This window comes from Chiloscyllium punctatum, chromosome 27 (assembly GCF_047496795.1).
Source record: "Chiloscyllium punctatum isolate Juve2018m chromosome 27, sChiPun1.3, whole genome shotgun sequence".
Lineage (NCBI taxonomy): Eukaryota > Metazoa > Chordata > Chondrichthyes > Orectolobiformes > Hemiscylliidae > Chiloscyllium > Chiloscyllium punctatum.
Window position 1 is genome coordinate 32472549 of NC_092765.1, and position 144179 is coordinate 32616727.

Consider the following 144179-nt stretch of genomic DNA (forward strand, 5'->3'; position numbering starts at 1 on the left):
AGAGCACAAATAGAAACGAATAAGTACATTCTGGCAGCCATGACAGAACTGTGGCTACAGGGTAATAACAATTTAGATCTGAATTTTGAACAGGGCAGGTCATTTAGGACTGGCAGGAATCCAGGAAAAGGTAGGGGGTGCCTCCTTTATTAATAAATGCTTGGCAGTACAGAACTTAAACATTGCTAAAAGGAGAATAAAAGTCGATCCTCCACTTATCAAATCTAGGACCTGAGAAACAGATTTGTTAAAGAGACACCATTTTATACAGCAAGAGAATATGGTGCTGATTGGTTGCACTATCATTGGCAGAGTGTTGCAGCAAGAACAGTTAACTGTCAATTCCAACTGCCAGACTAAGAAAGTACAAACTGATTGGTCAGGTCATTACCATGGAGATGCAGCAGAGTTTGGTTGCCTGTATGATCCTTTTGCTTCTGAAAAGGTGCACTGTACATACAAAGCCATTTAGATTGAAACTGAATCCTGAATATTTAAGTAAGTAGTTTCCAACACATACAAATGCATCACACTGTGATCCTGACTGATTATCTTAAATTGGTTGAACTCTTAGCACAGTCCAGCTTATTTAATGGACAATTTTCAATCGCAAAAGCAATTGACATCTGCACTATGTTACTACCATGCAATCTAGATATACTACTTGTGTCTGAATTTATCTTCATTGAATTCATGAACTCATACAGTCCATGATGTGGAGGTGCCAGTTTGGACTGGGGTGGACAAGATCAGAAGTCACATGACACCAGGTTATAGTTCAACAGGTTTATTTCAAATGACAAGCTTTTAGAAGGCTGCTCCTTCATCAAGTGGCCTTCTAAACTCGTACAGTGCAGTTTCAATGACACCATTTAGGCCAGAGCAGATGGTGTTGCCATGGGTTTCACTTCAGGCCCAGTTCTTGCTGCCATCTTTGCTTGTTACCATTAGAGGCTCATTTTTGATGGAAGGACTGCTAGTCTTCTTTCCCTTCGCAAAAAGCAGATGACATGTTTGAAATATTTCAATCCACAGCAGCATCAAAGACATTAATAACCTTCAACCTGCACTCAAATTTACTGCAGAAATCAAGCAAATGAGATTTTCTTATTTGATGTGTTAGTTGAGAAGTTGAAAAATGGATCCTTAACTTTTCCTTAAAAATGTCTATGCTCACCTGTCAATGTACACAGTGGGCATCCTAGAGCCCCATGCTGGTCCAAATTTATCTCATTGCCCTTCACAGGAACATGGCCCTAGCCATCTGCTGCCTGTGTAACTTTGACACTAACATAAATCATATTAAAACTGTCCTGCATGATAGGAGATACCCCAGTCAATTCATCACTTGGTACATATCGTGAAAATTTATGACAGGGCCTAAGTCCACCACCGTTGGCCCCAAGTGTTTCCCAGTCTTCTTGTGGAAGGGCAATGTGTCTCAAACATTTGAACAATATGTGAGGCTGGCTGTCTGATGTTGCTCTTATCTAGACCCCTGAGTTGTTTTCTCTACAAATAGGATGCTGGCATCAAGCTAAAAAAAGACATTTTGCATGCCACACAAATGAATAATGAGAATTCCAGTGCTGGTATGAAGCCAGTTATCTAGGCCAGACATCCTAATGACTGACAGACTGTATCAAATTACACGCCCCATTGACCATTCATAGCAGGCAGTAGGCTGAACGTGCTTAATCAGCTCATGCCTGCGTGCCTCAGGAAAATACAGCCATTAATGGATGGGATTCTGTGATTGGAAATCATTTCTTAAATAATCCAGATTGTGCTAAGAGTTAGATGAGAAATCAATTTAAGAGTGTATGTTAGGATCGCAGCGTGTTTCATTTGTGTGTGCTTGAAGCTACCTATATAAATACCCAGGCTCCTCTTTTGTTTAGGCAAAAGGAATTTGTTCATACATTGTACCTCTTGGTAATGCCCTATTCAATCAGATTCTACCTGCAGGGATGGTGTACAGGCCCCCGAACCGTAGCCACATGGTGTGGAATATAAAGGAAGAAATAGTAAGAGCTTGTCAGACCCCAGCAAAAACTACAATCAATCGTAATGAGGAAGAATAACTGGTTGAAATCATATCTAGCACAAAGGTAGATGGTTGAGTTTGATAGAAGTCAGTCATCTCAGTTCCAGGACATCTCTACAGGAGTTCCTCAAGGTAGTGTCTTCGGCCCAAACACCTTGAGCTGCTTCATCAATGGCCTTCCCTCCATCATTAGGTTAGCACTAGGGATATTTGCTACTGGTTGCACATTGTTCAGGACCTGACGAGCGTAGAGTAGCATGGGGGATAGATGGAAGATATTGGGTTGCATGGGTGGGACATGGGGAATGTGAGGGCTGAGGGATGAAGAAAGCTTCATTGAGTTTTTTTTTCCCCCAATTCATAGGTTCAGGTCACTGGACTGGCCTTGTGACTTCCTCCCATGCTGTAGTATCACCACTGAGTTTCACCTCTATTCTCCTGTGAGTGAGCAGCAACCGGCTTTATTTGATGTAATTGTGCACAGAGGACTCCCCCATCTGGAGATTTACAACTCAGGTTCCAAAACCATGCGATCTGACATCTCTTTGATATAGTTCTGAAAAAGTGTCAGACCAGACTCAAAATGTTAACTCTATGTCTCCCTCCACAGATGCTGCCAGACCTGCTGAGTTTTTCCAGCATTCTGTACTCATCTCTGTGACATAGCTCTTTGGAACATGCTCAGTAGCTACGTCTAGAGAGCCACACTCTATCACAATGTGATTTACATGGAATTTCATGGTATATATGGCACAGAAAGAGACCATTTGATGCAAACAGTTTATGCTCCATTTGAGCCTCCTCCGGTTCCTCTTTTAAATTAACCACCATAATTATACATTTCTCCCTCAAAAGCTTGAGTAATTCTCACTTAAAACCATCTGCAGTGGGCTATTTGTTTCAATTACTCCAGGTTCCACATTCTTCCCATTCTTTGGGTAAAAAGGTTTCTTCTCGATTTCTTGGTGGCATTTGTTTAGGATCTTCCCCAAAAGTGGAAATATTGAGCATAATCTAAATGTAACCCACGTGGATTCAGCCCACTGGTTGGAGAACTGTTGGGAAATCCTTGTCATTCAGTCGGAGGAGGGGAGCAACTGAATTCAGTACCTAGCCAGTGTAGTGATTGGAATGATATCAGCCAGGTGAACACCAGAATGTCTTCTCTGATTGGGACTGTTAATCTAGTCCAATCAGGGAGTCCTGGCTGATAGACATAAACAGGAGTGTCAGGGGTTCTGTTCACTCTAAGAACCAACTCTGAGCTAGCGAGGTCAGGTGTCAGGTACTATACATGTGTAAATAAAGAGTGACTTGGTGACAGGATACCAGTCTTCATGGAGTTATTTTAATAGGGAGGGATTTAGGTACTGCCTTGTTTCTGCTCACTATTATTCACATTGACACATACTTGATCTGCCTATAGTTTATGAAAGGAGGGAAACCCTCATCATCACAAACCCCTTCGCCTTTTCACTCTGCACTGTCCAGAATAGGCTACAAGACAACAAGAAATGAACAGAAAACACACCTTTTGTAAGAGAGAGGTTTCACGTAATGTTCCTGTTGTTGAATTGAATTTATTGTCACGTGTACCGAGGCACAGTGAAAAGCTTTGTCTTGCGAGCAATACAGGTAGATCACAGAGTTAAGTAGCATAGATAAGTAAATAATAGGTAAACAGCAGTAAAGATAAAAATACAGGCATAGGCGAATGTCAAGAGTTTGTGAGTCCATTCAGTATTCTAACAACAGTAGGGTAGAAATGTGTGTTCAGGCTTCTGTATCTTCTCCCCGATGGTAGAGGTTGTAGAAAAACATTACCAGGCTGGATCTTTAAGAATGCTGGCGGCCTTACTTTGACTGCGGGCCTGGTTGATGGATTGTAAAGATGGCATGTTTGCTTTTGTGATTGTCTGAGCCGAGTTCACCAGTCTCTGTAACCGTCTCCAATCTTGAATGGTACAGTTGCCATACCAGGTAGTGGTACTTCCAGTTAGAATGCTCTTAATGCGCACCTATAAAAATTGGCAAGGGCATTCACCATCATGCCAAATTTTCTCAGTTGCCTGAGGAAGAAGAGATGTTGTTGGGGTTTTATAACCAGTGCATCCATGTGAAGAGTCCAGGAAGGTTTGTTTTGATGACCACTCCAAGGAGCTTGACACTCTTCACTCATTCCACCACTGTGCTGTTAATGTGGGCGGGGCATGAGTTACATCCCACCGAAAATCAATAATGAGTTCCTTGGTCTTGCTGGCATTGAGAGCTAGGTAGTTCTCAGTGCACCATTTTGCCAGGTTTTCCACCTCTCATCTGTACTCTGTTTCATCGCCATCTGAGATTCGACTGACTACGGTGGTGTCATCAGCGAACTTGTAAATGGCATTATTCTGGTATTTGCTGATGCCGTCATGGGTATGCAGTGAGTACAGTAGGGGGCTGAGTACGCACCCCTGGGGGGTTCCAGTATTGAATGCTAGTGAGGATGAAATATTGTCCCCATGTTTCACTGATTGTTGGATTCTCTGTCACCAGATAGGCTGATGCCTGTCCTCCAAAAATTCACAACCAATTAATATAAGGTGCACAATTTGAGTAAAAGATACATAAAAGCTTTCGGTTTGTCATAAAGAGTAAAATGGCCATCTAACATCCTTGGCAGAGAAAAAAAAAGAAAGAAAACAATTAAATAAAAAGGAGTTAAGGGGCTCTTCTCAGTCTAGGAACTGGCTTTGAGCTAGTTGGGCCAGTGTCATGTACGATGCACATGTAAATAATGGGTGACTTGGTGACTGGATACTAGCCTTCATGGAGTTATTTCAACCAGTATCTCCAAGAATTATCTCCTCAGACATGGATGTCCAGCATCTCCAGAACTATAAGCTAATCTGAGGCTGGCAGCTGTCTATTATCAGGAAAACACCACTAGGGGGTGGTGGAGGGTCTTGAGACTACAGGCAGAATGAAGCCAAGCTGAGACATAACGGAGGGTGGGCAGCGGGGAAGGGTACACTGGTGTGATTGGAGTATTGACTGGGTAGAATGCTTGGGTTGCTTTTCCAGCACTCACAGGAGGGTCTTGACTCATGAAGCCAATCATTAGGAGTGGGATGAGATCTACACGTGCCAAGAAGGAAACATAGTACATATGAATAGTTGGGATACAATGAGGATGGATGGTGAGATGGATTCAGGAGCAGCAGGGAGAGGTTTGGAGATCCAGTGCACACAAGTACCCAGGGTCACAGAACACTGAAAAAAAGTATTGATGGAGCTGTGGTCAGATTGAGTGCGGGCAGTGAGATGAAAGTTCTTTAATAGGTAAAAAGACTCTATGTGCATCAAGGAAAGGCCTGAGGGCTTAGAGTGTAAGCCATCAAACTTGGAAGAGTGCAAATTAGAAAAACTAGTGAATGTCAAGATCTGAATGGAATGAGTACAATTAGGAAACACAATGGGTGGCAGTGCCTGGACAAACCAAGAAATGTTTAGGAAAGTGGGTCAGAGAAGTACTTACTGGGGTGGAATACAGTCAGGATATGCAGATAGTAAATGAGTGCTTGGAGTAGGCAAGTTGACAATTCACATGATTGTGCAACTTTTGGATGTATTTTTCAGTTACAGGAAGCAGCTTAGAAATATTAAGTATTTAAGATTGCTTTGATTTGTAGCAACATGTGATGTCTGACGTGGGATTCATGGCTTGTGACAGAATTTCGGGCATATTGACCTATGAATTCAACTATATGATATCCATTTTCCAAGCTGTAACTGGCTTACTCAATCCCTAATTTGGCAGCTGGAAATGTGTGCACATTTCTGTTCCAGGCAGATTGGTGAAGGAAATGTACCCATGGCTTATGCTTGAAGCAGACAATTGATTTCAAAGCAAGGTGGGTGGGTGCTAATATCTGTTGGAAGTTCCCAGTACAGGTTGCTTTGCTTAGTTCTGCCTACATGCAGTACAATCAGCTCCAGGGACTGCACAGAACCAAATTGATTTATTCAAATTTATTTGCTCAAACATAGAGTCTACTTTTCCTTCTCCCTTAACCACTTCCCACCCGTCCCCATTGAACAAAGACTTACACCTTTTCAGCCGTGCCTCTGAATGCCACCACTCTGAACACTGACCTCCAATACTAACCTCCTTGCCTCTAGTCTTTGGCACTCTCCACCAATATGAAACCTAATCTCTTAGCAACTACTGGCTTCCCTCAAAACACATGTACTGGTCACAGAACCTGGCATTTCTTTCCCTCACTAATTCAGCCATCTTTTGCCTGAGGGTCACTGCAATTTTGGAGCACTGGCTTGATTTCATCTTCACTGGCTCCTTTAGACTGACGCCTAGGTTTTAAGTTGACACCATTCAGACATGGGCCAATGCACCAAATATTGAATTCGCTGAATTTCTGTGCCACTATTTTAAATTAATGCAGTGGGGCTTGTTTGGGTTTGGAGTCCTTTTTTTTGTCAGTTTCATCTCTGCATTTACTATGCTTCATGAAAAGTATTTCAAAAATGTTTTGATAAAATGAAAAGGCGCAACCAGGTTAGTCAGCATCTGAAGAAATCGGATATGCTCGTGACAGATCAGGTAGGGGGGTCCACACTGGATCTTGGTGGCGTGCACCCAGACGTTAGCATTGTTCAATCTTCCGGACCAACTTGGACATTTCTAACCATTCTCTATTTTAATCTCAGATTTCGCTCATCTTACTGTCTGAGTTTTGAAGCACGTTTACCTTTGGGAGTTAAGATAGTGTAAGTTAATGGTATCATTAGGGCTTAGTTCATATTGAAATGGATTATATGTGCCCTAAAATTCAGAGCTTCTGCATTTTGTGTTGAACAGGAATAAAAGCAGCAGGGTTTCAGGGGATAAAACACATATTTTAATTCTCAGGAAGGTTGGCACGGGACCTTTCCAGCTGTGATTCTCTTCAGGAGGAAGTAGCATTCACCTTTTTTTCGTTTATCTTGGACCAGTCTGCAGCGGTTGCTTCTTTGATCTGATCACATTTGTTAAAGGGCTGACGGGGTAGGTGTTGATGGTGTTATCAGTGTGTCGTGATCAACAGCTCCAAGATTCCATTCGGTCACACCTCCCGGGGTTAGTCGGTAGAAGGAGCCCCCCTCGTCAGATTTGGTTAGTTGTTTGCTAATTACCTTTGGCTTGGAGACAAGGGTATTCAGGGCGGGATCCCGTGAGTCACTTCCTGTGCTTGTTGGGCCCCTATTCTTCCCTCCGTTCTGCCAGAGCCGTCAGAGTCAAGCCTGCCTCTCCTGCAAAGTGTATGTCAGAAGAACTCCAACCACTTCCCAAGCAGGGAAAAGCAAGATAAAGCTTTTCAGCACAGTGTGCCTTTGAAGTATTTATGTTAAAGCAGCGCTTTGATCAGTGACCTGAGTTCATTGAAAATACAGTTGGTAAGTGTCCATTTTTTAAAAAAAAACTCTCTTGATATCTGACAATCTACTGTTACTGGTGCCGCTGGTGCAGCCTGTGACTCGCTGTCTGGACACCATCTGGAGTTATGTGCTTCTGATCGTGTTTCTAAAGCTCTCTGAGTGTGCTTTGCCCTGCAGCTTATATCCTGGTACAGTGTGGCTCCTCTCGCTGTGCAAAGTCATTGAGGCCGTCGTTATGTGTAGATTAAAACGGGGCAGAAACTGCAGATTTTACTGGCAGCTTTTCTTCAACTTTATGTGGAATGTACAATTTGCGACTTCAATCAAAGGGCAGTCTGTCTCCTTGCTGTTCCTGACCACTGCAATTACCCTTTGGGGCTTCAGGGCAATTGGTCGTATTTTAAGCAAAATGCCACGAAATGTCTCAGGTTATCTGCACGACCAAACTGATCTGCTGCAGTTTAAGAGAAAAGCTGCAGTTGAACTCTTGATCGATGCACATGCTTGCAATGGGTGACCCACAGGGTGACAATTATAGGGAAAATGTGGACTGTGGGACTCTTGAGACAATTTCTAAAGGGGGGGGGGGTCACGTTGGAAATTGAAGAGTTTTTCTTTGAAGCTCTCACATTGAAAGTGAAGCAACAAACATCGACTTTCAACAGCTTGACGATTCCTGAAAGTGCTTCCCTCCCTTACTCCCGTTATCTCACCGCCCGTATTACCTTACCAGCCCAGCATTCACGCTGGACATTGCCTAATGTTCAGCGGTTTGGCAAGAGTTTGATAGAAAGCCATTGTCAGAAGCTGATCGCTCGAGCTCCAAAAGGAACTCTGCAATTTAGACATTTTGTGGATTTTAATGAATGGTCAAGCCCTGCCCTGATGCAATGTAGAATTACCCATGCAATCTGAAACGTTTGCGACACAAAGGAGAAATTTCTCAATTTCGCTTGACATTTCAAGGTTTCAAATTGGAACGCAATTACTTCCAGTTTTAAGTGGAAACAGATCTGTTGAGTGGGTCGGGATGGCGAGAAGATGTGGGAGTTGAAGGAGTCATAATAAAAGCAAGACAGCGTAGTTTGAAAATAATTAACTCCTTAAAGCAGAGCTCCCTCTGAGCGTAGAACACACTTTAATCACCTTTCCACGGGAAAGCTAGAGAGTACAAGCGAACTGTAACTACTTACAGAAGAGCATGGAAAAATGGGGCAAGTCTGGTAGAGCCTGGTTTAAATACAATTTCCACTAGCGCCAAGTTAACTCATGTACTTATAATGAATGGGTGAAAGATTGGGGTTTGCTAGCATTCAATCGAGATTCCACCAGAGAAAGAAACCCAACCCCCAAGTTTGAACTAAACTGCGTGAACGCCACTGTATTACAATTCGGGAATAAAAAAAATCCTAATCTCTAGATAATGATATTCACTGAACTTCCAAACAGGAGTTCATTATGTAAAATAGTTGGAGACGTTCGACATAGTCGGCATTATATAGATTTCAGTATACATTTAGAGTCTTCGAAAAGGAACACTTGGTAATTATTTTTGATAATCCCAGATTCTGATTGGAAATAGATACTTCGCTGTGTCACTTTTCGAGCAAAAAGTGTCCGCTTCTCCTGATTTTCCACAGAATACAGCAGGTCACCTTTCTGCATTTCACCCAAGTGGCCAATTACTATTGGTGCGCGGCTAGAGAATGGTCACCCGGGTATTTGATCATGGAGTGAATGGACATTAGAGCCAAACTAGGACACGACCTTTGCTGATTATTTTTTCCTTTGACCACCGAGGTGAGCTACATTACTCTCCATTGCCACTCTTCCTTAGATGAATAATTCAGTATAGGTTATCTTTAGCTTGTTTTGCCCCTGGATGATGAGGGAAAACCCAGGTGATCTACTGTTTTGCTCGCCTGAATTCCAAACCCTACACCCAATAATTTGTTGACAACGGTTACGCCCGAAGTTACAGAAAACCCAATTAACTAAATCTGACACATGTTAAACAGCTTTACAACTCCATACACGATCTGTTAAATGAGAAGCCACATATTTATATCGCGCCTTTTACTATCCCAGGGCATCCCAAAGTATTTTTCAGACAGAAATACATAACTACACTTCAAATGTATTTACAAAACAGTCAATTTGCACTTGAAAGCACCACATTAACAGCAATATAATAAGACTGGATGATGTTTCTCTTGGGACGTGCCAAGGTTTGTGCCATAGAATCTTTTATGCCCGCCTTAGAAAAGAAGCAGAGCCTTATTGTAACCCATGTTCTGTGAGATGACAGTGTGGCCTTCCTTCGTGTTATTCTCAACTGGTAACCAGGATTTCATACCCGAATCATTGGAGTAGCCCTTCACAAAATCTCCAAAGTGTCACGGCGCAGGAGGGCAGCCATTAAGCCCATCATGGCTGCTCTGGCTCTTCAAATGGGCATTATTGCCTCCTGCCAATTTTCTGCTTTTTTTACCCCCATACCCTTGCACATTATTCCTATCCAAATAATCATCCAAATACCCTTTAGATCTGCAACTTCTGTTTCTGTTTCAAATCATCCAAATACTCTTTTGATTACTTCAATTGAACCTGTCTCCACTACTCTTCCAGAGGGTATATTCGATGCTAACTACTCACTGTGGGGAAAAGAGTTTTTTTCTCATATGACAAAGTTACAAAGCTAAAAATCACACAACACCAGGTTATAGTCCAACATGCTTATTTAGAAGCATTAGCTTTCAGAGTGCTGCTCCTTCATCAGGTGGTAAGAAGCAGCACTCTGAAAGCTAGTGCTTCCGAATAAACCTGTTGGACTATAACCTGGTGTTGGGATTTTTAACATTATACACCCCAGTTCAACACTGGTACCCCCAAATCACTCTTTTTGCAATTCATTTTAAACCTGAGACCCTTGTCCTTCTTCCTTTTACAAGTAGAAACAGTTTCTTCCTATGTACTGTATCCAGTCCACTCATGATTTTGAAAACTTCAGTTAGATCTCTTATCTATCTTCTCCCCAAGGAGATCAGTCCCAACCTCTTCAATCTCTGCTTATAATGGAAGTTTGTCAATCCTGAAACCATTCTTGTAAATCAGTTCTGCACTCTCCATTGCATTCACATCCTTCATATAGTGTGACACCCAGAACTATACCCAATACTGCAGCTGAGGTCCAACAAATGTCTTGTACAAGTTCAACATCACCTCCTTGCTTTTGTACTCTATATGCCACAACCTTGTAATTCATAGATGAGAGTGTTTCCAATTGCACTACATTTCACATACACATAAGCAAATGATTCTTTGAAGTTAAAACACTTTTTACCTTTTTACCAGTGCTATAAAATGCAAAATGCACAAGGTGGTTCCTGCCATTTTTCCTGGCCCTTTTTAATTATCTGGGAAAAAAAAGCAAAGCCTGGCTCATGAAGGGTCAGTATTACAATGCAGAATAGAAGCTGCTCAGGGCCAAATTGGGGTGAACACAAGGTAACAACAGCAAGGGGCCTACTGTAAGCTTTATAACAAGTTTGTGAACAGCAAGTTGTTGAACACCCTTGAATTGGCCCTGTGCAGTTTCTGTGCTGGAAGCCAATAACCACTTAACTTCAAAATATTGAAGCTGATCTGGATAATCCTTTTTGTTTCAAGCTGCCTTGATGAAAGAATAAAAATTCTCAAGACAACACAACTCTTTCCAAAAAATATAAAATACTTGTCAATTTCAGAATATGTATTCTGTAATCTATTACGATTTTAATGGAGCTTAATTATTTAAAGGGGTTGTCAGAAAATTTTGAAATGATCCTGGGCTGTTCATTTTAAGTTCCTGTTTGTGCTGCCCCCTTAATAAGATGCTGTTCTCCTGGTGCAGTTGTGCTAGATTTGTCCATAATGACTGCCACAATTACACCCTTGCACAGTCAACAGTGTGTCACACTGAAAATATTCAACTTCACACACAATATTTATGCAAGGTTAATGGAAACAAAGATTGTGTTGTAATCATTTGTTCTACTTTTGCGTGAAACCTGGTGAGTAACAGTCCTCTTTGAAATGTTGTTTGAGAGCTAGCTATTTCAAATTCATCCAATGTTTCTTTAGTTCTTAAGAGGTTGTAGAGTGAAAATATTAATGTGTTTACTTGATTCTAGGATCTCTCACACTGTCGCTTCTGAAATTAGTTTTTTTTTATAAACATCAACATGGAAACAGGGTTAAGCCATTTAGCTTCCTCCAGCCTTTTCTGGTGGTCAATGAAATTATGTTGTGACTTAACTCCATTTACTTGCATTTTCCAATCTTTCTTATTTGTGTAACCTCCCTTTGTCATATAACCTTTGGGGACCAGGTGTCATTGTTTCAAACTGATGCTTCAGCATGACCACCTTCCAGTTCATTCATTCCAGGATCTGGGATTTCCCACAGCACTGAAAACTGCCTGGACTGATGGGTGAAGACTGTGTGGTGATTGTGATTGAACATTTAGGCTTTGACTTTCATCTTTCATATTTAGCCTGATGGTACTAACATTGGAAAATTTCAGTGCCAATTTCTAGTATGTGAATGGAAGATGTAGCATTCCATAATTCCAAGAAGTTCAAGGGCCCCATTCACTGTTATGAGTTATTTACACATTCTGAGAAGGTAGAAAGTAAAACTTCATTGCTGGGAAGTGGCAGAAGGTGAACAAAGGCAATAGGTCAGTATGAAAATGAGAGCAGGACCCTGGGAAAAGTGGACAATGAAAGCCTCGGGAGAAGCTCCAAGTTAACTCCATTCCAAGCCATAAATTCAAATTGAGTTCAGGGGCTTTCATTACAGAACAGGTGGAAGCTTATGGTGATGGTTACGTGTAAATCTTACTTTCTGCCTCTAGCCTTTAATGTACAAAGGAAAGCAGAGACTGATTTATTTTGTCAGAGGTGGAAGGTTGAGGAATGCTCCTGTTGAAACCTGACACACATACAGTACATGTCTGTTTTGGCTGGCCTTGTGGACACTAATCCCTTCTCCCTCATTTACATTGAAATTCTAAAATGCATTGGGGATAAAGTGTGCTGGGTAAGAACTCCAAATGCTGGCACAAATGACTGCTCCCCAGAGGTGGGCTTTGTGCCAAACTAACTTCAAAGTTTCTGCAGCATAATCTGCCACACAAGGTCATTGTATGTGGGATTTCTAAACGTTGGCACTTGTAGATGTTGGTGTGAGTTAATCGCTGCTTTTGTGACCTTGCCTGTAATGCCTTAATGCTGGATAGATGAGCTTTTTTGAATATCTCGTGAATTAAAGAACTTGAGTCAAACCGATGGAAATAACTCAGATTCAACTGTGTTCACTCACAGATAGCATAATATTAGGGAGTTATGATTATTCTGACTACTTTTTTCTTAATGAATGGAAAAGCTTCCTAAGGGTTCCCACTCCTTAGGAAGGGATATATGGTTTCTATCATGGTCATGTGGATCCACCTTCCACCTAGCCCACTTTGGAGAGATCCATTAAAAATGTGGCAATTGTTTAGTGAACCTCGTGGCAAGTTTGCATGTACGACTGTGTGATTGAATGTGGTTGAGACACAATGCCTGAGAGTCACACGTGGGGTGGCACGGTGGCTCAGTGGTTAGCACTGCTGCCTCACAGCACCAGGGTCCCAGGTTTGATTCCAGCCTTGGGTGTCTGTGTGGAGTTTGCACATTCTCCCTGTGTCTGCGTGGGTTTTCTCTGTGTGCTTTGGCTTCCTCCCACAGTCCAAACATGTGCAGGTCAGGTGAATTGGCCATGCTAAATTGTGCATAATGTTAGATGCATTAGTCAAAGGGAAATGGGTCTGGGTGGGTTACTCTTTGGGAGTTTGGTGTGGACTTGTTGGGCCAAAGGGCTTATTTACACACCGTAGGGAATCTAATCTAATCTAACCTTGGTGTCTGGACTCACTCGTGAAGCAGGCACTTGGAAAGATAAGTTCTGTTCATTCTCTCTTGCTGTGTGGTATCGATTAGACAGGAAAGGAGAGAACATACAGGAGAAATCATCTACATGGGGCCTTAAGTGCGATATATTAAAAATAGGACTGTGCTTTGAGGGTCAAATTGTGAGGGTTAGGGACTGCATGTGGTCACTTGACTTTTCTTTGGACTGTTGTGTGTTCAGAATGTTTCGTAACTGCACGCCTTGAAATTATAGGACTATCACAGGTGACATGCTTTCAACATGTTGGTCATCACAGAGCTACCCTGATGTTGCCTTTAGGTTTTCTATAATAATCAATGTTTCCCTCACACTTTTTAAAAAATTCAACTGTAGAATATCTATTACAGATAGTGTCTGTCTTGCTTTCAAATGAACGTTCCTCGAGTTTTGATGAGGACATAAATATGTGCCCTGAGAGGCTGGTTTGAAGAAAGATACTTGGCAGACTATCAACTGTTATTTGAGCGTTTGTTTATAATGGACACATTTTCTCTGGTAGCAGCTTGCGTAGAACAGTTAAATGTGGCTGTTAAGAAGCTCAAGTGGTAAGGCACTTGAGTCTCAACAGAAAGGTTGCACAAGGTCACTTGTTCAAACTTCCTCACTTTCAGCCAAGCAGATCGGTCAAGTGTGATTCCAGGGAGGAGACTTTTTGTGGAAGAATAACAAGATGAAGTCAGTGGGGGAGCAGGGGGATGGTAGACCTGTGGGATGGAAGAGAGGAGGAGTGGACATGACACTGGCAAAAATAAGACTTACTAATTCAACTTGCAAATCCTGTGAGTTGATCAGAGAATTGTTAATAGATGGTACTCCTACATTCATAGCTTGTCATCTTGATTTAGCTGCTGGGTAGCAATATTGATGGGGACAGACTCTCAAAAATGGCTGTTATTGCCACATTCATTTTCATCACTCTTACTGCCAGATGAAGTACCTGGGTGCTGAGTGAATGTACAGCCAAAGATGCCCAAAGTAATCATACAAGGGAAAGCCCAGGTTCAAGTGCAGAGTGGTATGATGGCTACTCAGTTATTTGTGGTCTATATTATATTATAGCTGTTCTCGGCTATCCACTTTCATGGCATGAGGGAGGGAGGAGAACACTGTCATGGGTTGATCAGTGTCAGGGTTGTGGGAGAGGTGATTGTTATCAGGGTGAGGTGGGTGCTGACATTGAACATTGGACAGTAGTGGAATCATATATAAATTGTGTGCGCACACATCCTTGTGGCATTTGAACTTCAGAGAAAACAATCTACAGTCATGAAAATGGGGCTGTGGTTTGACTTCCTCTGACTATCCTGCACCACAAGAGCACTGCATTTCTGAAGGAGTCGGCTTTGGAATTGCTGGCAAGAAAAGTGGAGTTCATTCTTAAGGCAAAATAGTAGGATAGATTGGCACAAACTCAATTTCTGAGGAAGTCTCGTATCGGATTCAAAACATTAACTCTGTTGCTGTACATCTCTATGACTCTAAATGTAACTTGCAAATATAAAAAAAACACAAATTGAAATTATGTTGCATGACATTAATAATGAGCATAATAAACTTGGCTATGAGGAATTCCTATACCTACATCTTAACAAAAGAATTAATGCTTTTAGTAAGTGAGAAACTTTGTTCATTATTTTAGATGAACATAATTACTGCATGAGGGATTTTACAGAAATCTGACATTTTCTTCATCAATAAAACCACCACACATTGAGCAAAGTCGAAATGCCTGAATGCATCAGTCATCCAGAACGGAGACATCCTCCTAAAAAACACCAGTGTACCCTGGGAACTTGCACAGAACTGTTGATGTTAAAATTCCTCACGAAGCATGCATTTTGCAAAATGGAACAAGTTCAAAGGTGCTATTGTAATCCGGATGTTTGCAAACTGCTCAAAGGTTTTGTTTTCTGGATGTTACAGTGATCTGTGCTTTATTTTAATTTGGTGAGAGTTTTCATTTGCAAGTATCCATTATTAATCTTTGATTCGAGTGAAATGTTAAGATTTTCAGTAAGAGTTCAACACTTCAGTGAAAAATGACAAACCAGAAATCCCGCCCAAGATTATACTTTGGCAGAATGTCAAATGATAAAACCTAGTATTGAAAATGCTGTACCTGTTCCACTGAATCCACAGGATGTTTGTGAAATACGTATTGCATGAGTGATAGGTGTTGTATGTGGTTTATGTAATATGTGTTATGTGTACTGCTTTAGATGTGGGTGCGGTATGTACTGTACTGTAATGAATGGCTTGTTAGGACTTGGTAGGTAGTACATCATTTGAGTCTTTTGAATTAATCTTTCAGTTGCCCTTGTCTATATATGGAATTATGTTCAGGCCAGCGTACTCTTCTAATGGCTCAGTTACTAATGATAGGTGTATGGCTAATCTGTAAAGACGGGAAGGTCACAGAGTCGAATTCTGAGTTGTGCTGATTTAGTAAGGTGGTAGCAAGAGGGTGCTACAATTAGCTTCAGTGTCACTGAGTTAAGGAAGAGTAAATCAGTCAGGTGATTGCTCTCCCCTTATTACTATTCACTGTGAAGTGCAAATGTTGAATGTCAAATAGGACTTTGGGCTCAGCTGTGGCGGTTGAATGTCCTGTCAAGGTTGCAGGAATATTCCTCACTTTTACTGCTATCCTTTCCCAACAATATTGTGGTAGGGGAATTCTTAACAGTGGAGTCATTGTTGTGGTTTCAGAAATCTGCCACCAACACTGTGAGCTTCTGCCCCAAGAGTGTACTGTATTCTAATAAGGCAGCCTCTTTGTACCATCCTCAGAGCTTGTATTTCTGCCAACCTTGAAATGAAGAAAACATGAATATATTTAACTTTTCATCAAAGTCATTAATATAAATTGTAAGTAGTTGAGATGCCAGCATTGATCGTTATAATTTTATGGTTATTGCAAAAATAGATTATGAATATCCAATTTTCATCATTTGACTTTAATGTCTGAGAATTTGATGGACTAAAAACTATATTACTAACCTAAAATAGCTGTAGCAATTGTCTATCAAGTCCAGGCAACGAACATGGAGTACTTTAATCAGCTGCCTCAGAATTACCATTTTACTCAAAGGGCACTGAAACTCAGCAAGAAGTAAAATAATTTACATCTTTCTTATCTTACTCAAACTTGCATGAAAACTTCACTTTGAACCATGAAAGATTGCCTATAATCCAACTTGGAAAGGAACAACAGAATCTGCAAAGTGATGGTATATCAGCAGCAGCCTTTAAATAACCAAGGAGAGAGAAAACAGTATGGACTGTTAACAGGAAGGATACTGGAAGTTTGTTCTCCCTTGCTCTCTCAATTTCAGAAACCAATGTTGAAAAGCTCCTGTTCACGGAGAAATCAAGGTTATCTGTAAGTTTTGAAAAAAAAATCAAAACCTCTGCAGCTATTAGATCACCAGGCTGTAGGCTACTTGGGTTGAGGGGTTTGTTGGCTTTCAGGTCTTTAATTTTCTCCAAAACATTGATTCTGCTGCTTTTAATTGCTCCAGTATTCAACTGCTATTTCTTAGAAAAGTTCATTGTAGGTTCACATTGAGGCATAATGGAGTGGCTGTTACATATTCATTGTGCTAGGAATTTTCTTTTATGAAACTGTCCTACTTCTTGGGTTGACACCAGCATCAGCCACTGCTCGTGAGAAAGATCATTATGAACTAAGTTGTGAACTTCCACTAGACTCCATGACCAACCTCTCTTTGAAGGCAGAATCCTATTTGGAGCTTGCCAAAATGGTTTCAATTGCAAGTGCTGCAAAGGATGGACAGAGGATCTGATTTAGGTAAAAACAATGACTGCAGATGCTGGAAACCAGATTCTGGATTAGTGGTGCTGGAAGAGCACAGCGGTTCAGGCAGCATCCAAGGAGCAGCGAAATTGAAGTTTCGGGCAAAAGCCCTTCATCAGGAAAAAGCCTCCTGATGAAGGGCTTTTGCCCGAAATGTCAATTTCGCTTCTCCTTGGATGCTGCCTGAACTGCTGTGCTCTTCCAGCACCACTAATCCAGAAAAGAGAGTCTGATTTGCCAATCCTGACATATACTGGGCTGCTTGTGTTGTGATCCCAACTGATGCTTTTACTCGACAAAGTAAGCTTCTAGGCTGAAACCTGGCTTGAAATAACATATTTCGCTTTGGTTTGGTTTTAACAAAGTGATCTCTGCTGTAAAATAAGTAGGACTGCAGATGCTGGAGTTCAGAGTCGAAATGTGTGGTGCTGGAAAAGCACAGCAGGCCAGGCAGTATCCAAGGAGCAGGAGAATCGATGTTTTGGGCATAAGCCATTCATCAGGAATACATGCAATTTTACAGATTTTGTTTATTCTTGAAAGAAGCAAAGATAATAAAGTATAAACCAAAGTATCTATATATAACATTAATTCAAAGATTTGTAAACACATAGAAGTATAATCCCATTAATCCCCAAAACACAACTTTATGAATTGAAAAGGGGAAAAAACAACTTCTGAATACTACCTAAATCACACCCCGGTATAGCATTCAAAAACACACCTTGTTTAATACTGCAAAACATCACTTTCACCGTCCTCACGACAGATTCTCTGTCTCTTGACACCTAAACTGGAACTGCAGAGAGCTTGAGTTTAAACATGCTCTTTGTTAAGTAACCTCTCCAGGGTTGTATTCTAACTCCTCTGGACTGGGGCTAACACCAAATCTTCACTCTTAAGTAACGTAGTTCACAATGTCCTTTCCTTTGAGCAATGGTCACTGCAGCCATCTTCATCCAAGGATTTCACTAGGCAGCCGAAAACTCAAAGTAAAACTTTAAAAAAAAAATTCCCTTCAAGCTATGTGTTTCCCTTAAGCTTAAGAAAAAGCAGTTCCAAAAATCTGTAACAAACTTTGAAGGCTTATTATTTATCTTACTCGATGATAAAACTATCTCAGGTGAAAACAAATTCATTAGAGGTGCATCAAAGTCCATTAATTCTAGCACTAGGCCTCAAAAACTGTTTTGACAGAAATCACCAAGGCTACAGGTATACTTGCAAGTTAATTATTAATATCAGGCCCACACAAGCTCCACATGTTGCTAACTTACAATATTTGGTATTAAAACTGTGTATAAATCACAGTTTGAATTATATTTTGAAGAATTGAGATTTGTGTCAGAGAAGGTTCACAAGAATGATTCCAGGAATTAAAGGCTTAAAATATAAAGAATGATTGAAGCCTCTGGGACTATACTCGGAGTTTAGAAGGATGGGGGTGGGGTGGATCTGATTGAAACTTTCAGAATACTGAACAGTCTGGACAGAGTGGACATGGCAGGGGACACAAGGATCGGAGGGCACAGCCTTACAGTAAAGGGAAAACCTTTTAGAATGGAGATAAGAATAAAAGTCTTTAGTTAGAGAGTGGTGAATCTATGGAATTCATTGCCACCGAAGGCTGTGGAGGCCGGGTCATTGAGTATATTTAAAATTGAGATAAATAAGTTCTTGATTGCCAAAGGGATCAAAGGTCACAGGAGAAAAGTGGGAAAATGGGATTGATAAACCTATCAGCCATGATTGGCAGAGCAGACTCAATGGGCCGAATGCCCTCATTTCTACTCCTATGTCTTATGGTCTAAATTGAAGCTCAGATTATAGTGAAGGTTCTCATACAGGCTCACTTTAGAGTAACAATCCACAAATTGTGGTATTTTTGCTGGGCGGGGTGCATAAGTCTTCCCATGATTCTATTTGAATGTATGCATTAGAACCTACCTGGTATCCTGGCCAAATTCCGAACATAAAGAAACCCTGATTATCGGGTCACTTCCCTCATTGTTACTTGAGGGACCTTGCTGTGCACACGTTGGCTGCTGAGTTTACCTACAATGACTGCAGAATAGTCCAGAAGTATTTTTACAAGTTCTGTAGATTGAAAAGTGATATGAAAATGCATTTTTGCTCAATATTTATTCTTTAGCACTACCTAGAGCCCTCATAGGCAGGTTGGCCGCAACAAATATACAAGTATTTGCAATGTGTGCTGAAGATTCAGTTTTTTGGTTGATGGGTAGCATACTGACCCTAACTATCTTGATTGAGGAAAGGTTGTCCATTGTCACTCATTAACATTGATGAATTAATTCACCGATGAATTAATTCAATATTGGAAGGCAAGATGAGGGGCAGCCTATGTCCTCTATTAAGTGAAAAGTCTACCTTGAGTTCTGTTATGGTAATGTATTCCACATGACAAGACATCAAAATAACAAACAAAGCACTTATTATGCAAGCATAACATTTACAACCCATGTTCTGTTGTGAAGCCCTTAACGTACATTATAAATTCTGCTGAAAATATTCATTATATGTGAATGTATTAAGTTTAAAAAATGTTTTGAAAACTATCTTTGCTTGAGAAATGAGAAGAATTTAGCCAAACGTTGTAATAATAAGCTGGCAAAATAAGAGTTGCACGTTTGCAAACAAACTTTAGATTTATTACGTTTTCTGTTTTGCAATAATATGCAGCATTCAACTCCACTGTATAACGGACCACCAGAATCAAAATGTAAGTACATGAGGAGATTGTACCATCAGCTACAACAATATGATTTATAAGTATGCAAGTTAGCATGCTGTGATGGAAGATTTGTTTTTGGACATTTAGTCACTGTACTAGGTAACATCATCAGTGAGAGTCTCTGGTGAAGCGCTGATGATATGTCCCGCCTCTCTATTTATAGGTCTTGGTTTCTTAAGGTGGGTGATGTCATTTCCGGTTCTCTTTTTTTTCAAGGGAAGGTAGATAGGGTCTAAATCAATGTGTTTATTAGTGGAGTTCTGGTGCCAGAATGCTATGCCTCTAAGAATTCCCATGCATGTCTTTGTTTCGCCTGTCCTAGGATGTGTGTGTTTATATTTATAAATTGATTGAATGAAAAAGAATTTAAAGAATTTTTTTGTTAATAACTAGGTATGTAATCTTGAATTTTTGAAGTTAACCCTGTCTGATAACAAACTGTCATATATTTAAATGATTTAAAAATTCCTTTTATGCATTGCTGTTGTCTAGCAGAGTCTAACTTGTGTGGGCCTGGTTGCCATAAAAAAGTCAAAAGTTTAAAGTACCTGTGGTGTCCAAATTACAGTTTATCAAGCCCAGGAATGGAGATACAACAGCTTCTAAGGAGTCTGGTTATGTTGGTTCTCTCAAGGTCTGTTTGGCAGGGAGCCCTACACTGTCAAACCACTGGAACTATCAGGTTGCAGACATAATTTGAAGTTCGTTGTCAGTTAGAGGATCAAAGAACAGACACTTTCATTGGAGGCTGTGTTTGTCTTCAGAATGTAATTTTGAGATGCTAGAACAAGGGTTTTTTTTGGTTGGGAGGAGTGGGGATAAGGGTAGCCTGGAGGGTAAAGGTTTGATGATTTGTTGCCATCTGTTTTTATTCCTTAAAGCTGCTGCCTCTTAAAAGTTTGATTAGTAAGTTTGAACATGCAAGGACTATACTGCCTGGCCCTGATATGCAAAGGGTAATTTTTGACTGTTCTGCGTAGGTGGTAACCTGACGGAGGAAAGCTCACAACCTTTAATGAGCCTGGCCAATTTTCATTCCAGTCATTTCAAGGAAGTGACAATTAAATAGACTCTAAAGTAATGATTTAATGTGGACCGTCATCATAATATATGATGCCTTTACCCAAGATTCCAGAGTAGATTCCTGGTCTGCATTGATCCTGGGCAGCAGCTGAGACAATACAATTCTGGTATTCTCCTAAAGAGAAAACCTTAGCTAGAATTCAGGCTCTTGGTTACTATCCATGGGTATGTGAGAGAGAGTAAGAACAGGATTGAGCTTGGCTGTGATACCTCCACTCGATATTTAGGCCTGTGTATGATTCTGTCAGGTAGCCTATCTTGCATGTCAAAAACCCAGATTTCATTTTCCACCACTGGGCAGGAAATTATGCCATGAAGTTTTGATTTGTTTTCTCAGTGGTCGAGTCATCATTTCCAAGCAAGGAATTGAAAAATTACTACTGAGTGGCTACGTGAGGAAGCACTGAAAGTATACTGTGGCAATGCACCTAGGATGCAGTCTCAGAATAATAGGATCATGGAGTAGGTTCAAGGGCCCGGGTGGCCTCCTACTCTCAGATTCCCACCTGATGACATTGGTGTCTTCAGGGCAGAAAGATGTCTTGTGAGAGTCTCACCTTAAACCTATGCCCTCTAGTTTTGGACCGCCAGGGTAGGGCACAACAAACTAGAGGTAATAGGTTTAAGGTGAGAGGGGAAAGATTCAGAAAGGATCTAAGGAGCAATTTTTTTTCATGCAGAGGGTGTGCATGTATGGACTGAGCTGCCAGAGGAAGTAGTAGAGGTTGGTACATTTATAATAAAAGACATCTGGATGTGTGTATGAACAGGAAAGGTTTAGAGGGATATGGGTCAGATGGAACTAGACTCATTTAAGATGTCTGGTCTGCGTGGATGAGTTCGACTGAAGTGTCTATTTCAATGCTGTACATCTCTATGTTTCTTCTATCTCCATTAACTAAGATGGATGGAATTGTCTTCTCTGCTGACACAGATTATTTTAATGTTAGATTTCCATTTGAAAAATCAATCAATACGGATTCTGACATTTGGGATAGGGCCTAAATTGCTGCAACTCAATCTCACTGCAGTCTTTGAAAAGTCATTGCAATAGCTGAGATCTGACGATGCCTCTTCCCAGATAATGGATTTAAGAGGAATATATACTTCTGAAGTGCTCACTCAGTGTGAAGCACTGACTCGAATTTATTGCGCAAAAAGAATTTTTTTTTATTTTGACTGGTTTTCCAATACACATGCAGCAATTTTTTTTTTGGTTTGCTAGTTTTGAATTTATGTATCAATAGCTATGATGGGAGAAGAGGTTTATTCACAGGGTGACTTAAAAGAACCCACGGCATTACAAGCAGGAAAGTTGTAACCAATATTCTATCCAAAATTTGATCCCATATTTCAACAGTAAATACTCTTCAGAAGTACTTCACTGCCTTTAAAGCCTTCTGAGATGTCCAGTGTTAATGAAAAGCCCTATATAAATGCAAGTCCTTTCCCAATGTAAAACTAGAACTTTCCTTGTCTCTCACAGATTATAGTGTGAGCTGAAGTGTGTTTTAACATTGTGCTTTTAATGAGGCCCATAAAAACTTGCCAGTCTGTCTGACATGGAACAGCTGCAGTATTTGGCTTGCAATGCTAGAGTGCTTGCAATGCGAGAGTGCTAAAGTGCTGGATAAATCCAATTAAACAGTTGAATCTCAATTTCAAAGAGTTGTGGGAACAGGAGCATGGGAAGTAAAACTGTTTTATAATTGTGATTAATCACAACGCTCGTGTGGAATTTGAGCACTTGCAACACCATCCAGAATAACAACCTAGAAGTTTAAAGGAATGAACCATCATGAACCTCAGCAAGCAGGAATGGTCAACATATTACTAGCTGTCTGACCACAATACAGTCCTGCAGACTAACAAGAAGACAACCTGTCAGAATATAATTCAAGAAGGTTGTGTTTCATAGAAATGTTATATCGAAGTGACACAATGAGTACATATGTGCAGAAACTCGACCTAGCAGTAATATGCCGCAGCCAAGCAATGGCTTCCAACTTGAAGGATGATCTATTGTGTTAGCCCCTGGGCATTCAATGAATTGAAGTTAAAGTCTTCAGTATTGTCAGCTCTCTGCTCAAGTCCTTTCTGTCAGCCATCACAAGGAACTTCCCAGCTAAATAGCTTTTGCTGCTTTCATGATCGTTGCCATTGCTACTGGCCTTTGCCCCTGCTCCTAGAATCTTAGTCCCTCATTCTTTAGATATGCAGATCTTTGTCCTCAGTAGAGTCATCTGAGCATGTGCAGCCAGTGTGATGTTATTATACACAGAGTATAGTACATATAGTCAACCACATGTGTAAAGATTAACTTTTCCTTAGAGACATCTCTCAACAGTAACTAATTTCACTATTTCCATTTGCACATGGACAAGTGGCCATTTTGACAACCACCATTACAATTGGTACTAAATGCTCCATTCAAGAAAATATTAGATTACCTACAGTATGAAAACAGGCCCTTCGGCCCAACAAGTCCACACCGACCCTCCAAAGAGTAATCCACCCAGACCCATTCCCCAACCCAATATTTACCCCTAAGGCACCTAACACTATGGGCAATTTAGCATCGCCAATTCACCTGGCCTGCACATCTTTGGATTGTGGGAGGAAACCCACACAGACAGGGGAAGAACGTGCAAACTCCACACAGACAGATGCCCGAGATGGGACTCGAACCTGGGTCCCTAGCGCTGTGAGACAGCAGTGCTAACCACTGAGCCACTGTGCTGCCATGCTTTGCTGACCCTGCAAAGATGCAGAATGGAAGAAGGACCAGGAGGCTACAGTGTTTAAAATATCAAAAATGTTATTCAGATGTTCCCTCTACAAGGCAGCAAGCCAGGCTGTATTTTTTTTCCCACAAAAATGACCAGTGACATCATTATGACATCATGTAAGCAGACTCTTAAAACAGACAGTCCACCATCCTTACACAAATGGGCAACATCCCTTTCCCTTTACATTAGAGATTCCTGCAATAAAAACATTTACAATATTTAAGATAAAATATATAAAACAGTTAGTAGGTAAGACCATTGATTCCTACATGGCAGTTAGCACACCTCAGGCATCTGTTTGTTTTTCTTGTTGCTTTACTGGCCATTCCCTTTTCTCCAGACAATCATTCATTTGGCTGAGCTTAGTTTTTTTTTAAAATTCATTCAGAGTATGGACTATTGCAGTAGTTATTGCATCTTATTTTGTTGAAGGGCTTCTGTTGGATTTCTACAGACTACTGAAGTTAATTCAAATAGAGGCTAATTCACAAAGTTCAATGTATTTTTAGAAGCCTATTGCTGACCAATGAGCCAGGAAGCTTCATGTTTAGTATAGGATGAATAGAGAATCTCTAAGCTTGGATACCTTGGACTGGACAGAGAAGGCTACTTAGTTTCTTATAAAAGAGTGAAGGATTGTGATGAAAGCCCACAGGAAAATGTCAAGAGAATGAAATAATCACACCATGTTGTGACATTATTGAACTGATGATCCCAGATGATGGTAATACTGGATAAGTTAAATCATGGAATGAAGCTGACATCATTGATCTTTAAATTTTACTTCTGCAGTTTGGTTATCTTAATGTTAGTCACTGAACATGCCATGCCTCTAAGAACACCACTTGGTGGGGGACAATACACACCACCTAGGACAGGCAAAACAAAGACACGCATGAGAATTCTTAGAGACATGGCATCTGACCAGAGCTCTTATTAATAAGCGCACTGATTTAGATCCTATCTACCTTCTCTTGAAAAAAAGAACCGGAAATGACATCACCCACCTTAAGAAAGCAAGACCCATAAATAGAGAGGCGGGACATACCACCAGCGCTTCACTGGAGACTCTCACTGATGTTACACAGTATGGTGACGAAACATCTGAAAACAAATCTTCAAGCTCAGCGAGCTACCTTACATACTTATGGTCTCAAAAATCACTAATGTAAAGGCTCCTTTCCAGCTCTGAAAGTCTGGACTACCACAAATTAAAGCAACCTTCTGCTGGTATAAAACTCTTTTCAACTGAAAACGTATTGTGCAAAAAGTGAGGACTGTAGATACTAGCGATCAGAGTCGCGAGTGTGGTGCTGGAAAAGCACAGCCAGTCAGACAGCATCCGAGGTGGGGTGTGGGGGGGGGGGGGGGTGCTATCTTCCCCTCCAACCCCACTTCCCCTCTCATTTATCTCTCAGCCCCCATGGCCCACAAGCCTCATTCTGGATGAAGGGCTTATGCCCAAAAGCGTTGACTCTCCTGCTCCTCTGCTGCCTGCCTGGCTGTACTTTTCCAGCACCACAGTCTTGACTCTGAAAACGTATTGTAGCTTAACTTTCTGTATGGCATAAAAAAAAGTTCACTTTATAAACGTTTCATCAAACAACTTCCTAAGTAGTTTATCTAGTCATTTAGTCTAAGGTACATGCTTTCTTAGAAATAATATTTGAACACACTGCGCAAAAATGACTTTCTGCCCTTTTCCTTTTTTTAAAAAAAAAGTCACCTTCACGGAATGAAAACCAAACTCCATTAACCTCTAATTTAAAATCAAAATTTCCAAATTCTACCAAACTGTATCACAAGTGGCCTTCACATTTATTAAATTAGGAGCTAAGAAATATAGAGACTAGTAAGATCCCAAATTGCAACTTGGCTTGTTCTGGATTAGCTGACTCCAAGTCTGTACATAGCTCAGCCCATCCCACACCTGGTGTAGTCATTTGGGGGAGGAGTGGGGTGAAAGGCTGAAATTTGATCAATTACCTTTAGATAAAGAAACTGAGAATCAAAAATCAATTGAGTTCCACTTGTCATTGGATATGGTCATGACCTGACATATTTGTGGTATGAGTAACTCATGTCAAATATTACCCCAATTCTGAATACGTTCTAGGCCTTGTTGCTCTTGATCTTGCCCTTCTTTCGAAGCTCTATTTTTCCCTAGCTCAGCTTCATAGATGCCATTGGACATCCCAACCCTACCTCCACTTGATGAACTATCTGTCAGTTGTGACTTAATGCCAGAAATTTTCTGATCAGATTAGTATTAAAAGCTGTCAGGAAAGTGGTTTGGTCTCCAGCATTGGCCATCAGGCATTCAAATCAGACTCCATTCAGTGCAGCTCCGTTTACCCAATTGCCACCTGGCTAAATATCCATTAAATCTGAGTATAGTATTCTTTCTGAACTGCAGTAATGAGTTAAAATGGTGCAATAAAATGAATTCAGTAATTCATGCTTTCAAAATTGGCCTTGCCCTCTACCTACTTCTCCACATTTAACCTCCACCAGTTCTGCAACTCTCAGAAAACCCTGGATGCTTCCAATTTTAGTCTCTTGTACATCCTTGATTTTAATCATTCCAGTTTGATGTCTCTGTCTCCAGCTATGAAACTTCTAAACTCTGTAATTGCTTTACTATACTTCTCTGCCTCTCTTCCCCTCATTTCCTCTTAAAGACACTCTTTAAATCTGACCTCAAATCTCCTTATGTGGCTTTGAATCAAATATTTGCTGCTAAAACGCTTATGAAGTGCCCTGGGTTATTTTGCTGTGTTAAGTATATTGCAGAAATGCAAATTGTAATTTTTGTGTTGTTGTGCAATCCCAGCTGAATCTCTTATCTTGAGCCATAATTGCAATTAATTGAACAATGCCCGTTGCAAATCATAGTACCATGAATCTTTCTGACTCAGAAATAAGTCAGTATGTCCCCCGATATATTTAAACAAATACATTTATCCATGCTATTTCTGTTAGCAAATCAACAAAAATGCTCAAGCTCTCATAAGGTTTCATAGCAAAGCCTCCTTCCTCCAAGACCCAGAGGAATTCAAATAAGTGCAGAGACCGCATGAGTTGTACATATTACCTCATTCCCAAAACATGCTTTGTTATTGAGAAAATGGAGACTGCGGTTTATGGTCTGAACAAAATCATTGCCTTATGCCGAGCAGTGACAACTTGCTCTCTAATGGATAAGGTGCTTCTCTCTATCAGGACTGAGGTCAGCACTGTGATGTAATTAAAAGGACCATTGTTATTAATTTTCATTTTTATTAAATCAAAAACCATCTTTAAGGTGTCAGTGAAAAGTGGCAACCCTAGTTTTTCAGGGTAGATATCCCAATAATAAAGGAATGGAGTTAATTCAGTGTAATTTATGACCAGGCCTCAGGGAAGGTTCCTCAATTTATGATTCCAAACACTAGATCACTGAAACCACCTTCAACAGACATTCATTCAATGTGGCAGGATTTCTCCTCTTAGAAATGTTTTCATAATGTGCCATGAGCGTGACATGGAAGCCATGATGAAACCTCAGGAAAGCATGAGAAATCCTCTGGTTACAAATTATGGCAGTTGGATATTCACATGAGAGCTAGAGGAGAAAGTGCATCATATGCACTCAACTTATTGTATTTCCAAGGATTCACTACCCAATTAGGTTGGTAAACATCCCCTCTCCACCCCCCCCTCACCAAGTCCACCATAACTTATACAGATATTGCGCATGTGGTTTCTAATGTCAATCCCATGCTCCTCGGATGCTTCCTGACCTGCTGTGCTTTTCCAGCATCTTACAATTTGATTCTGACTCCCCAGCATCTATAGTCTTCATTTTGTCCTAATAACCAAGAGCCTGGCCTATAAGTTCCAGTAGGGCCAGCACTGTAATTCTTGTAGGACTATAACTTGTGATGAACCGTGATAATTGGGAGTTCAAACCACCGTATAGATCTTTTGGCCTATTTTTATTTATCTTCTAGGCCATTAAGATAGTGCCAGCAGTTTGATTTATCACAGGACATTGTCAAGTCGAAGTAATTAGAATAAACATATCTTGGAATATTGCGGTTCATTTCTTTTAATATAAGGGTAAAAATTAAAAATGAGTCCAGCAATTTTTGTATCGGTTCAAAATGACAATAAATTTTCACCATTTCAAATTCTAAATGTGTGGAAAATCTAGTGCAGAGTTATCATAATTAATTTCTTACTTTCAAATGCTAGAAATTAGGAGAGTTGAGAGTGGATGAGTGATCTCAGTTAGAGGGCTTCAGCTGTTCGGGATTTCTTTGATAGATGTCTGTGCGGTTAACCACTTATGTTTGGTCAGTCTGTTTTATCCAGACCTTCAATTTTCAGCCAAAACACCTGCTCTGTGATTCAATCCAGCATGAGTCACTTCCAGCATTCAGACACAGTTTACAATATCAACCTCAAGATAAAAGCACAATGGAGATGCACTTCATTAACCCTTTACCATTTTCCCTGTGGGTATTGTGGCAAGAATGAATGAACCTTGGCCTTCATACAGTGAACTACCTTGATAGCTTAGCAGTTATCTCCTCAGCGTCTGGAGTGCTAACTGATTTTGTCAGATTACAGCTAGTTCTTATCAAACGAGGCTAGACGAAGTCAAAAGTGGCTCAAATGAGATCAGAAATTCGGAGTGAAGAATAATTACGTTCTGCAGAAGGCAACTGAAAATAAGACACAGGAACACATCCAAATCTTTGACTAATTTTAGCAATATAGTCCTTGAATGTAGGTGTGGAATTCCATCTCTTCATAATTGTGACATTTACTACAATTAGCAGAATTCACCTCCTCAGCTCTGGGTTATGTTCCTTAAAATATCTGAATGAGATTTAGGCAGTCATCTATTATTGCTTAGATTAGAGGAATTATAGTCTTTCCCAAAATTGGCTGCACTCTATTTGCAAGGCAGTTTTTTGCAAGGCTGTACCATCTTCTGGCTGATTGTGGAGTTTTATGCTCAAACCAGGAGGCAGCATTGAAATGATATTGTCAATTTTAATCCATAGATCCAAGGCATTGCTTTGGGAGTTGAGGGTTTGAATTGGACCGTGGCAGATGGTGCAATTTTAATTCAAATAATAAATCTGAAATTCAAAAGCTAGTTGAATGGAGACCATGAAATGGTAGCTCAGTAGTTAGCTCTGCTGCCACATGGCACCAAGGACCTGAGTTCAATTCCACCCTCCGGCATCTGTCTGTCTGTGTGGAGTTTGCACATTCTCCCCATGTCTACGTGGGTTCTCTCCCAGCTGCTGTGGTTTCCTCCCACAGTCCAAAGATGTGCAGGTTAGGTGGATTGGCCATGGTTGGTTGCCCCTAGTGTCCAGGGATGTGCAGGCTAGATGGATTATCCATGAGAAATGCGGGAATAGAGTAAGGGGAGTGGGTCTGGGTGCGATCCTCTTTGGAGAGTAGGTGTGGGCTCAATGGGCCGAATGGCCTGCTTCCACACTGTAGGGATTCTGTGATTCTGAAAATCCATCTAGTTCATGAATGCCCTTTAGGATAAGTAAATGCCCTTCGAAATGGCCTAGTTGTAACCCCTGTCTGGCAAAAGGAATGAAGTTGGATGGACTAGCTAGCATCGATCAAGGCACTGCAAGCCATGAAGGCATGCACCATCCAGAGTCAGACCTTTGTCGCAATTCCCTTCCAAATATCACTGTGAGTGTAACTCCACTACACCGGAACAACACGTTCTCAATGGTAATTACAGTGGTCTATGAAAGTCCACCTACTGTGAATGAATTTGTAAAAAAACGAATTCTACAGCCTGTGGCCTAAGGAGGGTGCCTGATTGCAGATGTCCAGGAAGCTGAGAAACTGGGAGTCAAGTGTAAAGAGTTCCATTGTCAGGACCATTTCAGTGCTTCACTCTTTCTGCTGAGCTAGATGCAAGTTCACAGTTTGGAATTAATAAAAGCAAAGTATTTTCCATTCAAATCATCTGGTATCCAGAACAAATTCTTCTTTTGTACATGTACTCTGATTCTTTTCAATGCAACAAGTCTTTATCGCGGAGAATGTTGAATTGATTTCAATTATGGGTTGATTAGGAAATTTCAAAAGTCTGCCTTTGTTCAGGAAAGCTTCGAATCCCTGTAAAATATGGTGAGAGCTCAAACATCTGAGTGGAGGAAAAAGGATGCTTGAACATGTTTGAATTAGATCAAAAGAAACTTGAACTTGGCTCAGCTGATGAATCTGTTAATAAGGTCCCTTGATTTTTGATCTGTACTGAACTTAGGTAGAACTGAGTACAAAGCACAGTTATTCCTGCAAATTAGTGGGATAAAGGCATATTGCTCTTGATCACTTTCCGACGATCTGTGCTGGAAGTTGTGCCAAACAGGGGAACATAAAGCTCAGCTATGATGCCTCCATGTTTAGAAAAACAAAACTATTCTGTCTCCTGACCTTTCTGTCGTCCTACAAGATGTCGTTTAAAACTTAACTCCTGAACTAAATGTTTCATAAGCGTGTCTGAATAGCTTCCTGTGTTACTTGGTGCCGATTTTTATTTGTTTGCATACCTGCAAATTTCTGTGGGAGAGGTTGTTGTCATTTTAAAGGTGCCATATGAATGCAAGTTCCTGTTGGTTGGAGCTCGCTATCTGAGATCACTAAAGATTGGTCCTTCAGAAATAGATGGTGTCAGTGGGACCAGTCCAAACATTAACACCTCCAGGAGGAAGGAGGGAGAACAATTTACTGCGGACATTCTCCGTGCCTGAGTCAGACACTTAAAACTTTGACTCATCAAGTAGACTGATTGCTTTGGTTGTTTTTTTATATACAACACAGAGACCAGTTTTGGCTTTAGATCAGAAGCGGTTACAAAGCACTGGGAAAAATTAATCTCCCAGAGCTGACAAAAGGAACAGCCATCACCAATGCTACAGGAAGTTTTAAGAAAGCTCGTTGGAATTTTAAAGATTTTGGAAAGCAATTGTCTCCACCTTAACAGTGCTAATGAAAGCAATAGATTGAACAAGTGTCAAAATAGATCTGCAGCAAGCTGATTGTTTAATGCTGAAAAAACACTAAACCTCAGTCTTCCAACTTCACTTCTTTCCATTACAACTTTGGCCCTACTGCGTTCCTGTTATGTGACATTGTTACAATGGAATTGGCTGTTTGCACAAAAAAATGATGAGAATGCATAATGTGCTTTCTTTAAATGATAAAATCGTGTTAAATTATACAGATGATCTAACCTCATTTGACTCGTTGCTTTCACAATAAATCCCTTGGCTTTAAACAAAATAAGCAGTTGGTAATGCTGCTTTTCACCAGTCTGTCTTTCCCTATCTCCTAACATCATTTTATCCAAGTGTGAATTCTAAATTGAGGCGAAAGGAAATCTCGTAAAATTGCAGAAACCTACTGTTTTTGTACCTTGGGTCCATTAATTTGATTCCCATGGCTGAACATTTCAACACCGTTCCCCCCCACCCCTTTCCCCCCCCTCCCCCCCCCACCTAACCAAGGACTTGCAAGTCATGGGCCTCCTCCATTGCCAAATCCTTACCACCGGATGCCTGGAGGAAGAATGCCTCCCCTTCCGCTTTCGGACCCTGCAACCGCGCAGGATTAATATGGATTGCACCAATTTCCTCGTTTTCCCCTCTCCCCATCTTGTCCCAATCCCAAGTCTCCAACTTGGCACCGCACTCTTGACCTGTCCACCTTCCTTCCCACCTATCTGCTCCACCCTCTTCTCCGACCTATCACCTCCCCCCTCCCCCCCCCCACCCCGCTACCACCTTCACGTATCATATTATCATATTCCCAGCTACCTTCTCCAAACCCACACCTCCCCCCCCCCTCCCATTTATCTCTCAGCACCCCCACACACCCCTCCCCGGCCCACATGCCTCATCCTTGAGGTTAAAAACGTCGATTCTCCTGCTCCTCAGATGCTGCCTGACCTGCTGTGCTTTTCCAGCACCACATTCTCCGACTCTGATCTCCAGCATCTGCAGTCCTCACTTTCTCTCATTTATGGCCAGATTTCTATCCTGAGTTTCTTAGTGAAAGAATGTAACCTCATTGTGTTTTTCAACCCACACCTTATCATAGAAATCAAGTTTAGAATCCATGTAGCCTGCTTCACTGTTCCCAGTTGTCTACTTTGTCCTTCACAAGTGTGTCTACGTGGGGAAAATAAAAGATATAAATTTATCCAGTGTCTTCTATGTGCACGAGCCATCCCAAAACATATTACCGCCATTAAAGTATTTTTTGCAGTGTCATCACTTGTTGAGATGCAGGGAATGCGGCTGCCAGTACATGCACTGCAAGTTCCCATAAACAGAAATGTGATCATCATCAGATAATCTATTTCTGTGATGCTGCTGGAGGACTATATATTGGCCAGGAATCACTTCCCTCTCTTTAAAATTGTGCAATGACATTTTTGTAAACGCTTGCAAGTTCAGATAGGCTTACTGCAATATCTCACCAGGGGAAACACCAACTCTGACAATTAGCTGCTGGAACAAAAACCTAGATTTTCTTTGCAAATCCTGAATTTTGAACACTCGGAGACAAGAATGCTACCAACTGAGCCACAGTTGATGTTCCATAATGTCCCAAAGCATTTTGGCATAGACTCAAGCCAAAATGATATGTGCGTTTTGAAACTTCTCTGAGCAACTTGATGTAAATTCATGTCAATACAAATGTGTTTTGGATGTAGCTTTGCTCGCTGAGCTGGAAGGTTCGTTTTCAGACATTTCATCACCATACAAGGTAACACCATCAGTGAGCCTCTGGATGAAGCTTCACCCAGAGGCTTACTGAAGATGTTACCTAGTATGGTGATGAAACATCTGAAAATGAACCTTCCAGCTCAGCGAGCAAAGCTACATCCAGAACCTCAGCCTGAGCTACAAATCTTCTCAAAACTTGCTAACAAATGTGTTTATTTATATCATACCTGGATATGATGTATGATATATGATGTACAAGCGTTCCCTACAAGTAAATTACAAGTGGAGTAGAATGATTGCTGTTGTGTAGGCAAATGCAGCAGCCATCTGACATCAGCAACATCCTATAATCATGACACTAATTACTTGTTTTTTTTCTGGTGTTGGCTGTGGGAGGAATGTTGGCCAGGATATTATGGGGGAAAAAGTCACTCAAGCCTACTGCATGGTGCTGACTGATTGTTGCTGGTTAATGGTATAGTTGTAGTGATGGCTAGTTGTTAGGTTAACTCTGATGATGGTTGATGGGGTCTTCATAATGGGGAGCCTGTGCTATGCTATTAGTGGTGTGTGAATGATAGGTAGATGTTGTACTGTGATTGGTAGGTACAGGCTGACTCCCTGTCTCCCTTGTTGCAGGTTAACCAGTTGGCATGAAGTTCCTGAGTTGGCAATGGCCACTCCAGCTCTGTCAGTTTTGTGCTGTTCTGGAGCATATGCTTAAGTTCCTGCTGTTTTAAGTATTGTAAATTTTATATTTTGACTGCTGTTCACTAAAACCTGCTCGTTTTAATGTAAAAATGTGCTGCTGTTATTTTCTTAAGACTTAAGTATCTGCAGACCATTTGGCAACGTGCCCCAGAATCCACTTTCTTGCCAGAGCTTGGTTGGGCTTGTCTCAAAAAGGGTTTATGGTGTTGCAGATTTTTCAGGATTACAGGAATGGAAGATTTATATTCAGTTTCTTGTGTGCTGTGTCAGCAATTGCAAACTTTCTTGCTTGACTGGAATAAAAGAAAAAGACTTGTACTCAAAAGTCATAGTGCCTTTCACAGCTTAGAACATCTCAAAGCATTTTTTATAGTCAATAAATTATTTCTGAAGCATCATTACTGTTGTAGGAAACATTAGAGCTAAATTGCACACAACAGGCTCCTATGAAGAGCAATGTGATAATGCTCAGATAATTTTTTTTTAAGTGATGTTAATTGATGATACATATTGGCCAGAAAATTCTGGATGGTTGCAGGGGTATGGCGATAATATCCTGATCTGTAAGTTAGGAAGCCTGTGATCAAATCCCACTTGCTCCAGCTGGACAAGTTGATTAGAAAATAACAACAAGGGATAACTTCCATCTTCTTTTGAAACCGTGTTTGCAATCTATACTTTCGTCCATGAGAACGGTTTGAGTTTTTGTCGACTAAAAGTCTAGTCTAAATGAGAGTCCCCTCAACAGTGCGGAACTCCCCTCGTACTGTACAGGGATATCACCCTTGACTTTTGTGCTCATATTCCGGACTTGGACTTGAACCCACACCTTTTAACCCAAAATTGTGTATGCTATTCACTGAACATGGACTAGAAGTCTGGGTTATATATTCAATTTGTTTTTCAACTAAATTCTTAACAAAATCAAATGCCCTAGATTGTAATGTATAGCAATTAACCTTTAAAGTTTAAAACAACCTTCTAAAAATGGTCACCTTCTACGCTGAGTATAAGATGTAACAAACAAAGCAACAGAAAGAAATGTAAAATGATAACGGCAAAGCAAAACACTTTGTGGAGGAGGAATATTTTGAATATTTGATAAATCCAGTTGTTTTGCTGCCTTACAATAAGCAATTGTGCTGCAAGAGAAAGGAACCAAACTATTTTCTGCCTGTCTAACTGCACCCAGCCAAGGAAATAAGGAAAGAAAACATATTAAAGTCCACATCAATAACCATTCTCTCTTCTTTAATGTACTATATGAATAGGAAAAAAAAAGCACATGGGGACCATTGATCCATATTTGATTAATTGATGCACATGTAGATTCATAAAAAATAATATTCCCCACTCTCAAATCAATTGAAACTGTGTATATTTAGTCATTGTAAAAACTATTAAATTATGAATATAACTCAAAGACTCTTTTCATAGAATCATATTGAAGCTCATTCCAATCACCTTAAATTCATTTTTTTACTGTCCACCAGTGTCCCTGCCTCGAGTTGCGCTGAAATAGCAGGAGCCTCACTAAACTATTATGACAATCCCCAGAACCAATGCAATAAAATGTACACATGCCACCCAGAGAGCTTTGTGCACTGGATAGATTTACAGTTCACATAAAAGTGGTAAGAAAATATGAACAACCAGGACTAAAAAAAACATAAAAGGTTTATTGTAAATTCTCAACATGGTTTCAATAAATGATTTATTTTAAAGTAGTAAACCATCTCTTTACATGTGAGTATGAAATAGAGTTTCCCTATGGGAATGATTCACTTCATACCGTCACCTTGCAGCTCAACATTTTTTAAAATAGTGACGCTATTGAAACTGGTGGTGAACTAAGAAAATTTATTTGCAGAAAGCATGGAGAAGATCGATTTATAAACTGGGTACAAGCCTCAAAGCATAACTTGGAACCAAAAGTTTTGTACACCAGATCAACTTAGACAAGACATTTGGCAGTAATCAAACGGGGAACAAAGAAATTCTATTGTTTTCAGTTCTAGCTCATATGTTACACTATATTAAAAAAATGCTTGAATGTGTAACATCTATATCAAAACTCATTGATACTGCTGAATATTTACTGCAACCAATGATTTTAAGTGCATCCTCTGACAAACAGGATGTGTCTATTGTTTCAGGCACCCAATTTTCCTGTTCCTTTCCTTCTCAAAATAGCTACAAAGTTAAGTGTAATTGTTCCTTATCTCTCCTTATTCCTTATTTTGTGGAAATGCTTGCTTTATCCACACAAAGCAAAAAATGAGATGATATGATGGGGAAAGACTTTGACGTGTGCCAGTTCACCAAATATTTAATAATTGAACACCGTTAACAATACCAATCATTCAGTCATTGGATATAGTGCAATAAACCATTACAGCAATCACGGTCACTTATGGCTTAGGCCATGCATGCTGTGTGAGTCTCATTTGGTTTCTATCACATTTCTCAGTCAATAAATGCCAATTACCTGGAGACCATCAGTCCATTTCAGTGCTATATCATCACAAGATTGTCAGCAGTATTGTGCAGAAGAGGATCTGGATGAGTAAATTTGAGGAATGTGCTACTCCGTAACACTGACAAGATAAATGACAGATCAGTTAATACAGCGACATTACATTCTGTCTGTTAAATAGAAAATAATGGGTAGTTAGGCAATAGCTGCAGCTCCATGGCTGTAATCTTATAACACCCTAGATTGTAAAGGTGAAGCATGAGGCCAGGTAATAACCCATGAATCCCAGGTTAAGATTGCAGCCATGAAGTGCTCCTGTGTATTTACCAATTTTTATGGGGTTATGTTATTTATGAAAGTTTTTTTGTTTTGTTACATTGTTGCAGCAGTGATGGGCTATGGGTTCTCTACAGTTCTATACAGTGACCCCCATGTATTTCTTTTGCTCGTAGGAGGTGGGTATTGCTGGCTCGACCTGCAGTTATTATACATTTCTTATTGCCCAGGAGGCAGTTAAAAGTCAATTTCCTTGCTGTGGATCTGAAATCACATATCTGCCAGACCCGTAACGTTGGTTGATTTTCCTCCATAACAGGAACTAATGAACCAGATTAATTAAGATCATAAGACTGAGCAGGAATTAGGCCATTCAGCGCATAGAATCTGCTCCACAATTCAATCATGGGTGATAAGTTTCTCAACCCTATTCTCCTGCTTCCTTCCTGTAATCCTGGATCCCCTTGATACTCAAGAACCTATGTATCTCCGTCTTAAATATACTCAATGACCTGGCTTCCACAGCCTTCAGCGAATTCCATAGATTCATCACTCTCTGCCTGAAGAAGTTTCTCCTTATCTCCATTCTAAAAGGTCTTCCCTTTACTCTAAGGCTGTGCCCTCTAGTCTCTCTAGAAGAGACATTTAACATCATCAACAACACCCTCACAGGCATAAAGTTCACCAAGGAGGAAGAAACCGACAACAAACTCGCATTCCTGGACATCACAGTGGAAAGAAAGGTCAATAGAGAGCTACAAACCTGCGTATACAGAAAACCGACAAACACTGACCAAATACGTAACTACACCAGCAACCATCCCAACACACACAAACGAAGCTGTATTAGAACACTATTCCAACGAGCCACCACACACTGCAGCACAGATGAACTACGCAAAACAGAGGAGAACCACCTATACAACGTATTCAAGAAGAACGGATACTCAACAAAAATAGTGTACAGATTCCTCAAGAACAAACTACAACAAGCAGACCAAACACAGCCAGAAACCCTAACCACCTTACCATACATCAAAGAAGTTTCAGAAATGACAACCAGACTATTAAGACCCCTCTGAATCCTAGTAGCACACAAACCCACCAACACACTCAACAAAAACTGGCAAACTTAAAAGACCAAGTACAAACCATGGACAAAACCAACGTCATCTACAAAATTCCATGCCACAAACACTACATAGGACAAACAGGAAGAAAGTTAGCCACCAGGATACATGAACACCAGCTAGCCACAAAAAGACATGACCCTCTCTCCCTTGTAGCCCTACACATACATGAAAAAAGCCACCATTTCGACTGGGACAACACATCTATCCTGGGACAGGCTAAGCAAAGGCATGCCAGAGAATTCCTAGAGGCCTGGCACTCCAACCACAATGCCATAAACAAACACATAGATCTAGATGCCATCTACCAACCCCTCAGAAAACACAGGAAATGACATCGACACAAACCCCAGGAACCCCATCCAGGCAAAAGATATAAATACAAAGCAGGAGACAACAGCTTCACTTCACTTGGAGGTTGCCACTGATGATGTTACCTAGCCATGTAATGAAACATCTGGATATCAAACCTACAGCTCAGCGAGCAAACCTACACCCTACACCCCTCTCTCCTACCAATGGAAACATCTTCCCAACATCCACTCTGTCCAGGCCATTCAGTAAGTTTTTCTATTAGATCCCCTCTCATCCTTCTAAACTTCAGTGAGGATAGACCCAGAGTCCTCCAAGTATTCCTCCTATGTTAAGCCTTTCATTCCTGGGGTTGTTCTCATTAACCTGCTCTGCACTTGCTTCAGGCCCAGTACATCCTTCCTGAGATATGGGGCCCATGATTTTATGACAATTGTAACAGGGTCTCCATGAAGATTAGTTTTTATTTAATGTTCATCGTTTGCCATGGTGGCATTTGAATCTATGTTCCCAGAACATTAGTCTGGATTCTAGAATACATTTCCTCTGACCCACCCTAATAACCCACAGGCTCCATGACCGCATTTAAATGGGACTTTAACGCCACTTTATAACACTGATACATAACCAAGTATTTGAGGAAATTGGGGTCATACTTATCCTCATTCTTATTTCCATTGAAGTGTTGAGAAGACAGCAAGAGTGTTATTGTGCATTTCTCACTATTGTCAAAAAAGAATATATTCCAAATTTACATCTTGATTTTTAAAAAAATCACAATGTCTATGTTATTCTATGCTAAAGATAATTTTTAGTTCTTAAAAGGTGAACCAAAGCAAAAGCAAATGTCACAAATGCTGGTAATCCAAAAATAAGAACAGAAATTTCTGGAAACTTTTAGCTGCCAGATGGTGTTGTGGAGACTTAAAATCACATGTGCGTTAGAGACCATGAGATAGTTGAAGTTAGCTGATAACCAAAGCAAGCTTAATTTGTCAGTTAAATAAGTCAGTGTTTAAATAAGAGAACTTTGACCTTGTACTGGAAATTTTCTATTGCATGTTTTGTGTACTCAGGGTATACTGTGAAGGAGCAGAATTGGTTTCTCCAGCTTTGCATCATTGTATTTATGTTTGTTCCCAAAAAAGTTAAATTCTTCCAGCTGATCCTATTATAGAGTCATAGAGATGTACAGCATGGAAACAGATCCTTCAGTCCAACCCATCCATGCCGACCAGATATTCCAACCCAATCTAGTCCCACCTGCCAGCATCTGGCCCATGTCCCTCTAAACCCTTCCTATCAGTCTGTGGATGGATCACTAACCCAGTCCAGGTAATGCTGCTTGTAAAAATGTGTTGGAATCTTTATATGCTGCCCACTATACACACAAATCTTCCAAACCCAAGACCTCTATCAACTATAAAAACAGGGTATATAACTGCAGAACTTGCTACCGCCTCCGAATTTCCCAACAAATCACATATAATCTTGGTTTTGAAAAATATCACTGTTTTGTCATGGTCATTGGATCAAAGTGCTGTAACTCTAAACCTCAGAGCACTTAGGGACTATCTTCATCACCAGAGGTTGCAGGGATACAAGAAAGATAGCCCATAGTTACCTTCTGTAGGACAGCCAGGGATTCTGGTAAAAGCTGGCCTCATCAGCAACGCCCACATACGGTGAATTTTTAAAAAATTACTGGTTTGACATAGATCCTAACCTGAATTAAATTGTGAATGTGTTGAAATCTACCATCTGAAATTGCAGCTTTTGTATTGCTTCTCTATTAAACTCTACGTAAAGGACGCATACTCTTGCAACTGCTCATAGTCAGAGTCTCCCGATAATAAAATTGTTTCATTAACTAAGCATTTAAGTATAGGATACAAGGGAGTGACCTCAAAGCTGTGATCTCATTTTGTGGTTCATTGGTTATTAATTATCCTCATAAAGCACTATTTACTCAAGCCTATATCAAACTCAAATAAAAGTTAGCTGCAAATGCTGAAAAGGTGAAATATAAATGAGAAGATGGTCAATTGGCTTCTGTTATAACAAAAATGTTTGTTTTCTTTTGGATATGCAGACTTCAGCTGTACCAATCCATGGCATTAAATGTCAGCATGAGCTCAATGGTTTCATTCCAGCCTTTGTCTGGTGTCGTGAGCTCCATCTACACTCAATGATTTTAACTCCATAATCTAGACTGACACTTTAGTGCAGCTTTGGGGTGAGTGCTGTACTGTCAGAGGTACCATCTTTCTGATAATATTTAAACCCTACCCAGTTTGTCCTATTGGGATTCTTTTCAGTGTTTCCCTTGGTAATCTTGAACCAAGATAATTAAAACGTGTTGTCCAATTGTTTATTGTTTGTGTGACTTTATGCTTAGCAATATGTTTTTTGTGCTTCCCTACATTACACAGTGGTCACCACATTAAAAACAAAAAGCTTGCTGGCAGTAAGCTGCTTATGCCTTTGAAGGTTTGTTTGGGTGCATCAGACATGACTTAAATGACCAGGAATTGAGATGCTCTGTATATTTAGATATGGCCACTGATTTTACACTATGCACAAAGGAGTGTATCATCAGTAAATTCAGGAGAAGCCTCACAACAACATGTTCTAGAAACCAAGATCTGATTTTAAAAGTTGAAGATAAGATTAGTCCAAAGGGTAAATGTCCATTAAGATCTCACTGGATGACTTAGAACTATTAGTAGGCCATTTATGGTGTGTAATCCATTTAAATTAGAAAGTGCTTAAATATTTACTGTCTTCACCTGGAATGTTTTCTTTGAAATAATTCATGTTATATTTTTCTACCAATATCTAGATGTGACAAAGATTGGAATCTTCTGTTATGCAATATAATTTGGGCGATGAGTATGGAAGTTAATTTTCTTTCTGCTCAGATAGGTCAGCTTTTCACACCATTTACCCAGTTCTTGGTTCATGACATCTATGTGGATAAGGAATATGACAAATCCTGTTGTTATGATCCCTGCTGATGTTACTACCGAACAATTTAGATCCCAGAATGAAATCTGGCTTAATGGCTCGTAGTATCTTTATTTTAATCAATGTCGTGATCATTCACTGAAGCAGTTACATGACGGTGCAGAGTTTCTTTAACACAATGAACAGAAATTTATTACAGAAAAGATGAAAACAAAACAAGCTAAGTAAATGTAGAACACAGTTTGAAAGCATGTAAAATACAACTAAACAAAATCTCATCACATTTTCTGACCACTGTTAGGCTCCAATCCAAAGGAATTATTCTTCAATATCAAATCTTTAAGCTTGACTTAACTTATTCATCACAGTTCTGTCCTCTAAACCGTGAAGTCGTCCTTCGCGAATGCTCATAAAACTGAGAGCTTAGACTTTCTAAGCTTCTAATGGCCTACAGATTTATAACCAAAGACTTCTAGTTTGAAAGTTTTACAACTTCTCTGAGCTAACTAAAGCAGCAGTGCTATTTTCTGTTCTAAGATAGAACTGTATCTGTTTCTTAGCCAGATCTCCTATAAATGCCAGAACTTGCAATCCTTAGATTTTCTGAGCCAATATTCCTTAATTTTTGAAGCAAAAGCAAGCCAATAGTCTTCAATATTTATATGCCCTGTCATAAGGGAGTACAATGAAAACAATTTTCCATTAACACTCCAGGGGTTCCCTGCTTTTTGACACACATTGGATTAGGTCACTGTTCTGAAAAAACTTCTGATCTAGTTATTTATTTACAAAAGTAACCACTACAGACAACCACTATTTTGTAATCCAATGTGCAAAAAATGATATTAATACATACAATTCAAACATCTTTCATTACAATGGGTAGTACTTTTGCCACTGCCATTAACCTAAGAGGTTGGAGGTACTACATTTAAAGAGCATTAATTCCCTGCAAGATAGGAATTAGACTCAGTTCTTGAAGTGGATAATTACCTCTAAATCCTCTGGCCCTTCCTTCCATTAATTCTCCAGACAGTAAATCTTTGTTAGTCCCATGACCATATGACACGCTGTCTTGGTCATCGTCTTACACCATTCAGGTTAGTCTACACCGCATCTCAGCAGTAAGAGCATTTATTTTATAAATGCAGCCATCAACAATGCTCAGTGAATGGAATACTTTTACAGTTTGTCTTTTACAGTCTTTTGGTAAGATGGTCACCTCAGCATTAATCAGTACAGGAAATCCCATAATCCCCTGGGACAAGCCAGAGAGCAACAAATGTCTTTAAGGTCAAGCTCAAGATATCCTCTATCCAAACCAAAGGAAAGTAAAAAGGCCACAGACCCTGATCACTTAGTTCCTGTAGTCTGTGTTTAGTTTCAAACCAGGACTTAATCGAGACAGTGAATTCTCAATTATTATTTGTTTAATTTAAACTTAGGAAATGACTTGAATTAGTCCAAACATTTTTCTTAAAAATATACATTATTCTTAAAAGTTATTGCATACTGTAGCACGATAGTTCAGCTTTAACATTGCAAAATAAACAGTTTGTGGCATTTTGAGGTGCCTCACTAGGCATACAGTTGTTATAGGTTATGTTTACATTATCCATTTCATGCCAAACACATTAGGTTTCACACCATTTCCAGCTCCTCAGTTGAATATGGAAGTCTTAATATGGGATCTGTGTTGGTCCCCATTTTGTCTCTTCCACAATAATTTCAACATTGTGATAAATTGACAGAGCAGTATTGACCAAACACTTGCATGTGAAACTGCAGCTCCTTGCTTGAAGTGCTCATTCAACCCTTTGTTACTTGATCTAAAATCTGCTTCTATAATAAAATTTAATAAAATATGTCATAGAATGCTCTTATGTTCTATTTTCTGTGCTGAAACTGAAAATGGCAACATTGGCAGAGAGATGTAGGCAGTTGAGAGAATTGTCTCCTTGATGTTTTATACAGATGAAACCTCTCAGGATCTTGGGAGAGACTTTAGTCTGAAGTGGGTCCCATTAACTCAGGTACTCGAGGCTGGCATGAGAGGTTAATAATAAAAGGAGCCTGTGTATTGGATAAATGCGGATGACTTTTGCTGCAATCAATGAGGTAAGGTCTACAGGAATAGTGACTCATACAACCTGTGTTCCTGGTTTCTTCACAAGCTGTCTGCAGTAGCTGACAACAGGGAACAATTTTGTTTCCAGGTTAAAAATCACACAACACCAGGTTGTAGTCAAACAGGTTTAATTAGAAGCATTAACTTTCAGAGTCGTTATCCAGGTTTGATCTGGTCAAAGATGTCATCAATGACAAAGGTTGAAATAATTGCTTGAAGGATAACCCATGATCTGGGAGCATGAAAAACATGATAAGTGGAGCTTCTCTGTCCTTTTGACACAACAAGCAGAGGAAAATAATATCTAAGGATCCAAAAAGAACTCAAAAAAATTTTTTTTCAGGGAATTGTATGAAAAGTTAGAAACAAATGATGCAAGGTCATGGGAAAAGGCAGGGCAGAAAAATGAATTGGGTAACCTCCAAAGGGTCAGTATGGGCACAATGGGCTGAATGGTTGCCACCTTTGATGTAGGATTCTGTGAATGAGGAAAGATTTGGTGACAAAGAATAGGGTTTTGTTTTCAGAAAAAACTAAGTTTCCTTTAATTATGGAATATGGGACTGTAGAGTTAGCTCGGGCCAGTTGAACAGGGTCGGACCAGTTAATGTCATAGGCACTTACATATCGACATATGGCATTTCTAAAGCAAGTTAACAAAACAGCAGGAAACACTGAAACAATGAATCTGTTCATTCCCCCATTGATTTTAATACTGCAGGTTTTTCCCCTTGTATTTTCAATGTGTCAAGTTGCATAGTCTGTAGCTCTGTTCAATATCAGCGGGGATTGTGACTGACTGGTTGATAGCATTGAATAGCATATGGAAATAAAGAATAATCTCAGAGCTTCAAACCTCATACAAATAAGAACCATGTGTTAAGAAACCTATTCCTTAACAGGGAGAAATACTAGTGTAGCATTATTTTCCCTGATATATTTGGCGGTGCCCCAGCATTCAATTAGCTAAATGTTTTACAGCAGGAATAAGTAGACACAGCCTTTTGGGTTTTCCTCCTCATCCCAGTCCTGCAGTGTGGATAGGCTTGCATTTTATCTGCAAGCAAAATGCACATCTGGGCAGACAGCAATAAGCTTTCTAGCTGCAGCACAAAGGGTTCAACCTCTACAATACAAATCTGGGGTGCCAAAACTTCCGAAAGGTTATATCAGGTTTGCTGTTGACTAAGTGAAGGATAGAATACCCATCCACAGCTTTGTAAAACTAGCTGTTTGCACTGTATCTTAGTGACACCTTATTTATCCTGTAAAAAGTGAATTGAGGTTGAATTACCAAGGAACGCATGCTCATATGGACAGATCTTTGGCTTTCCCACCTTCTCCCTGAGGGAAAGCTTCTTTTGAAGTCTTTGATTATTCTCATCGCATTTTTTTTTACTTACTGAAAGGTATTACTTTCTCCCTTTTAAATGCATGTTATAATGCAAACCTTCAACAGTTTGAGCAATTCCTCTTTCGAAAACAAAATTAATGAGTTGCCCTCAGCGTTTGAAGAACTCGATTGAAACTGAAATGAGAAACATCAAAGAAACATCAAATAGAAAACACTTCCATTTTTTGCCCCTCCCACCTCTCCTAAAAGATCTAAACATTCTACAGCTGGTAGGCAAACCTTGCTATTCTTTATAAAATTGTGATGTTAAAACATTAATTTGACTTGACTTGTTTAACTACAGTTCTGTCACTAAAGGATGACAATTCCAAAGCATCTGTTTGTGCTGTTCTGTGGGAGAGCAGAACACAACTGCACATTCTCAATATGTGACTTTTCCAATATTTGTTGTATATGCAACCATAGAGAAGATTGTATTGTTCCTGTATAATCTCAGTAAAATGCAATAGTGAGTGTGATAAAAGCAAAATGGTGCAGATGCTGGAAATCTGAAACCGCTTCAAGGCCAACATGACTTTTCTTCAGAACTACATATGAGACTTGAAAAGTTAACACTTTACTCCCACCACAGATGCTGCCAGAGTTTCTCCATCATTCTCTGCGTTAGTGGCTGTGATATTTTTGTCCAATGTTCACTTGAACTATGGAAAATACTCAGCAGTGCAGTTGCAGAATTTGGGCTTGCAGTCTTGGGTTGTATATATTTTGAGCTGTGCTCAATATTAGAAACAGTATTGGAGGTGATGACTACATCATCAGTGGTAGTTATTTTAAACTGAGTGGAATCACAGGTAGGTTAATCCAAATTTAAAATAACATGATTCGTATTTCCTCCTTTTTTAATTTAGTGAAGATGCCTAGTGATAACACTGAAGAAGCTCTAGAAATAACATCATAGCATGCACTTTGTAAATGGCCAAAAACAGTTGGAGCAGTTCGGTGTTAACTTTGACCTGCACCTCTTGGGCAATGTCCTGGCAAAGCGATCACCATTCCAATGAGTGGTCACCTCAACCTGAAACATCATTTATGTTTTTATTCATTAAATAAACGATCCCCTTTCCATTATAGAAACAGTAGATACTGAAACCAGGCAGGGTCATTAACAAGAGGCTGAGCAGGTCCTCCCAACTGACCTCGAAATATGATGACAAAAATTACCTCGTTTAAACATTTGCGCTTTAAGATCCAGTGGTCTGGTGCAGTCTGGGTATTGCCTAAGCATATTTACTCTTCCTGTTTGAAAGTTGCTTAATTCAAATTATCTGATTTCTTAAATATTTGCACTACTGTTATGTTTGTTACTTTCAAATCTGCGGGAGATTCCTTTTCCTTAATAGAACAAACATGACCTTTGAGTGATGAGAAAATTGAGTTCATTTTGTACTGAGCTCTGCACACACTGCTGCTTGTCATTTTTAGTGGCATTTGAAGAGTAGTTTCAGTAGATTGAGAGACAGCAGTTGTTCTGCCATTTCATGGGGACATTTGAAACTTACTATAAAGGGAGACTTGTTGCATTATCGGAAAGCTGTCTGCTATGTCAGATAAAGTACTGGAACTGGTTAGCAGAAACAGCTGTCTTGTCTGTCAATGACTAGATGCATGTGATCCATCACAGCTGAGATTTTGAGGTTTGCTGTTGGTCATATGCCCCTCATGCGAGCTTAAAAAAATATATGTTTTGGATTTTCCTTTGAACTGCTTATAATGGTCTCTTTTCACCATTGTTCCACCTCTGGCCAGTAGCCCAGTCACTTCAGAACTTTAGTTGCATTGGTGACCTTCAGCTGAACTCATGAATGGCCGCTTGGAAATGGGGATGATCACCCTCCATAACCAAATGATTATTCACAGATGCTTCTGCTGAGTTTTTGGCAACAGTAATGAGGGGTGAAAAGTTTAAGACTGAGGCAGTAGGAGGTACCTACAACAATGGCAGCTAGTGATTTGGGCACTAAGTTGGACCTGAATCCATTCCCTATTGATGCCCTGAGCAAATAAGTTAGGTTTCCTTTACAAAGCTGTCTGCAGGCTAGCTTTAGATGGGTTTAATTCTGGTAAGCTTTTTTAGGAAAGAGGTGTTGGAACTGCTTTCGTTCTTATAACGTTGTCACCCACTGACATAACTTTACATACAATAGCCGATTCTAAAAATTGAAAAGACTTGCCTGCATGCTGCATTCTTTGTGCATGTTGTCATTTCGCAGATATACTTTTGGCTTAAAATTCATGAAGGTTAGTTTTAAAAAGTGACCAGTTTTACCAAAAAATGCATCGTCGAGCCAACAGACTGGAGAGACTGTGATTAAGAGGATTAGAAGCATTTTTGCTGAATGAGTCTTTATTAAAATAAGAAACTGAAGAGTTGATTGTCTAGTAAACCATCTCAATAAAGCAAATAGTACTACAGAACTTTGTTTTGTGACAAAACCACATGGTCACATGTACAGTCTCTAGTCAAGAGCTAGCATCCTAAAAGTAATGCGTGAGTGATATGATGCCAACTCAGTCTTGCATCATGTTGCACCATTTCAGAAAGCATGTTCAGAGTTGGCCTGATTCAAAGGTGCCACTAGACATCTTCCTTACTTCTGTATTTGAATAATGATGTCTCAATTCTTAAATTGAAGAGAGCTTGATGCATTTGTGTAATATGCGAGGCAAGGGTGGCAGAGAGGTCCTCCCAATTCTCAGCAGAAATTCTGAGTTAATTTCCCCAAGATTTCTGTGAATCTTTATCATAGCAGGTGTTCAAGGGAAACTCTAGAGAATTTCAACAATATGCTGGAAAGGGAGCTCTGACGATGGAAACTCTAACTAAAGGTGAGTATTACTGATATTGCAACAGATTGGTGGCATTATTGAGTTTCAGAAAAGAAAAAGGCAAGGGATGTATTTGTAATTGTTTGCTAAGCATTGGGAAAAACATAGGAATGGTGTATGTTGCTTCTTGTAATTAGCTACTTACCAATGAAACATTTCAGCAGCCACACGTTTTTCCAGGTGAGATCGAACTGATGCTTTTCTGCTCAGCTGCATGTTCGAAAAAATTGCATCTTAACCACAGAAAAGTAGTATCACTATCTCATTTTTGATTCAAAGGAGAAATTTTGCCCATTCTGATGGTGACAAATGGTAATTCCTTGTGGTAGTGGAAAGCTGGAGCCATTCTTCCTCGAAGTTAATCATTTCATCAATATCATCATTCTCTGCTAAAAATGCCCACATTTCCTCTGGTGTAGCTGATGTCAGGAACACACACATCCATGTGGTGTTAAGCAAAATGATCAGTCTCTAGCAAGGGCTCTGACCAGTTTCTGAGATCAAGCAAATTAATTCACGCTACAGATTAGGATACCTAAGACAGCAGGAGATATTGAGTGCATGTAACAAAGGTAGTTAATTAATCATGAGTGACTTTAGCATTTATGTAGAACTATCCTGAACACACACACTCTGAATTCTATGTGATAGATCCAACCAGGGATCAGGCTACTTTGGATCTGGTCATTTGTAACGAGGCAGGTTTTTGAAGGATATCAGAGTAAAACATTACTGAGGAAACAGTGACCATAATATGGTAGGATTTAGCATTCACTTCAACAGGGAGGAACTTGGGCTGGAAATAACTGTTCTAAGCTTGAAGAAGGGTAATTACAAAGGAATGAGGGCAGAGCTAACTGAAGTGGACTGGGATAGGAGTTTGGCAGTGAAAATATTTGAGGAACAATGACCGATATATGAGAAAATAGATCATGGCTCACAGCAAAGACATTTTCCAGTGAGGAAGAAGGATTCTAGGAACCAACAATTGTTAACTAGGAAAGTTAATCAAATTAAACAAAAACAAAGAATAGTGCTAAGATTGAAGATTGGAAAAGTTTCAAAAGCTAACAAATGACTTAAAAAAAAGAGAAACAGCAAGAGTCTCTCTTTATATATGTGAAAGAAAGAAAAGCCAAAGTGAACGTAGGCCCGTTGGACAATAAGACCGGAACAATACTAATGGAGAACCAGGAATGGGCAGAGGAATTGCAACAGATTCACAGTAGAAAACACTAATAGCATTCCACAATGACTAATTAATAAAGGGGGAAAAGGAAAAGAGTAAAGAAAAACAATTATCACTAGAGAAAATGTGCTTGGGAAAATGCTGTGGATAAAGACCTGATGGGATCCAGCCTTTGGAATATAAAGGATGTAACTGCAAAGATAATGGATGAACTGATAGTAATCCTCCAAGAATTCTTAGATTCTGGAAAAGTCTCAGAGTATAGAAACTGTCAATATAACAACTTTACTTAAAAAAAAGGAAGGAGACAAAAAAGTAACTTTTTCCCAGTCAGCTTAATATCTATTATTGGGAGAATGTTGGAGTTTTTTATAAAGGATGTAATAGCAGAGGATTTGGAAATAAATAATTTGAACAAGCAGCATCAGCATGGCTTTGTGAAGGAGAAATCATGCCTGAAAAATTCACTGGAATTCTTTGGAAGCGGTAACAGGTGGGATAGATAAAAGGGAATCAGCGGATGTAATATATTTGGATTTTCAGAAGGCATTTGATAAAATACCACAAATTTGGATACTTAGTAAGAGCTCATGGTATTTGAGGGAGTATATCAGCATGGAGAGAGGATTAGCTATCTAATAGAAGACAGAGTTGGGATAATTTGGCTTTTTTCAGCATGGCAACCTGTAATTAGTGGAATGTCATAGGGATCAGTGTTGGTCACATTTATTTACAATATATATTAATGATTTGGATGAAGAAAATAGCCAAGTTTGGGGATAATACAAAAATAGGTGGGAAGGCAAGTGGTGAGGATGATGTTGCTTGCAAAACAATATAAACAGGTTAGGCAAGTGGGCAACACCTTTCAGATGGCATATAATTTGAGAAATTGGAAAGTTATGCACTTTGGCAGGAAGAACGGAGGAGTTGAATATCACTTAAATGATGAAAGCATGCAGAAAGCTGTAGAACAGAGGGATTTAGGAGTCCTTGAGCATGAATCACATAAAGCTAACATCCAAGTTCAGCAAGTACAAGGGAAGGCAAATGGAATGTTGGCCTTTATTTCAAACAAAATGAAATATAAAAATAGGGAGGTTTTGCTAAAACCTTACAAGGTCAGACCGCGATTGTGAAACAGCCGAACCAAATCAGCGTTTTTACATCTGTACTTGCAACACAGTGAAATTAAACTGTTGAAGACCCCCAGTAATTACTCCAATGGTTCCTAACCAGACTTTTGAATAACCAATCCCAGACTTTTTGAATAATCAATTCCAGACACTGGAATTGTATCGCAAACAAAATGCTTAAAACTTTATTAATTTTTTTTTAGCAGAGGAACAGTTAAGCGAGGTAAGCTGATGTCTATGCTTGAAACTCGAAATATCTGTTTTCAGCACCTAGTCACATAAGACAGACAAATGGACACATAGACACAGTTAAGGGATTAAAAGAAAAGCTGATACCAAAACTGGTCAGATGAGTTAGATGGGTTCACAGGTATAAATATAGACTCCTTGGCTGCTTTTCAGAAATGTTGATCATGATCACCTTCTCAGTTCACTCAGACAAAGGCAGCAATACTTGTGGATCAGTTTTCTCTTCTTTGGGGTTCTGGAAGCTGTTGTAGCAGATTAGGCAGGGGAACTTTCAAATTTTCATGCTGTCCCAGCAGTAATCAAAAGCTATCTCTCAGAAAACATTGTTCAAAGAAATAACTTCAAATCTGTTTCCACCCTGGTAGAATAACCAATTCCTCCAAGGTGTCAATTACCATTCAACAACTGTCATCTGCTTGGGCAGAGGGTCTCTTCAAGACTTGTTGGAACCAATGCCCAGGTACTGATCATCTTAATAGCCAACTTCTGTTATCTGTTTAAATACAATGCTTTTTCCAGAATCTCTGTGTCTGTTGGAATTCTTTTAGTTAAAGAATCAGTCTGCAATTAGCCTTCAGGCCTGTCCTCACAAACAAAAAAAGCTTGTTTGGTCTGTTCTTTTCCTTTCACCATAAGCTGTTCCAAAGCCCTCAAGTCATTTCTGGCTCACAATTCAAAACTGACAAAAGAACAAAAATAATGAATGATCAATAGGGGTTCTAACATCACATCTGGAGTACTGTGGACAGTGTTTGATCCCTTTTCGAAGGAAAGGTATACTGCCTTTTGAGGCAGTTCAAAGGATGTTCACTTGTCCCATACCAGGTATCAGACTGTCTTATAAGAAGATGTTGAGTGGGTTGGGCTGTACTCACTGGAGATAAGATTCCTGGAGAACTTGACAAGCTAGATGCAGAGAATTTTTTTCTCTTGTGGGAGAGTCCAGAATCAGATGACACAGTCTCAGACTAGGGGTCACCCACTGAAGACGAATGATGAGAATCTCTTCTGAGGATAATGAATCTGTGGAATCCTTTACCAGAGAAGGCTGTCAAGACTGAGTTGTTAAATCTATTCAACGTTGAGACATTTTTAATCAGTAAAGAGTCAAGAGCAAAGAGGAAAATTCAAGAAAGTGGAGTTGAGTTATCAGATCAGCAGTGATCTCATTAAATGGCAGAGCAGACTCAATCAGCTGAATGGCCTACTTCTGTTTCATCGTCCTACGGTCTCGGGGTCTATCGCCATTTTTCCTTCTGATTCTGCGCCTGACGTCTTCCACCATGGATCTCCTTTTAAACCACCACTTTACTGCTCACCCGTCTCCACAAAGGCAGTGTTGCTGAAGTCTCAAGTGAAAAGATTGAACCGGCAGCTAGAAGAGTCAGGTAGGTTTCAATCAGCTGGAAGTGTCTGGCTTTCTTTCCACTCGCTGCTTTTCTGACAGCTCATGATGACATGAGGCAGCTGTGTGTTTAAGAGCCCTCAGACAGGTCCGCTCTGGCAGACAGCAGGCTTCACGTGAGGAACAACAACCTCATTTTTCCCAAGAGTCTGTATTTCCCCAGTTTCAAGTATCTCTATAGGTGGTCTCTCCGTTAAAAGAAAACAAACAAATTGTAAAAATGCTGCATTACCTCACTTGGTTTTGGTCGTGAATACTTCTCTTGAGAGTTTTGTTCCAGCTTGTTCCCAGTTCTGCACAGTCTCCCTTTCAGTCCAATCTGTAGCCCCTCCTTGTCTTTGCCGCAATATTAACTCTAATTCAAACCCATTATTTTAAATGACAAAACAGGGCCTCAACACTTGAAGATATAAAATAAAAATTGATTACTTCATTGTGTAAGGAAACCGAGTAAGTCAATAGATTCTGTCAGTATTTGCATTCAGCATCCATATAAAATATTCTAGAATTGAGGCATAAAATATTCTAGAATTGACATAAACGTCCAGGACTGAAACAGATCATTTAGCTGAATAAGTACAAATTGGTATGTAAGGTCCACACCAATGTTCCTCTATATCTTCATTTATCCTATCAAAATATCCTTACATTGCTTTATGGTTTCACTTTTTCTCCTCGAATTCATCTGTGTTCATCATCTTGCTCACTTTATGGTTTTTCAGTCAAAAGCTAGACACAAACAGGCTGTTAAATAAGAGAAAGTGAGGACTGCAGATGCTGGAGATCAGAGTTGAGAATGTGGTGCTGGAAAAGCACAGCAGGTCAGGCAGTATCCAAGGAGCAGGAAAATTTATATTTTCGGCAAAAGCCCTTCATCAGGAATGAGCATAAAACACACTCCGGTGATTATTGAATGTTCCCATCTAAAGCTAATGTAGCTAATGGCTTGCTGGAATGTGTCCACAATGGCCACAAAATCATAACATTATTTGCATCAGAACCTGACACTAAGATAGACCATAGACATAGGAGCAGAAATTAGACCATTCAATGCTCCACATTCAATCATGGCTGATAAGTTTCTCAACCCCATTCTGCTGCTTTCTCCCCATAACCCTTGATCCCTTTGATACCCAAGACCCTATGCAGTTATTAAAACTGCAGATGAATGAGGTCGACAGTATATAGCAGCCAAATGCTCTAACTTGGGCTCTTGTACCTAAAGGAAGGATTTCTGAATGGAAGTTAGATACAGGAACTGAATTAATTGAATGGGGGAATCAGAAATGCTATGATTGCCACTTCCTGGACCCAACTACCAGGAATCGATTTTTAAAAAAATCACTTGGGATTCAGGTCCTGTCACCTTTATTGCTACTTGCATATAATGGGTGGAGATTAAGAAGCTAACAACAGACCTGGTGTAGCAGAGAAAGGCCAGCTTCCCTCTAAACCATGCAAGTGTGCAGCCATTCTGAGGGTCTGCACATGCCCATTGGCTGTCTGCAGTATTAACTTCCAGTGTCAGAAGTCGCTGTCATGCACAGGCCTCTTGAGGTCCACACAGAAGAAGAAAGTAACAGTGGAAACATTGAAGAGAGTCTGACTGAGGTGATTGGAGGGCTCGGATTTTTATTCTTGTCATAGGTCAGGAATTAGGAAGTCTCTTGGTTTGCCGTGATATTTTTGTGAAAAAAAACAAGTTTTGTGTGATTAAATCACATAATGATGACAGATCTGCAGACCTTATCTGCCCTTAATCTGAAAGGTAAGGTTGCCAGAGTCTGACAGACCGTAGGGCTGCTGTCTCATTATAGGGATGGCTGGCAGTGGTTTAACATGAGGTTCACTCCACTTCAAAGGAGGTGAGAGGTTATGAGGGAGAGTCTTTTGTTGTACCCTCAGCCAGTGTGGGAATGAAACCAACATTATTGCAATTACTCTACATTGCAGACCTGATGTCAAGCCAGCTGAGCTAACCGACCCCCTACACTTATCTAAGAGTTTCCTAAATCCCAAATTGCAGTTTAAGGGCCAAAGCAAAAATGTCAAGATTTTGTAGATTCTGAATTTATATTCCTCACATGCCATGGAGGGAGCTGAATCTTTTTTTTAGATTATTGGTCCAGCAAACCACCCAATATGCTGCGCTCCCTTCACAATACGTTATAATATGACCTACTGTGCACAAAACCTTCTGTTTTTAAACTGTCTTTATGATACCTCCTGATGTCATTCTGGAACAACCACATCCCTTCATACTGTTAATACTGGTAAAGTTTCATACATGATATTGTGTTTCTTAAAGATCAGATGTATATGTATTAGTTTTCCTAAAAATTATCTCATGCCAGTGACATGACTGTATGTGAACTGAAGCAGGAGATGAGCACAGCAGATCAAAATCGTTGGCCCATAGCATTTCATTTAACCAGACTGCCCTCAGTCTGCCCCATTTCACAAGTTTCTGTGAAGCAAATTTCTTACAATGAATCTTCCTGGAATCCTGGCTCTGTCCCTACATTTCCATTCATATTATTCAGAAATGGGATTGAGCCAGAATTATAATTGACAGTCTGTTGTGGTCCTTAGCTGTATCTGACTGGAGAGGATCTCTGAGGCATTCACCATTGACTAAACATAGTGTTGGCCAGTCTCCTCACCGAGGGACCCTCTTCATTCAGACTGCCTTTCATTGACGAGTTAATAATTGAAAACAGAATGAGATGCTTAATGATTAGGATTTCCTTGATCATGATATTGGACATTTTTACATTTTTAAACATTCTTCCCATTTCCACTTTCTAAACCTCTCCTATCATTCACCAGAGGCACCAGCTGACAGAAGGCAGGTAGGAAATCTGCATCTGAAAGCCAATTCTTGATCCTTCTGCAGAGAAGAATTTGGTCTCCATGATAACCACCTTCTCCCAACAAAGAGGAGGAACTCACCTTGTGACAATTCGAAAGTGCAAATTGATGTGCAACTGAGTTCCTCTTCTGTCACAGTGAGTGAAGATTTGATAGATTGTTTCACTCTGCCAGTTACTGATTTGAATTTTAAACAAATGTTCTGTTAAATATATAAACTCCAGTTTCCCCATCCTTCATATGTCTTGCTAAATCGTTAAGTTTGTTGTGTCACTGTAGTTTATTCTCAGGAAATTGCTTCACTGCCAATTTCTTTTGAAGCGTAATTATTGTTATGCAGACAAAACCAGCAGTCAGTCTGCTCGCACCAAAATAGAGACACACAAAGAAAATGACAAAAATCTATTTTCTTTTGATTGAAGGGAGAATGTCGGTCACTGCACAGGGAGTACATCTTGTCCTTTCAGCAGTGCTATAGCAACTTTTCCATTCACTTGAACTTGGCTTTGGGTCAATGTCTCATCAGACTGATATTCCCTCTGACAATGCAGCAGTCACTGAAGTGTCAAGACTAGATTAGATGCTCAAGAACTGTGTGCAGCATAAGCTTGTGACCATCACACTTTGTGCAAAGATGCTATCAACTAAGAAAATTTGACATTTAATATTAAGCCCTGTTTGTGGACAACAACAATGCCTTCTAAAAAATAGCGTATTTCAACTTTGTGTCATGGGCATACAAGAGCTTTGTGTGTTGAGAAGGTGTTCAATGGAAAAACTGATGGCTGAGCTGCAATTAAGAATTTTTCAGTACGCTGTGCTCTAGAGTGCAGGATGCAGAGATAAGGAGAAAGTAATGATGGCTTCCAGGGCTCCTGCTGTTCAAGCTACAGGGGAATTCTAGAAAGTTCCTTCAGGTTTGGGACTGTATATATTATTTTCAGCGTCACTGTGTGTTAAAAAGATCAAAATTAAAACCTAAATGAGTGCTCAGTTTACATAGCACAGATAGATCTGACAGGAACGCCACAGCATTTACATTTTTATGACGTAAGTGGTTTCCAGGGCCAGCGTGGCCTTCCAAGACAGGATGCATATCTTCAAAATGCAAAGCAGATGTTACATTTTACCAACATCTTGTTTTCTCTTCTATTTCATTTGACTGCATTTTGCAATGTGCTGACATCATTCCCTGTGATGTACAAGCAGTTCTTCTGTGTCGTATCATTGTTTCTACCTGTTTTGTCATCCCATTCTCCATTGCAAACATTGACTCATACTGCAGGATGGTTCTAACGCTATCAGGTGCCTCACTTTCTTGTACCTGTGGAATCCTAAATGGCCAGTGTTGTGTATGATTAAGCTTGTCTGATCACGAATCCTCGAACTCTGCTTAATTGCTTCAATCTTTGGGTGGAGCTAGTGAATCCAGTGACTGGCTCCTGACTTTCAGAAAGAGAATTCTGAAGAGACATTGAATGTAGCCATTCCTAACTTTGACTACAGGTATACTGAAATTTATTTTAAAGTAATAAAGACATGTAAATGCACAATTTTAATTTAGAATTATTGACCCATTTCTTGAAGATAAATTATATAGACCACCACTCAATTGAAACATAAGCTGTGTTTGTTGTAAGTGAATGGGGGCTGTGATTTAACCTACCCTGCTCCGACTGGCACACTCCAGACTTCTGTCTCACCACCATGACTTTCCTTTTTACACCAGCTATTCTCAAGATCCATTGTACTGAAGCAGTTAGATGTTTATAATTTCACAAAACTGATAAATAAAGTGAGTTCAGATTATCTGAGCTATCTGATTTGGGAAGTCAAAAAGGAATGAGGCAACTTGGTCTTTGAAGTTTTTTATAGAATCGCTACAGTGTGGAAACAGGTCCTTCGGTCCAACAAGTCCACACTGAGCGTCCGAAGAGTAAGACCCTTCCCAGACCCATTCCCCCTCCCCTATATATTTACCCTGCTGACTAATGGGTCTAACCTACGCATCCCTGAACACTCTGGGCAATTTTAGCACAGCAAATCCACCTAACCTGCACATCTTTGGACTGTGGGAGGAAACCAGAGCACCCAGAGGAAACCCACACAGACACTGGGAGAATGTGCAAACTCCACGCAGACAGTGGCACGAGCCTGGAATTGGATCTGGGACCTGACACTGTGAGGCAGCAGTGCGAACTATAGAGCCACCATGCCACACCTCCCAGGTTCTTCCAGATTCCTATTTCAAATTCTTTCTCCAGCTCTGTTCTCCTGTGCCTCCCACTTCTTATCCCAGGATTAGTGGTCTTTTATTCCGATCCTTAGGAATTTATTCTTTAAACTTTTCCCCTCCTTCACCTCCTTTTAAAGGATAAAACCCCACTGCAGAACTTGAGCATGAACCAAAATATCTGCCACTCTAATGCAGTACTGAAGGTATGCTGCGCTGTCAGAGATGCTGGAAATGTTAATAATGGAGAACCCGACTGCCAGTTCCGCTGAAATATAAAAGATTTTGTGGCACCATTTTGAAGAAGAGCAAGCAATATTTGTCCTACAATCAACATCACAAAAGCACATGATCTAGTCATTATCCCATTTGCTGTTTGTTGTGAACAAAATTTAATGGGTGGATTTCTGATACCACAATCGGGTATGAAGTACATTGAGACATCTGGTGGTTATGAAAAGTGCTTCACAAATACACACCTTCCTTTTTTTTAAAAGAAAAGCTGTCAAATACTCAGTTACTTGACCATGCTTTTTGTCAGTCCAAGCTGTTTTTTGTTGCTGATGAAGCAGTTCAGCCATGTCCAGCACCAATCACCTTTTGTAAAATAGAAACAAGGGCCAGAGTTACTTTTTAATCAGCCTGCTCAGATGTGCTATGGCATATCTCTGGGGTAGGTGGGATTTGAACCTCCTGCCTCAGAGGTAGGGACACTACCACACTGTGATATGAGCCCCTATAGTGGTGAAAACTGTGACGCTGGAGGGAATAAAAAGGAAATAGTTATTATTGCAGCAGCCCTTTGGAGGAGGTGGGACCTGAACCTAGGCCTACTGGCTCAGAGGGAGGGATACTACCTCTGCGCCACAAGGTCTCCTCGACCAAACTTAACAAAATGGCTTCGTTGTCTCAGTAGCCCCTGTACATCAGGCTTCTGGGAAGAAGCTTGACTTAGCCCCATATTTTTTTAAAAAAAGCGTTGTCTGGATCTGAACGGCTAATTGCAGTGGGTTACTGCCACTTCAGTGATTGATACTGAACGTAGCACCAATCTTTGGAAATATCGAGAATGAGGTTGTAGCTGTGAGATTAAAAACAGCTGTTCAGTGATCTTTATGTGTGTGGCAAAAAGAAGGATACAAATCAATCCCTTGTAGTCAGTTCCTATTAAGAGCAATGTCTATTTGCCAAGAGAATCTTGCTCTTTGCAGAAATTTCCTGTATTCCACTGTCACTGATTTGATTCCAGAGCCAATAAACTGATCCTTAAACCACATGCATTTAAGTAGGAGGAACTTAAAAGTTCAGCACAGTAATTTTTAAAATCTGTTAGAAAATGTTTCACTTCACAGTCCGTCTCTTGCTCGCAGTCCATCTGTGGTACAGTCTGTACCAGTGCAACAGAAGTCCTTTGCTTATAACAGAAGGTAGCCAGCGGGTGAAATCTGAACGTTTAGCAAATGTGGTCTCATGGAAACCATATAGGAAGGAAATGTAACATGCTCTTGTGGCATTTATCTGAAAGGCCACCCCTGTGTTTGTTCAGTGTTTGCCTCAACAAGCCATTCTCAGCACTGGGATTCATTTCTGATTATTAATCACACCCAAGGGCAATGTCTGACTTGGTTAATCTCTGATCTGCCTTGAAAAATAAGGTCAGATAGTTCCATTCCCAGTTCGGCAGTTCAGAGGGTAACAAAACAGCATTGACTACACCACCAGATTCAGCATCAGAGCTTCAAACAACTTGCTTAGTGGTGTACTTCAATTTTAAATAATGACCAATCCTGATTAAAGTAATAGAACCCATTGACCGCTCGTCCATTCTCGAAAGTACCCCACCCTTTTCTCAACACCACCACCTTCCAGCTCAGCGAGCAAACTTACATCCAGAACCCCAACCTGAGCTACAAATCTTCTCAAAATTTCCTACCACCACCTCTCCTCAATTTTGGGTCTTTGTTTCTGTTGTTCTTTTATAAAATAGATATAGTGCACCCACTTTGCAAAGCCTTGCCTTTGGAAACAATACAGAATGTATATTATAATAAAGCCATTGTTACAGGTTCTGTTATTTCTCTGTATTGGCAGCAACTTGTAGGTCCCTTAATTAAAAAAGCAGTGATACAACTAAGTGTTCAAGAAAGACCCTAAGAGTGTCAAATTTCTTTGACCCTGAACAGAACCATAAGCAGTGTGTTAAAGACCACTAGTAGTTAGTCCTTGTATTCAAGAAAGGAACCTTTTTTCTCATTCATTCACTGCATTTGGCCAGAGGCCAGCATTTATTGTTCCTGGTCAACCATATTGCTGTGGTTCTGGAGTCATGTGTTGGCCAGACCAGGTAAGGATAGCAGCTTCCTTCTCTATAGGACATTAGTGGAGCAGATTGGCTTTTCCTCAACAAATTGACAATGGTTTATTGTTCATCATGAGACTTTTAATTCCAGATTTTTATTGAATTCAAATTCCACCATCCTCTATGGTGGGATTCAAACCCAGGTCTCCAGAACATTATTTGGGTCTCTGGATTAACGCTCCAGTGGTAATACCACCAGGCCGTTGCCTGCCCAGTCACAACGAAATGGCTGTGAAATACAACTCCTTGAAGCCAGTGTTCTTGGGGAACAGCTCCCAAGTGTGCGGAACATAAGCAATTGGTGGTGGCAATCCCCTTTACTTTTTAATTCACTCATGGGAAGTGTGGACATCGTTGTTTGGGCCAGCATTTGTTGCCCATGCCTGTGATAAGGTAATGGGTGAGGTGCTGCCTTGAACTGCTATAATCTTCTTGGTGTAGCTAGACCCACAATGTCGTTAGGGAGGGAGTTTCAGGATTTTCATCTGGTGATACTGAAGAAACAGCAATTATATTCTCATGTTAGAATGGTGAGAGAGTGAACTTGCAGTGTTCCCAAGAATCTGAAACCTTTGTCCTTCTCTATGGCGGTGGTCCTGGATTTGTTGTCTAAGGAGCTTGGTGGATTTCTACAGTGCATCTTGTTGATGGTGTGCACTGTTGCAACTGAGCACTGGTGATGGAGGGAGTGAATGGCACCACATCCATAAACAGTCAATCAAACACCAATCAAGTGTGCTTCTTTGTCCTGAATGGTGTCTAGCTTCTTGTTGCAATGATTTAATGCAAGCAAAACCATTGTGGAGATTTAAACTGCAGCAAACCATCTCCGAATCTCTCCATTGAATACCTGTTCAACAGCACCAAAGCATTGTTTAGCAAGATCATCTCTCTGGCTCTTGACTGTAGATATGTTTTAGTGGTTTGTGAAGTTGTAGGGAGTGTCAGCACATTTTAGAGGACTCTGGAAATTTACTTGTGCCTTTCTTGCAAAGAGAATGAACAGAGGTCTGACAAAATAGGACAAACTGCTGGAAGAGAGAGGAGGAGGATGGAGGAGGAGAGCTATCAATGGGAGGCTGCATTCACATAGGGTGTTGAGGAAGTCATTCTCCTTCCTGAATCTCAGTGAGGAACAGTGGGTATGACAATGAAACTTCATAAAGGACATCCTTATTGGAATCTGCCAATTGCTGCAGCATAAGAGCACAGCATGAATGATATTGCCATTGACTGTGGCTATGAGCAATTGTGTGCCAGGCTCCTTCCAGCCTAAACCTGATAATAATGGCACCATTTCTCAGTTCACCATCCACTGCTCCATCAGGAAAGTCATTGAGTTTCAAAAGAGGTGACTGGGCAGAGTGAGTGGATGGTTTTGTGAGGATTGCAGGATGTCATTGTGTAGTGTCCAGTGACTCTGCACATGGATTTGTGGGTGCTGCAAGTCAACTGAGATGTCTCACAATCAGAAGGGACTGCACTCCTGAATATCTAACTCATATGTGGTCATACATAGTGCATCGCTCAGTGTCCCGAGAGCAAGCATGTTACCTTTATTAAGCAGCAGTTAGCTGTACCATGTGCATTTGGATATTAAAGACCATCAGCCAGGAGAGGGCAAAACATGCAAATTATTGTGGGCCTTGTAATCATTCAGACACGTTACCACAAGTGAGCAGACAGATTTAGATTAGATTCCCTACAGTGTGGAAACAGGCCCTTCAGCCCAAAAAGTCCACACCAACCTTCTGAAGAGTAAATCACCCAGTCCCATTTCCCTCTGACTAATGCAGCTAACACTATGGGCAATTCACCTGGCCTGCACATTTTTGGACTGTGGGAGGAAACTGGAGCACCCAGAGGAAACCCACACAGACACTGGGAGAATGTGCAAGCTCCACAGTCACCCGAGGTTGGAATCGAACCTGGGACCCTGGTGTGTGTAGTGAGGCAGCAGTGCTAACCACTAACCCACCATGCTCAGTGGTGAATGTGTTAAATGTCTTGATGAGATGGTATCGACCAGTGTAGTTTCTGACTTTAGATCATCCAACGATAGAAAAGAAGTAAGCTTCCAAATTCAGACATGAACTGCTTTGCTAGCAGTGTGCACGTAAATAGTAAATAAATCAATGATATCATTTTTGTTCAGAAAATAATTGGTCTCTTGGAAACGGTAAACTGAGGTCCTGATCCTTCTCAGTGATGCAAGAGATGCCATGCAACCATTTTCAAAATAAGCTGGAGAGTTATTTCTGGTGTCCTGGCCAATATTTCTCCCTCTGTCTCAACTTGCATTGTTGATTTGAACCTATGTGCAACTTGATAGTTGTTTTCACCCCCAGTTACAAAAGTTGACTACAGTTCAGACGTGTTTTATGGCTGAAAGGCACATCAGGACTTCCTGAGGTCATAAGTGGTGCTACATAAATGCAAGTTCTTCTTCCAAAACCCTGTAGCCTTTCACTGTGAATAATAAAAATGCCTGAGTTTGGGTGAAAAATACACTTATGACATCCACCATTGGTTAATGCAGGACTTATAGACAGCTGGTTTCAGTTTGTGGTTTGAAATATGATTCACTTGAAATCTGATTTGTCTAAACACACAGCACAGTTGACATCAGGCACTTGTACCAAACTTGATGATGTGTTTGAAGTATTTCTGTGATCCTGCTCATCCTGTCTCTTTGTGCAAATCTAAAGATGCCCAAAATGAAGAAAAACACATCTGTATTGGGATGGTTCAGTTTCAATGGATTCAGATTTCATTTGATACCCTAGGCACTGACAGTGCTATAACTGATGGAGTGCCTCTGTAAATTGATGCTTCACGTTTTGAATTCCTTCAGACCAGCTTTACTGCAACACTTTAGGTTCAGTATATCAAACTAAGGAGCACTCTCTTTCGGGCTAAACTGGAATGAGAATTAGCATAATGCAGTCAAGAACTGGATATGGGCTTTCCCTCAAACAGGGAAAGTGACGAAAAATCTAACCTGCTTAAATTCAGACTTTCCTATACTCATCAATCTTAAATCACACTGATTATCCTACTTCATGTTTCCTGTTAAGTGTCAATCTCTTGCGGGTTGCCACTCAACTCTTTATAAAGAAAGAAAGAAAGGAGCTCCCCATTTCTGAGATGATTCTGCTCAAGAAATTGAATGCAATACTGTCATCCTAATGTTTCTCTCATTAGCACCGATACACGGCTGTCAGGTCAAGGTCTGGGGGTTGTGTGGAGGTCTAGTTGCTCAAGAGTTACACAACACATTTAATAGTCTAACATCTCCTGAGTAATTATTTAATTTAATTTCATCAGCATCATCTGAAGCTTTTGATTTTTATGGACATCTTCGTAGGGTTCCTGGCAGAAATCTGTCTTCAACAATTACTTTGAACAGTGTTACAATATGGATTTCTCAGAGTCCCCACACATGCATCCCACCTACACTGTAATAACAGCTGTCTAGCCATTCAAAATTCTTAGTGTAGTATTGAAATAAATACTAAATGAGGGATTAGTATGATTATTTGTGCCTGTGATCTGAGTATGGTTAAAAAGTGTTATTACAAATTGTGTGAAGTATCTGTCTTTATGTACAGCTGCTTCTATTTTGACAGTATTCTTGATTCCCAAGGACTGCAGTATTATGGGAAAAGGGTGCCAATCTATTTATAATCTATGGATGACCTGTAATGATTTATCTGACTTCTGGGAGGAAACTTAATGACGGGATGTGACCTTTGTCTGTATGGAACCATGAGCATTCCCATCATTATCAGTCTGGTTTGGTGTGTGTTCTCACACCAGCATGTGGTAACATATGGATGAGATAAACAGGCTGTAAACAGTGCCATAAAAACGATGAGAGCAGCTTGTGTCATCAAGTGAGCAAACTCGTGCATTGTTTTAACTTTCAGCTATTCCTTCTGCAAACCAGTGAGGTATGTATAAGCAAACATTGGATGTGTTCCTTTTAAAAGTTAGAGTTGACCGTCTGTAATAAAATGCATGGAATACCTTAATAAAGGAAGTCAAACTGACAAACACAGTCGGGGATGGAATATTTGAAATAATTCACGGACCGACTTTGGGGCAAATGTAATATGTGAATGCAAAATAAACATGAAAGAAAAAAGATCCTGCCAATGACTCACGTCAAACAATATTATCATCACTGTTTTCAACTTCTGGCAGAGGAATATAGGAAATAAGATGGGGTAAGGCATTTGGCCCATGAAGTGTGCTCCACCATTCAACAGAATCATGACTGATCCTCAAACTCAGTAACATGATCCCACACTCTCTCCAGAACTTAGAACATCAAGAAAAGATTATTTTTTCAGAGAAAGTGAACGTTATCTACAGGATCACAATTTCCATTTATCTGGTGACACACCAAATAAGCATTTCACAGTAAGACAAATTTTGTCCCACTCTCCCACTGTTGTAGGTTGGATTAAATTTGAAACTTTGGGTGGAATCTTCCTCCACTGAGGTGGTGAGAAGAGGAAATAATTGGATGAGTTTGTCCTGGAAAGGAATTCATCCCCTTCTCGCTTCGTCTCCAATTAAATGCTAAGCAAGAAGATCGGTGGTATCTTTCTTAACTCACGAGCAATTAAGTTCCTTAAGTAGTCCATTCTTGTTCATTTAAGAGCCTTAACTCAGCACCTCCCTGATCACCTACCTCCCTGGCTGATGCAAAAGGTGGTAGTTTCTCAAATGACAAGTATGGTGACCTGCCAATCAAGTCCAACATTGCTTTCAACTGTCCCTGTCTGGGCCAATGAAAAAAGGGTGGTCTCGGAAACCACAGCCCAGATCAGGCCAATGCTCCTCCTGACCTCCCTCCCCCTTAATCCAGAAGCTGCGACAATTTTTAAATAAAAACTCACTCTGTTGCTGCAGGATTACCTCTGAAGTCATCCTCAAGCAGCAGACTTGAGGACCCAGAAATTGCCAGATCCTGATTGGGTTGAGACAAAAAAAAACTGCGGATGCTGAAATCCAAAGTAGTCAGGCAGGAGGCTGGAAGGACACAGCAAGCCAGGCAGCATCAGGAGGTGGAGAAGTCCGACGTTTCAGGTGTAACCCTTCTTCAGGACTGGGGGTAGTCGTAGAGGGAGCTGCAGATGGCGAGAGAAGGGTGGTGAAGTGGGGATAGGTGAAGACAGGCAGAGGGTACAACCTGGTTGGTCAATGGGAGGAATGAGTCTGGTAGGTGGTTGGGAGGAGTCGAAGGGAGGGGGAGAGGCTGCAAAGGGAGGTTATTTGAAATTGGAGAATTGAGTGTTGAGTTCTCCGGGCTGTAGGCTGCCCAGGTGGAAGATGAGATACTGTTCCTTTAATTTGCGGTTTTGCTTGCTGTGGCAATGGAGGAGGCCAAAATATGGTCATGTCGGGAAGGGGAATTAAAATAGGTGGCGACTGGGAAGTGCAATCTCTGATTGGGTAGCAGTTTCTGGTGTCCCAGGTCGCTCGAATCGAGGTATCTGATAGGTCAGTGTGTGCAGGTACCCTACTTATCAGCTGCAGGTATTCCAGGAAGTGTTCTCCTATTGGTAGGGCTGGTATGTTAGTTGCCATCGAACACACTGTCACCTACACACTTGAGTGAGCCATGGGAAAATCCCCACTGAATTCTTTGTAGCATGTCTGTCTAAAGACCGCACTGGTTAGACTTCCAGAGTGACAGTATTTCAAAAGAAGCAACAGGCAGGCAAAGTACCCCTTCTTTTGGGTGGAAGGGTATTTTGTGATGGTCAGTTTTTTCTGAATTGTAGCTAAAGTTTACAATATGTTACCCCCACAGTAAATGAATTTGAATTACTTATACAGGTCCTGTCTGAGGAGTTTCCTGGCAGGCCTGAGATGGATCATTTTGTTTCAGAAAGAAGCTTTTCATAAACTTACTTTTCTCACATTTAAGACTTTTTTATATAGTCAAGTACTTCTAGTTTGAGAGAGAAGCTCAATTTTCCCTGCCATTTTTATGAACTGTCTGAACAGGACAGTCTCGTAGAGAATCCTTTCAACTCGCACAATGGAAACTTGCAGCCTCATGGCCTTAACTAAATCCACACACTGGTCAGAAAGGTGAAAGGTCAATATGCCAATCTGCATGCGGTGGAATATGTCTCCACAAACTAGGCATAATGGAAATGATTGTTGCTGGTAACAATATCAAAAATAACTGAATTTCTACAAAAATATTTCTTGCAACTTTAAAGTTTATTTTCCCTTGAAACAAGGGGATTGCAGTACACTTGCCTCCATTACATTTTCATAGATCAGACAATTTTATGAAGAATGTATCATTATTCTGAAGATCACAGTGCTTACTCTAGATGGACACATACAGATGTGACTCACGTTGAGGATCACTTGTGCCATTATATTAATGGATTGTGTTACAATGCAGAGGTCAAACCTCTGCTAATGAAAACCAAACACCCAGAAAAGCTCGCCTTACCTCATAATCTGCTAAAAGTGAGCGAGTGTAAGAGAACTCCTAATTTCCACTATTCATTCCACTAATAGCAACTTATGTTCCTCCCTCTACTAAACAAAACCCACTAACAAATTTCTTAACTGATTACTATCTGACCCCAGCTCTACAAAAATGCTGTTCCAATAATCTAGAGTCATAGAGATGTACAGCATGGAAACAGACCCTTCAGTCCAACCCATCCATGCCAACCAGATATCCCAACCCAATCTAGTCCCACCTGCCAGCACCCGGCCCATATCCCTCCAAACCTTTCTTGTTCATATACCCATCCAAATGCCTCTTAAATGTTGCAATTGTACCAGCCTCCATCACATCCTCTGGCAGCTCATTCCATACAGGTACCACCCTCTGCGTGAAAAGGTTGCCCCTCAGATCTCTTTTATATCTTTCCCCTCTCACCCTAAACCTATGCCCTCTAGTTCTGGACTCCCCGACCCCAGGGAAAAGACTTTGTCTCTTTATCCTATCCATGCCCCTCGTAATTTTGTAAACCTCTATAAAGTCACCCCTCAGCCTCTGACGCTCCAGGGAAAACAGCCCCACCCAGTTCAGCCTCTCCCTGTAGCTCCGATCCTCCAACCCTGGCAACATCCTTGTAAATCTTTTCTGAACCCTCTCAAGTTTCACAACATCTTTCCGATAGGAAAGAGACCAGAATTGCACACAATATTCCAACAGTGGCCTACCAATGTCCTGTCCAGCCGCAACATGACCTCCCAACTCCTGTACTCAATACTCTGACCAATATAGGAAAGCATTCCAAACGCCTTCTTCACTATCCTATCTACCTGCGACTCCACTTTGAAGGAGCTATGAACCTGCACTCCAAGGTCTCTTTGTTCAGCAACACTCCCAAGGACCTTACCATTAAGTGTATAAGTCCTGCTAAGATTTGCTTTCCCAAACTGCAGCACCTCGCATTTATCTGAATTAATCTCCATCTGCCACTTCTCAGCCCATTGGCCCATCTGGTCCAGATCCTGTTGTAATCCGAGGTAACCCTCTTCGCTGTCCACTACACCTCCAATTTTACTAACTGTACCTCTTATGCTCGCATCCAAATCACTTATGTAAATGACAAAAAGTAGAGGGCCCAGCACTGATCCTTGTGGCACTCCACTGGTCACAGGCCTCCAGTCTGAAAAACAGCCCTCCACCACCATCCTCTGTCTTCTACCTTTGAGCCAGTTCTGTATCCAAATGGCTAGTTCTCCCTGTATTCCATGAGATCTAAACTTGCTAATCAGTCTTTTATGGGGAACTTTGTCGAACGTCTTACTGAAGTTCATATAGATCACATCTACTGGTCTGCCCTCATCAATCTTCTTTTTGTTACTTCTTCAAAAAACTTAATCAAGTTTATGAGACATGATTTCCCATGCACAAACCCATGTTGATTATCCCGAATCAGTCCTTGCCTTTCCAAATAAATGTACATCCTGTCCCTCAAGATTCCCTCCAACAACTTACCCACCATTGACATCAGGCTCACCGGTCTATAGTTCCCTGGCTTGTCTTTACCGCCCTTCTTAAAGAGTGGCACCACCTTTGCCAACCTCCAGTCATCCGGCACCTCACCTGTGACTATCAATGATACAGATATCTCAGCAAGAGGCCTAGCAATCACTTCTCTAGCTTCTCACAGAGTTCTCGGGTACACCTGATCAGGTCCTGGGGATTTATCCACTTTTAACTGATTCAAGACATCACGCACTTCCTCCTCTGTAATCTAAACATTTTGCAAGATGTCACCATCCATCTCCCGACAGTCTATACCTTCCATATCCTTTGCCACAGTAAATACTGATGCAAAATATTCATTTAGTATCTCTCCATTTTCTGTGGCTCCACACAAAGACTACCTTGCTGATCTTTGAGGGGCCCTATTCTCTCCCTAGTTACCCTTTTGTCCTTAATATATTTGTAAGAAACCTTTGGATTCTCCTTAATTCTATTTGCCAAAGCTATCGCATGTCCCTGTTTTGCCCTCCTGATTTCCCTCTTAAGTATACTCCTACTTTCTTTATAATCTTCTAAGGATTCACTCGATTTATCCTGTCTATACCTGACATATGCTTCCTTCTTTTTCTTAACCAAACCCTCAATTTCTTTAGTCATCCAGCATTCCCTATACCTACCAGCCTTCCCTTTCACCCTGACAGGAATATACTTTCTCTGAATTCTTGTTATCTCATTTCTGAAGGCTTCCCATTTTCCAGCCATCCCTTTACCTGCGAACATCTGCCTTCAATCAGCTTTTGAAAGTTCTTGCCTAATACCGTCAAAATTGTCCTTTCTCCAATTGAGAACTTCAACTTTTAGATCTGGTCTATCATTTTCCATCACTATTTTAAAATGAATAGAATTATGGTCGCTGGCCCCAAAGTGCTCCCCCACTGACACCTAGAGTAGGTCAAGTTTTGCACCTTCTCTAGTAGGTACATCCACATACTGAATCAGAAAATTGTTTTGTACACACTTAAGAAATTCCTCTCCATCTAAACCTCTAACACTATGACAGTCCCAGTCGATGTTTGGAAAGTTAAAATCCCCAACCATAACTACCCTATTATTCTTACAGATAGCTGAGATCTCCTTACAAGTTTGTTTCTCAATCTCCCTCTGACTATTCGGGGAATTATTAAACATTATGTTAATTTAATTTCTCAAAGTCCACATAGCGTCTTCTACTGTCTTCCTTCTGGTTTTTCGATTCTGCTGTCTTACCCCGGGTGGTCTTGCTACTACCTTTACTGCTGTTACAGGAAAAGGTACCTTTTGATAGATAGTGTCTTCTGAAACTACTTTGAGAGCAAGATGTGTATTTCTTCAGATAGCAGCTGCTCTGACGAATTTTCAAACTGCCCTCGTATTTTATATCCCCCAACACCGTATCCTCTCATTGGTCCAGTGTTGTCAATATAATAAATTCAAACTCAATTGAAATTTAAATTAATTTAAATTAATTGGTTAAATTTGAATTGTTGTCAAAACAGTATCCAAAACAGGATCCAACAGTATCTGTTTAACAATGAATTGTCAAATGTATCTATTTTGGAACAGCCTGTCTCTTAGCTGCTCTGTACACTGGCAGCTGTGGCTATACTTTTAAATTCAGAAAACACTTTCCATCTTAGTGACCATACACTATTTCTACATCGTAACAATGGATAATATTTGCATTAATGGATCATATACAATGATTTCACAAATTGTCATGAATATAAGTTCAGATTTGCTTTCTTTTTTTGTAAGTGATATTAATTGAAGAAAAAGGTCTGGTCAGATGAGAAGAACACTCGACTTTTCATAGTGAGTACAATTCAATGTAAGGTAACATTTCTGATTTTTATCAGCTGTACTTCTATTGATGGCATTTTGCTTGTATCAGAAAGTTTAATTTCAAGTCCCATTCTGAGTCAATCTGAGTGCAAAAATCTAGACTGACATTCACATGCATTATCAAAGAAATGCTGAACCATTGAAGATTCTGTGTTTCAGAAGAGGCATAGAATCAGCCCTGTTTGCTGATTCAGGTGGACTTAAAAGTCTTGTAGCGCTCCAGGGTGAATAGTCAAGATCTTTTCCCCAGGGATAGGGGAGTCCAAAACTAGAGGGCATGGGATTAAGGTGAGAGGGGAAAGATTTAAAAGGGACCTAAGGGGCAATTTTTTCACGCAGAAGTGAATGCGTGTATGGAATGAGCTGCCAGAGGAGATGCTGAAGGATGGTACTATTACAACATTTAAAAGGCTTCTGGATGGTTATATAAATAAGGCTTTAAGAGGGATATGGGCCAAATGCTGGCAAGTGGGACTAAATTAATTCAGGATATCTCGTTGACATGATGACTTGGACCGAAGGGTCTGTTTATATGCTGTACTACTTGATGACTCCATGACTAGTTCGAGGACCAACAAGGGAGTTACGCCTGGTGTCTTTGCCTATATTCACATCACAAAAATAGCTTAACTGGTCATCATATTGCTGTTCATGGGATCTTACTGTGCACAGATTGACTGACAAGTTTCTGACATTACAACTCTGAAGTGTCTCATTGGCTGTAAAGCAGTTTGGGACATCTTGTGGTTGGAAAGGTTACTATATATTAATGCAAGACTTTCTTTTCATCCGTCAGTGGAAAGCTGCCCAAAGGAAAATTGTTCAATCACCATTCCCTGAGAGAACATGTGATCCTTGAATTTATTAATTACCATGAAGCACTTTGGGCAGGCCTCAAATATTCTCAGGCAATTACTAAAGAAACAAATAAATCGGGTCTCCTTTTGATATTTCATCTGAAGTCAGCATATCATCCAGCAGAAGGTGCACAAAAGCAACAGGAAATGATAATACAACACATTTACATTTCTTTTGATTTATTTAACTTAGATTCTCATGCCAAAATTGGATGCCACAAACCATCAAATGGGAGCAATTTGAGAATGTGTATATATTCTGATTTTATTTTGGATTAGACAATGTGTTTCCTTTTCCTGCTACTTTCCTGTTTTTCTGTTTTGAAGTCCACATTCAAAACGTACAAAGCTGACCTGAAAGCAGGCAGCTGGATTCTATAGATTCTATAGAGCTCCCTGATTTATTTTGAATCACAAGAACAAACAATTTTGATTTGTACAATATATGCATAATATCCCCATATAGACAGATACAACCCACATTTAGTCCATTCGATATATGTAGTCATAGATACACACTATATATGCTCATATAAACCATACCCTTGGTTACCAAATGTATATATTTATAAATATATGCAGAATTTCATGGGGGAAATAATCATACTCATTAGTGAATGATTGTCCCTGACAACTGAGATAACTATACAGATCTTATACATGCAAACATGTATATAGAATTTTCTGTACATGCCTCTAAGCATAATTTGGAAGAAACTACCATATTTTAATTTTCTTATTGCATGATTGACTAAACTTAAGTTGAAATAGGTAAGTATTAATATAACTTACCCGTGTGCCAACTTATTGACTGCAAAATAAAGCAACTTATTGATTAACTCAAAGTTTTCAGTTGAGGACCAACATGCTGTTTAATACAGAAAGGAAAAGGAAACATTGAGAACAAAAGCCCTGAGGAACAGATCATTCACATAACCACAATGCCATATGCCTGGCATTTGCATTGTTTTTAAAAAGTCATCAGATGTTCTCCTGAGAGTCACCTATCCATACACACAATTGTCATAGTAGCCTGCTGCTTTAATATCTATACAAATTCTAAATATTACAGCTTGTAATATTTTACTCTGCTGTGACTTAATGGCAGAATATGTTTCTCCTTAGTGTGCATTTATGAACTGCAAACAGAAACTTGCTTTCCTTGAAGTGATAAATAGAAAGCAGGGGACAATTTACATATATCTGACAGTGTTGGCAAATGAACGGAGTACCCCTTAAGGGAAGAATGAACAATAGTTTCTAACATTTCTCAAAAATAAAAGCTCCATGCAGTTTAATCATTTCCCCAGCAATAATTATTCTTCTATTAAGTCATAATACGTAACAGCATTAACTTTATTAGAAATCAAGATGGTGTAATTTATGTACCTATTTTTTCCTGTGCTGTTACAAATGTTTTTGTTCTATTAAATCTTTATGTTCCATGTTACAATATTCTTTGTTTTGTTTATCTCTTGTACATGTACATTTATAATCAGCTGTTTTGTGTCATCAAAATCAATGTCGAGAATTAGAGAGTCATTGGGAACAGTACATAGGTTATTGTCCTAACCAGTGTCCAGAGTGTAGTGCTGGAAAAGCACAGCAGGTCAGGCAGCAGCCGAGGAGCAGGAGAATCGATGTTTCGGGCATAAGCCCTTCACTCTCGACTCTGAGTTCCAGCACCTGCAGTCCTCACTTTCTCCTATTGTCCTCACCAGTTTTTCAGGAAGATACCAAGATCAGCTTCAGCAAACTTTTCTCTTGCAGATATTCAGTTTCTAACACTGCCTTGTGCTGGGAACAGTTACTTATTTAACTTTCTGTGAAGAGTTATTTCATAACTAAAATGAAATCAGTGTTTTTAGGAATCAAAGTAATGTCACTGAATAGTGATGATGCTACGTTAATGAAGAAACATTTGATGTTTATCAAATTTATTCAAAAGATAATGTATAAAGATTAACTATGTTCTGTTTACATCATTCAATGTTATTTAAAAGACAAAAGCAATCTCAGTTTCCTACTTGTTCTGAAGAAAGGTACGAGTTCTTTGCATCATGGCAAACTGGTCAGTTTGATTTTCCAAAAAATGTTGTAAAGAATGAAGTAGTTTGTGAAACATTGGAGGTTTGTTAATTAGTGCTTTGTTAAATGAGGAAATGTGGTTCTCTTCAGGACCATGTCGGGAAACTTTCAAAACAAAGAGTTACGTTTTTCTATCATTGGTTTAGAATTGAATAATATTAAAAGGGACGACTCCTCTGACATGTTGTGTATTCCGAAAATTTTCAGTAATTGCAAATTGACCTCCTAATGTACTCATCTAAATATGGTACATGTGTGAATACTTTAAGTTAAGGCACAGGCCAGATTAGCATACCTGTACACAATGCCAGTTCAAACAAGAAGTTATTGTGTATTTATCAGAATCACAGACTCTGAACTGGATTTTATTCAGTGTATCAGTTTATTACATCCTAGTATAGATGTGAAAACTACCTTACCACAAACTAGACAACCTGTTGATATGAGCGAGAATATCATGTGGCAATAACCTACAATACATGGAAATTGAAGCTAAAGGGTGTTTTTAAAAATTCCTCAAAAGCCCCTTTCCATCTACAGAATGGGTTAAGATTCTGTCCAAATGTCATGCCTACTCTGTTGCGTTAACATGGCCATAAAGTAGAAATAAGTGATTCAGCGTAAGATGCATTTGACCTTTCAGAGATGACTTTAACTTGCTGCACACAGCTGAAAAAAGTGGTAGCAAAGTCAAAATCACTACAGCGAAATGGCTCACTATTTCTGAGTCAAGAGTTCAAAGGCTGGGGCAGAACATTCCTGGAGCTCTGGTTGTGTGGCAGGGAGGAATGTCAGCAAAATGAATCACTCCATCCACTGTAAAGATCAGGCACCTAGCTCACAGGCTCCAAGTGTTCAAATGTAGCTCTTTTATGTCCAGTCGATGGTGAAAATCTCTAATCACTAGCAACTAATCATTGGTTTCCTTAACCTGCAACCCAATCATTCCACCAAACTTTACCACATCTGTGCACATAATTAGCCTAGAAATGACAGTTAATAACCGCAAGCTGAAAAATTGGTCCACTTCTCTGGTATCACTTCTTGTTGTCCTCAATAATCAGGTTTCAGAAATCTATTCTGTGATTAAACTTAAGCTGCTTTATTTTATCAGCAAGCATATAATGGTGGAATACATTTCATAAGACACTAGTTTAATCCGAAGCATGTGTGCAGTGAATTATTGTGTCTCTTGTTGCCTTCTGCTCCAAGCAGAGTGTTTCGATAGGAGCTTGCATTCCATCAAACTGAGTTTCCTTTTGACACTTTATGATGTCACGTGGCAAAAATTAGTTTGGGTACCTTTGAGCAATGGCTGGAAGCCACAAGGATGTGGGTTTTATCTGGACTTCATGAGCAATTACTTTCCATTTCCTCAGTCAGATCCTAGTGGTTATAAAGCAGAAACTAATTTTGCAACAATACCCATAGTCCTTTTATACCAGTTACAATAATCAAATCTCCAACTTTCCAAGTAATTTTTTTCACCATCTGTATTTTTTAACCAAGATATTCTGATTGAAGTGGTCAAGTGCTGAAATATTGAACTGGTCTAAGAAGCTGCAAGTGTATAATTTAAAAACCTTTTTCTAACTTCTGCTCATTTGCTTTGTCTCTTTTCTCTTCCTCTTTGTCTGACACTATGAATTCTTGCTTTTCTCTCTTTCATTCTGTTGTATATTTTACTGCTCTTAAAGCTTTGCAGCAGTTGTACCAGATTCTGAGTGTAGGAACTTACTTCTACATTACAAACTGAAGCATTATATAAGGCAACATCTGTCAGCAGAGGATGGTAAGAGAGGACATCTTATCCAGTTCCATGTGATCTGAAATGTTACTCTGACACACTTAGGATAAATGTATTATCGACTTTATTCTACAAAATGTCTGCTGCATCCTTCCCCAACTAGTTTCCTCTTTCTGCAGATTTCTCCTGAGTCAGCCAGGCTTAACCAAACAGGCACAGTAAGCATCAATTGTAAACAGTCTCCCCTAAATGAACACGGAACAATTGAATGCAATGTCTCACTATATATTATTCCTTCCTTTTCACTTTCTACCCTTTCTTCCATGTCTCCATCTCTGTTCCCCCTCCCTTTTTGTTTTTACTCTTCTTTATTCTCTGCTTAATGTTTCCTTTACCTGAAGGATATTGCTGCTTAAAATGCTGAGTATCCACAGGAAAGCAAGAGTTTGAATTGGCAAAAAAAGGGGGAACTCATTCTCTGTTTGCTGCATTTGGTCAAATGCTCCAACCTCAGCCACAAAATGCCCATCATTTCGATATTAATCAAAGCCTTTTTCTACAGGAAAAGTCCTTGCAGCAATGGGATCAGAATTTCAGCGCCTTAAGTTTTTTTTTCTGCTGTTATGCACTACGTTGATGTGTGGTGTTGCAATTATGGAGACATTTTTAAAAAGGCTTTAACTTATTAAAGGGCACTTTAAAAGATCACTTTTTTAAGGAAAACCTTGTTTTATTTGTGAAAACTATACATTTCTTATGTTCTAAGTCTAGTAAAACAAGGTAAAAGGATATGCTGCAGCTGGTTAGAAGTATATTGCAAAGTGTTTCACATGATTTGTCAAGTAAATCTTTAACTATTCACATTCCTCAAAGGAGGTGGTTTCTCGTACAGACTGTCATCTGTATCTTTTATATGTAGAGTAATCAAAGAGCTATCTGTTTTGTGACATAGAGTACTCTCTTTTTTTTTTAAAATCTTGATAGCGGTCGCATGGCTCAGAAGGAACTAGCATAGTTTATTTGAGTTAAATAGCTCCTCATGAATGACCCTAATATGTAAAGTGATATCTGTCCACAGCAAGTGCTACAGTTAGCTGTGGTTCAGGGAGGGGAAAATTGGATAGATTTCATACTCTTGAATGCTATTCCTGACATAAGTGCAGACTTGTCCAGTTAAGAGAGGATCAGGATTGGCTGTGCTACTCTTAGCCATGTATGAGTATTGTTATTTGAGTGAGACAGGGAGCAATCAATGTTTTGAAACCCATAGCTGTTGAAGGACTCCATGCATTTAGGCGGTGGTAAAACATTAGAAATAATGAAAATTGCAGTATGCCTGATAAAAAGGTTATAATTATTGAGTGGAAAATAATTCCTGACTGAACCAAATGAGTTGTTCTCTGTTAGAAAGAAGGTTACACTCTGACAGCAAAGAAAAAAAATAAGTGTTGCACAACTTGGAACTTTGAGAAGATATTGGCCAGATACCACATGAGCAGGAAGTATATGCTGGATAGTGATGCGATAGCAACTGTAAAGGAACCATCAAGATCTGAAGCCAAGTTTGATGAAATGCAATGTGTTATTAACATCTAAAGTGGCATAGCTATGTATTTCAAGGCTTTCAGTTCCAATTTATTAAGGTCAGATAAGACTTTTCTGTCTTTTGACAATTAGGATTTTTATGAGGTGGTATCAAATTTGTCTCCAGGACAGTGATTGGAAGCCCTGATAATAAGAAAAGCCCCCTTTTTTGTTAAAATAGAGTAAAAAATATAATGCCTAATGAGCTGAACTGCTGTTAGTCAAATGCCAAAATTGATAAAAAACAGAACAGAAATTCATTTTAACAGTATTTTACAGGTTTCTTTACAAAAACAAGTTAACACTTTCACGTAAGTACACAATGAATGAAATTTTAAAAATGAAATGGGTTTGATTGATCAAGGTTGGAAAACACTTTCACATCTTAATGATTTTCTATCCAGTTCCTGAGCTACAGGATAATGACCTATGCTTCTACGTTCTGCTGGTCTTTTGCAAATAAATAGCTAGGATTAAGCTATGACTGCATCTTCACTCCTATTGGCCACATGTGATACCAGTAGATCTGTCAAGTTTTAAAAGGTGTAATGGTCTTAGAAAAGCTCATTCCTCTTTTGCACGGAAGGAAAGAAATATAGAACTCCATGTTTTAAGCAGGAGTAGATCATACAGCTGCAGAGTCTGCTCCACCTTTCAACATGATCGTGGCTGATCTACTCCAATTTCCCACCTGTGCCCAAAATCTCTTGATTTCCTGAGAGACCAACCATCTGTCTCTTGTAGCCTTATATCAATTAAGTCCTTTTGAAGTGAAAATTCTTTTGTCACCTAGGGAAAAACAGCAGGCAATTTCTACATATTTAAGTCTCTCACAGCAGAGACCAGAAAGTCTCTTTTACAGATACTGATTGAGATATCAGTATCGACAAGACATTGGGAATAACTTTCCTGCTCTTTTTAGTTCTGTCAGTTCATTCTATATCCATCGGAGCAGCTAGATGGGACTTTGGTTTAAACACTCATCTGAAAGACAGCACTCCTTCACATCGCTCTTTAATGTCAACCTTGGCGTCATGTTCAAGTCCTGGAGTGGAGCTTGAACCTCTCTAATTCTGACACTGACAAAAAATACAACTACTGAGCTAAGTTGGCAATGCAATGCCAAAATATGACAGTGTCTGTACTTCAACATTATTTCATTGGATTTAAGGAGCTATGGGACTTCTTGAGGTTGTGAAAGAAGCTCCATAAATGCAAATCCTTTTTTTAAACATGTGCTGTAGGCACAGTTACAACAGGCATCTGCTGGTTTATGGAACAGCCCAACCTCTGTGGCATAATCAAAGAAAAATTACAACTAATTCATCTAAAAGATTATAGCTGAGACAGTCCAACATAACAGCTTAAATGGAAACAGTGGTAACACCAAGAATAGATCCAGTGTATACATGTAATTAGCTTGTGGTCTCACAGTTTGGCCACTAAGTACAGAAAAAAAGACTGTACTAGAGTATTTAGGAGTACATTTTGTTCACCGATCTGTTACAAAAGTAGGAGGAGGAAAAAGCACTGAGTGTGAAAATTTAGGGATGTGTTTTTTCGAGAATTTAGTAGCAACAATACTTTAGTAGTTTAAAGGCCTTGAGTTGGCATGTTCCATTGTTTACACAGCAATATCTCAGAGCTATTTTAAAGCAGCTTTCATCCAATGATCTGCACTTGATCATAGCAGAGATCCATAATCTTAAATACGTCAGAATTGAGGGCAGTTCTGCAGATGTTGAAATCTTACATTTCAGGCTGTCAGTTTCTGTCACTGCAACATGCAGATATTTCCTAAACTGGACCCACTTCAGAAATGCTGTTTTTATCTCTTTTGCGTGAGCTGAACAATCAACAGTGGCAGAGACTGCAGCTCTAAGATTACAGTGGACCCAAATATTCACATTTGTACAGAGAAAAACTGGGAAAATTCAGGTCTGATGCAAGAGCATCGATTCTCTGTTTCTCAGATGCTGCATGACCTGGTGAGTTTTACAGCCCTTTTTCTTTGTTCTTATTTCAGATTTCCAGCATTTGCAATGTTTCAGTATTAGTATTAGTGTTAATGACACAGACTGAGTAAGATGATCATTCAAAAGCAGTAACCAGTGGAGGTGCAGAATTTCCTGAAATCCCTCTAAATTGCCACGCTATTCACCCTTAGTAATTAAGTAAAATTTGTGGAGTTTCTTTCTTTAGCACGGCAAAACTTACTTTCTTCTTCTGGTCGTAATAACTAGAGGGAATTTTCTTCAATCTCTCATGTATACTGAGTAAAGAGAAAAGTCTCTTCCAACTATATGGTAAATGATAATCACAGCTGGTGTAAGTTAGCATGATGCTGTCTTGTGGGTTACAGTTGCAAGGAGAGAAACTGGCGCAGCATTGAAAGGTGGTATTGGGAGAGTTCTTGCATACTGTATAGTGGATAGAGAAGATCTTGGAGCTCCCTGTTGAACGCCAATTTTCATGATATATGGTATTGATATCTAGAAGGTCTGCTGAGTAATAAAATACATACATACATTAAGAAGGAGAATACTTTGGGGGAAAACTGTCTTCATTTTGTATCCATTTCTGCCATGAAGCTGAAGGGTTGACGGAGGAAAGAAATATCACAGGAGATACTAGGAATGAACCAACACTGCAAAGTATAAGAATAATTTGGCAACTCTTAGCCGAACAGCACTTAGCCTTCTTTTGGATGACCAAAGTGATCAGTTTTGCTGACGGCTTACTGACTTCTAACCTTGCAAAGCCCAGCCTGCTACATGAATAATTTCAGCAAATTGCATCCCAACCAAAATAGTTGAAAAGAATGCTTTGTTTGTGTAATTAAGGCTCCCCACCTTCTGGGGTTTTTGAGCCTGAATCAATGGTATTAGGGTCTGCAAAATAGAAAAAAAACTTACACTTCGCCTTTCCTGGCAAAGTATTTTACAACCAATGAGTTACTTAAAATGTGCAGTCGCTGTTGTAAAGTAGGAAACACACCAGTCAATTTCCACACAGCAAGCCTCCCTAAACAGCCTTCAGATAATGGTCATAACATTGACTTATTTAGGTGTAGATTGAGGAATAAGTATCAGCCAGGACACCATGGAGAATGCAGGCCCCTGTTCTTCAAAATGGGATTTTTTTATGTTCACCTTTCAGTGCAGATTTGGGCTTGTATTTAAAGTCTCTTCTGAAATATAGCACCTCTGGTGCTCAATCGCTTGAATTAAAATGAAAAGAGAGTAAAAAAATCAATAAGTAAAATTCAAAAAGAAGAACAGTGATTATTGCACAGCAAAATGTAAGATGTGCCCCTCAATGGATTGTTTTCTGTGTTTGCCCATGGAATTTCAATATACCAGCCTCTTTGTCAGCATTGCACAGAACTGGTGAAATTTGAATCACACCCAAATATAACTCTCTCTCAGTTAGAGAACATTGATTCCATTCCTCACACAGTCAAAGGTTACCAAGACATTGTCATACTTTTAAAATTAATGTTTTACTTTGGGTTATGATTTGTTTTAATTGTATCAAATTACTGAAATATGAATCTGAAAGTGATGATTTTACAAATTGTCTGTCCTAATCCCTGGTTAACTGAAACCCAATGGAATTTGAGAAATCCTTGACAAGTTAATGTTGCAGTTGAGTTTTCAGTGCTTATGATTATAATAAGAACAGGTTCCTGTTTCTCAATAGAAATTGAGCAGCTGCAACCAAAGTTGCTGCAAAATTCTTCTTTACTGTTTCTTTAATCTTGTTTTGTTCCTTTGTATAATTGCAAGGAATTGTGCTTATCTATCATTGATACAGATGACTGAGATTCCCGACCTCTATCTCCTTGTTCATCGCAATCCCAAAAAGACCCAGAACCAGCATTAACCTCACTGACCTGGTATGCATTGATCTGAAAAAGAACATACGATTTTTCAGATGTCAGCATTAGCCAATGACAGTCTGTTTCAACTTTTAGGAAGCTACAAGTATGAGTATACACAGTTGACTTTCAATTCATGCACTATGATTCACTCAGTAACTCAGTGCTCATAATTGTATTATCTGCATCTTTCTCTCTCACTGGAGACAAGAATGCAATGCGTTTAGACCTCCTATAATTACTTCATAGCATCAGCTAACTATTATTGAATGAATCATTGCACAGTTTACACACACACACACACACACACACACGTGCTGTAGTGCAAAGACCTTTTCATGTCAACCTCAGTTGGAGGCTAAATCCAGTTGAGGTCTACAAGAGTTATAGCACCACTTAAGGAACGTGTCTCCTAGCCCCCATTGAAACATGGAGATTCCTCCCTGACAAACACAGCTATTCTAACATTGTGTTTGAACTCAATACAGCAATTAGAAGTCAGAAAGAAGCCTGCTGCCAGTGTAAATTCTACACTAGAAAAGCAATCTATCCAAAAGAGCATTGTTATTTTAAAATAGTCAGGTGCGTGAGAAGAGATCTCTGTTTAAGAATGGCAAAATATAAGTCGTGTTCAAAATATAGTCAAGTGATGGAAGTGCCTTCGTGTGAGTAAAAGCCAGTTGGAGGACTTGTGAACCTCTTGTGCTCCTTTTCTCAGTTATTCCTGTCAGAATTACAAGTGACTCATATAGACTTACCCCCGTTTCTGCCAATGCTGCGTCTCTTAGCTTGGATGGTTAACTGCAGTATTATCACAGCTACAACACTGTGACCATAACAACCCAAGGACCAGTCAAAATGTCTTATTCTTAGGGTCAGTATTTTAAAAATGCATGAATTGGAGCTGCAAGCAACTGGGAGCAATGCAGGATGCTATTTGATTGTGAGCACCTTTTTCTGGCCAGATATGTGAATATTTGGGACAGGCACTGTGCAATGCTTAAAAAAGATGTTTATCACCCGATGCATTAAATCACTGCAGCAAAGTTCTATCTTACATGTCGAGTGAGCTTGTGAGTTTACTCACTACTTCCTATAACACTGTCTGTAGCTTTATCAAAATATGTCTGTGAATTGGAGTCCTTTCGTAAGGAATTTTGCTATGACAGTTTCTGACTAATAGTTTATTTTAAGGATGGAACATATGTCAAACCTTTGGATGACAACCTCACACCCAAGACATTGCTGAGTTTAGCCTGTCCTAACTCCATAAAGCTGGAGCTAATTCCATCATTCCAAGCCCTCTAACAGCTGAGATCAGTGAACAAGGCACAGATCAGGATCTAAAGCTCCAGTCATCCAGTCCCAGCATTTCACTGGGTGATACCTTTACCCATTAGTGACAGGCAGCTGTGTTAAAATGTCAGTTCTCCTCCTCATCCTGTCAAAATACCGAGATCCTTCCTTGCACTGATTCTGGTTCCAGTGCCCTGGTGAAGCATTCCAATTAATACTGAATGTCAATGTTGAAATTTAGTCTTCACAGGATATATTCCTGAATGTTGCAATTTGGCCTTCCCCTGTAATATCTAAGAACATTAACTACTGAGAAGCCTGCCTGGTGTTGTAGGGAATGTACAAATGAAAGAAAAGGTATTCTGTACTTCAAGCACATTCTGAGAAAAAATGTTCTGTTTAAAAAGAAATTGAGCTATCAAAGTGTTGGAAATTTACCTGGATTTATGGTTGTGTCCCTTTGGGTGGCCACTGAAACTTAGGAGAGACACAAGTGCTTCCCTTGGAGTTGCAATGCTTCTTGTTGACCCTTCTTGGATGCAATCCAGATTTGCAACTGAGTGGCCTCGGTAGACTGAATATGACTGCTCCCGCTCTGTAGCCAGTACAAATACTTTTGAAGACATTGCTTTTCTGAGCCCATGCTCTGTTGTGGTCAATAGATCAATAAACTTTGATAAAGATACCCTCGTCAGAAGACTGGAACATATTATCCCAGTTACAGCCTCGGGATAGAATGTCTGCAGCAAGTAGCAATGAAATGAAGGCCAAATGAGGCAGTGTTAAATGCTGATATAACCTGCTGCCGTAAAGATGTCCCATCTAGACTGTCAGAAAGCGTCTCAATGGCAAAGGAAGTCTTGCAATGTTTCTCAAGCTATGTAAGACTATTCTGCCCAAGACCCGAGCTGTACGAAAGTTGGAATGTTACAACGTAAAGGATTAAAATTACAAGTTTCGCAAATTACAAGTTACACCCCAAAATGTTTCAGTTTACAATCAACAATAACAGAAAAGCCCCAGTGTATCACCAAAATCTTGGTACCTTTTATGGAGGAGAGGTTAAAGAGAGAAGGATACGTTCTGAAAAATGTGAGTAGTAGAATACTTTTCAAACTGGCAATGTATGGTGCCTGCAATTCGGCATGGCAGTGTAGACTTCCTATGTTTCCCAACAGTGTAGAATCTGAAGCTAAGCATCTAAAGGACAAGAACATGAAGCCCAACCTTTGACAGGCAGCAGAAAAGAGACATTTTCATCCTATCAATTAAAGTTCTTATGTGAATGCTTTTCTAAACCTGTGCCACCTAGATATTCATCTACTTATTGAAGTGAATGAAGTTTTTTTTTATTTGATACGAAGTAGAAGATGGTGCTGGGGTGGCACAGTGGCTCAGTGGTTAGCACTGCTGCCTCACAGCGCCAGGGTCCCAGGTTTGATTCCAGCCTTGGGTGACTGTGTGGAGTTTGCACATTCTCCCTGTGTCTGCGTGGGTTTCCTCTGGGTGCTCCGGTTTCCTCCCACAGTCCAAAGATGTGTAGGTCAGGTGAATTGGCCCTGCTAAATTGCCCATAGTGTTAGGTGCATTAGTCAGAGGGAAACAGACTTGGGTGGGTTCCTCTTTGGAGGGTCAGTGTGGACTTGTTGGGCTGAATGGCCTGTTTCCACACTGTTGGGAATGTTAACAAAAAACTTCAGAGCCTCAGGGGAGAAGGAAGAAGGATAATCACACAGCAGATCATCAGATGTTAATGGCCAGGGAGTCCATCCCTAAAGAAAATTATTTGCTTCAGGTATTCATTCATCTGGTTGGGGTCATGGAACAGGTTCTGCATCCTTAGTCTTATGAGGGAAACATGGTAAATCTGATACTCTTTGTAAGTTCCAAAAGTTGTAGCTGTTGTCTCACCTCTGTTGGCAATGCTGTCAAATGATAGGATAACTGGTGTGGGACTGGTTTACTGTTACCTAAGTCTCCTCTTTCCAAAACCTGCATTGTAGCTCACAACATGTGCCACTTTTGAATTAAGTAAATTGGAATTCCCAACTGGTTTGTTCTTAATGATACTAATAAAGGTAAACTCAAATTGTAATCAAGCGACAAAATACTCTTCCAATTTTCTCTGGTTCCGTTTCAATACTGGGATTAGATTGCAATAAGTCATTGAAATGACACAGATTATCCTACTTTATTAATTGTCGTCATTCAAAATGTTTTTCTTGAGATGAGTCATCAGTTCCATGTGGAGCTGATTTACATTTTAGACGGGACAGAAGCTTTGCCATCTGTAAATCCAAACTTCCTTCTGCTTGCAGTTTGCAAATAATGGTATCTGTATTCCAAAGGTTTGGTCTTTTAAAACAACAGCTGGAAGATTTAACAGCAATAAAGCAGTTGTCTGTCACATAACAAATACAAACATTTTGTGAGCTAAAGCTGTCTACTGGAATCAGCCGTGACTCTTAGATTAAGCTTTCAGAATAACATTTGGTTATTGTAAGTTGATAAGTAGGGAACAATATAACTTTGTGTTTGTGAAGGCTGTAGTATGTGACAGAGACACTTTGGTTGCCTTATGGGGTAATCACATTTGAGCCAAGATGGTGATCTTGGCGAAAGTCACAGACGATGTTTGTACTCTTTCAGCTTGGCTTTCAACAGGGGTCATTGGATGATGGTCAGGAGGGGACAGGTTGGCTGCTTTATGTCTCACTCCCAAACTCCGAGTTACTGAGGCAATTGTAATAGTCCATCTGTGTTGTATCTGACTAGATCAATGCAGGCAAATCAAAACTTGACATTGAATCGAAATGTGTTCACTTTTCTTTTTGCTTAGTATATGCTTCTCTGTAGCATTGCTATGACCTTTAAAGTTGAGGTGTAAATCTGGAGTCCGTAAGATCTTAGAGAGTAAATAAGAGGGAAAATATTTCTACTAGCCGGAGAGTCAGTAACCAGAGGACATAAATTAAGGTTAACTAGCAAACTACCAGAGGGGAGATGTGAAAAGATGTCTTCCTATGAATTGTTACAATTTGGAATGCAGAGTTTCAAGGATAATAGTTAACTTTCAAAAGAACCAAATTTTGAAGGGGCAGTGCAGGGTTATGGGGAAAGTACAGGGGAATGGAACCATTTGATAGGAACATTCAAAGAGCCATTAACAGTACAATTCACACCCACAATGTGTATTATTATTATCCGGCAATGACTCAAGCCTTCCTTACTGGGAAAGGTCTTTGGGGTCAAGGTCTCTCCAAGTAGAATGCCTGGCAGTTAGAATTTGGAACAAAGGAGTTTTTTTGTTATACCAGTAAATGTTTACCTGAGCTGAGAAGGTCTATAATATCTTTGGTAAACACATCTGGGCTTACACTATGATCTTTTGAACAGGAACAGTAATAGGTAATAAAACATGGTGAATTTGTAACTTAACTCCACATACCCAATTGTGCCTCAACAAATAAATACTTTTGGTCATCAAAAATCTACCAACCTCAGATTGAAATTAGCAGTAGATTTAGTAGCAAACGCTGCTGGAGAAGAGAGCTTTAAATTTCTACCACACTTTTGTTTTGTGTAGAAATAATGCTGAATTTTACTCCAGAAAGGCGTCACTCTCTTGTTTTCAGATTGTATCTCCTGTTTCAAGACTGTCCAAAGAGCAGAAATATTTTCTCTGTCTAGTCCATCAAATCCCATTTGTAAAATATCAGCCAAATTAACCCTTAATCTTCTCAATTGCAGGGAATACCAATCTAGTTGGCATAAATTTCACAAATTTAACTCTTGAAGTGCAGGCTGACATTTCACCAGGAGCTGGAATTCTCACCACGTTCCAGATAGCACTGCATAGAGGTAGGGTAGTCATGGCAAGTTTGTCAGTGTTTTGAAATGGTATGCCTCAAGCTTTCAGCTGGTTAAATTCCAACAATACCAGCATACTTGGCAATTACTAGACTTTCTCTTTGCCAACTTCCACCCAAGACTTACAGGCTGCTGAACAATTGGAAAAGCTGAATTATGAATGATTCTATTGTGGATAAAATTACCTGTATACTTAAAAAATGAGGCAGCTAGCCCAAAAAGCAGGAGTATTCTTCAGACTGCTGAAGACTAAAGAGATAAGTTTCTCACTGACTGAATGTTAACACAAAAGTTCAGAAGTTCCAGAGCTAGTGTTAGCTGCCAGACCCACATAATCCAAGTCAGAGGTGGTGACAATAGCCTCACATTTTTCCCATCTTTGTTTCTGAATGTTGGGGCTCGGGCTTCTGTTGGATTGGTCCCTGCTGTGGGGTAAAATATAGCAATGGTTTGTCATTGCTGCCTTCAGGATGGCTGACCCGGAAACTCTCCCACTCTTTTAACACCTGGCATCAGACATAAAAGAAGAATTTACAAGCTGGCAATTAATCTCTAGGCCACATATAAATACATCTTTCTAAACCAACAAGTCCTGACATGGGTTAAACCAGAAGCTTCTATCTCAGAGATATGGATGCTACCATTGTGCCAATATCTAACTGCTGCCTGTTGATATAGCAACAGTATAAAGCTCAGTAAAAATGAGTAAACAGCTGAAATTAAGCACTTGCATGTTTCATTAACGAGATGTAGTCAATTAAGTAAGTAATTGGTTTCAGCCATGTGGCAAATGGAATGAAACCTATTCAAAGTGACAAGTTAATGCAGGTTTAATTCTTTCAGTGAACCAAACCTCCGATGTTACACTCAAGGAACAGTTACGCAACATGTGTACATGTGGGAACATATTACTTTACTACACTATTACGGCTGTAGCTAGTGCACAATGTAATAAGAATGTAATGTGTTTCTTGCTTTTTGCGATGTGTTTGTTGGGTTGATACTTTCTTCATTAGTAAAAGGTCCACAAATAATACATCTTGCATTCAAGATCAGAACAGGACAGGGACTGTCAGTGTGGCACTGTTCTGTTAATGACACCTGATGGATCTTTTCACCAGTTAAATGCTGCCACTTCTGGCTTTCAGCTGTTTTCATATTTTTACTTAACTGACAGTTTAATACAGGCAGCTTTTGCTTTTTCTCCAGTTTTTAATCTATCTGTCAGTACTAATAGACGTTTCTTTTTTCCCCATCATTGAGCTGCAGGGGTTTGCGTAGATGTGGTGAGATGGAGATTCAAATTAACAGCATGTTGCCTTAATAGCCCATGTGTTACATATTCTTGTGATAAGTCATCTTCCTGCCTAAACGAGTCTGTTAAGTGTGGCATTTGGTGTGAGAGTAATGGACAGTGCTGTGTACCTTTAGCCTGTCAGTACTAATCCTGCTGGTGGCTGTGGATACTTGTTGGAATCGTTACTAGTGAGTCTTAATTTGTTTTTCTTTTCATTTTCTCATGCAGATTTTTAGGGATCTGGAAACCATATAAGTTAACTTAATCACAACTTGTTTTTCTTAAGAATGCTACAGTTCAGAACTTGGTGTTCGTAATAGTTTGTATCTTGCATGCTTTTTCAACAGTTAAAAACTTGAAGTAGTGCTTACATACACTGAAAGTTTTAAAAAAAAATTCAAGTAAAGAAATGATATGGCGCACAGCAATTTTACACTTCATTATTAAAATGTGTTTTTTTTTGTGTGTTTTTTCAAGATTAACTTTAATTGGCTAAATTGTATTTGACTCCACTGTAATCTATTTGTTGGAGTTTGTAAGGAACTAGGAACTAATTGCTATGTGAATGTACATCCCAGAATACCATGTATTACAGCTAACACTATCAATCTATTTGTCCATCAACTACATGGACTGTAGTAAGAAATACACTCAATGTCGTTCCAATATTTTAAGTCTAAAGTGTGAATTATTCCAAATTTTGAGAACAGAAGACATGATACTATTAATGATATAGTAAATGAGGTCTTAAAATATACAGAAACAGTGATGGAATTCCTTTTACAGGTTGTTCCAACTCATTAGGAATCCCTGAATAGATTTTCAGAATCCCTTTGTACTTTTGACTATTTATTATAACTTCATATTTGGAGAAATATCAGCAGTCAGCAGAATACTCCCTCAGGGACTAGGTTGTTTTTAACAGTAATGATCAGCACTATTGTAATGAAATTTAAAGTGATGTTTGACTGAATTGCCAGATAGCCTTAGCAATCTTATTCACATCTTTAACTTTCTCAACTTTTTTATTTGAATCAACACCTCAATATTGAGTGAGGTAGCCACTTCAATTGGATGTTGCCAACTTTATCATTCCACTGTTCACTGAAACTTGACTTCTGGTTAGTTATCTAGAAACCAGAGAGGAAAAAGCTAAGATTCTCAAAAAGTTAAAATGGTCTCCAGACTGGGGAAATAAGGAACAAAACCATATGTTTTTTTAAAAAGTGCCACTTATGCTAAGCTGTCTCAGTAACAGTTGGCATCTGCCTAGATGGTTGTTGTAAAATACTGAGCAGTGCAGAACCAGTATGGCCCAAGGTTTGATCCCTATTTTAATTGAATTGGTAGATGTTGGCTGCAATAACTCTACACTCCAATAGGTTCCATTGATGCTGTATCAGGTAGGGAGAAAAGCCAAAGTTTCTGCCCCTTTGTTCTTATGCAGTGAATCTTGTGGAAAGATGAAGGCATGGGCATCAGTGAAGTACAGAACCAGACTCCTTGCTGCGATCCTTCATGGATGAATAGGCTGTCAAGACTCCGCCTGGATTCACCCATGATGAATGAGCACTTTGGCAAGCTGCCTGCTGAATGATACACCAGCATTAGTTAGAAAGAGGAGGAGGAAATGGGACCAATAAATAGCAGCTGCTCCATAGCTTCCCTCAGAACTCCCAATTCATGGAGGGGCTGGGGGGATCATACATTAGTTTCCCATTGCTCTTCCATAATTCTTGCAAGTTTGCAACAGAGCAACATGATTTCTACCAACAGTGATATATTTGAAATCAACAAATGTGAGTTATGACACTTGACAATTATGTTGAGTAAAAATTTTCCTTCGTTTCTATTCACAGCAACTGCTGTCCGTAGAAGATGAGTGAGCGCTTTGACTGCGACAACTGCAAAGAATCTCTATACGGCAGGAAATACATCCTCTCTGAAGACAGCCCCTACTGTATCCCTTGCTATGACACCCTGTTTGCAAATACATGTGATGAATGCAAAGAGCTGATTGGACATGAAGCTCGGGTAAATACAGTGATTTGAATGTACTTAAATGTTTGACTTCCTCTTTTATTGTTCTACTGGTCTCCCTCCAACGGCGATTGTGATGTGAGAAGTGCAATAAGTAATTTTATAAAACCAAAGCCACAAATATATTTCATGTCTGTAATCAATTTTGAGTTTAAAATGGTTCCCCAATTCCTATAATAGACTTTTGCCATGTTACTGAGCAGTGGGTGTGTATCTACTGTTGATCAAGTGCCAGTTCTTCAACTTTCAGAAGTTTCTGCTGAATGTCATACAGAATTTCTGATCATGTCTAAAACTTTTTTCTTTAATTAGCTCAAATTCCATTGACTTTTCATCTATCTTCAAGATTAGAGGCCTGCTGGAAAAGCACAGCAGGTCAGGCAACATCCGAGGAGCAAGAAAATCGACGTTTTGGGCAAAAGCCCTTCATGAGGAAAGCCCTTTCCAGATGAAGGGCTTTTGCCTGAAATGATTTTCCTGCTCCTCAGATGCTGCCTGACCTGCTGTCTTTTCCAGCAGGACTCTAATCTCCAGCATCTGTAGTACCCACTTTCACCTTTTCATCTAACTTGGCAAGTCAGGTTCTGCGGTAACATCTAGTCTTTAGAAAATGGTGATAGCTCTCCTTTGTGCCATTGAGATTCAGTCAGAAATAATACTTAATGACTCTGTTTTTGGGAAGGCTGTGATCTGCTGCAATGAGGACAGGGGGACAAGAATTTGGGAAAGAATCTATTTGCGCTCTGTTCACTTGACCATGTTGTGCATCTGAAGGCAAACAAAATCACTGGTGAGCGAGATCAAATGCACTTCAGAGATAAAAGTTACATTTTGTTAAATCTTTTCATATTGCACACATCTGGATAACTTGTAAGAAATACTAAAGGAAAGCCACATTTATACTGTATGAGAAGAGAGTGCTGATTAGTTGGCAGTGGACCCCAGTGCAACCAAAAGCAGGTTGGATAACCGTTTTTGCAGAGCACTTCTGCATTCAATTCAATTGAATTTATTGTCACGTGTACCGAGGCACAGTGAAAAGCTTTGTCTTGCGAGCAATACAGACAGATCACAGAGTTAAGTAGCATAGATAGTAAATAATAGGTAAACAGTGGCAAAAACAAAAACACAGGTACAAGTGAATGCTAAGAGTTTGAGAGTCCATTCCGTATTCTAACAGTTGGGTAGAAACTGTTTTGAAACTGGCTGGTGTGTGTTCAGGCTTCTCTACTTCTCCCCGATGGTAGAGGTTGTCAAAAAAACATTGCCAGAGTAGGATGGATCTTTCAGAATGCTGGCGGCCTTTCCTTAACAGTGGGCCTGCTATATGGATTCTATACATGGGAGGTTGGCCTTTGTGATTGTCCGGGCTGAGTTCACCACTCTCTGTAACTGTCTCCGAGCTTGAATGATATAGTTGCCAAACCAGGTAGTGATATATCCAGACAGAATGCTCTTGATGGTGCACCTATAAAAGTTGACAAGGGTATGCGCCATTATGCAAAATTTCCTTAGCTGCCCGAGGAAGAAGAGGCGTTGTTGGGCCTTTGTAACCAATGCATCCATATGAAGAGTCCAAGAAAGCTTGTTCTGGATGACCAGTCCCAGGAGCTTGACACTCTCCACTTGTTCCACCTCTGTGCTGTTAATGTGTAGGGGGCATGAGTAACATCCCGCCGAAAGTCAATACTATTCCCTTCTGTAGGGAATCTAATCTATGTTCCTTGGTTTTGCCGGCATTGAGAGCTAGGTTGTTCTCAGTGCACCATTTTTCCAGGTCTTCCACCTCCCGTCTGTGGTCTGTTTCGTTGCCATCTGCGAACTTGTTCATGGCATTAGTCTGGTATTTGGCAACGCAGTCATAGGTGTACAGTGAGTACAGTAGGGGGCTAGTACACAGCCTTGAGGGCTCCAGTGTTGAGAGCTGGTGAGGATGAAAAATTGTCCCCAATCTTCACTGATTGTGGCCTGTGGGTCAAGAAACTAAGGATCCAGTTGCAGAGAGTGGGGCTTAGTCAGAGACCACTAAGTTTAGTCATCAGTCTCGAGGGGATAATAGTGTTGAAGGCTGAACTGTAGTCAATGAGTAGGATTCTTACATAACTGTTCTTTGTGTCAAGATGTTCTCAGGAGGAGTGAAGGGCAAGTGATATGGCATCTGACGTGGATCTGTTGGTCCAATAGGCAAATTGGAGTGGGTCAAGAGTAGTGGGGAGGCTGGAGTTGATTAATGCCATGACCAGCCTTTCAAAGCACTTCATGACCACCGAATTTAGGGCCACTGGGTGGTAGTCATTGAGACATGCTGTGTGAGCCTTCTTAGGCACAGGGATGATGTTGGCCCTCTTGAAGCAGGCAGGGTGAGGTTGAAGATGTCAGAGAAGACCTCTGCCAGTTGATCTGCACATGCTCTGAGTGCACGGCCTGGTACTTTGTCTGGTCCCTTCGCTTTCCTTGGATTCACACGAAAGAAAATTGATCTGACCTCTGATGCAGTGACTATTGGGATAGGTTTGTCCGGACTTGTCAGAATAGGTGTTACCTCTCAGCCAGATTTCCACTCAAAGCGAGCAAAGAAGGCGTTGAGATGATCTGGGAGGGAATTGTCATTGTCTGCTATCTTGCACTGTCTCTTTTTAGAACATGTGATGTCATTCAGTCCTTGCCATAGTCCCAGGGTGTCTCTCTGGGTCTCTAGTTTGGATCGGTATTGGTCCTTGGCTGTCTTAATGGATCTGCTAAGGTCATACTTAGATTCCTTATATTTGAGTGGGTCTCCTGATCTGAAGGCCTCACATCTGGTTTTTAGCAAGTTCTGCATGTCCTGATTCATCTAGGGTTTCCTGTTGGGGAACACCCCAGATTGACTTCCTCAGTTTGCAGTCTTCCGCACACTTGCTGATAAAGTCTGTGACGTTGGTGGCGTACTCATCCAAGGTACCTGCAGACTGTTTGAACATGGCCCAATCAGCCAAGTCCAGACAGCACCAGAGTTGATCCTCTGCCTCCTCTGATCAGCATTGGACCTGTATCCTTCCTTAGATTGGATTGATTAAAGTCGCCAGTTACAATAAACAGGTTCTCAGGGTGTTCTGTCTCCAGGGTGTTAGTGGTGAAGTACAGCACATCCAGAGCTTCCTCAACCTTTTGCTTGTGACTGTATGCACGCAGCAGTTAGTATAGCAGAGTTAGTATACCTGTTGTAGATAGAAGGGGTGGCATTTGATGGGGAAGAATTCAATGTTTGGGGACCCGCAGACCCGCAGTTCACGCTGGAAGCTGAGCTGTGATCTGAGTTCGTCCATCTTGTTCTCCAGAGATTGTACATTTACTAGGAGTAAGCTTGGGGGTGGGGGGGGGGGGGGCTCTTGAAACTGCATAGTTTCACTCTTACTAGCAGGCCGGCACACTTACCCCACTTCCTCACAGCTTTCTTACATTTGAGTGGCCCAGTAGTCTGGTTGAGTGGATTCTAACTGCTTCCAGTTAAGTGATCCTTCCTAGGATCCTGTGGAGCAGGTAGTTTGCAGTTTAGTATATTTTTTTGCAGAGGGTCTGGTTAGGACCCAGTGTAGCAGGTCATTTACTCTGTCGTTTTGCACCAGAGGGAGTTTACTTAGGACCCACTGGAGAAGTTCTTGGTTTCACTTGCAAAAGATTTGCTGCTCCACATCCAGCCACGATTTTGCAGAAGTGTTTGGGCTGCTGTCCTGGTACGTTCTGATAAATTTCATGTTAGGCAGGCATCTTATAGAGTCACAAACATTTTGTGTCAGTTCTTCTTCCTGGGGCAGGTCTCTCAGGACCTAAGCCTGGGGCTCACGTAGGCTGCCTCTGGCTGGCCTGGCCTCCTTCCGGGGTGGTCAGATGGATCATGGACACCATGTGGTCTGCTGCCTTCATCCACTAAGCTGGCTTCGAGGATCGGAGGAGCTTCAAACCTGTGAGTCTAGATATAACATAGCATACTTTTTAAAAATGACTAATGTCTATTAAGTTTAGAGTGTAGAACAATTATAGGAATAGGAAACTTAGATCTGCATGCAGGAGCTCGCAAGGAGTTGATAATATCTGGCACCATCTTGCATGTAAGTTGCCCATTAGAGTAACTACAACCTGTTTGCCATTTTGATACACCATCTTGCTCCCATACTTACGATTTCATCCTTGAGCCCACTAAAGGCTTCCAATGAAGCTTAACTCCAGTTGGAGTTATTTTCCCTTTTTCTGCTTAGGCACTCTACAGCCTTTAGAACTCCACATCAAGTTCCATGGATTGAGTTCATGATCTGTCTTCCAAGTATCTTCTGAAACACCCACGCCCCACACTGGCTGGGTCTTGTTTGTCTCTTGTCTTTGCTCTCAGCAGAGCGGACCCATTTTTTCTTTTTCTCCCTTTAATCGTTTGAACTTAATTTACACCGCTATCACTCCTTTACCCTCATTAGTAGTCCCTTTTTATCTTTTACAACAGAAGCAGAAATTCTGCAAGTCTGGCAGCATCTGTGAGGTCACTGGCCCCAAAATGCCAACTGTGCTTTCTCTTCACTGATGCTGCCAGAACTGCTAAATTTCTCCCAGCTATTTCTGTTTTTGTTTCAGATTTCTAGCATCTGCAGCTCTTTTATTTTTCCTTTTTGACTTTTGCTGTGAGTATCTTTGTCAGCTGCTCCTCCCTCATTGTCAACACTGTAAACACCACTGTGTTCCAGCCTCTCTCCGCTTTGAAGAAGAGACATCTCAGATGTGAAATCATAATGTCGTTTTTCTCTCTCCACAGTGCTGCCAGACCTGCTGAGTTTCTCCAGCTATTTCTGTTTTAATTAATGCTTTCAGACCCTTAAACGACACCTTCATTATTGACATTACTTTCCAATCTGAGGTGACTGCAGTTCCAGTTATTATACAGTTCTGGTCTGCGCAGGATTTTTTGTTGGTTGTCAACCAAAGCCAAGTTTTACAAAAACCTTCACATTCTCCTTTGATTCTGAAGATGCTAACAAGTGTCACATTCCATATCCTGCCCTGAGATTTTCACCTTTGGGCCATGGTTGGAGAGAGAGAGAGAGCCCAATATTTGTGGCATTCAGTTACGGAGGCTTCCTGAGGAGGTGCAATGAATCACTAAAGCTTGTGTGTAAAATGTTGATGAGGCTTAAAGCTGCCTTTCAGACCAGCCTCTGTGCTCTAGGTTGGAGTATGTAGAGACTCCAACTCAGGACCAATATCTGAGTTCTCCAGCCTAATGGTGCTTTTGCTCAATGGACTTCAAGGGCTGCGCTGTAATCCTAACAAAAGTTTATTTCATGGAGTATTCTGTCTCCATTGTAAATCCAAAATGATATTCTCATGGATCATTGTAATAGCATTTTTTTTCCTGAAATCAATAGCTTTGATATGAGTTTCCTGAAAAATTAATAAATTATTTCCTGTAATAGGAATTGGGTTCCTGTACAAAATGAGCAAGACGAGAGCACTGTCCAGTCTGTGAATGTTAACATTTCTCCTCAGTAAATTAATGTTTTATTGACTTCCCCAGATCTGCATTCTGTGATCACACTACCACAGCACAGTAAACTATTGTGTGTGTCGAGATCCGAGTTTTATGCAGTCAGGTAGTTAATCATTTTTGAGATTTACATATTTGTTACATCAACATAACCTGCACTGCCCCAAGCTTCCCATAAACAAATGGTTTTGTGTTTACATTGGCAGCATCTGTCTGTATGTTCAGTTTCTTCTCTTGAAATGTTGCTCTTCAAATGCTTTCTCAAACATTTAGCAACATCATTTGCTCATGAGAGGATTTTGGGAGCGTGCCTCATTTTCCCTGTCTCCCTTGAGTATTTCATTTTGTTGGTATGACGCCAGGCAACCTTTTAAGAGTATTTATTTTAAAGTGAAAGTCAAGACTTCGAAGGCTGCACGTATTTAATGGAGGAATATCCAGTGTATTACTGAATTGTTAGCATCAATTTGTTTCATATCTGTTGCAGTGAAAACCAGTCTAAAAGGGAGTATTTTCCACTTACCTGACTACGACCATTAAATATTTCAGAGCGGTCATCAGTAGTACTTTATCACTGTGCGGTGCTCTCAGATTGGATTCCACTGCGTGAAATCTGTGGGAAATAAGCAATGTCAACATGAGCGGATCTTTCTTTATTTGGAAGTTTCCAAACGAGCATTTCTCTGTGCTTATGTGTTTAAAAGGAAGTGATTTCTAATGTGATTCCCACCCATGTACCGGCTATACTCTGCGCTCCTTGAGAGACTGGTTCACTTGTCTTCTGGTCATCGTTGTGTCCAAATCATGCCATTTCTCCACAAGTGATCCTAGTTTAAAGTGATCAGGCAATTTGACCATACGAAGTTTCAGAGACCAACCCAATGACCATGGGGACATTCAATCAATAGAACTGGAATCATAGCTCCTTTTCCTTTCCAGCCCTTTCTCCTTCTCCATGAACACAGTAAAGGCCAGGGGCCCTCCCCTCCAGCACAAATGTGATTACAGGAGACAAAAGGAAAAACCGAGAAAGCTGGAGAAACTCTGCGTGTTTGGCAGCATCTGTGAAGACAAACAAGAGTTAACATTTCAAGTTGCCTTCAAAACTGAAAGGAGATAGAAAGTTGTGTTTTTTGTCTGTGACATTTTCCAGACCTTTTCAGTTCTGAAGAAGAAATGAAATGTGAACTCTGTCTTCACAAATTATGTCAAACCTGCAGAGTTTCTTCTGCATTCTGTTTTCTTTTTATTTTAATTTCCATCATCCGCTGTATTTTTTTTGCCTTCATTGAAATAAAAATGTTGCATCGTCTATTGAAACTTATCTTTTATTATTGTTTCAGTAGTACATCCAACTAATTTATGTTTCGACCACAGAGATTGTTAAAGATATTTTATCGTGATTTCAATCATACAATGCATGCTGTATTTCTTAAGTGTATAAATAAATTGTGAAACCAACTTGGATATTTTTGGATTACAGCTGAAGCTTATCCGTTTTGCTTGAAAGCTGTGGTATCAAATCTGGGCAATGGGAGCTAAAATGCTTCTTCAGGGACCAAATTTGCAGAGAGCTGGTTCATGCTTGATGCCTGGAAGGCCTTCCTTTTGTTCTGAGTGAATTTCTACATTTGGTTTTTCCACTTCTGAAACAAGTGATTTCAGCTTCTGTTCAAGCGGCTCAGCCTCTGTCCACACCACTATGTTGACTCACTTTTGAATCCTTTTTAGCTTCTCACAAGCAGTGGCACTGTACTCATTCAAAAAAAATGCAATTCTCTCCATTGTTTCAGATCATGCACATTCAATGCATTAAAGCCACCACCTACCCACCTTCAGACAGTGATTCCGTTTCCACTGAAATTAAAATATTGGGCAGTAGTTTATAAGATTCCTCATGGAATAATCAAATGTTTTGCAGAATCTTGCTTCTTAATGAAAGTAACCTGCATGGATCAACGAGTAGTCTATAGCAATACCTTCATATTAATGACTCTGGGATGTCAGTTTCACACATTCTTCTATAAAATTGCCAATAGTAAACTAGCTCAGGTTTGGAATTATGCAGAGGTTTATTTTCAATTCACATTGAATTAAAACAGTCCTTTTAAGCTCCTTTCCCACTTCTGCACATGCACATAACATGACTTATGGGTGCACCGAGCAGTTTACCTACTACAGCAAATCGTAATAACAGACTACTTGAGATCAAAGGCATATTGAACCTTTCCAAATGAGAAGAGCAAAATTCAACTGGGTTCCATTGGAATTACGTCTTGTCAGAACTAGATGTATATGCATTCAACAGAGAAATGTTGTAAAATAATTTCATTTTGAATCTTTCTCATTAAACCCATGATGGCCGATTATTGTCTGAAAGAGAGAGCTTTCAGTTTGCTCCTGTGCCCAATACAAACACTGAAAGGGTGCGGGGGTGGGGCGGTTGCAATCAACACAGGAAATGAGATTCCTACTCTCTTACGCTGGAGTAAGTTTCAATGGAAGTGAGCAGATGTGTTTCAAAAGAATTTGGATACATGGGAATGTTCTGGTGCATGCCGACTTTCAAAATCCAAGCGTGGAGCTTTTTGATGTTTAGTTATAGGTTATTGTGAATATGTTTTGGCATGTTGTCATGTAACACTTGAGATTGTCTTTGATGTCAGTATCCAGTAGATAGAGGTCACTGAGACAAGAATGCCAGGTTATGGAAAGCAGCAGGAACTCCTTTGGTCAGGTAGTTGGTCAATTTTCTTTCTGCTCAGTGTGGAACAGAGACTGAGCCATCAGAAAATTCTCAGACTCAATATTTCATCTTTGTTGAATTAATGGATCCCTGTCAAGATAGTAGTACACGTACAATGTAACCACTTGGCTAAGGCACCAGATAGGACCACATTCCAACATGTCATCACCTCAAGGAGATGTGGTGAGAAAACAGGAGCAAAACTTGAATGCATTGGTGATGGACATTGACTTGTAATGTAATCATCATGAATATGCATGTGTGCTTACATCTACCTTATAATCACTTTACTGTCCATTTGGGGCTCTCCACTGACAGATTTAGTGTCTTTCTGTGATTAATATCTTTATATCTGTGTTTTTGTCCTAGGATTTTAATTTAAGATTCATCACTTGACCAACACCACAAAACCAGTTAATTGCGCAATCATTTCACTATTATTTGTGGTATCTTGTGCACAAATTAGTTACTTTTTCCCTACATTTACCAAACATACGAGTAATTCGTTAGCTGTGAAATATTTGGGGTTAGTCAAAGGACACGAAAAACAAATTCTTTCTTAACATGAGTCATTCACTAGGGTTTCAGAGTCAGCAGTGAACCCTCTGAATCATTCAGATAATTGAGCGATGTTCTTAAAAAGCTGCGGAGTATCATCTCTCTCTGCTTTTTTTTCTGATTCTCGATCAGGAGCTGTTCTACGAAGACCGCCACTACCATGAGCATTGCTTCAGGTGTTATCGCTGTGACAGATCTCTGGCAGATGAGCCTTTTACATGTCAGGAAGAAGAGCTGTTGTGCAATGATTGCTACTGCAGTGAATTCTCCTCAAAATGTATTGCTTGTGACAAGGTCGTCATGCCTGGTATGTGGCCTTTTAATCTGATTTGTCAAATGCTTTATTGACCTAGCCCCCACGCCCACCCCATCTCTTGCTGGTGTAGTTTGTCAAAACACTTTCTCACATATCAACAAAATCTATAATGCAATTTTTCTTCTTATTTATAAAATGTTCAAAATTACGATTTTAAGGAAGAATCAGAAATCTGACCTATAACTGGACCAGAAATCCTGAATTGTTTTCAGTCAGGACTTATTCACTCAGCCTGTTGAATTATTTTAGCTCTTTATTGCTGAGCTTGAGATTTGTACATTTACATGTGTCTACAAGCCAAATTGTACACATTCACCAGCTGCATGATATAGAGCCACTCCAACATTCTCCTTACGTTATAGCCAGTTAAGCATAACCAACACTGGAAACATTTCATTTTGCAATGAGCAGCCAGAAAGATATTAGGTAACAGAAAATTCTTATTTGCACGGAATCCTGACTGACTCATTCTGATCCATTGGCAGTAGGTTGCAGAACCCAAATCCTTCTCTGCTTAACAACAACTGGTAATAATACAGCACCTTTAATGTAATGAAGATCCTAAGGCAATTCAGAGACCATTCAAAATAATATTGATTTAGCTACATAACATGATGTTAGATCAAGTATCCAAAGGCTTAGCCAAACAGGCAGGTTTTAAAGGAACATCTTAAACAAGGAAAGAGGTGCAGGAAGAGTATTCTGGAACTTGGGTACAAATCTGCTGAATGCACAGGCACCAATAATGGAGTGTTTAAATTAGGGATGCATTGGGAGTCCAGAGTTTGAAAAGCAAAGATATCGTGGAAGATTCCAAACTGGGAGAAAGTGAGGACTGCAGATGCTGGAGATCAGAGTCAAGAGTGTGTTGCTGGAAAAGCACAGCAGTTCAGGCAGCATCCAAAGAACAGAAAAATCAATGTTTCAGGCATCAGAAATGACTTCAAACTGGACAAGGTTATAGAGATAGGGTGAGGCAAGACCATAGCTAGATTGGAAAACAAAAAATAATTTTAATAATTGATATATTACTGACCTTGAAGCCAGTGCAGGTGATGGTGAATGAGACCTGAATGTAGATTAGACCAGGGTAGCAGAATATTGGACATTGTCAAGTTTACTGAGGTTAGAATGTGGGAAGCTGCCCAGGAGTATGCTGGAATAGTCAAGTCAAAATGGAGCAAGAGCCATGCATCAAATCAGCTGCTGATGAGCCAACATAGGAACAGATGTTAATGGAGGTGGAAATAGGTGGTCCTAATGATGACAAATGCAGTGGTGGGAAACTTATGGACAGTCTAATTCGACCTCCAGTGTTTGCCAGGGAGAAGGATGGAGTTGGTGCCAAGTGATCATAGCCACTGGATTTGATCTTCCTGATACTTAAGTGGAGAACCTTTCTCCTGATCAGATTTCAGAAAAGCAGTCTGATCATTTTAAAGACAGAGGAGGTTTGAGAGTTGTCAGTGGGGCAGAACTGGAGCTCCTCAGCGAACATGTGAACATTAATGTGATTTGGAGGATATACCAAGGATGGGGATGTCAAGTTGCAGGTGTCCAAGGAAAGTTTCTTGGGGGTCACCACAGATAATTGTACAAGATCATTGTAGGTGATGCTCTGGCTCCATTTCAATACTTAGGAATCAATCTCTAGCTGGGTAAAGTACTGCTGCTCTGGTTGATGATGGACAGGCTTTAGTGGATGGTGTGGTTAACCCATGTTAAAACGTACAGATGAATGGAGGAGGGATAGTTTTGCCTTTATCATAGTCCCATTGAGGCTTTCAGTGGCCTCTGGCTAGTATCATTCTGCCCTAGTATCATTTTATGGAGGACCCAGCACATTATAATACAAGGAGAATAGGCATTGGAACTGTCGCTTACTGGTCATCCACCATAACTTTGGCAGAAGATTATCAGATATCTAAGTGAAACTCAGTAAATGCTCAGTTACAGCAGGAGACATTCCATGGAAATTCCATTCAGTGCTCTCTGTTGATCAAATTTCCAAGAGAATTCAAAGTCTGGTATCAGGGCCTTGAATTTTAGCAAAACTATATATAAACATTGAACTTGTATAGTTCCCCGTGCTGGTAATGATTAGGTCCATAGCATGAAAGATTTGTAAGCTATGAACGATGAGGCTTCACATGAGTGAGCTTACAGCTGAAATTTGTTCCCAATCCTGAAACGAATTCTTTCCTACAATGGATAATCCCACATGCTTCTGCTCTTGGGTTTGTTGTAAGATAAAGAAATTGAAAAGTCAGCCAGGTTTTATTGATTTCAATCCTGTCCTTCACCACTCCTTGAAGTTCTGGATGAAAATAGTAGTCAAATACGATTAACTCTGGGATCAGTTGTTAAATAATTTGCCAGTACAATAAACGAAAAACTCAACTTTAATGCTAGGTATATTTTTGCTGAGTTCCGTGATCTCTGGAAACATGGTGACAATAGAAGTATCTTGAGATGTGCTTCTTGACTAGGAAGGGTAGTAGGAGCCAAAGTGTGGCACTGGAAAAGCACAGCAGGTCAAGCAGCATTTGAGGAGCAGGAGAGTTGATGTTTCGGGCATAAGCCCTTCATCAGGAATGTGGAGGGGGAAGCACGCTGAGTGATAAATGGGGGGGTGGGGATGGACTGCGGGGAAGATTAGCTGAAATGGCTAATGTGGATGTGGGGTCGGTGGGGGGGGGTGGTAATTCCCTCCCAACCTATCACGATTTCCCCCCCCCCCCCCAACCTGTATCTGTCTATTGCCTTCCCCGCAGCACCCCCTGCCCCCACCCTGGTTTATCTCTCAGCCCCCTTCCCCCTCCACATTCCTGATGAATGGCTTATGCCTGAAACGTAGACTCTTCTGCTCCTCAGATGCTGCCTGACCTGCTGTGCTTTTACAGTGTCACACTTTTCAATTCAGATTCTCCAGCATCTGCAGCCCTCACTTTCTCCTAGGAAGGGTAGTAGGGTCCAGTGATGCTCTTGCTTGCTGGTGAGTACATGAACTTCCACCACAGTCTGAATAGTTTGCCAATGTTCATGTTTCGAGGGTCTTGATACAGTCTTTTGTTTGGATGAAGGAGTAAAGGATAATCATTGTCCAATCCAGCAGCACCTTAAGATGAGCATGGAAAATCAATGAGGGTGACGTCAGGGTACACAGTGAAACAATGGCCTGTGCACTAATATTAAGAGCATGGACACATACCTCCACAATCTAACCCAGTTCATCAAACTGTATATTACACCTCTCCAGCATCTGCACTTGATGGTAGGTATTAATATACAAGAAATCAGTTGCAGCCTGTACACATTTATGATAACCATTTCCACTCTTAGTTTTGACCCCAAGAAGCTGAAGAGGAAATCTGCCCAACTGAGTTGTAATTCTGATTCCAAGATACCATTGAGTGGAGTCGAGAGTGTGGTCCTGGAAAAGCACAGCAGGTCAGGCAGCATCCAAGGAGCAGGAGAATCGACATTTCAGGCCCGAAACGGTGTTTCCAGCACCACACTCTCGACTCTGATCTCCAGCATTTGCAGTCTTCACTTTCTCCTGCCATTTGAGTGGATCTTGGTCCAGACACCATGAAATTCAGCTAGCCCAGGGGTGTTGCACTGTTATCTGTAATTGTTGTGTGATGATAATTCACTTTTCTATGTCAGGTACCCGTAAGCTTGAATACAATGGCAGCACTTGGCATGAAGGATGCTTTACTTGTCACACCTGCGAGCAGCCAATTGGATCCAAGGCCTTTGTTCCTGATAAGAGTGAGATTTACTGTGTGCCTTGCTATGAGAACCACTTTGCTCCACGCTGTTTCCGCTGCAAGAAGGTAGTGCCTGACACTTAACATGACAAGACTCTCTAAAGCATTGTTTACCTTTTGGATGCTGAATGTTCTTTTACTTTGGATACTCATTCTACAGTACATGTCCTTTTAAGAGACCTTTATGAAAACGGAAGAAAATATAACTGTGTGGCTACATGTGCTACAATTTAAGCCATGTATAAACCATCTTACCAAGAGAATTCTGGCAGTTGAAAATTTGATTGACCAGTTCAGATCTCTTAATAAGGACTCTATTTATTCAGCAGTAAAAGTAATGCAAATGAGGAGATCATTAAATCTCCCAATAACTGATTATTCTGCATCTTTCATGATAAAGTGGTACTACCAACACTTCCACTGGTAATCATATTATGTTGCTCAAGTTTTTAAAATGACCCTTATTTGGTGAGTGAGTATGCAAATAGGATGCCATTCAGTTCATCAGCGTCACCTGTGTCAGCATGTAGATGTCCAATTAGTTTGACCCACATCCCGTTACTCTTAGCTCAACATATTGTATCCTTCTCCACTATTTATCAAGTTTCTTTTTGAAGAGTACTTTTGATCCTTTCAGCCAATCCATGCCAGACCATGAAAATACTAATTTTAAAACTTCCCATCTCCCAATTTTTGTTTTGCCATTATCTGCCTGTTTTTTGCAAAAGTTTTTGAATCCACGTTCTCTGGTTACTGTCCCTCTATCATTCAAAATAGTTTCTTCTTATTTACTACTCCACTTACATGCCATTTTTTAAAATACCTTCATTAAATCTTAAGTAAAATACCTTCCTCTTCGCATCCCCAAACAGAAAATCTCAGCTTCTCTGGTTTCACTTGTCAGTAATCTGTTGTACCTCCTCTGCACCATCTCCAAGTGCATGATATTCTTCCTTAAGTGTGACATCCATAATTGGACAGAATATTTCAGCTAAGGCCTAAATAGTGATTTGTAGCAAGTTCGACCATCTCTTATTTTTCACTACTGGTACAGTAGAATGATCACACAGGTGTTCAGGCCTGTGTAATGTTTTCTAGCTTCTGAATTAGAGTGGTGCTGGAAAAGCACAGCAGTTCAGGCAGCATCTGAGGAGCAGGAAAAGCGACGTTTCGGGCAAAAGCCATTCATCAGGAATACGATGGGCTTTTGGCCAAAATGTCGATTTTTTTTTTTTTTATTTTTTTTTTTTCCCTGCTCCTCGGATGCTGCCTGAACTGCTGTGCTTTTCCAGCACCACTCTAATCCAGAATCTGGTTTCCAGCATCTGCAGTCATTGTTTTTACCTCTATAATGTTACATAGCTGTGTGTTTTGAGATCCTGCAGTTTTAGTGTTAGGAAGTGTACGTTGACCGAACTCAACCTCCAATTCAGCAGCTAAGTCAGTAGCTTATGTCAGAGGATTTTCTTAGGTCCATTGTGTGTTTGCCTAGGGTTTGTCCCTCCCCAGCACAGTTACAACAGCAATCTGTGTGTGACTCATATGATGGGAAGAACAAACTTGGCTTGAAGGAGAATAAAAATGTTCTTCTCTCATAATCATATGACTGTGTTTGGACATCCAAATAATTGACAGTAAGCTGTCATGAAAGCAAGCTACTGCATTTACCATGTATTGTTCTCTTGCTACTGTGCAGAGTTAGCTGGCATAGATCAGCATCCAGGTTAGTGTTCAGCCTGATAGCCCTTTGGTTTACGAGCATTACTTCAGCATTCCAGTTCTATTCCTTAAAAGCATGAAGATGCTTTTTTTTTAATCCATGAATAGGATGAGGGCGTTATTAGCCAGGCCAGCATTTATTGCCCAGAGAGTAGTTAAGAGTCAGCCATATTGCTATGGGTCTGGATTCATATGTAGGCCACTATGCCAGTTTCCTTCCATAAAGGATATTAGTGAATTTGATGTGTTTTTCCTGATAATCGACAATATTTTGATCATTACTATAATTCCAGATTTTTTTTGAATTCAAATTTCACCATCTGCTATGACTGGATTCGAACCCAGGTCCCCAAAACATTCCCTGAGTCTCTTGGTTAACAGTCCAGCCATAAAACCACGAGGCCATCAGCTCCCCAAACTTAATCTACTCAGTTTCTTCTATTACTTCAATTGTTCTTGTCTCTGAAAAATGTTCTTCAAGTCTACAATCTGCTGAATATCCTTCTTTAGAAAGCTAGTGTCAATTTAATCTGATACAGGGATGATTCTAATGATTTCTTCTGAATGTGCAGGCCTTGACCAAAGGAGGTGTTACTTATCATGATGAACCTTACCACAAAGAATGCTTTGTCTGCAATGGGTGCAAGACTCAGCTGGCTGGCCAGCAATTCACCTCCCGGGAGGACTCTCCGTACTGCCTCAAGTGTTTTGGAAACCTGTATGCCAAGAAGTGTGCAGCCTGTGCCAAGCCCATCACAGGTAAACAGCTGTGTACCTCAACATTTTGCAACAGTACTCTGCTGGGTGTCTGCCAATTTGACTGAAATGTAGAATGATCCGATTATCTTGCAATAGTGCTAGAATTTCTACAATGTTTCTCATGAAACTGGTGTCCAGTGCCACATAGACTGCTTAAATTCTAATTTCATTTACTGAAAAGTAAGATTGTATCACGATTAAAAGTGGCTGTCTTCATCGGGTGATCTCACTTAAACTTTGTCTACCTGAGATGTTGACAGAAACATCATTAAAACTTGACAATCCAAGTTGCTTATAATTTTTAGTTAACTATTTCCTTCTCCAGATTGAAGGACTATGTACTATGGTTTGTTTTGGCACAATAGTTCGTACAAGACAAAATAATGTGTCCGTCTGGCTCACCTCTGAAAAGAGGGTCACAGATTGAAGTCCAACTCCGTAAATCTGAGCACGTTATCTAGGTTGACACTATTGAGGTTCGGTAATACTGACGCAGTGCTGTACTATCAGAGGTGTTGTCTTTCCAATATCTTTCTCAACTAAAGCCTCATCCGCCTTCCTAGGCAGATGTTAAAGATCTTGTGGTCTATCATAGAAAAACCAGTGCAAATTGCCTACTGAATTTCTTACATTAAATACTTTTAAAGTCTGATCACTTTTTAAAGTTATCTGTAAACTAGTTTAAGGTGTTCTGAGTTCAGGAAAGTTGCTATGTGGATGCAAATCCAGAAAGAGAGAAAACAGTAAAACTGGTGAATGACACATTGGTCCAACATATTCTCGTATATTTCAAAATGGACCTCCAGTACGTTCATTTCCAGGTTTAATGACTATATTCCCTGTGGGAAATTGACTTACATTTATACAGTGCCTTTTATATCAACAGTGAGAAAACAGATTGGATTTGTATGGCACCTTTACCATATTACAAAATCCATAGACATTCTTTGCAAGAACATTATGAAATAAAATTTTACTGAGCCATTTGAGATATCAGGGAAGATGACCAAAAGAAAGAAATAGGTTTGACTGAGAGTTCAATCTAGTTGCCAATTCTGCTCGTTTGAAGTGCAGGCAATGCTGTAATAATGAAGGGTAATCTAATACTGTCTTGAACTGTGTTGCTAATTCCACAGTCCCCCTGGGAAGCTGTGCTCATGGATCTCTGGCTAAAGAATTGTGGTTACAGCTTTGGAGCCCATCTCTTGCACAAGCTCCTTTTATATCTAACTTTGCTGCTGGAAGCGTGGGATCATCCAGTTAACCCTTATGGGATTTCTGCTCATTAACAAGTACTGACTCTCATAGCTCTGTAATGAATGAGAGGTGGCTTTATAATTAATTAACAGTCTATGATCATAACTTAATTTTCATTAAGCAATGTTAAGATTCTCAGTATGCCACAGCTTCTTGTGATTAAGATTTCTGACAGTTGGTTATGTCAGACATGTGGATTTATAGTTACATTATCCTCATAAAGGCCAGTTACTCATTTGATTTAGAGTCTGGATGCAAAACCAAAAGTAGGAATTTAACAGGAGGATGGTCCTAGAAAAGGGAACCCAGGGCCTGCTTTAGATGATCAATTTAATGTTGCTTGTTCCCTTGAAGATGTGCGGTTGCATACGCATAGCCACTGTTAAGATCTGTGCATGGTAATCAGTACTGATGCATTGACTGCGGCACTGCTGTCTGGTACTAGACCCTCCGAGGCCTGCACCGTCAGAATGAAAATCAGAGAGAATGCTGATTGCATGTCATAAAGCCACAGAATCTTTTATGCAAAGCAGCAGATATAATTTATTCAGATCAATCCAAGGTTACTGTGAACTTGACCCCAAACTGAAGTTGATTTTACTTTAAGAAAAATCTTTAAACCATTTATTTTAAAATAAGGGAAAGTAAGGCCAAATGTTAAAAAAATCTGTAAAGTCAGGAAGGAGTATAAGGTAACCTCAATCATATTTACAAAAAAACAATAATGCATTCTGCAAAATAAGTGTCAAACTTTGAAGGTCTTGAGATGTGAGGATTGAGAGAGTTTAGAAAGGATGAGCCAGAGTTGGCAGAAAATTAATGAGCAATTCAGTGTTTATGAAAAAGACTAACATTGGGGAAAAGCTGAAATGAAAGGGAAGGTTTGGAGGATTAGTTACACTAAAGGACAACAAAGGCACTAGGATCAGAGTGTATACATCTGAGGATCCTGTATGTAAAATGTGGAATAAGTGGTCAAAGTTCAAAATGCTGTCTGGAACAGTTGAGAGAGGCTTGCCCTGGACATCTGGAGAGCTGCCACTTTAATACAGTTTCACAATGAGCAGCAGAGAAATCCAAAGTAAGAGCAGGCAAGTTAGTTTAACATCTTTTGCAATCTTTAAGTAAAGATGAAGTTACTAAATATCTAGATAGAGAAGTAATTAAAACAATGTGGGTTTTTGATCATAATTGATAACGTTTTCTGAAGTGACTAATTTGGTGGGTTGGGACACTGCAATAAACATGCTACATTTGGGCTTTTCAGAAAACTTTTGGTGAATCATCCAAAGACAATTGGAAGAGATTAAATAGCATGCAATCAGGAAGGAGAGCAAACTCGATTAGTGAAGGGCGAGATATGAGGAGGCTGACTAGAAGTTAAGAAAATTGTGGATGGAAGTGCCCTAAAGGTGCTACTGAGGGAATCCTTCATTTCCCATTCTACCATTTAAAAATACAGGTACTTGCTGATCCCTTTCGTACACAATTCAAACATAGGACACAAAGTAAATGGACTCTAAAGAAAAACAAAAACTATGAAGGGTTGTTCAAGATGGTGCATTAGAAATGTGAAGTGGTGCATTTTGTTTAAAAATCATAAGATTGAAGGAAAAAAGGGGGATGATATAAAAGAAGAGGTAGTTCACGTTCAAAACTGCTTGGATAAGGCCATTTTTCTAAAAGCAAGCTAAAGAAGTGTGCTTAATTGCAAAGAGTAGATTAAAATATTTGGATGTAATTATGATATAAAAAATTATAACAACCACAGTTGTGGTATTGTGCACAATCTTCAGTTTCATACAACACGAAGGATATCAAGGCTTTCTAGAAGGTTCCATGCAGATTTTCTAGAAGACTGCCTGGTATGAGTAATTATCATTTATGAAGTATGTATTGAAAGTTGGGGTTATTTTCCTTAAAACAAACAATTACGGTTCGATTTGTAAACATCAGGTGATGAAGGCTGAACCTCCTTGCTTGGCTGAAGAAAAGGTTTAAGATTCTTTTCGAGCAGAAGTCCAGACCTCTAATAAGAATATAGTTACCTAATATCAATCATATCCATAAGGAGCCAATTACAAGGTTTTTTTTGAGTGTAAGCAAAAACAATTTTATTATCTGATAATGCCAAAAAAAAAGAGACATGATGTCAAGTATACATGCACACTGGTTCAAAGTTTAAAACACGTTCAGTACGAAAGGAAAGGAAAGAAATATATGGATTAAAGTCATTAGGATATCCTTAGAAGGTAAGGTTTTATCCTGATACCATAATTGTTAATTGGTGTCTTGAGTCATCAGCCGTAGCAAATACATCAGCTAGTCTTTATGCTTTTGGTATTCTGATATTACTATTTGATCAGTTCCATCGTCAGGCACTTTACCCCATTAAAAGGCCAAGAGAGTACTTACTCCAGATGGTCACTATTGCTTTTGCTTGACCAAGAGCAGTTCCTTGAAATGTAATAAGAACAGAAAATGTTGGAGAAATTTTGCAAATCTGAAAACATCTGTGAAGAAAGAACTTTCTTAAATCCAACAAAGAATCCGATCAGACTTGAAATGTTAACTCTGTTTTCTGTCTCCATAGGTGCTGCCAGATCTGCTGAGATTTCCAGCACTTAGTCTTTTTTAAAATTTAGATCCCCAGCATCTGCAGTATTTTGCCTTTTTTTCCTTGAAATACAAGCTTGTATTGTACATTTCTATTATTAGAAGGAATGTGTTTCTTTAGGTTTTTGACTAAGTGAAGTTTCATCCCCGTTCTGTGAAAACTTGCATTACGGTGTAAAGGAATAGAGGATTCTTGCCTGATGGGGTTACTGTTCCAGTGCCTTCTGACAACATGATAATTTGGTTCAGACTATCTTTGTTTATCTTCCTTTGTTCTCTCAACTTGGCCAAGTTATGATCAGATGACTGTTGTGGCTGTTTCGAGTCAGTGTTTTTTCTTTGTAAAACCATTTCTGTCCATGGAAGCCCTGGGCATGAAGATCCAATTATGGAATTTGAAAACCAATTGCACATACTTCTATTACTATTGTGACAGTGCTTAAGATTTTGCAACAAAGTTGAAAGAAACTTTAAACTGAATTTTAACAGAAGTTGGCTAAGTGTCAATTTTGTTGAGTTTCATGGAGGATTTCTGTTCATGATTTCTCACATGCTTCCCTGAAACTTACCTCATTACCCATGCATAATGTCTTTACAGTGTCTCACTCAGTATATCCACCACCTTGCCATTCTCCCAGTGCCAGGACATCCTGCGATTTTTTTTCCCATTTCTAAAGCCCAGCTATGCACCAGTCAAGCTCTGCCAGCTGAGAGCTGCCGTTTACCATGCAAATAGAGAGGGAACAAAAATAATTGCTTCTCAGACAAATAGGGCACCCGCGTTCCCCTTAACCCAGGTTCTCCAATGTAATATTGTCTTTCTCCTTTATATCTTGAATTTATCCCCACTGCATTCCAGCATGCTGCCATCAATCCTTAGAATTGATTCCCCCCTCAACTTCCCCACTAGAGCAGTAACCACCTGGAGTCGCGAGGTACTCTCATTGACTTTCATGTTAGGAGTTATCGCCATCTTGTTTCTATCCAGTTGATGGGAGATTGCATATCAATGAGATGAAATTCTGTAATAATGGACATGCTAATACATGCAAATACGCCCCTCACTGTCCATTAGCACAATGCACATCTCACTTCAAAACTTTGTTGGAAAATTGAACGTTTTTCCCTCAACACTGAGAATCTCATTTCTGCCAACTGTAACCTATTTTCCCAACTAACTAGCCAGCAGCTGGGAAGATTCTGCCCATTATTTCCAAAGACTTTGGAATCTAGAACGCAGGAACATAAATATAAAATACAATTTTGAAAGGTGTAAGATCTAGAGAAAGGTCTTTACATAGAGGATGGTGAAGTTGCAAAATACATCATCAGAATTAATGATTGCGGTAGACATCACACCAACATTTAAGAATGGGTTAAATAGCTGGTTGAAGGAGAGGACAATGAAATGATGTGAAAACTGAGCAGATACATAAGATTAGGGTGCCTGTTCTTGTGAAGAATGAATAACCCAACAGGAAATGGCTGGCTGTTTCAATGTTGTGATTCTTTTGTGTAAATCCCACTAGTGTCATTGAATATCAATACAATGAGATTGCGCAGGCTGTTGATATATTCTGGTCTGATATAAAACAAGCTTCCTTGTGCTTTTATAATGAGGATTGTGCTGTTTGAAGTGATCCAGTCTCCAGCAAAACCCAGTAAGACATTGCATCATCCTTTTTACTCTGCTTTTGCTCAATTTGAGATTAATATTTTGCACGTCAGGCACTGGACGTCAGCCAACTGTGAAGCACGTTCACCTCCCAACTCTGCCTTGTAACCGTATAATTCATTTCTGTGGAGGGCCCAGCTATTATGGATTTGGCCAGTAACCTGTCTCCATGACAGCTTGTGCACAAAACTTTTTATTTTAACATACCAACATAACTAAAGTCTGCAGAAAGTAATTAAAATGTCATATTCTGACAGCAGTCCAATGTATTTTAACTGTAAAGTGCTGGATTTACAATCTGGAGAGACTAGTTTCTTAATCATTTTCCTGCTTATTCAAGTTAGCTATTGTCAGTCTTGGGGAAATGGTGCGGTTTGCTCATTCTATTGCATTGTATCCTAACCATAACCACAAACTGCCATCTTCAATCGTAGAATCCCTATAGTGCAGAAAGAGGCTAATAGGCCCATAGAGTCTGCACTGACCCTCCGAAGAGCGTCTCACCCAGAATCACCACCACTCTCCCATCCCAATAGCCCCACTTGGGGTTTTTACCATGGCTACCCACTGAACCTGCCCATCCCTTGACGCTACAGGGAAATTTTTAACATTTTTACCAATCTATCTTTGGATGCTGGGAGAAAACCAGAGCGCCCAGAGGAAACCAACACAGACATGGGGAGAACGTGCAAACTCCCCACAGACAGTCCCCCGAGGCTGGGATCAAATGCAGGTCTCTAGTACTGTGAGGCAGCAGTGCTGACCACTGAGCCACGTGCTGCCTTACTGTCTACCGTCTTAGTGTGACATTTCCATGTCTAACCCTCAGACTGACCAGCTTCCCCAGGCCACCATTTTCTTTAGCATCCTTTGTAAACCATGAGACTGAAGATTTTCAGTACTCTAGAGTTGGAAATACTTCACCATCATCCAATTTGAAATTTCAATGCAGGCACATGGACGTTAGAAATCAGCCATGTATGTGAACTCTGTTTGAACTCTGTGCTCACAGCTTTTCTTGTTTGTGATTCTGATGTGGGTTTGTAAACTCAATTAGTGACATTTCACCCATGTCTAGGCTGAGTAAAAAAAAGCTGGGCTTCTTCACTTGGTCAATGAATATTCTTCAATCAGTTAGAGGGAGGCCTGTGGTAAGTGGCTGAAAGAGGAAAACAGATAGCGGGAATTTGTTTTGCAAAAGAAAACCTCTGTAATCAGGTGCCAGTAGTCGACATAATCATATTTGTTGCTTTAATGTTATAGTCAGTCTTTTCTTGTAATCTCTGGCCCTTCTGTGAGTTCCAAATCTTTACTGATTCCGCTAATCCTTTTGTTTTTACTAGAAAGCTATGATTCTGATATCTGATTCTTTTTTAGTTGAGACTCCCAGCTGAGAGAAAAGGTTCACAACTGTAACAAACTGCACCTCCAGGCATATTCTACCATAGTCACAGAAATATCAGAAACCCTGCTGTCACACTTGAAAGGATGTCATTTGACCGAAATCCGAAAGATAAATTCCCCAATGTTTTTCTTAGTGAAATGCCAAAATACTGGAGTTAAAACTTTGATAAAAAAAACCTTTTGGGGATCAAATAATTTGTGATAATATTGTAAGGTACACACAGCAGTATCTCTTAAATTAAACAATAACACAGGGCTCTTAACAGTAATAGCATCAGCAGTGAACATTGAAATGCTGATGAGCAGCTCTTCAGGGCCTTTTGATCTGCAAACACAAAGCTTTATAAATTAGGATGTCAATGTGTTATGACTCTTTGATTAATAATGACAGTGCTAATGCGTATAGTGTGATTTTTTTGGGTTATTAAGAGAGCCATTAATGGATTACCGAGGTAACTCTGATTTGCAGTTATGTGAAATACATGAATTATAGTTTAAGCAAGCAGACTTTTTGGTAACATATCCAAACACTTGTAACAATAAGCTTCGTATTCCATTTACTGGATTTTAACTGCTCCGTGTGTTATGTAGTTAAACGTGGTCAATGCTGAGAATATCATGTGGTGGAAAAACGTTTTAAGAGGTCAAGTGTTAAAATGTAGGGATGAGCACTCAACAAAATTAAAACTTCAACAGAGGATGAATGGAACAATTTCTTAAATGTCTACTATTTGGGCACTGAACTTTGCAAAATAGCTGATGTTATTCTCCCCTTCAACTGAAGCTTTAATTTTTCTGACAAAAAAAACCCCAAGTTCAGTAAATATAGGAGCTGGTGTCACCAGGATTTCCACAAGCTTGACTGACAGTCTCAGAGCAGTGGGCGGGGCAGCTGAAAGGACACCATAATTAACATCAATCCTCTTGGGCAAAGGCAAATAATCCACCACAGCTGTTCCATTTTAGATAATCTTTATTGATCTGGCTGATGATGATACACTTTTTTATGATTGCTCCTTTACCTCTGTTCCCCAGGTGTCTGGGTAGAGTTCTATTCTAGCTGAAAATGTGTTGCTGGAAAAGCGCAGCAGGTCAGGCATCATCCAAGGAACAGGAGAATTGACGTTTCGGGCATAAGCCCTTCTTCAGGAATCTCCTGTTCCTTGGATGCTGCCTGACCTGCTGTGCTTTTCCAGCAACACATTTTCAGCTCTGATCTCCAGCATCTGCAGTCCTCACTTTCTCCTCGAAGAGTTCTATTCTAGCCAGGCCTTCATGAGGAATGGCTGTTTGGACAAGGTAATTGGCAGCCAAGTATGTTCAGCTTAGACCGTAAGAGAATATGGGGTCAGGGCTCAGGAGAAGACCGCTCTGAAAGTCTAATTGTAAATGTTCAAGTCTATGTGGCTTGATAATCTCTATGAATTGGCTCAACATATTTACTAAAATATGGTCATTCAATTGAGAATCCATTGAATTTTTCTGAAAAGGAAGAAAAGCTAAATATGGTATTGTATTTGCAAGAATCCTACAGAACTAGAGGTGATTGAGACCCTCAATTCTTTGAAAACAACGATTTAACATGCCACAATTTTTCTACAGAATGGCCAATATGGGTCAAAGTAGTTCACATGCACCATATCATTAATAATAATTGAAGTTGTAGTCACAGGAAGCAATTGTTCGATTGCATTTCCCCTTCTCAATCTCTCCCATAAAAAAAGTTCTCAGATGTGGAAAGGTTTTCTGGTCGCACAAACTGGAGGTACTATGTCTGTGGTGCTGTTTATTGGAGAGAGTTCACTTTCACTCTGTGTAAATTTGGACTACTCAGTACAATTGAGTAACAATGTTCAAAAATGTCTCTTCTTTCTCTGAAGGTTTCGGAGGTGGCAAATACATTTCCTTTGAAGATCGCCAGTGGCATCAGAGCTGCTTCACCTGCTCGCGATGTTCAGCTTCGCTGGTGGGGAAAGGATTTTTCCCCGAGAAGGATGACATTCTTTGTCGTGAATGTAACAGTGACTTATGAATTGACCACTGACACCAGTTCCACTCTTCATGTATTTTTCTACTCTCAAATTGCACCAGTGCAGCTTTAAGCCATTTAAAGCACAGTTTGTGTCTGAAAAAGCCTGTCCTTTCACACTTTTCTAATGACATTTTGTACATGTCTCAACTTGTACAATAAAGATTTAATAGATTACTTCCTCTCCCTAATGCCTTTCTCCCTTATCAGTGAAGTTTAGAAACTCTCGAGGGAGGATGAACAAGAGCAAAGTTATTCTTTCAGTCATCAAGTGGGGCATCAAAATGGGCACTTATTTATTCCATAGAATTAACTATCATATTCATATCACATGTCTAAAATACTCAGCAGTGTAGCTTTCCAAACAGTTCAGTAATTAAAGGCATAGGGACTAAAATACAAATTGGGTGAGGTATAAATAGCCAATCCGACATCATGCATGTTACCATTAGTGTTAAATAAACTGTGGAGATTTTTGTACGTGTCTGCAGCAGGTGGAATATGAACTCAGATTTTCTGGCTTTGAGGTAGGGATGCTACCATTGCACCACAAGAACCCCTTACCTTGCAAATTAAATTCTTGCAAATTGGACACTCTACTTGATTTGATTTTGCTTTCTATTAGCTTCCCTGAAAAGATAAATTAGGCTGGTGTATAATAAGCAGTCAATCCAATTCCACTTACTTTGTCCCCTTGCCCAAGTTGGGATGTTACTGAACCATTGAGACATGAAGGACTTCGGTTTGATCCTTGCACTGTGTTGAATTTGCTGATCTCAATCATGCTGGGGTAGCACAATGATTGGACAAGCAAGTTTGAAGATGATCCAAGACCCTTGCTATTGATCACTTTCGGGAGATTCCTTGTGGAAGTACATGTTTGTGGATATCAATGGACAGAATTTGACTTGGACTTCATCCCCACAACCAGCCCCTGAAATTCACGTGAAGAATGGTAACTTAATCAGATATTCAAAAGTCCCAACAAAACCAATTGCAGAATGAAGCATAATCTTCAAAAGGATAAGGATGAGGCAGAGTGATTCAGATTTATTGTGAGGAATTTTCACTTTGGGGATGAGTGGAGAGTGGGTAAATTTTGAAAAGACTGTCGTACTGGCTCCTGGATATTCACTTTCCTCCAGCTGGTTTTCCCAGGTTTTGGCTGCATTCCTAGATGCAACCCACCCAGCAGCAAGAGACCAATTGATACCAATATAATACCAATGAACTAGCATTTTCCAAGGGCAGTGGTGGTTTCCCAGAGGTACACGAGTCCCTACTACAATGGTAATTCATTTCCTCATAAGAGGCAAAAGGACTTCAGGAGGTCAAAGATCTCTAAGGATGTAGATTCCATTCAGCACATCCATAGGTAAATGCTGTCATGTGGATGAGATTGCCCAGCTAGTGCATCCATTTGATCATTCAGGGAGTTGGGTTTGGGCTGCTGCTTCCAGCACTAACAATGCATCTCCATCTTGTCGCGTCCTATTCCATTTACCTGAGCCACACGCTCATTCTGAGTGGGGCTGTCAAATGGCGTTTCCTTCAATCACTTTGATGGCCCTTCCCATCTGCCTTCCCTCTCCCTAATTGGACAACACTCTGGGAGGATGCCTCTCAGTTGGCCACTGACCACATTAGAAGATTTGCTGTTGAAACAAGTGGGGCCAGATCCCAAAAAAACAGGCCTGACTTATGCACATTATTTCCTGTCGAGAACATTTTGTCCTTTTTGTAATGCCCCTTTTCCAACCCGTCGTGTCAGGATGTTGCAGGTTTTTTTTGTAATTGCTCATTTACCCAATGAGAGATATGAGGTAATTGACTTTTCAGTTGGTTCTGACTTTCATTCAACCACATGGCTCTGAACTTGGCAGGCAGCTTTTTCCCATTTGGTGAAAATGAACAGAATAATAGGAGTGAAGTACTCTGAACATTATGTCAGACATCAAGGGTTTGCGTGTGGATCTCTAAGGATACTTGTGAGAGCAAAGATGTCTAGCAGAGAAAGAGAACATTTTTGTTTTGTGCAGTGCAGGGGAAATTTAGGACAGATATCTGGAACTATTTCTCTGAAAGATGATAATTGTTTGGAATGGATTGTCAGGGGTGTGGTTAAAACGCAACAACAGATTGATTGACAAGAAACAATTAGATGATGTAACAGAAATGCAGGAGGATAAAACAAAAGAGCTGAAGATCTGAAACAAATTATTAGAGAAATTCAGCGGGTCTGGCAGCATTTGTGGAGAGAAAGCAGACTTAAATAGTTGAATAGAATTAAAGCAGAGAAAAATAGTCGGGTTGATTTTCTGAAATGATGACAGCAAATGACTGAAAAGGTCTTGTTTATTGAAATTTTCTGAGAAGAATCACCTCAATTGGTCTTCTATTGTACAACAGAATATGGGATTGCATCTGTTATTACCAACACTGAGCTCCTCCTTACCTTATCAGAGCCATTGCATCCCAGATATCAGAACTGTCTTTTAAGTAGATTTTCAGAATTAGGTACATTGTTAATTTACACAGATCAACCAGAATTGACATCAACTCATTCACTAATAAAGCACTTTATGTTACCTTCTCTTGGTGCTTATTAGAAATGCACAAAATATATTGGAACTGCTATGAAAAACGGAAGGAAACTGATATGTGGTAGGATGACCATGATCCTTAGTCTACAAGCAGCCCAGTTTAATTGCCCATTTTCCCTACTCCAAGAATCAGTTCTCAAGTCACTTGATCACTTCCTAATTCCAGTTGTGGGATTCAAATGGCTGCTCAGATGGAACAATCTTAGCTATTATGCAGTACTTGTGCAGACAATGAGCTGACTAATTTGGGCTATTTGTTAAAACCGAAATGGAAAGTTGAGCGTGTCATATCTGTCAGTATTTACAGAAAATGGATCTGATCTCAGACTGGGTTAGCACTCATTTGACTGAGAGACACAAAATGGCTTGATGGCTTCAAAATAAGCTCAGAAATGCCTGGTTGGACTTGGCACTGCATTGATTGGATAAATAGACCAAGTAACAAGAAAAAGAGACAGACTGTTTTACACCTTATATGGAAAGTCTCAGTCTGTTTGGACAAGATTTAAGGCTGAGACGACAAACTGTGTTTGGAATTTGCATCACATAATATTGAAATAGAAGCAGTTGTGTTTTCCCATATATGTCTTGATTATTATCAGAGAGAGAGATGGTGCACCTGGGGGGAGGGGGGAGGAGGGAGGGGGTGTGACATTTTACTTTTGAGTTAATCAAAGGTATTGCTATTAATCAGTCTCATTAAGACTGTACCTCTGACTGAGTTAAATGGGACATATTTGGAAATTATTATAAGCAAAATTGCAATAGAAGCAGAGTTGTGGGATGCAAATTTTGTTTCAGCTGTGTTTAGTCAGCAATTCTAAAGATACCATTTGAAGACAAAAGCTAGAGTTTATTTTATTGTGCCCTTGCCCATATTGAGCATCCTATTTACTGAACGCTGGACAAGATAACCTATTACATTTTGGTGAAATTTAATGATTATATTACATTTCAATTGTTGAAAAGTGGGTGGATCAAAGGATTGTAAATACAAACATTCCTGCAGTGTTACTGGCTTCAATCTAAAGCCTTACTGTAAATATGAAGCCCCGTTTATACCAAATGGATTAAAGCTAATAGATTTTCAAATGCACCTAATCTTTGATTCCAGGTTGTGTCTCTTGGTGTTCACATGTACAGTTTGAATATATCATGTCCATTATAATATTAGTCATTATCTTTGAAGAAAATCACAAATGATCTCAACCTGACATTATGTACAATGGTTAAGCACCTTGCAACAAAAAGGATTGGGCTACAATTCATAAGAGATTCTAGTATTGTGGACTCAATTTTGAAGTTAATGACTAATTTGTGAATCTTATTTGGAGGGTACATTTGTGTGATGCTGTATCTGTGAGATAGGGATTAGCAGGTGGTAGCATATGGTTGAACTTAACATTGGTCTGTTGGTATGGTGCTACTGATGCTTGTAGAATGGTTGTCAGTGTGGGTATTCTATTCATGGTGTTGAAAGAAGAGGTTGTGTCATGAATTGTTGCAAGAAACCTAATAGTTGTTAGTCCAGTATCTTTAATTTCATAGAGTGTAGGAGTGATTACTGAAATAGTGCAGAGGTCGTCATGTTATACGATCCTGGTGGCTCAGCTCAAGTGCCCTCAGGTAACACACTAGAGGGAATAATTGGCCTGTGACCCCATTTCTAATTACTGTGGGTGAGTGTTATTGGAAGTAGCAAATGAGGACAGCATTGGGTATGACATAATCAGATGAGCATTATTAATATGCAAAGTTATTTTAGATAAGCTGATTGTATCACTGTTTTGTGGAGGCGCGTCGTCTGAAGGAGCCTGATCAATAAACTGTATTCATGTTCAACAGTACCACGGATGTAAGGTTAGCCCCTTTAATTTGGAAAGCCTGTTCACATTATCTGTCTGTGGGTGACCAATCTCCAATAGGTATCTTCCTCCCTAACTCCTTTCAGCACTGCAGGGTATTGAGTTTGATTGTCCATCTAAACGACAGGCTAGCTCTGCCAACACAGTTCACTCCTGTTAGTATTGTTAACAGAGACTGAGAATGATTTAAAAAGGGAGATGGCAAGCTCCGAAATCATGCTATTTAAAGGGTGTCTAATGCCTTGCCTGTGGAATATCTGCCAGCAATGCTGCCATATTGATGGTTGCCTTGCAATGATTCATACATTCCAGTTTGTTGTACCCATCAAAGTTCCCTTTATGTTACCACTAAAAATGTGTAAAATTGCCAAACATTGTTGGCGTCTGCATTTTTTAAAAATTTGTTTCTCTTCTAAAAGTGTTTTCTTGTTTTTAATACGTGATTTGTAACCTAATGCTTTTGAGAGTGGTGGGCCAGTCCCACATGTCACAAGAGAGTTTACATATAACAGAATGTTATGCATGTTTCTTTTATTAATCACCAAAGCAAAGTTCGTATATAACACTATTGTAAAAGCTTTGATGCTGGTAAGTCAGAGTATACTGTGTATTGTTTAACAAGAGAGCTGTGATCAGCAGCATGCAATATCTGCTTTGTAGTGTAGTTGTCATGTCTGACTTACATTTTCATTTATGTGTTTCTAAATGCTTACACAATAAAAAAATAAACAGCAGCTTCTGTTGGCTTTGATTTTGCTCTTTTATGCAATACACTGTCCATCATTGTGCATTTGACACTCCAGTATCTCAGTAGATATATCCACTGCTGTGATAGACCCAGGTTTGATCTTTGATCTGTATTGGGTACATCACTAGCATGAATGAATATGGTCTCCATGCCACTGGATTGCTAAGAAAGATCAGGAAAGGTCCCAATGCCTCAGCAATGGAAAATGCATATGAGGATGTCGAAAATGAGGATTGATTGTCTCTTCCAAGTCTGGATGATTATGCATTCCTAATTTGCATTGGCAGCTGCCAGTTCAGCCCGATAATGTCCTAAGCTCTGGAATTCCACCCCTAAAGTTCGCTTCAAGACCCATCTTAAGTTTTATCTCTTATCAAAGATTTTGATTAATGACTCCAATACTCCTTTTACGGCTCAATGTGAAAACTTGGTCTATAACACTCTTTAAAAACAGTGAACAATTGTCATCTCAGCTGAAGTGTTAGCAATCAATGGCTGGAGTTAAATTAGAATGTCAATTTTAAAAGAAATACTGCAAGATTTTGCCTAAAGCGCTTCTACTTAGCAAGATGAACAAACAAGAACTGAGAATTTGACAGTTGTTTCACTTTTTTATTATGTACTTGATGTCAAACATTGACATCAATGGTATCTTTTAGAACCCTATGTTGTTGGTTTTGATATTCGTGCATTTATCAGTCATTGTGCAGCTAGAGCCTATACATTTACAGCAAAGTTGCTTTGACTTAGTAGAAATTCAACATTTTCTGTAGTTTCCATGTTAAAAAAAGGACATGTCGAATGTTCACAATTTGTGTATGTTTGGAGTTTAATTAGACTTGTATAATTTAAATGCTTGACTCTGAATCTTACTACAATAAGAAAAAATTGAGATTTTGAGCCCATTCCTTAGTTTCTTTCCTAATTGTTTGACCAGTAAAGTAATGTCTGTCAGCATCCTTTGCTATAATCATCAGGAGATCATTGGTTCTGTCCTAGCACTTGTTTTTTTTTTGCTCTTAGCCCAGGGGAGTGATTCCAGCTATAGGTTAAGAACAATCAGCTGGTTGAAATCAGGGGGTGAAATCAATTGGGATTATGCAGTCTTCCCCTTTGGAAAGTTGATGCATTTGGATGGAAGGAGCAAATTACTGCAGATGCTGGAATCTGTACTGAAAACAAAAATGCTGGAGATGAAAACAGGACAGGCAGCATCCATAGAGAATGAGCAAGCTGCTGTTTTGAGTCTACATGACTCTTCATCAGAGCTGAAGGAAAGTGTAGAATGGGGGAGCTGGAGTGCTGGGGGAGAAAGAATATTGATAGTTCAGATTAATTGATTGGAATGTGAGAATGGAAGAACAATAGATTGGAAAGAGCTGATAGCTTTTTGAGAAGATTTGTAGCTCAGGTTGATGAACAGATAGTCTCACTGGGGTTGGGGGGGGGGGGGAGGAGAGAGAAGACATGGTGACAGAGAATGTGTCAAGGAGGGGTCAGAATCCAAACGTGATGCTAGAAATGCACAGCAAGTCAGGCAGCATCCGAGGAGCAGGAGAGTCAACATTTCCAGCATAAGGCCTTCATCAGGAATGTGGGGTGGGGAGGGGGGGAGGTGGTAGTGGGGCTGGGACTGGGAGGAAGGGAGGTTGGATGGTGATAGGTGGACGCAGGTGGGAGGTAATTATGAAAGCTTGGTGGGGAGGTGGAACGGATATGTGGTAAGGAAAATGGACGGGTAGGACAGCTCAGGAGAGCAGTGCCGAGTTGGAGGGCTGAATCCAGAAATGAGGTGGGGGGAGGAGATCACCTGGGGTGTGTATTGGGAGAGATACTTGCTGAGATCCTTGTGGAGTGAGGAGAGAATGTGACAAGCGAAGCAAAAAGGAAGAGAAGGAATGGGTTCACAATTGGAAGAAGTTGAACTCGATATTAAGCTCAGTGGTTGTAAGGTGCCTAGTTTAAAGGTGAGACGTTGCTTCTCTAGTTTTCACTGGAGCACGCCGAGGAGAGACAAGTGTGGATGGAAGGTTGGGCAGGATGAGATGATAGACTTCTGAGTGGCGATCTCTTCAAGGTCAACCAGGAATTAAGAGTTGTCTTCACTTTTTAAAAAGTGGTGTCGAAAACAGATTCAGAAACAGAAATAAAATGCAAAATAATGAATCTTGGCAAACTGAAATCATTAAAAGTTGAGGTCTTTTAAAACAAGGGCTGTCATGAGCCAGTTTTGAAGTGAAAGTTTAAATAATAGATAAATGGTTGCAAATTGTATATAGCTTATGTTTGAACGAATCTATTCTCATGAAAATTACTCAAGTCTTTTTGGGCTGTGGTAGTTTATCTGTGGTGGAAACAAAACCTGACAAAAGCAGATTTCTGCAGATGCTAGAAACAGGATCTTAATTATGTGACAAAAAGCAACCAAAAAAAAATTCAAGGCGCTGGAAGTCTGAAACATTAAGTAGAGGATTGGAAGCTACACAAGAGTGATGTTGGTTAGGGTTTGAAAGGCAATAGCCCAGGTGTAACCAGCACCCTTAGGGCAGTGTTATAATCTTAGTTTTACAAAAAAGCATTTCATTAGAACGTCAAACTATCACAGATCAATAACACTTCAAAAGAACAAAAGAGGTAAAGAATCTGAGGACCGGGGAACAAGAATGAGGAATACCTGCAAGAGATGAAACAAAGGAATTTTCCAATTAATTCTCTTCCTTCTCTCCAGGGTGTGCTTTCTCTTTTCCACTTTCCTTTGTAAAGGAGTCCACCTGAAATTTATTTCAGGTCTCAGGCAAACATCCACATTTGTAACATGAAGACATCTGTTCTTACCACAAAAGCACGACTAACTTCACAACATGAGCTTCTGCTAAGTATCGGAATTTGTTCAGAAGGCAGGATGACTCTGTTTTCTGGACAGCACAGTTGAAGAAATTTAGCAAGTAAAGAGCAAAATTCACTTCCAATGTAGCCTTTCTTGGTACTATCCCAATAATTTCCGGGGGGTCTTTTTACAGGCAAGTGGGTAAAGATACACTTGCACCTCCTGAACTGTCCTGATCTTCACATTCCAAACAAGCATTCACCCTCCGAGCCAATGACAGTGGAGTCCATGCTTCCTGCACATACTTCAAGGGAGCTCAGAATGTGGTTGGAGATTAGTGCCTCAATTTTTGGACTTGTGATGGGGGCTAGTCGTGGAGTAAGTGGAATTAAACTGTTAACTGATCATGGCTAAATGCTAAATACTTATGGTTAAAGGTTAATGGTTGAACTGTGCATAGAAAAATATTGGGGAGATTTAGAATGAGAGTCTCCTTAGTCCAAGAAAAGTCCAGGGGTGTGCAAGCTGGGTGGATTAGCCATGGGATATGCAGGGTTACAGGGATAGAGTAGAGGGGTGGGGTTGGTTGGGAGGTTTGGTGTGGACTCGATAAGCCAAATAGCTTACTTCCACACTGTAGGGTTTCTACGAATAACTCCATGCATAAGTGAAAAGAGCCACATCACAATGATTTCAGATCACATGAAACTATAGCCTACGGCTATAAGGTTGCAGACACGTGTCCTCTCCTACTGCACCTTTAGCAAATTTTATTAACCTAAATATTTACAAGTTCACACATTCTACATTGGATGGCAAGAACCTGACAGAATGGTAGAAGGTCACCTGGGTGGTCTGAAGTGAATGGTGAAAGGGGTAAGTGTAGGTTTGGTCTGGGAATTATTTGAAGGGCCTAAAGGACCCATCCTGCTCAACAGGCTCAGAAGAAAACCCTTTAAGCTACTTCTCCTGACCTCTTTTGTAACCATGCTGCCACACGTTTGACATTTCCATGCAGGCCTGGGGTTAAGGTTGGATATGGATCCAGATTACATACATTTAAAAAGGAACAAGGCTAGGCCACTTGGCTCTTCAGGCCAATTGTGCAATTTAATATGATCATAGCTGATCTGGTTTAACCTCAATTCTACATTCCTACATATCCCTGATAATCTTTCGTCCCCGGTCATTAAGAATCTATTTACCTCTGCTTTAAAAATATTTATCAATTCTGTATCCACTTCCTTTTCATGAAGGGAATTCCAAAGACTCTTAAGCCTCTCAGAGGTAAAATGTTTCCTTGTATCCCCTTACTTTTAAACTATGATCCCTAGATTTTCCCACAAGAGGAAACTCCTTTCAAAATCCCCTGGTCAAGTCCCCTCAGGATCTTATATGTTTCAATTAAGTCCGTCTGACTCTTCTAAACTCCAGGCCTGATCTGTCCAACCTTTACTCGTAATGCTCATTCCAGGTATTAGTCTGGCAAACCTCTGAACTGCTTCCGACATTAACACCCTTCTGTAAGTACAGTGACCAATATTGCACTCAGTACTCCAGTCTCATGAATACTCTGCTGAACTGAAGCACAAGCTCCCTACTCTTGCATTCAATTCCCTTCTCAATAAAACATCATATTCTATTAGATTTCCTGATTACTTGCTGTACCTGCGTTCTCATCTGTGGTTCATGCACGAGGATACCCAGATCTTACTGCATCTCAGATGTCTGCAAGCCTTCATTATTTATATATTGTGCTTCATGTTTTTTTTAGGATTGGAATGACAGGTCAAAAGTCACCAATTCCTGATTTCCACAGAAGTTTAAAAATCCTCTCTCCATCTCTCATAACATCTCTCCTTCTGTCTTATCCTGCTGGGTGGATGTGAACTGTTCTCATTGTTTCTGATCAAATATTTTGAACAGGTGGCTATTTCGGAGTCAGCCGTGCAACCTCCCTCAGTAATTCTCAGCTTTCACATGAGAAATTCCCATCTGCTTCAGATAAACACCTGATTGAAATTATCTTCAATTTTCACCTGTCAATCAAACTCATGTCTTGGGTATGTAATTTAATGCTTTCACACCGACGCTATCAATCAAACCTTGTGCATGCATTGCGCTGGTAATGTGATGCTGCACAAAGGCTGGTTGATTTAGAGCAGGTCTTCTTTACCAGGAGGTGTTGACACTTAGTTCCAGTCAGTTTGGGATAAATTTGATCTGAAATAAAAATGGAGATTGTGAGTCCAGAAACAAATGGAGGAATTGGAAAATAAAAAGAGATATGTTTAGGAGGTTGGTTTTGTGTTGTGTTTTTTTGTAATACCTAAAAATAAACTCATAAGGAGACAGGATATAGAACTACCTTGAGGAATTACTGTTATGCAGATATGTCATTGTCAGTTTAAAACAAGATTTGCTTTTATTTGGTGCTTCTCATGGTCACCAAACATCTTTAAATGCCTTCTGGCCAATGAAGTACTTTAGAAGTCTGGTCTTTGGTGTAATGTTGGAAATATGGCAGCCAATTTACACTCAGCAATGTGCAGGAGACCCTCCTCAGGCACTAGCCTGTAGGCCTCAGACCATCAGAGGAAAGAGAACAATATTATCTCAGTCAACAGAACATAGCAATAAGCCGCCAGCTTCCACCTTAGCTGCAAATATCAGGATAAAAACCTAGGTGTAGTGGAAGAGAAAGATAAATAAAGACATTTTGAATTCACTTGGATGGCAAAGGTGTTAATAGACTATGGGTATAGCCCATGTAAATGTAACTATGATTGCATTTCAGTAATAGATGCCACCTTTTTAATAATGTTCCTAGTTCTGCAATGGGCGCACCTATACAAAAGGTTTTGAGATGCACCAATTTATGCTCCACTTTTTACATCACTTTCTCAACAATGGCATCTCTAAATATTGTATCATGTGCCAGATTAAACCTTGAGCATCCATTGTGAATTTGGGGTTTGATAACAAGTCTGCCAACTCTCCAAGTAGTGTTCATCCCCGTCTCATTCTTTCAAGGCTGCCCTTGGCTGTATCTGAGTCTCCTGGGTCCTCCTTAGCTACACTATAGCTGGTCAAAGTGCACAGTTCACTTGTTCCAGCCTCATTTATGCATGAACTGATGGATGAACAAATGGCAGGGATTAATCTGTTCAGCATCTTTTAACAGCTTTCTGTTTGTATCTGCTTCAGACTACAGCAAATTCCCTTCATCTCAGACTTCCCTGTGACTCCTGATCTTGCTGGGACCTTAATGTCATAAAATCCTGAGCCATGGAGAAAATGTATTGCCTGGAGCTTTACCACAGAGAGGAGAACACACCTGAGTTGACGTATTATTGCAAGAGTTAACTCATTATAGCTTTAGTTGGCCCATAGAGAACTACAGTAACCACTCCCACCTGCAAAGACCCTCTTCTCATTTTGGCTTCATTATTAGTGAACAACTGTAATCTGAGCTGGAGAAGAGTCAAATGGTATGCATCACTTTCAAAAGAAGACTAATCACCTTTTACCCTTCCCCTGTCACCACTGAACCCCCCTAATCCTTGACCATCCGCATGTTAGGAACACCCTGCCCTCTGACACCTTAGGCCTCCTCTATTAAACTGGATCCCACTATAATACTCATCTGTATGCCTGAACTCTGCCTTGAGCCCAAGTCTATCACTATTTCCATATCCACCATAAACCTTAGCCTTCCCATTTTTGGAGTCAGTTGATACTTCATTTGGTGATGCTGACTTTTAATGAGAATTTCTGAGATGCATGTGCATACAAAAGTAATTCCCAACATTTGCTATTAGGAAAGTGTGTCTGCCTTTAAAGTTCTGAGAACTTAACTGCACAAGTTTGTCCTACTGTTGTTATAGGAGTGATGCAAATAGATTATCAAGTTTTTGTTCCCATCATTTGATTTTTATGCCCAAGACCTTCCAAGAACTAATTTCTGTTTTCAGAAAAGTGTAAGTATTAACCTAAAATAACTGAAGAAGGTTCTGAGAAAGGGTCACTCAACCCGATACATTAACTCTGATTTCTTTTCAAAGATGCTCCTAGAACCTGCTGAACTTTTCCAGCAATTTCTGTTTTTGTTTCTGACTTACAGCATCTGCAGTTCTTTCAGTTTTTAATCTAAAATACTATTTTGATCACGTGACCACAGATTGAATTTGCATTGTATGATAAGTACACATAGCAGATACTAAGGGTTGTGTGCAAATGTCCTGCTTTTAAAGACAATGGAGTCACATTTGAGAATATATAAATGAATTATATTTCATCAGCTGGTTTTGAGCAGCAGAGAGGAGAAAAGGAAAAATGAGTTTGAAACAATGAGAGCTGTAAGTCTTTTTCTCGTTTTTCTTCATATCAGAAGACAATGTGAATGTACCAGCAAATTAGCGAAGCAAACATCCACCAAGACTGCAAACACCTCTAAAACCTCACCACCACTGAGGATCTCAGTCAACAGTTAAATCAATTGTAGTCTCAGGTTCAAAATCTAGCACTTTAAAGGCTCTAAAGACTTTTGAATTGCTGTCTCACAGCACCATGGACCTAGGTTTGATTCCACTCTCGGGTGACTTTCTGTGTGGAGTTTGCACATTCTCCCCTCTGTCTTTGAAAGTTTCCTTCGGGTGCTCCAGTTTCTTCTCACAGTCCAACGTTGTGCAGGTTATGTAGATTGGCTGTACTAAATTGCCCAGGAATGTGCAGGTTTGGTGGATTAGCCATGGGAAGTGCAGGGTTATCGGAATAGGAGGTGGGTCTGGGTGGGATGCTGTTTGGATGGTCAGTGTGGACTCGATGGGCCAAATGGCCCGCTTCCACGCTGTTGGGATTCTGTGATTCCTGTCTTCATGAAACCCTCTTTCCATTTTATACGCCTTACTGTGTTTGGTGTGTTTTATTATTTTTTCTTGAAAGAAATCCTTCTTTCCTTTACAAGTAAATCTTGTAATTGGTCCTTCGTTTTGACTAGTACTCCATTTTAATTGAAGTGTGATAGCTGCATGCTAAACAGGACTGAAAATATATGTTGCAACCAACCAAGAGACTGCCTAAAAACAGGAGAGGCAAATTACTCCATCGTACCTAGCTGTGACCCAGCTAGGAATATGGCTTTTGGCCTCCTGTGCTAGGTTGCCCAGTTCTTTTGCCTTTCCACTCCCGGCTGTGGAAGATTCTGCCTCTAATGTTGAAATGTTTTCCCAGTGTTTGCAGAGAATATGAAGGAATAAACATCTTTTAACATTAATCTTAAACAGACGTGTGTGCGTGCACTACAAACTTTACTTTCAGCCTCAGGTTAACTTTACAAAAGGAGCAAGCTTCTTTTTGCCAAAAAAGGGAATGAACAGCTTAATGTTTTCTTGGAAAAGCTAAGCACTTAAACATCTGGATTTTATCCTTGTCTTGATGTTGGTCATGGATAAACACAGGCTAACTTCTGATTTATGTAAAAAAGCAGTGATGTAATGGATATCCCAATAGACAGCGCACACTCTGAACTAGGCTGTGTTTCAACGGAGAGAGCATAAATTGTGCCCAAGGGCATTGGTGCATATGTTCCTTCTTGCTGCTGTGCTTTCAATGAATACTAGGATGAAAGATAGTACAGGAATGCTGCACTGATAATCCCAGCAGTTATTTAGTTAGGATCTAACTTGATTCCCTCTATTCTCAGTGGAGGAGTAGCAGGATGTGAAAAATAGCTGCAGGATGACGTGAGGCCTAATGGCTCTCATGCAAGGAGACATGAAGTAAGTTATTGACCTCAGCATCATGAGTACACATCTGAAGCTGGTTATTTTTTAGGAGGGAGAATTTGTGCACATGAAGGACACGACTTTACGTGTTGTTGAGGGAAATTTTTCTCACTTTAACCCAAGGTCAGCACCAAGCATTTCAAAGTAAGTTGTCTTGTACTTTGAAATGAAGAGAGAAATATCCCTGTTCTGAAAATATTGATAAATCTGATGGATTTCATATTCGTGTGAGCTGCACATGGCTGTTGAAAGGCCTATGACAAAGTGCGGAAAGATAGTTAGTCTTTTTATGATTTCTTACATTCATTTGATGCAGGATAGACCAATAGCTGAAAATAATTCCTTCCTATAATCACAACTAACAAAACGGTTTAAGTCTGTAAAGATCATTGATGTATGTTTCCTCTAAGCTATACGATAACACAAAAGATTCCATGCATGCTGCTCACAGGTTGGCTCCTTTAAGTTACAGCACTTGCACAAATAAATCATTCACTAAACAAAAATGCCCCGCTAAAAAGCAGTTAAGGATATATTACACTTGATCCATCTGGTTCCTTACATTGATTCTAGAACTAATAAGTGTGTTTAAGAAAAGAGCTTCAACTTATGTTTGGCCTTTCGTTTCTTCTGGGATCCAAAGCACTTCACAATCAATGTATTATTTTAAAAGTACAGTCACAGTGCTTAGCTGGGCAAACTTTCTACATGGTCAAGTGCCAGAAAAAGGCATTTGAATTAGCAGAATGTCTGGTCATTTTTCAGTGTGGGGGGGGAGAGGAGGCTGTGCATGAGCAAGAGTATAAGAGCTCCCTTACTCTTTCTCGAATAGTACCGTATGATATTTTACAGGTTTCCTGGGAGTGGCATGGGGCAGTATGGTGGTTCAGTGATTAGCACTGCTGCCTCACAGTGCCAGGGACACAGGTTTGATCCCACATTTGGGCAATTGTTTGCAAATTCTCCCCATGTCTGCGGGGGTTTCCTCCAGGTGCCCCAGTTTCCTCTCACAGTCCAAAGGTGTATAATGTGGGTGGATTGGCCAAGTTAAATTGCCCACAGCGTCCAGGGATGTGCAGGCTAGATTAGATTCCCTACAGTGTGGAAACAGGCCCTTTGGCCCAACAAGTCCACACTGACCCTCAGAAGAGTAACCCACCCAGACCCATTTCCCTCTGACTAATGCACCTAACAGTATGGGTAATTTAACATAGCCAATTCATCTGACCTGCACATCTTTAGAGTGTGGGAGGAAATCAGAGCACCCAGAGGAAACCCACACAGACACGGGGAGAATGTGCAAACTCCACACAGACACCTGAGACTGGAACTGAACCTGGGTCCCTGGTGCTGTGAGGCAGCGGTGCTAACCATTGAAATACTGTGCCGCCCCGGGGTGGATTAGCCATGGGAAATGCAGGGATACAGGGATAGGCTTGGCTTGGACAGCTCTTTGGAGGGTCAGTGTAGACCTGATGGGCTGAATGGCCTGCTTTAACACAGTGGGGATTCTATGGTTCTATGAGGTTTCTGAAAAGCATCTGATTGAATGGACCTTCTGTGTGGGACCTGGATGAGAGTGCATGGACCTCCTGCCACTGCTAAAAGAAGGCTTACCTGTAATGGTAGCCACGATGGGTCTCCTGTTCAGGAGTGGATTAAAGTGCTGTCAGGTGCCCAAGTACCACATGGAGCTCTGAATTGCCTTTAGCAGACAGAATCCTCCTAGAGTCTGTGCAAGAGCTTTATCTGCCAGCAAATCTAACAGAACCAGTTGGGATTGAGTGGGACCTGCAGGCATTTTTATTTTGTCAGTTTGTCATCTACCGAAACCTCCAAAACATTTCACCCATTGGCCACTTTCTGGTGACTTGATCTTAAGTCATTTTCTAAATTTTGACACAAACGAATATTCACTGTTTTGTGGACAAAAGTACATCAATTCAGAAGATGGTGAAGTCCTTATAAAAGCATTGTACTGAAATGGTTCTGTAAAAATAAACAGGAAAAGTTGCAAAGGAGTCCTGGATGTGGTGGTACTCTTGATTAGCAAAACCATTCAAACTAGGTTCTTGGAGGAAAAAAAAATCCAGAATTTGCACTGATATCGACTTAGTTTTGCACAAAATCTAAGGTTAAATCAAGCCCCTGTAGAAATTACAGGTGAGAGTGAAATTGAGATGGACAAAAGCAAAATATTGTGGTTGTTTGAAATGTTCAGCAGGTTGAGCTACAACTGTGGAGAGAAATAGAATACAATAGAAATTTATTGTCAGAGGTACTTTCACATGAAAAATACAGTAAAAGGTTTCATAAGTCACCTCATGCAGCACCTACTTCAATGAGAGATCAATATTAATAACAAAAAATAAAATTAAGACAAAGTTCAGTTAAAGGCTCTGGGGCTTGAGGAAACCCAGTTTGGGAACAATGGAAAATCGGGAAAATGCAACTGGCATGAGACTACTAATCCAGGATGAGACTGCCATTCCGGGAAAAGACTGCCCTTCCTGGATGAGATTGCCATTCTGGGCCAAAGAAAACCGTCATGCTGGGCAGAGATGCTACTCCTGGATGAGATCAACTGCCAGGCCAGCTGAAAACAAAGAGCACCTCTGCGCGGCGAAGAGACCTCCACACCAGGACAAGACCGCCACACTGGGAGGTCACTATGCTGGCCTGAGACTAGCACCTCTCCTCCTTTGGGCACCTGGACCTAGCCATGGACCTAAAGCCTCTGCATAGCCTGCCAGTCCAGGCCGGGGGAGTCTGCCCGGGGCCTGCTCCTTGCTCACTGGGAGACCCTCGGCTGGGGAGGAGAGACGTTTGGCTCATCCAGTATTGCCACTCCGGGATGCCTTCTCCCACCATTCTCCAGACCCAAAGGAAAGGAAAACAAAGAAAAAAGGAAAAGAAAGGAATGAGAGCCAAAGAAAAAAGAGCAAGCAGACGAGCTCCGGAATCAAACCACCTACTCCACCTCCATCTTGATCATGGCAAAACAGAGTTAATGTTTCAGACTGATGAGCTTCTCTAAATATTATAAGGACAGGCTGCTGAAAGTTGACTCCTTTTCCCTTGAAATTGAAGGGTGATCTCATCTAGATATTGAGAATTGATAAAGAATGGATAATATTGGACACTGAAATAATGGCCTGAACGTTATTAGTTGAGCATTTGGCCCAACACTGGAAGGAAATGTGTGTTGCCAGCACACCCGAGAGGGCAGCAGCCTCACCACCTGAGTTTGATGGGTCACACCTGGTTACGTGGCAGGTGCTGAGGCTATTGTCCTATTCAGGATGGCAAACTTTTGCCTCAGAGGGCTGGCAGCTCAATAGTGCCAAGAGCTTATAACAGGTTGGTTGTCTCCATGGACGGTATGATAGTCATTCCTGTTGATACTGTCATGGATGAATACATCTACAACATGTATGCTAGTGAGATTAAGTCAAGTAACTCTTCCCTCTTGCATCCTCACCATCTGTTACAGACTCTGTCTAGCAGTTCTGTCTTTTAAGATTTGACCAGCTTGGTCAGTAGTGCTGTTTCCTCTGTAAAATGCTTTCTTCACCCTTGCCAACCTTGGTACATCTCCTGAGTACAATTAGTATGGTGAAGGACTGACCCATCAGCCAAGGAAGGGTCGGTCAGTGGTAATCAACTGGAAGTTTCCTTGCACATGTTTGAGCTGATTCCTTGAGACTTCATGGAACCCAGGGCCACCGTTGAGGATGCTTAGGGCAACTCCTGCCATACTGAATACCACCATGCCACCACCTCTGAGGGGTCTGTCCTGCTGGTGGGACAGAGCATACCTAAGGATGGTGTGTGGGACATTACCTGCACGGAATGACTCCATGAGTTGTTGCTTGACTGGTCTATTGAGGGCAGCTTTCCCAATTTCAGCACCATCCCCGGGATGTTAGGGTGCAGGATTCTGTAAGTTTGGTGTTGGGCAGTTGAGTGCAAGCTCTAGAAACTCTTTCCAAAAAAATATTGGAGGAATCTCCCTAAAGGCTGTGGCTCTGTCCCAGTTTTAGAGCTTTCAAGACTGTGCTCAGCAGATTTTTGTTGAGTAAACCTATCAAGGGATTTGGAGCAAAGGTTGGGTGATGAATACAGAGCCACCATGATCAAACTGAAAATAGTCCATGCTCGAGAGATTTAAGGCCTACTCACCTTCCTTTCCTCCTAGGGGTTTCTCAAATTGATGCTGGAAACATTTTCCAGATGGAAATTTATTCAGGATTGTATTTTACACACCCCTGTCATTAGGTTTGAAGGTGCAAGACACACATCCAAACTTGTCTAGAATAACCACGTGTAGAAGAGGGCACTGATAGTCAAATCTAACCACTCCACAAAGCATTACAAATGTAACCATTTGATTAAACTATCAGAAACTCAGGTTTTGACACCAGGTTTTTGTCATTAACAAGAAAATAGCTATTGATTTAACCAATCTGATTTTCCTAGCCAAAGGCCAAAAAAATTGAAAAAATAAACTTATGGCAACATAAACGGCAATCCTATCAGATTCTACACGCATACAAACTGACAAATAAAAACAAACAGACAAGACACAAATAATTTGAGTGGAAAAAAATGTCAGGGGAAAAAGAATTCTGTATCAAATTAAAAAAAACTGGATGTGATGATCTCAGAATCCTTTTGATTTTTGTCTTAATGGTCAATCTTTAGTTCGCTGGTTGATTGGTTGGACTCGTGGGTTTTTTGATTTCTTTTAGGTTTTCAAATTATTTCTTTCATAGAACATAGAACAATACAGCACCGAACAGGCCCTTCGGCCCACGATGTTGTGCCGAACTTCTAACCTAGATTAAGCACCCATCCATGTACCTATCCAAATGCCGCTTAAAGGTCGCCAATGATTCTGACTCTACCACTCCCACGGGCAGCGCATTCCATGCCCCCACTACTCTCTGGGTAAAGAACCCACCCCTGACATCTCCCCTATACCTTCCACCCTTCACCTTAAATTTATGTCCCCTTGTAACACTCTGTTGTACCCGGGGAAAAAGTTTCTGACTGTCTACTCTATCTATTCCTCTGATCATCTTATAAACCTCTATCAAGTCACCCCTCATCCTTTGCCGTTCCAACGAGAAAAGGCCGAGAACTCTCAGCCTATCCTCGTACGACCTACTCTCCATTCCAGGCAACATCCTGGTAAATCTTCTCTGCACCCTCTCCAAAGCTTCCACATCTTTCCTAAAGTGAGGCGACCAGAACTGCACACAGTACTCCAACTGTGGCCTAACCAAAGTCCTGTACAGCTGCAACATCACTTCACGACTCTTGAATTCAATCCCTCTGCTAATGAACGATAATACTCCATAGGCCTTCTTACAAACTCTATCCACCTGAGTGGCAACCTTCAAAGATCTATGTACATAGACCCCAAGATCCCTCTGTTCCTCCACCTGACTAAGAACCCTACCATTAACCCTGTATTCCGCATTCTTATTTGTTCTTCCAAAATGGACAACCTCACACTTGGCAGGGTTGAACTCCATCTGCCACTCCTCAGCCCAGCTCTGCATCATATCTAAGTCCCTCTGCAGCCGACAACAGCCCTCCTCACTGTCCACAACTCCATCTATCTTCATATCATCTGCAAATTTACTGACCCACCCTTCGACTCCCTCATCTAAGTCATTAATAAAAATTACAAACAGCAGAGGACCCAGAACTGATCCCTGCGGAACTCCACTTGTAACTGGACTCCAGGCTGAATATTTACCATCTACCACCACTCTCTGCCTTCGACCGGTTAGCCAGTTTTCTATCCAATTGGCCAAATTTCCCTCTATCCCATGCCTCCTGACTTTCCGCATAAGCCTACCATGGGGAACCTTATCAAATGCCTTACTAAAATCCATGTACACTACATCCACTGCTCTACCCTCATCCACATGCTTGGTCACCTCCTCGAAGAATTCAATAAGACTTGTAAGGCAAGACCTACCCTTCACAAATCCATGCTGGCTGTCCCTAATCAAGCAGTGTCTTTCCAGATACTCGTAAATCCTATCCCTCAGTACCCTTTCCATTACTTTGCCTACCACAGAAGTAAGACTAACTGGCCTGTAATTCCCGGGGTTATCCCTATTCCCTTTTTTGAACAGGGGCACAACATTCGCTACTCTCCAGTCCCCTGGTACCACCCCCGTTGCCAGTGAAGACGAGAAGATCATTGCCAACGGTACTGCAATTTCCTCTCTTGCTTCCCACATAATCGTAGGATATATCCCGTCAGGCCCGGGGGACTTGTCTATCCTCAAGTTGTTCAAAATGTCCAACACATCTTCCTTCCTAACAAGTATCTCTTCTAGCTTAACAGTCCGTTTCACACTCTCCTCTTCAACAATACGGTCCCTCTCGTTCGTAAATACTGAAGAGAAGTACTTGTTCAAGACCTCTCCTATCTCTTCCGACTCTATACACAGTCTCCCACTACTGTCCTTGATCGGACCTACCCTCGTTCTCGTCATTCTCAGGTTTCTCACATACGCATAAAATGCCTTGGGGTTATCCTTGATCCTATCCGCCAAGGATTTTTCATGCCCTCTCTTAGCTCTCCTAATCCCTTTCTTCAGCTCCCTTCTGGCTATCCTGTATCCCTCCACTGCTCTGTCTGAACCCTGTTTCCTCAACCTTATGTAAGCCTCCTTCTTCCTCTTTACTAGACATTCAACCTCCCTCGTCAACCAAGGCTCCCTCACACGACCATTTCTTTCCTGCCTGATAGGTACATACATATCAAGGACACGTCGTATCTGCTCCTTAAAAAAGTTCCACATTTCCACCACATCCTTCCCTGACAGCCTATGCTCCCAACGTATGCTCCTCAAATCCTGTCTTACAGCATCGTAATTTCCCTTCCCCCAATTGTAAAATCTACCTTGTTGTGCGCACCTATCTCTCTCCATAACCAAGGTGAAAGTCACAGAATTGTGGTCACCTTCACCAAAATGTTCACCCACTAACAAGCCCACCACTTGTCCCGGTTCATTACCGAGTACCAAATCCAATATGGCCTCCCCTCTGGTTGGACACTCTACATACTGCATTAGAAAAGCTTCCTGGACACACTGCACAAACACCATCCAATCTACTTGATCTAAAGAGCTTCCAATCAATATTTGGGAAGTTGAAGTCGCCCATGACTACGACCCTGTGGCTTCTTCACCTTTCCAAAATCTGTTTCCCAATCTGTTTCTTCACATCTCTGCTGCTATTGGGGGGCCTATAATAAACACCCAACAAGGTGACTGCACCTTTCTTATTTCTGACTTCAGCCCATACTACCTCCAAAGGCAGATCCCCCTCAAACTTCCTTTCTGCAGCCGTTATACCATTTCTAATTAGCAATGCCACCCCCCCTCCTTTTTTACCACCCTCCCTAATCTTACTGAAACATCTGTAACCAGGAACCTCCAACAGCCATTCCTGTCCCTCATCTATCCATGTTTCCGTGATGGCCACAACATCGTAGTCCCAGGTACCGATCCATGCCTTAAGTTCACCCACCTTATTTCTGATACTCCTTAGCTTTCAATAGCTCTCATTGTTGTTTTCCTGCTGTTTTGATAGAATTAGAGAAAGCAGCTTTACGGAGAAAAGGGACCAAAAGAGAAGTTATTGCAGCTAGACTCTGGAGGTTTTTAACTTCTCAATCTACCTCACTGGTATTTTATCCAGGGCATAGGGGCACAAGGCATTCTGACAGTCTGGCATCTTTAGCTGCACAGGCTAGGGTTGGGAAAGGGGGGAGATGCTACTTTTGGGAGATCCCTGGTGCCTATTGTTGACAGCCTTGCCTCCCTCCAAAGATCATTCCACTATCTTCTTTAACCCTCTCCCTGATCTCTCAAACCCAGTCCTCCACCTTCTCACACCCCTCAGTCCCCCTCTTGCTTGCGTTTAAACATATCTAAGCTTTGGCCACCACTCCTCACTGGCATTGTTACTGAGTTGCTCCCCATAATGATTGGAAGGAGGTCAGCAGGTGGATTTCATACAATATGAGTTTCTTGATTGGGGCTGTATATCTGGTCCAATCAGGGAGCCTTGGTAGACAGATATAAACAGGAGTGCAGCATTGCCCTGTGGTTTGAAGGGCAGTGCTTGTCACTGGCCACTCGGGTGTCTTTCCTATCTTCCTGGTGGTGGAAACTGAATAAAGATTCGTGCACTTTGTGTCTTTCACTGTGTCTCACACCTGCACACACACACCATGGGTGCTGGGGAAAAAGAAAAAAAAAGAAAAAAAAAGAAAAAAAAAGAAAAAAAAAGAAAAAAAAACAAGAAAAAAAAATAAATAGGAGTGCAGCATTGCCCTGTGGTTTGAAGGGCAGTGCTTGTCACTGGCCACTCGGGTGTTTTTCATATCTTCCTGGTGGTGGAAATTGAATAAAGATTCGTACACTTTGTGTCTTTCACTGTGTCTCACATCTACACACACACACCATGGGTGCTGGGGAAAAAATAAGCACTACCGCACTTAGGCGGTAGTGTGGGGGTTAAATAAAAAAAAGAAAAAAAAAAGAGAAAAAAAAAACCTCCCCTTGATCACACAGCATTGCCCTGTGGTTTGAAGGGCAGTGCTTGTCACTGGCCACTCGGGTGTTTTTCCTATCTTCCTGGTGGTGGAAATTGAATAAAGATTCATATACTTTGTGTCCTTCACTGTGTTTTACACCTGCGCACACACACCATAAAAAAGTTTAAAAGAAAAAAAAATTTAAAAAAATTTAAAAAAATAAACAGGAGTGCAGCATTGCCCTGTGGTTTGAAGGGCAGTGCTTGTCACTGGCCACCCGGGTGTTTTTCATATCTTCCTGGTGGTGGAAATTGAATAAAGATTCGTACACTTTGTGTCTTTCACTGTGTCTCACACCTGCACACACACACCATGGGTGCTGGGGAAAAAATAAGCACTACTGCAGTTAGGTAGTAGTGTGGGAAAAACAAAAAAAAAGAATTAACAGGGAAGTTGCCCTGTGGAAAAAAAAGAAAAAAAAAGAAAAAAAATAAACAGGAGTGAAAGAAAAAAAAATAAACAGGAGTGTCTTTTTTTTCAGATTAAATTAGATTCCCTACAGTATGGAAACAGGCCCTTCGGCCCAACAAGTCTACACTGACCCTCTGAAGAGTAACCCACCCAAACACATTCCCCTACCCTATATTTAACCCTGACAGTTGCACCTAACACAATGGTCAATTAACATGGCCAATTCACCAAACCTGCATATCTTTTGATTGTGGCAGGAAACTGGAGCACCCGGAGGAAACCCACGCAGACACAGAAAACGTGCAAACTCCGCACAGACAGTTGCGTGAGGTTGGAGTCGAACCCTGGTCCCTGGCACTGTGAGGCAGCAGTGTTAATCACTGAATCACCGTGCTGTCATGTTGGAGTTTCTCACCAGGCTTTTAAGGGGAACCCACCGGGGTAAATCGAGAATATAAATATTTCATTTTGTGGTAAAACGCATCTATCAGATTGCTCCTTGCTTACAGTAGGGTTTGGGGCCTAGCTTTGCCGCTCCTGTCCCTTGTAAAATTGCTGTTTCTCTGCATACAGCTGTTAGTGTTAACTGTTTTGTAAACTGTGTGTTGCTTAATAAAATAAACAGGAGTGTCCAGCCCCATGCCCATGATCTTTGGGCATCCGGTGTGGAGGGGTATGGGCAGATCGGAGAACCTCCTTGTGGACCTGCTCTTGAGTCAGGCCAGGGCTGGAAATAAACAGGTCCAGGCAGCGGGCCATGGAAGGGATTGTCTCTGCCAACTGCCCACCTCGCTTCCGTGGTTATGTTCGTGCCTATGTGTCTTTGGAGAGGGAGTGTGCCGTGCCACCAATGCTCTTGGTGCTTTCAGGGAGAGGTGGGCAGCACAGTGGTTAGAGTGCTTGATTTCTCCCTCCATATTATTTTGACTTAATCCCTATCCTCCCACTTCATGTAAGCATTGGCCTTATCAGGCCTTGTTTGTTATTGTTTCACTAGCCACGTGGGTGCTTTCCTAATGGTGGGAAATATGAAATAAAATTCTTGCACAATGGTGTCATTTTACTGAGTCCCTTCACAGAAACACACACACAGTCACGGGCAATGTGGGGAAAAGTAAGCACTACTGCTGAGTCCCTTTGGGTACTCTGTTAGTTTGGGAGACTAGGGAAAAACAAGACATTCTGAGTCTCAAAAATAAGCAGGAGATTCAGAAGGTCTCTCCAGTCTAGGGACCAGCTTAAAAAAGAAGATAAACAGAAGTGTCAGGTATTCTGTTCACTCTGAGAGCTGGCTCTGAGGAAGCCAGTGTCAAGTACTATACACACATAAATAAAGGGTGACTCAGTGATGGGATATCAACTGTTGTTGAGTTATTTCATTACCCATCTGATGAACAGCTCTCTGAGATAGGACTTTAGCTCTTGTTTTAGAAGGAAGTCACATCTTAAAGCAATTAATGAAGGTCAATGTGTTACATGGATGGGAAGCAGGCTGCTAGGATTGAGGGTGAGTTCCCCTGACTTTCTCGACGAGAGAATGGAGATGGCAGCACTCTGTAAAATGCAGCCCATAATTCTGGAACTGTGGGGCAAACAGATCGCGAAAGGCCACCTGGCTCCAATTTGTCAACCCAACTCTCTTTGTCATCATGGATGCTGAGCATTCTGTCTGGATGTATGGCAACTGTACCATTCAAGATTGGAGACAGTTACAGTGAGTGGTGAGCTCGGCCCGGAGAATCACAAAGGCCAACCTCCCATCTATAGAATCCATCTACCAGGCCCGCTGTTAAGGCTGCCAGCATTCTGAAAGATCCATCCAACCCTGGGAATGCTTTTCTACAACCTCTACCATCAGAGAGAAGGTACAGGAGCCTGAACACATGCACCAGCCAGTTTCAAAACAGTTTCTACCCTACTGTTGTTAGAATACTGAATGGATTCACAAACTCTGAACATTCGCCTGTACCTGTGTTTTGGTTTTTGCTGCTGTTACCTATTATTTACTTATCTCTGCTACTTAACACTGTGATCTGCCTATATTGCTTGCAAGACAAAGCTTTTCACTGTGCTTCAATACGCATGACAATAAGTTCAATTCAATTCAATTCAATTCAATTCAATTCAAATCTTCCATGAACTCCCTTGTGACGTTGCATAGCAGATGGCATTGAATAGTCTCTGCCTGGTAGGCTTCCTGCTTCCTCGAGCAGTTGTATCTGCGAGTTGATTAACTGCAGCACATATGTACAACTTGAATTGAGCAAGCCCGTGTCCAAGCCCTTATCCGGCATAGCTTGGTTTTGAACTGGTATGTTTGGGTTAACAAATAAAACACAAAATTTTTCACTTAATCAGCAGTAATTATTGGAAGTATCTGATTTCTAGAAACATTAGTGAACTACACTCCTGGAATTTTTGTCAAAAATTAAAGTCAACGCAGAACCTTACTGCTAAAGATTCAGGCATTAGTCATTAATGTTAGAGTTGGATAGCTTCAGCGTTAGTGCACTGGGGAGTCTGAACTCAAATCCATGACCTGACAGAAAGTGGAATTTCTCACATCAAAGGTGTTGTGTGATTGGAGGGGAATTTGAAGATGACAATCTTTCAATGATTTTCCCCCTAGTGGGAGGGGCTGGCAGTACCTGTTGAGATCAGTTTGGTGAATGCTGTGAACCACTTATCTACTAAAGCAAATTGCCCATCCTGTGATGATGGGGATGAATGCAACATTCAGTGTCAGGCCACCAGGTCCTGGAGTGATGTCAAATTCCTGACAGACTGTTGCAGCAACATCAATCCATTGTATCACTTTCCTGACATGATCCCCTTGGTAGGGAGAGTCTTCGATGGTTCAGAAGATGGGTCTCTGCTGGCTGTTGTAATCGTGGTATTGATGTGGTTAAACTAATTACATTTCTGGTCAATAGTATTCATAAAGATACTCATTGTGGATATCCAACCAGCATTGACCATAAGACAAAATAAAAGGAGTTAGGCCACTCAGCCCATTAAGGTTACTCCACCATTCAATGTGGCTGAAATGTTTCTCAACATCCTGCCTTCTCCCTGTAATCTTTGATCCCTTTACCAGTCAAGAACTAACTATCTCTGACTGAAAATAAAAGATGCTGGAAATCACAGTGGGTCAGGCAGCATCTGTGGAGAGAGAGCAAGCTAATGTTTCGAGTCTACATGATTCTTCATCTATCGCTGTCTTAAATACACTCGGTGACTTGGTCTCCACAGCCTCCAGCAGCGATGAGAGCTACAGATTAGTAACTCTCTGGCTGAAGAAATTCCTCCTCATCTCTGTTCTAAAGGGTCCCTTCCCTCTAGTCACAGTCCTTTACTAGTGAAAACACTGTCTCCACGGGGACTCTATCCAAGCCTCTCAGTATTCTGTATATTTCAATGTGGTTCCCCTCTCATCCTTCTAAACTCTATCAAATACAAACCCTCAACTGCCCTTCATATGACAAGCTCTTCATTCCTGGGATCAGTCTTGTGAACCTCCTCTTGGACTCCTCCAAAGCCAGACTTAGATACGGGACCCAAAACTGCTTACCATATTCCAAATGTAATCCAACCAGAGTCTTATACAGCCTCAGCAGTATATTTCTTCTCATGTATTCTACCATGTCTTTAAATGAATGCTAACACTGCATTTGACTTCCAAACTGCCAACTGAACCTGCATGTTAACCTTAAAGAATCCTCAACTCGGAATCTCAGGTCCCTTTGTGCTTCAGATTTCTGAAATGTAGAAAATAGTGATTTCTGAAATGTAGAAAATAGTCTACACCTCTATTCTTCTTACCAAAGTGTATAATCTCATATTTTCCCAAACGTATTCCAAATGCCATTTCTTTGCCCACCCCACTAGCCTGTCCAAGTTCTTCTCCAGCCTGCCCAGTTCTTCAACAGTACCTGTCCCTTCACATATCTTTGTGTCATCTACAACCTTAGCAGCAATGCCCTCAGTTCTTTCATCCAGATCATTAATGTATGATGTGAATAGTTGTGTTCCCAACATAGTTCCCTGCTGAACTCCATTAGTTACCGACTGCCATCGTGAAAAAGCCCCCAATATTCCTACTCTCTGCCTTTTGCCAGTCAGCCAATCCTCTATCCTGAAGAAGGGATTATGCCCGAAACGTAGATTCTCCTGCTCCTTGGATGCTGCCTGACCTGCTGTGCTTTTCCAGCAACACATTTTTCAGCTCGAATCCTCTATCCTTGCCAGTACCTTATCCCTAACACCATGGGCTCTTATCTTATTGAGCAGCTTCCTGTGTGGCACCTTTACAAAGGCCTTCTGGAAATCCAAATACTGTAGATCACGTCACTGGATCTCCTTTGTCTAACTTGTTCGTTATTTCCTTAAAAGAATTTGAACAGATTTGTCAGGCATAACCTCCCCTCAATGAAGCTGTGAGACTCAACCTTATTTTACCATGCACTTCCAAGTGCCCATTAATAATGGACTCTAAAATCTTACCAATGGCTGAGGTCAGGCTAAACAGCCTATAATTTCCCAATTTCTGCCTCCCTCCCTTCCTTCTTAAATAAGCATATAATATTAGCCATTATAAGTCCTCTGAGATCCTCCCTGACTACAGTGATTCCAGAAAGATGATCACCAATGCCTCGACAATCTCCTCAGCTGTTGCCTTCAGAACTCTGGGGCATATTCTATTAGGTCCATGTGATTAATCCACCTTCAGGCTTTTCAGCCCATGACCTTTTCCTTAGTAATGACCACTAGACTCACTTCTGCCTCCTGACTTTCTTGAAGTTCTGCCAAGCTTACTGGTGTTTTCTAGTGTGAAGGCAGATGCAAAGTACCTATGCTGTTACACCATCTTTTCTTTGTTCCACATAACTATTTCTCCAGTCTCCTTTACCAGCAGTCCAATCTTGCCTCTGTCTTACTTTCTTTATATATCTTAAAAAGCTCTTACAATCTTCCTTCAAACTACTCTCTAAATTACCCTCACATTTTATCTTCTCCTCCCCCCCCCCCCCCCCCCTTACTGCTTCTTTGGTCATCCTCTACTTTTTTATTAATGTTTCCTAATCCTCTGGCTTCCCACTAATCTTCACCACATCATATGTGTTTTTTTTTTTGGCTTTTATGCTGTCCCTGACTTCCCTCATCAGCCATGGTTACCTTGTCTGTATTGATGTTATTAAAGATCAAAGGAGGTGGTTTCTGGTTGGACTTGATCATTATCTGGATTAGTGGTGCTGGAAGAGCACACCAGTTCATGCAGCATCCGAGGAGCATTATCTGGCAATGAATAGAAGAACAACTTATTGACTGTCACTTAGCTGTGCAAAACAAATCATTCTAATAAAAAAAGCTTCTGATAATTGTTGCCTTGATGACCCAGAAATGTAAAATGGTTAAACCAATTAACTGTTCTGTACCCTTTCTCAAGACGTTCTTGTATATTCAGATATGTTCTTAAAGCATTGCTTTCTCCTTTAAAATCACCATTATCCTATTATTGCCCAATCATGGATTTGTGCCAAAAATGTTAGAACTTTGTGCATGAAAGTTAAATGAACCATTTCTACACCACATGCCTGTGGAAAACAGTCACATAAATATAATTAAAATGGCACCAACACCAGAGAAAGCTGCCAACCTTTGACACATTTTTCCAATTCTTTTTCTCCTTACAAGAATTACAGCATTACATATTTTTGCACCACTTTCAGATTACAAGATTTGCCACACAGGCTGAAATACAAAGTGCTGTGATGGTACTTTTTGTTCCAGATACCCAAACCTGTCTTTTACACTTTGCAAGAGACAGTTTCAAAAGAGCATTGAATAAAACTCAAGAAAGAGTATTGGAAGAAAGTATGCTGAAAGAAGTGACATGGCTGTCTTGACGTGCTAGCTCATACATATCCTTCTGAACGACTAGAACAACAGACTTTGTATCTGAAGAGAAGGATGTATTGTTATTAATGCGAATACAATGCAATAGGACTTTGTAAGCATGCCTCAACTTCTGTGTCCACACTGCAGCCTTTGCACAATTATTACTTTTGGTAGCACAGATCTTGAAATAGCAGAAAAAACGTCACATTTAAAAACATTTTTCTTTGTCTTGAACTGAAGTGGACATTTGCAAGAACACCCATAGAAAGGAGAACAAGTTTTTATATTGTTTGAAAAGAATGTGCTGACTGACCAGCAAGCAGACTCTAACTGATAATGGTGATGCTATAGAGAATGCATGAATTATATAATGACTGATAAGGGCCCTTGTGGTGCAATGGTAGTGTCCCTACTTCTGGGCCAGGAGGCTGAATCCAATTTTCTCAGAGTGGGGCCCTTAACCTGTGGTGCAATGGTCACAAATTGATGGGAGTTAATGTGAGCCCTCTGAGTATACAACACTGTCATGATTTGAAGTTAATAAGTGCCCTGCTCTTTAAACTTTGACAAATACTAACTATTTTTGTTGTGTTACAACAAATGATAAATGAACACGCCTGAGTCCTAAAATCGCACATGATATATTACTTTGCAAAGCTTGATGCTTTGTGATGGTAGATTTTCACATTGCCATGAGAGCAAACCGAACCTAGCTTTTTAACTGGCAAAATAATTTGACAAGAGGACAATGCCCTTCAAAAGAATTCACTTCCCTGCATAACTGAAGGATACTGTTCATATTGCTCAATATTTGATGACTATGTTTTTCCTTATTGGACCCATGACTGGAAGTCTGACGGACAGGAAGAAGTGAATCATTAAAACAATGACAGCTTTATTGTCCTTAGGACAGCAGATTACAGCAGGAAGCAGAGCGAAGATGGAGCTTGCATTGGAGATTCAGGAAGATTTGGCAACTTTATCTGGATTGCAGTTGCCTGGGTTCCTCAAATCTGTTCTCAACCAGCAGAAGAGAGAACCTAATGAAAGGAAAAAAAAGTACAAAATACAAACTCCCTGCAAGATTGCTGACTTATTCTGAGAATGGTCTCTTTCCCACTCCCCCTTTTCCCGTAGCAAGAGTAGCTGAGAAGACAAATAGAATGTTTTGAAACTTGGTACATGTGCAGCAGCCAATGTTTCAAGTCATCTTGCATTGCTGTATGCAGATTTATAGTTATTTTGTTACATCTGCAGTGAATTGGCCATATAGGGAATTAAGAAATTTCATAAGGTCTGTGTGTAGGGTTCATGAAGATATATTATCAGCAGCCACCCACCCAGCCACTTACTATGAGAAACCTGACTCTCCACATGTGATTTCATCTTTTAAAAATGTCTGCAAAAGAAAGATATTTTCTTTTCTTCCCCTACTCATTTGCTAACCATTTGTAACTGTTATTATTTAAGGATTCTCTCATGCTGTGTTTTATTTCTTCTCAGACAAGACTTGCTGAGCAACACTTGCTGTTCTGTTATACCTGAGGCAGTCTTTCACTTCTGACATTCTTTCCCCTATCTTGTTAATTTGGCCGATCTGGTATGCCTCCTGGACCTGAGTAATTTGCCATATTCCTCACAAAACTTGACCATATGTTCTAGTTCAGTCCAATGATGAGAGAGCTGAGGGTTTTTTTTTGTAAGAGGGAAGAGGGGAGGGCGTATACAGTCAATGCTAGGGCCTTGGGTAGTGTTGTAGAACAGAGAGACCTAGGGGTTCAGATACATACTTCTTTGAAGTTTGGGTCACATATAGACAGAGTGGTTAAAAGGCATTTTGCATGCTTACCTTCATTGTTCAGTCCAGAGTATAGGAGTTGGGAAGTCATGTTGACGTTGTACAGGACATTGGTGAGGCATCTTTTGGAGTACTGTGTCCAGTTCTGGTCACCCAGTTACAGGAAGGATATTATCAAGCTAGAGAAGGTTCAGAAGAAATTTACCAGGATGTTGCCAGGTATGGAAGAATTAAGTTATAAAGAAAGGCTGGATACGCTGGGATCTTTTTCACTGGAGCATAGAAGGTTGAGGGGATACCTAAGAGAGGTTTATAAATTAGTTAGGGGTATAGACAGAATTAATGGTAGTTATCTTTTCCCTCGGGTGGGGGATTTCAAGACTGGGGGCACATTTTTAAGGTGAGAAGATAGAGATTTTAAAAAAAGCATGAGGGGCAATTTTTTTTACACAGATAACATATGGAAGGAACTTCCTGAGGAAGTGATGGATGTGGGTACAATTACAATGTCTGAAAGACCTTTGAATAAGTGCATGAATAGGAAAAGTTTGAATGAATATGGGCCAGGAGCTGGTTTAGTTTGGGACCATTATTAGTTTAGGATTATGTTCAGGATGGACTAGTTGGACCAGAGGGTCTGTTTCTATACCTCTACAACCCTATCGGTCCATATGCAGTATCTGAGAAGAGAAGGTAAGCTGAGGACTTGATTACTGTGCCAGCTCATCAGATAGAACTCTAAAGGTCCCAGAATACTCATGTGAGGAGAGTAAGGATTTCTCTGAGTGTTCTGAGGAACATTCATCCCCCAACAAACAAATAATAAACAATGTGGATTAATTATTTATTCATTTCATTAATTGGAGGACTTATCTGTTTGTAAAATGATTGTACTGAGGTACCATATAACAGTGACTCATCCTTCAAAGTATTTCAGGCTCAGAGTAGTCACATGTCTGTGAGAGCATTGTTAAGTAAATTGTGGATGCAATGTATTTTTTGAAGATGCTTGTTCTTGTTTCCAAAGATTGGAGCCATAGATCTCTGTTGTATTGGGCCAAGCTTAATACAGTGGGTTGTCATTGCTTGCTGTGGAATGGCTGATCTCCTGCTCTAACTGCCCGCCATCAAATACATGATAATAAACCTGTTATAAATATACCTCCATGACCTACAGGTCCTATCATGGGCTTAAAACCTGGAGTTTCTGGCCCAGAGGTAGGGGTGCTCCCAGTCTGCCACACGTAAGTGCACTTTACTTCTTGGTACAGATCAGGAAATCAGGTTATGAAAGAATGTCAGGCATGGTTTATCATTTGCTGGCATATTCCCACCACTTTGAACAAAATCATTTGTGTTTCAGACTCCAGCATTATCTCCAAATGTAGATTATGCCACCTCAATGGTTTATGCTGCGGATATCATATATATTCATGTAAAAGTCAAATTTTTTATACCATTTATTAAGGTTAAATTTACAAGGTTTATTATTATATGGATACTGCTTTTGAGGGGCTTGAGCAAATTCCTTTCCTTGCATAGTCCACCAGGTTGTAAATTCTAAAATACCAAATGATGAGTTTGCAAATTCTTCCCATATCTGCATGGGTTTCCTCTGGGTGCTCCAGTTTCCTCCCACAATCCAAAGAAGTGCAGGTTAGGTGGATTGGCCATGCTAAATTGTCCATAGTGTTCAGGGACGTGTGGGTTAGGTACATTGGTTAGGGGTAAATACAGGATAATAGGATAGGGGAATGGGTCTGGGTTGGTTACTCTTAAGGGTTGGTGTGGACTTGTTGGGCCGAAGGGCCTGTTTCCACACTGTAGGGATTCTATGATTCTATGATATCATTAGCAGAAGCCCAATTGATCTCTAAACGAGTAAAGAAAAAAAACACAATGAACTATGGTAATTACTAGATAAAGACAATCAAATTAGTAAGCTTTTATTTATACATTTAAATCACAATTACATGGTACATTTTAAATTAAACTTGTCAAATGCAAACGTTTATTGAAATCCTATAAAATCCTACAATATCTTCAGCACTGAATTAAACTTCACCAGCATCAGGATGAATGATATCATCATATGGATGCTCCTCACCTTCGCTGTCCGTAGTTAGAGTAGCACATCATCCACTTCTTAATAAACATAGAACATAGAACATAGAACAATACAGCACAGAACAGGCCCTTCGGCCCACGATGTTGTGCCGAACTTCTATCCTAGATTAAGCACCCATCCATGTACCTATCCAAATGCCGCTTAAAGGTCGCCAATGAATCTGACTCTATCACTCCCACGGGCAGCGCATTCCATGCCCCCACCACTCTCTGGGTAAAGAACCCACCCCTGACATCTCCCCTATACCTTCCACC

General features: G+C 40.4%; 1 protein-coding gene across 3 annotated transcripts; it reads left to right on the forward strand.

The window, feature by feature from the left end:
* Window positions 1–7250: 7250 nt before the first annotated feature.
* Window positions 7251–116434, forward strand: fhl3a (four and a half LIM domains 3a). Of its 3 annotated transcripts, none has more exons than XM_072548489.1 (7): window positions 7251–7483; window positions 39663–39806; window positions 86691–86865; window positions 95817–95991; window positions 99670–99839; window positions 102065–102251; window positions 111084–116434. In XM_072548489.1, the coding sequence occupies exons 3-7, from the start codon at window positions 86710–86712 to the stop codon at window positions 111233–111235; spliced, it is 840 nt and encodes a 279-aa protein (XP_072404590.1). In that variant the 5' UTR covers window positions 7251–7483; window positions 39663–39806; window positions 86691–86709; the 3' UTR covers window positions 111236–116434. The 3 variants fall into 3 exon arrangements, with proteins under 3 accessions (XP_072404590.1, XP_072404589.1, XP_072404588.1); XM_072548488.1 differs by lacking the exon at window positions 39663–39806 and adding an exon at window positions 68126–68182; XM_072548487.1 differs by lacking the exon at window positions 39663–39806 and having other exon boundaries at window positions 7254–7483.
* The last annotated feature ends 27745 nt before the right edge of the window (window positions 116435–144179 follow it).

Bases quoted from the DNA above. Each gene is read 5' to 3' on its own strand.
- fhl3a (XM_072548489.1), top strand. From the start codon at position 86,710: ATGAGTGAGCGCTTTGACTGCGACAACTGCAAAGAATCTCTATACGGC. The intron at 86,866-95,816 runs GTAAATACAGTG...ATTCTCGATCAG, and splicing joins TGATTGGACATGAAGCTCGG to GAGCTGTTCTACGAAGACCG. The intron at 99,840-102,064 runs GTAGTGCCTGAC...CTGAATGTGCAG, and splicing joins GCTGTTTCCGCTGCAAGAAG to GCCTTGACCAAAGGAGGTGT.